General features: G+C 45.9%; 5 protein-coding genes, 2 long non-coding RNA genes and 5 other non-coding genes across 26 annotated transcripts in view; 6 read left to right on the top strand and 6 right to left on the bottom strand.

Annotated features, from left to right (window-relative positions):
- LOC143272007 (uncharacterized) overlaps positions 1-207 on the top strand; it is a 2,582-nt gene extending 2,375 nt beyond the window's left edge. Inside the window, exon 2 of the long non-coding RNA XR_013049365.1 lies at positions 1-207. This exon is cut by the window's left edge and continues 912 nt beyond it. This is a non-coding gene — a long non-coding RNA (uncharacterized LOC143272007).
- Positions 1-11,167, top strand: part of Trnau1ap (tRNA selenocysteine 1 associated protein 1) — an 18,583-nt gene extending 7,416 nt beyond the window's left edge. For 2 of the 7 annotated variants that reach the window (XM_006975585.3, XM_076565310.1), the window contains exons 5-9: positions 1,039-1,170; positions 3,231-3,350; positions 8,510-8,672; positions 8,801-8,834; positions 10,915-11,167. In XM_006975585.3, the coding sequence (XP_006975647.1) occupies positions 1,039-1,170; positions 3,231-3,350; positions 8,510-8,672; positions 8,801-8,834; positions 10,915-11,051 (586 nt within the window). In that variant the 3' untranslated portion in view covers positions 11,052-11,167. The remainder of the gene's footprint in view (positions 1-1,038; positions 1,171-3,230; positions 3,351-8,509; positions 8,673-8,800; positions 8,835-10,914) is intronic. The other 5 variants (XM_006975587.4, XM_076565312.1, XM_076565311.1 and 2 more) reach the window with 4 other exon arrangements.
- A 1,170-nt stretch (positions 11,168-12,337) lies between these two features.
- On the bottom strand, positions 12,338-14,933 carry LOC102921219 (uncharacterized). The gene is made up of 5 exons (XR_006069674.2): positions 14,672-14,933; positions 13,566-13,647; positions 13,260-13,323; positions 12,948-13,002; positions 12,338-12,538 (listed from the first exon to the last, which is right to left on the bottom strand). It is a non-coding gene; the product is annotated as an uncharacterized LOC102921219 (long non-coding RNA).
- Positions 12,610-12,684, bottom strand: LOC121827772 (small nucleolar RNA SNORD99). The gene has a single exon (XR_006070071.1). It is a non-coding gene; the product is annotated as a small nucleolar RNA SNORD99 (small nucleolar RNA).
- LOC121827752 (small nucleolar RNA SNORA61) lies at positions 13,105-13,233 on the bottom strand. The gene has a single exon (XR_006070053.1). It is a non-coding gene; the product is annotated as a small nucleolar RNA SNORA61 (small nucleolar RNA).
- On the bottom strand, positions 13,401-13,530 carry LOC121827751 (small nucleolar RNA SNORA44). Its single transcript, XR_006070052.1, has one exon. It is a non-coding gene; the product is annotated as a small nucleolar RNA SNORA44 (small nucleolar RNA).
- Positions 13,921-14,056, bottom strand: LOC121827743 (small nucleolar RNA SNORA16B/SNORA16A family). The gene has a single exon (XR_006070044.1). It is a non-coding gene; the product is annotated as a small nucleolar RNA SNORA16B/SNORA16A family (small nucleolar RNA).
- Positions 14,934-19,341: 4,408 nt separating the features above from the next.
- Rab42 (RAB42, member RAS oncogene family) lies at positions 19,342-22,468 on the top strand. The gene is made up of 2 exons (XM_042272001.2): positions 19,342-19,658; positions 20,262-22,468. Exons 1-2 carry the CDS (start codon positions 19,429-19,431, stop codon positions 20,680-20,682), a joined length of 651 nt encoding a protein of 216 aa, XP_042127935.1. The 5' UTR covers positions 19,342-19,428; the 3' UTR covers positions 20,683-22,468.
- Positions 22,469-28,037: 5,569 nt separating this feature from the next.
- On the bottom strand, positions 28,038-42,843 carry Taf12 (TATA-box binding protein associated factor 12). Of its 2 annotated transcripts, XM_006975582.4 has the most exons (7): positions 42,689-42,794; positions 35,535-35,619; positions 34,589-34,840; positions 32,390-32,467; positions 31,564-31,678; positions 29,269-29,357; positions 28,038-28,482 (listed from the first exon to the last, which is right to left on the bottom strand). In XM_006975582.4, exons 2-7 carry the CDS (start codon positions 35,604-35,606, stop codon positions 28,447-28,449), a joined length of 642 nt encoding a protein of 213 aa, XP_006975644.1. In that variant the 5' UTR covers positions 35,607-35,619; positions 42,689-42,794; the 3' UTR covers positions 28,038-28,446. The 2 variants fall into 2 exon arrangements, with proteins under 2 accessions (XP_006975644.1, XP_006975645.1); XM_006975583.4 differs by lacking the exon at positions 35,535-35,619 and having other exon boundaries at positions 42,689-42,843.
- A 5,225-nt stretch (positions 42,844-48,068) lies between these two features.
- On the top strand, positions 48,069-48,202 carry LOC121827763 (U11 spliceosomal RNA). The gene has a single exon (XR_006070064.1). It is a non-coding gene; the product is annotated as a U11 spliceosomal RNA (small nuclear RNA).
- An 8,874-nt stretch (positions 48,203-57,076) lies between these two features.
- Gmeb1 (glucocorticoid modulatory element binding protein 1) lies at positions 57,077-101,111 on the top strand. Of its 8 annotated transcripts, none has more exons than XM_076565309.1 (11): positions 57,792-58,049; positions 65,253-65,355; positions 65,903-66,057; positions 76,661-76,743; positions 79,877-80,001; positions 83,079-83,182; positions 85,939-86,096; positions 89,147-89,278; positions 90,215-90,352; positions 93,501-93,623; positions 97,685-101,111. In XM_076565309.1, the coding sequence occupies exons 3-11, from the start codon at positions 65,930-65,932 to the stop codon at positions 98,380-98,382; spliced, it is 1,689 nt and encodes a 562-aa protein (XP_076421424.1). In that variant the 5' UTR covers positions 57,792-58,049; positions 65,253-65,355; positions 65,903-65,929; the 3' UTR covers positions 98,383-101,111. The 8 variants fall into 8 exon arrangements, with proteins under 8 accessions (XP_076421417.1, XP_076421423.1, XP_076421424.1 ...); XM_076565306.1 differs by having other exon boundaries at positions 57,792-58,820; XM_076565303.1 differs by having other exon boundaries at positions 57,792-58,820; positions 65,900-66,057.
- Positions 101,112-111,236: 10,125 nt separating this feature from the next.
- On the top strand, positions 111,237-136,036 carry Ythdf2 (YTH N6-methyladenosine RNA binding protein F2). Its single transcript, XM_006975580.4, has 5 exons — positions 111,237-111,598; positions 112,057-112,081; positions 112,668-112,747; positions 117,801-119,384; positions 135,171-136,036. Exons 1-5 carry the CDS (start codon positions 111,572-111,574, stop codon positions 135,192-135,194), a joined length of 1,740 nt encoding a protein of 579 aa, XP_006975642.2. The 5' UTR covers positions 111,237-111,571; the 3' UTR covers positions 135,195-136,036.
- Positions 136,037-140,359: the final 4,323 nt, after the last annotated feature.

The raw sequence follows: 140,359 nt of genomic DNA, 5'->3' as shown, positions 1-140,359 counted from the left end.
ATGTAAACATTTCTAGAAAAAGTTTGCTGACCTTGTTCCAACAGAGTCTGAGCATTTCATCTTAACTAGATTTTAGGAGATAAAAGTCTTTTATATTTTATCATTGGAATTAAAATATACATTGAACACATGTCTAGTTTCTTTTAAAGAAAAGAAAAGAAAGTCCTGGTCAGGTGTGGTGGCATCCACCTTTAATCCCAGCACTCAGGAGGCAGAGGCAGGCAGATCTCTGTGAGTTTGAGGCCAGCCTGGACTACAAAGTGAGTTCCAGAGTAGCCAAGGCTGTTATACAGAGAAACTCTATCTCAAAAAAACAAACAAACAAACAAACTACCTTGGAGATGCCTCTGATCTATCCCCCTCACCTGCTCGCTCTCACTGGCTCTCTTCTTCTCACCCTCTTTCTTGAGACAAGGTTTCTGCCTTGAACTCAGAGATTGGCCTACCTCTGCCTCCTGGCTGCTGGGATTAAAGGCATGCTCTGTGTCACCTGTCCCCACCTCTTCAAGGTCAAGTTTTACTATACAGCCCTGGCTGTACTAGAGCTTGCTCTGCAGACCAGGCTGGCCTCAAACTCAGAGATCCCTCCGCCTCCACCTCTGCCTCCGCCTCCGCCTCCTGAGTGCTTGCCCCACCACACCCAGCCCTGTACTCTCTGGATGCTAGAATCAGACAGGTTTTGTGCAGTGTCTGTTTCCATAATCCTTTCTCAGAAGTATACTGAACTGGAGTGCTAGGCTAAGCCTCCCATGCTTGAGGCACTGGGTTTCAGTCGAAGCAGTAGAGTGTGGGATCTGATTAAGTAGGCAAATCACTGCTTACCTGAACTGTGCCTGTAATTCCTGCACTCAGGAGGCTTAGACAGGAGGATTTCTGGGAGTTTGAGGACACCCTGGGCTCCATAGCAAAACCTTTTGTCTTAAAAAAGAAGAGGGGAGAAAGGAAGGTTCCAGAAACAGAAACTGACAGCAGGGTTTTGTTTTTTTGTTTTGTTTTTCCTTTTTTTTTTTTTTTTTCCTGACTCTTCTCTCCTCTCAGCCCTGAGTACTCCCTCTTTGTGGGGGACCTGACCCCAGACGTGGACGATGGCATGCTGTATGAGTTCTTTGTCAAAGTCTACCCCTCCTGCCGGGGAGGCAAGGTGGTTTTGGACCAGACAGGCGTGTCTAAGTAAGGCCTTACCTGCTATTTATGTTTCCTTTTTGTGTAGCATTCTTACCTCCTGGGGGGAGGTATTACAGAGACACCAAGGAGGGTGGGAGCCAGACGTCCCGGTTTGAAGCTCAGCCTCGTTACTGGCAAGGGACTGTGCACTATACAAGTTACAGCTACTCACTGACTGTTTCCTAATCGATAAATTGAAGCAATATGATATGGTTGACGTCAGGATTAGAGAGAATAATATGGATAGCTGTTTGTTGTATTTCTGTTACTAAGGCTTTCTGTGTAGTTAAAAATGTCTTAGTTTATTCTAAGTGTGGCAGTGCACACCTGTATTCCCAGAACTTGGGAGGTGGAGGCAGAAGGATCAGAAAATCAGGCCTTGCATCTTTGAATGCATAGTGAATTCAAGGCCAACCTGGGCTACATGAGAGCCTTTGCTTGTTTGTTTGATTTTTCCCCTTACACAGGGTTTCTCTGTATAGCCCTGACTATCGTGGAACTCACTCTGTAGACCAGGCTGGCCTTGAACTCAGAGATCTATCTGCCTCTACCTCTGGAGTGCTGGGATTAAAGGCATGTACTACCACTGCCTGGCTGATACTCTTTCTTAATACTCACACTCTTCCTCCCCCCAAAAAAAGAAAGGAAAAGAAAGTAGGGTTAAGTTTTTCCATTTGAAAATGGAGAGACCTATCAACACTTGGAAGGTACAAGCTAATGATTGTGTACTCAAGCCAGCCTGAGCTACACAGCAAGACCCTATCTCCAAAAACAAAACAAGAAAAATTTAGCTGGACTTGTGGGCACAGGTCTGTAATCACAGTTGAGGCAGCAAGGTCACAAGTTCAGGGTCTTTGTGTGCTGCACAGTGAGTTTAAGACCAGTCTAGACAACTTAGCAAAACTCTGTCTCAAAAATAAATAAATGAATGAATGAATAAATGAATAAATAAATGAATGAATGAATGAATGAGACAGCCTGATCTACAGAGCAAATTCTAGGAGAGGCAAGGCTATGCAGAGAAACCCTGGCCTGTCTTGAAAAAACAAATAATTTTAAAAGAAAGCAATCAAAGGGCTAGGATGTAGCTCAGTGTTGGAGAACTTGCTTATTAACGTACAAGGCCCCGAGATTTATTTCCCTACTCAAAACAAAAGAAGGATCTTTTTATTTTCTTCTTTATTGTGCATGGTATTGAACCCACCATACCCCACCCCATTCCAAGAAAGACGCGTTCTTTTTGTGCTTTAGTACTAGAGGTTGCACCCAGGTACTTAGTGTGCTAAGCCAATGCCCTACCACAGGACGGCCTCTTAGCCCTGTCTCCCCTTTTTATTCCATATGGCCATAGCTGGTTCAAACTCACAATTCTCAATGCTCAGCTTCCCTAATACTAGAATTACAGGCATGCGCCACCACCAGCAGCTAAAAGGCTTATTCTTGATCAGTGAAGTCATTTTACTCAGGCTTTAGTAATGTGACATAGAGTTAAACCTGCTTCTGTTGTGTGTGACTCTGGCTGGTTATCCACCCTCCCTGAATTTTGGATGCTCTTTAATGCGGAGTGAAACTCTATGTGATGGGGTTACCCTGAGAGTGTCCTCAGATAGTATGTGCTGCTAACTTGTAGGTATCATGAGCAGTCTCTAAGTAGAGTTTGACCCCTCTGGAACAGGAACCAAGTCTATCTGCTTCCCCACAAGCCTAGTACAACAACAAAAAGTCTGAAAAGTGGGCAGGGCAAACTTCACCTGACCCCATGGCTACACAGTGGCAGTAATGTTCCCTTGCACTGGTTTGGGAGGAGGCTCCTGTTTGAGAAGGAGCCCCTAGAGGAAGGTGTGGAGAAGATTGGGGACTGAAGTGAAAGAAGGAATTCCCACCAATGTCAGGATCGGACCATGTGACTACTGTGCCCTCTGGGTTTGATGGGACTCCCCCTTTCCTGCCCTTTGTCCTCTGTGCTCCAGCCCACCTCTTCTCCTGCCCTTCCTTCCCACGTGTCCTCTCGTAGGCTTCATCACATTTGTGATCTAAGTAGTGTGTTGGTTTCTTTCTCCCTCCAGGGGCTATGGTTTTGTGAAATTCACAGATGAATTGGAACAGAAGCGAGCCTTGACGGAGTGCCAGGGAGCTGTGGGACTGGGGTCTAAACCTGTGCGGCTGAGTGTGGCCATCCCTAAAGCGTGAGTCCCACAGACAGCACAGGCCTGGACCGGCCCTGCCTTGGGCCTCTTTGGCTGTGTGCGGAGTCGGGACATTTATGTGTATTATATACAGGCTGCAGAGAGGCAGAGGTGGCAGACACTGTGCTTTGACCAGGCTCGGTGTGGGGATGAACTAGCACAGCCCACACGCCCCTCCACACACCCCTGGAAGCTTATGGTTAGGGATCCCTGTCAGACAGGGTAGGAGCAGGGGAAAGTTGTTTGGTTATGTATCCTTGCTTTGTGCCCAGCAGGTGCTGTTGGGAAATTATCTATAGAATTTGTTAGAATTAAGCAAAGGGGGAAAATTGCTTTCAGTTTTAGCTGTATTGAGGCCCACAAAGTTCCTATGAGTGTCTGTTGCAGTGGGAATGACTGGTTAAGAAGTCTAAACAGCAGCCGGGCGGTGGTGGCGCACGCCTTTAATCCCAGCACTCGGGAGACAGAGCCAGGCGGATCTCTGCGAGTTCCAGGCCAGCCTGGGCCACAGAGTGAGTTCCAGGAAAGGCACCAAAGCTACAGAAATCCTGTCTTGGGGAAAAAAAAAAAGTCTAAGCCATCTGTCCAGCCCAGCTGTTTAGACTTTTTTTTTTTTTTTTTTTTTTTTTTCAAGACAGGGTTTCTTTGTGTAGCTTTGGCGCCTTTCCTGGAACTCACTTTGTAGCCCAGGCTGGCCTCGAACTCACAGAGATCCGCCTGGCTCTGCCTCCCGAGTGCTAGGATTAAAGGTGTGTGCTACCACCGCCCCGGCCTGAATGACTTTCTTATCCTTCAGCCAATGATAAGCAGGTAGAGATTTCACTCAGTAGGAGGCATTGGTGGCATCTGGAGATACCATGAGTTATTACAGCAGAGGCTGGTAGCGTCTGGTAGGTCATAGCTAGTGGTTGTAGCTGCTCAAGCCGCTCGCGCGCACAGGGCTGTCCTATAGCTAGGAGTTAGGTGGGACACCCTGCCGCTGGCGGAAGTGGGGCTGAGATGTCTTTACCACAAAGTACAAGGGCAGCCAGACGTCAGGACAGACCTTCCCAGGGGTTGTGTTGAAGCAACAGAGACGTGAATGTGTGGCAGGATTTCAGTATGTAGTCCTGTCTGGCCTAGAACTTGCTGTGTAGATCAAGCTGGTCTCAAACTCACAGAGATCTGCCTGCTTCTACCTCCTAAGTGAGTGATGGGATTAAACGTATAGGCCAGTAGGCCCAGCAAAGAAAGATTGTTTTTAAAGGAAGTTACAGGTCTGGAGAGATGGCTTACCGGCTAAGAGCACTTGCTGCTCTTCCAGAGGACCTGAGTTCAGCTCCCAACATTGACTTTAGGCAGCTTACAACCACCAATGACTTTATCTCCCGGGGATCTCACACCTACCTTCTGCCCTTGGTACACATATCCCCATACAGAAACCTACACATAAATAAAACCCTTTAGAAGTCATCATGTCATCATTCTGAACTGACAACTGCTGTGAGTGGTACCACACACCTGTAATCCCAGTGCTCAGGAAGCTGAGACAGGAGGATCATATTCCAGGCCAGCACTGCATCACTCTGTGGTGCAGACAAGCAAACTGAAATTTTAAAAAGCAATTATCATTTCTCAATTCCCTTTCTTGTTCGTACACTACATGTGCTATAAATTGAGTCCATTTGTGTGTGGTAGGATTTCTTTTTTTCTTTTTTAAGATTTATTTATTTATTATGTATACAGTGTTCTATCTGCATGTATGCCTGCAGGCCAGAAGAGGGCACCAGATCTCATTACAGATGGTTGTAAGCCACCATGTGGTTGCTGGGAATTGAACTCAGGACCTCTGGAAGAGCAGTTAGTGCTCTTAACCTCTGAGCCATCTCTCCAGCCCAGGATTTATTTCTTTTGTAATTATGAGGTTCAAACCCAGAGTCTTGTACTCAGTTTTGAATTTCATAAGTAATATTCATTTTTCTCCTCAGTTTATTCTATATACATGCCTTTCCATGTAGTTACACAATTGTAGGTGTGTGATCTTGCTTGCTTTGTGGTAGGAGTGGGGGTGCTGAGACTTCATACATGCTAAACACATTCTCTACTGCTGAAGGATTCTCCTGTCTGGTTTTATTTTAGAATATACTGCAGCACACTCTTCTACATGTAAGTTCTGTCCAACAGCTCCTCTCTTGTTGATCATATTGGCTGTTTCTGGTGTATTCTGTTTGTTCAGTAATTTGACTCTGGCAATATGGCTGTAAACAGAAACCAAGGCCCATCTGCAAACTTCTGATTTGTTCTCTCTATTCCACACTGAACCCCTGGGGAGGTGCCCTCAAACACTCAGAATAATGATGGTCAGGCCCTGGAGAATTGCACTATAATGCACGGGTGTCTGAAGGAGACACAACCAGCCCAAGTCAGGAAGCTGAACCTAGATGACTGTCAGTGGAGTGATGGATATCCATAGATTGATAAAGGAGGTGTCAAAGGTGTGAATACTGTGTGTGCCCAGCGAAGAACTTGGCAAGTAGGACTGTCTTCCCGGAGCCTGCAGTGAAGCATCCTGGTCTAGAGCTGGATGCTTCGGTAATCAGCAGTTGGATTTGCTTAGCACAAGCTGAGTCCCCTTAACTATCAAGGGGCTTAAAAGTGCTCAGTCAAGGCTGGGCAGTGGTGGCGCACACCTTTAATCCCAATACTTGGGAGGCAGAGCCAGGTAGATCTCTGTGAGTTTGAGGCCGGCCTGGTCTACAGATCGAGATGGGGCGGGAAGCGCTCAGTCAAGTATTTCAACCTTTGCGGTGCCTGGTATCCTCAGCTCCAGCTGACAGCGGGGTTCCTGTCTGGCTTGGGAAGCATAGCTGTGGACTATACCAGTCATAAGGACAGAGTGCTTGTCCTCGGAGTCAGCCAGCTGCATGGTGGCGCCAGCTCTGTCCCTTGCATGGTTTTGGTGTCACAGGACACGCTTAGGTCAGGTTCACAAGTAGAGACCCGTTGCCATGTGCTTGAGCTCCTCTTGTGCTCCTGAGATTACCACTTAGATCTGGGCCTCTTTCAGAAGCTTCTCCACACATGTTTTTGTGTCTTTGAAAGCAGGGGAGCCTTTGTAGATTTGCCTGTTCTGTCTGTGGTTGGGAGTGGCAGTGGTCAGAGTATGTTAAAAAGGGAATGTCCCTCCAGCTCTGGGGGAGGCTGAAGAATGTGAGAGGTTTTGGCTGTCCTGGAACTCACTCTGTAGCCCAGGCTGGCCTCAAACTCACAGAGATCCACCTGCCTCTGCCTCCCGAGTGCTGGGATTAAAGGGCATTTGCCAGCACTGCCTTGCAACTTCGTTCTTTTTTATAGAGATGGTCTTACTATTTAGCCCTGCCTCTGCCTCTGCCTCCCAAGACCTGGCATTAAAGGTGTGAGCCACCACACTTGGTTATATTTTGTAATTTTTAAGACATTTTAATTAATTTTACTTATTGTAGTATGTGTATAATTTGTGTGTGTGTGTGTGTGTGTGTGTGTGTGTGTGTGTGTGTGTGTGTGTACTCGAAAAGATGTGCACAGGCCGCCACTAAGCTTATGGTCAGAGGACAACGCTGTGGAGTTTCATCTCTATGTGCGTGTCTGGCTTATGCACTTTTATCCACTGAGCCATCTTGTCAATTCCAAACTGTTGAGAGATTCGGCTATCCCGCTAGTATAATGAGAACGGTCAATAACCCTCTATTGCATCTCACTCCAGCACTGCAAAAACAAACGATAAGTCCCAAATACCTCTTCAAATAAAGGTAGCTGGGGAATGTGGCCAGATTCTTCTTTGGACCACCAGCCCACAAATAACGACGCTGGGACTTACCATTTATGAAAGCTCAGCGTTTATCTTAGGCTTGCCCCCAACTAGCTCTTATGATTTAAATTAACCCGTTTATAGTAATCTGCCTTCTATCACATGGCACCTCCTTTATCCTCTCCTTGTCTCCCCTCTGCACCTAGGTTCTTCCTCCTCCTTTCTCTCTGCCTGGAAGTCCCACCTATACTGCCTAACTATTGACTGCTAGCTTTTTATTAAACCAATCAGAAGGTGCCTTGGCAAAGACCCTCTTCACAGTGTTCAGTTCAGCACAGGGGAAGAGAAAGCTCAAGGTAGAACATTGCTTAGCATGTGCAGGAAGACTGGGGTCAGCTCTACCACAAGTTGTATCACTGCAGGAGCAGGAAGGCTGCTGTGATGTGGGGAACGTAATGGCATATAGTCTGTTGTTGGAAATCCATCTTGAATCATCTTAAACCCAGATTTTTTAGAGTATAGTGTTCTACCCGCATGTATGCCTGCACACCAGAAGAGGGCACCAGATCTCATTATAGATGGTTGTGAGCCACCATGTGGGTGCTGGGATTTGAACTCAGGACATCTGGAAGAACAGCCTGTGTTCTTAACCTCTGAACTATCTCTCCAGCCTCCAGATATTTTTAAAAATTATTTTTCATTTTATGTCCATTAGTGTTTTTGCCTGCCTACATGTATGTATGTATTGAACCTAGGAAGGACATCTAGAAGAGTGCTCTTAACCACTGAGCCATCTCTCCAGCCCCATAAAGTCCAGATTTTTTTTATGTTTTGTTTTCCTGAGCTTTTGCAACTGTCAGAGAAAAGAGCCTCCCAAGCTCTTGAGAAAGGGGCTGGAGAGATGGCTCAGTGGCTGAGAGCACTGGCTGCTCTTCCAGAGGACCCGGGTTCAATTCCGAGCACCTGCTTGGTGGCTCATAACCAAGATAATGAGATCCAGTGCCTCTTCCTGTGTGCTGACGTGCATAAAGGCAGAATACCCATATACATAAAGTATACAAACAAAGCTTTAAAAACATTTTTAAAAAAGGATCTTGAAGAAAGAGTTAGGTCTGACAAGGCAGACAACCTGAGCCAGGAAAGGCTTGTATCTTAGAAGTGTGGGTTCTGCAGGCTGACTGCCTGGGTTTGGGTTTGTGCCTGCCTTAGTTGTGTGACCCTGGACCAGTCACTTAAATGCTCTGTCCTGTCTTGTGCCTTCATCCTTACAGCAAGGATAGGGATGCAGAGTGTGGAGGGCAGCAGGAGTGGACCCCAGAGACAGTGGACCCCAGAGCCTTAGTCAGTCCTTGGTGAGGGAAATCCTCTTACATCTGGTTTTGTTTCCTGTAAGGAGCCGTGTGAAGCCAGTTGAGTACAGCCAGATGTACAGTTACAGCTACAACCAGTATTACCAGCAGTACCAAAACTACTATGCCCAGTGGGGCTACGACCAGAACACTGGCAGCTACAGCTACAGCTACCCCCAGTATGGCTACACACAGAGCACCATGCAGGTAACCATCAGTGAAATGGGTCGTGGGCTTGGGTTTAAAAAGGTGGGGAAGGCTAGAGACCCACCAGTTCTGAGTGTCAAAAACCAGGATTTTCTCAGGCTCCTGACCGTCATCTCCTCTCTTGACAGACATATGAAGAGGTTGGGGATGATGCATTGGAAGGTAAGAGTCCCTCCTGGGCCTGTTAGCTGTTCCAGATGTCAGCTCTGAGGCCCTCAGCTAGATGCTAAGGAACACTAAGGGTGTGTGTGTGTGTGTGTGCGCGCGTGCACACGCGCGCGCGCGCTTTTCATTGGGCATGGACACACCCATGATTGCTAGGTGCCATATGTTACAAAGAATGAGTGCAGCTCCCAGGGAGCCCATTACTTCCGGGCTGTGGCACTCTCCCACCCAGTGGCTCTGGAACAGTAACTCTGTTATTTATTTTTTTTTAAAGATTTGTTTGTTTGTTTGTTTGTTTATTTATTTATTTATTTATTTATTTATTTATTTATTTATTTTATTATGTGTACAGTATTCTGCCTGCATGCCCTGCAGGCCAGAAGAGGGCATCAGATCTCATTATAGATGGTTGTGAGCCACCATGTGGTTGCTGGGAATTGAACTCAGGACCTTTGGAAGAACAGCCAGTGCTCTTAACCTCTGAGCTATCTCTCCAGCCCCAACTCTGTTATTTTGTATTTGTTGTTTTTTTGTTTGTTTGTTTTTATTTTCTGTGCATTGGTGTTTGCCTGGCCAGCTTAGTGAGTTCCGGGTTAAAAATAGTTCTTCAAAGGGGGCACTTTGGGGTTAGGGGAATACCTGGTTAAAAAAAAAAAAAAAAAAAAAAAACACACACACACACACACAAACAAAACAAAACAAAAGTTCACACTAGTGGTGGTGGCCCACAACTTTAATCCCAGCACTCAGTAGGCAGAGGCAGGCTGATCTCTATGAGTTCGAGGCCAGCCTGGTCTACAGAGCAAGTTCCAGGACAGGCTCCAAAGCTTCAGAGAAACTCTGTCTTGGGGGGGAGGGGAGTTCTCCAAGAATCAATGGGATTCAAAATTTAAGGGAAAAAAAAACAAAAAAAAAAACAAAAAAAAAACCCAGAAACTAAAGTACACTAGAAATCACCCACAGTAGCCTTTGTTTTGGTTTGAGATATAAGCCCAGGCTGGTTTTCACTGTGTATCTATGGATGACCTTGAACTCCTGTTCCTCCTCCTCCTCTGCTGGGCAGTGCTGGGATTACAGGCCTGCGCCCCCACACCCAGCCATAAGAGTTCTCTTAAATGTGCCGGGCGGTGGTGGCGCACGCCTTTAATCCCAGCACTCGGGAGGCAGAGCCAGGCGGATCTCTGAGTTCGAGGCCAGCCTGGGCTACCAAGTAAGCTCCAGGAAAGGCGCAAAGCTACACAGAGAAACCCTGTCTCGAAAAAAACCAAAAAAAAAAAAAGAGTTCTCTTAAATGCAAGCTGAGTTTTTAAATAATAGAAGGTTCAGACTGGATGATTCCTTTGAGTTCATGGCCACGTGTGTCACGTCGTGAGACTTTGTAGCAAAAGAAAGACCAGGTGTGATGGTAGGAGCCTTTAAATACTTTTGAGGCAAAGAGGTGGGGGGGATCTATGGGTTTGAGGCTAGCCTGGTCTAATTCAGCTTGCTGTGGTAGTACAGGACTTTATTTCCGCATTGGTTCTAGACCAGAGAGCCACATAGTGAGCCTCCTGGAGAGAAACACTTCTCTTTGTGAGCATCTTTCATGCTCATCACCGTGAAGCACCTCTATAATGTCCAGGCTGAGGCAGGATTGGGTTTGAGATTCATCTGGACGGCAAACCCTATCTCAAAAACCCAAGTATCAGCTCATGCTGAGATGAAACTCATGATCCATCTGCCTCCACCTCCCAAGGAATGGAGTTATAGGGATGCCACACCTTGTGAAAATGTATCTATTTGTGATTCTGAAAGAGAGAGGACGAGGTCCCCAGCTCATGTGACCAGGCCTTTCATCAGACATTGGGTTAGTTCCTAAGGTGGCACTTTGGATTCATTAACTTAAATGTCTTCCAACCCCACATTTTAAATCTGAGCAGAACAGAAAATCTGAGACAATTATATAGCTTTGTAAACCAGAAGGAGAAACAGCAGCTGCTACCACACATTCTCCATCATTCTAAGACGCCTGAAGGCAGGAGTCTGACCCTCCTTCCTGGGGTTCTTCTGACTCCTGGACCTTGTCCTTTCCTTCCAGACCCAGCACCACAGCTGGATGTGACTGAGGCCAACAAGGAGTTCATGGAGCAGAGTGAGGAACTGTATGATGCGCTGATGGACTGTCACTGGCAGCCCCTGGACACCGTGTCTTCAGAGATCCCTGCCATGTTGTAGCCAGGACATAGGACGGACTGTTTTCAGGGCAGTAGGATTTTTTTCTTTTTCGGTGAAGCTTTTATCTTGTTGAAAATGATTTGTATGATTTTAATAAATTACCGAGGTTTCCTGAGGTTGTGAGCCACTTCACGTGCTGCTTTCATTTGTCAGTAAGCTGTGCTGGAAGCCGGGCAAGGGCATTCACACAGGAACTTGGAAGCCAGGTCACGTGACATTAAAAATCTCCTGGGCATCCTAGAGAAGTGGCTCCATTGTCAGGGCACTTACTGTTCTCCTAGAGGACCTAAGTTGTTCATCAAGCAGCTTTCCCATCCCACCTGAAACTCCAGCTGCAGATGGAGACATTCACCTCCAGAGCTATCAGCTGAGGTCCAGCCTCAGCTAGGGTGAAGTTGAGTTGGCACAAAGAAAACTTGTTGACCACCTAGAGGATTGCACTCAAGTGGCCCCAAATACCAGAGCAGTCTTTATACAAGCTTTTCTTACCAAGGTTACATCTTCATTTATTGTTGGCTAATTTTAAGAAATATGTACTTTAGGGGCTGGAGAGATGACTCAGTGGTTAGGGGCTGGCTGTTCTTGCAGAGCACCTGGGTTTGATTCCCCACCCCCAGCTGAGGACTGAATCCAAGGTCTTGTGCTTTTGCTAGGCAAGTGCCCTACCACTGAGCTAAATCCCCAACCCTTTTTTTTTTGTTAAACTTAAGTCCAGTTCCAGGGTGCCCAACACCCTCAGGCAGGCAAAACACCGATATATATATAGTTTTAAAGTGTCTTTAGGAATGCACCATAACCTTCAGGTTTCCCCCAAGTAACACTTGAGCAATTGGGGGGCCTTAAGTATGGAGTCAGATACATTCTTCTCTTGCAGTACTTATATCAGCTGGCAGCTACTTGCAATTAGACATGGGTAGAGTGATTTAAGGACAACAGCAATTAATGTCCACAAGATGCTTTTATACAGTTCCCTTTTCTACAAGAGGGTTACAGATGTGTAGATCTCTGTAAAAGGCAGCCTTGAATAAGGCTGTAAAGACACAACCCAAAGGGAACTGTTCAACATTGGATGGTAATCAGGAAGCAGAACACTTACAGTTCATAGGATATCACCTCACAAGAGTTTGAAGAGATGGGCTAGCAGTTAATAGCACCCCCTACTCTCCTAGGAACTCCAGCACCCCAAGGATCAAGTGGCTGTTATGAGTTCAGTAGGCACCAGCATCCACTTTCAGACACAAGTGCATTTTTATGAGATCGCCAATAAGTCATTTAAATTACAAAGACACTTTCCAGAGTCTTTATTGACCCAATTACATGTTAAATCACAAAGCATTTCACTTTCTTTGGTTTTTTCAAGACAGGGTTTCTCTGTGTAGCCTTTGATGTCTGTTCTAGAAGTAGCTCTGTAGATCAGACATGCTGGCAGAACCTGGCTAAGTCAAAGTAAAGGCTGCTTGCTTCCAGGTCCTCTTGCTTTTGTTTTTCTGAAAAGGAAGTGTAAAGTCTGTGTTAGTTCTGACCTCAGGCTCAATCTCCATCTCATGCTTTTCCTAAGAACTGGTCTCAGTCCCATATCCGCATTTTTTCATCCATAGATGTCCGCTCAGATTAGGTTTCATCCTGGACCAGTGCCTGAGCCCTGCTTACTCCCTTCCTCACAATCATCTCCCCAGTTGCCGGGGTAGTGGATGGTACACGTGCATTGTTGCTGAGCATAACGTCCTCATGGCCTTCAGTGTACCAGTATGCATCTCTGTCCTGGTTGTGAGCAGCTAATACAGCGCACAGACCAGGCATGAATTACCAAGATGCTGAGGTTTTTACAAACTTGAATAATCTTTTTAATTCTGCTGTACTACTCAGGGACAGGGCTCTTAACAGCCCTTAACTTACCCAACCAATTGTAGATCAAATCATAAATGATGGCCCCTTCACTGGTTACATGACTCTAAAAAATAAGAAATACAAGTATTTAAGTCAACAATGCTACAACTGCCCAGAGGCATCTGTAATTCAAGATTATCCAATTTTTTTTTTACCAAGAGCGTAGGCATGTATGAATCTGACCCAATGCTCTATACAAGACTACATTGCTATGAGGTCAGTTTCAGTGTGCTCTTCCTCCTTTACGACCACCAAGACCAGCATCAAGATCTGATGGGAAAGGGAACCGGAGGGTCCGGCTGTCTCAGACAGCAACTTTACCTTAGTGAATGAGCCGAGGCAGACAGGCTGGCTTTTCAGACTTCCAAGAGCTTTGGGTGTAAACCTGCAGAAGGAAAGCTCTGTTGTGAATTTTCAGGGAATGCAGTGTCCCAGGTAGAAAGCTTCCACCCCAGGCACAACACATATAGGAAAGCCGAGTGGCAGCTGCAGGCACTGTGCTGGCCTGGGCTGTCAAAGTCTTTCCAGTTTCTCTGGCATGCAGTTGGAGACCCCATGGCCACAACCAGCCATAGCCCTTGGAAACATGCTGGCTTTCTCACCAGGTCATCTCAACACCATACTCACCAGGCCTACTGCTGTGTTTCACCTGTCACATCTTCTGGTCTCCTTACTCAGCCCATTTTCATGGAGTCTTCACCTGGAAAAGCTAAGATGAATGGGAACACGATCATCCACTTATCTTAGTTTCTTACACCTGATCATCAACTGGCCTTCTCTTACAGGGAATGCGCCCCATGACATGCCTTGTACCAACAGGTGAACATACCTGGAACTGCCCTTGTATGATCGTGGGTTCAGCAATCTACTTATAAAAGCCCTATTACACAAACACCACATTCAAGACATTTTTGCTGGCCTGTAGTATTACTTATGCTGATGTTAATGAAGATCTCTAGATACCTCTATAGAATTAAGGCAGAGCTGTCTTTTCCCAAAATGTTGCAGATCAGTTACAGTAAACAGAACCGCGACCGTCAAGGAAAACTGTTTCTCTGGGCCTCCTTTTTGACCACAGCAGCTATGTAGAAGCAGCTGCAGCTTCGATAAGGGCCACAGGCAGATGGGGGTTACAAGACTTCAAACCCACAAACCACCTGGCGCACAGAAGATCCTAAGTTACAGCTTTGTATACTAGAGACATCGCCAACCCCCAACCCCCAAAAAGCAATCCTGCAAGCTCCAAAGGCCCCAATAGTTCAATACACTAGGACAGGTTTCGAGCCCAAGTCTAAAATTCATGACCTTAGTGCCTCCACCCCTCCCCCACCCAACACACCAAGTTCTCAATTAACTTGCTCTAGTATCAGGGTAAGCTTAAGACGGCAGCCTATTCAACCAGAATGTAACAAAGCTGAGGTTCTAAACAAGGTCTTCCAGAAAAAAAAAAAAAATTCTTAATGGCTTGAGGCCTACGGCTTAGACGGGGATAACCTAGCACGTGCCAGGATCCAAGAGTTCGACCCCATTACCTCGCATCCACTAGGGTAACTCCAGGTAACAGGAGCGAGGTTAAATCGCCACAAGTGATCCAGAATTAACTGTCATAGGGTTCTTCAGTTGGCGACAGCCCGATTAGGTCATCGCACCCAAGTACGTACCCCTTCAGCCCGCAAATGCTGTCGCCAGATCCCCATCGCCCCACCACCAAGCCGATGGCCGGCATCACTCACCCGTCAAATGGCGCGGTACGCAGGCCGCGGACTCTCACTGCGCAAGCGGCCATCGTGGCTACCTTGTAGGCTTCCACCGGCGATAAGGAGAAGCCTGGTTTATTTGCGGCAGGTTCTGCATCCCGAAGCCTTTGGGGAAGCATCCAGAGGGTGCATTCAGAGGGCGGCGATCTGTGGAGGGGATGGGTATGCGCTACATGACGATAAGGAGAGCACAAACATGCACGCGGACGCAGGAAGAAAGGACGAAACAGGGCCCGCAACCGCCATATATACTGCTCGCGCCCACGCCCGCGCCTGCGCCCTCCGTCTGCCGCACGGACCCTCTGGGAAATGTAGTCCACGCGCACTGCCTAGTCCTGCCTTGAGCCGGCCCTGATCCCTGAGCACTAGAGAGGCTTCCACCCCGGCCACAGTGAATTGGATGGACTCACACCCGAGACCGGCCGTGGTCCCTGCGGATTAAGTCTCGGGGCAACTTTGAATTAACACTGATCTTAGAAAAGGTTCTCCGCCCCGAGCGTCTTGGGATGCCGCGAGGGAGTAACGGGAAGGGGGTGCTGAAGGTGTATCATCCTAGGATGCAGGAGTGAGTAGAGGGCTTCTTGAGCGAGGCTATTGAGGGGGGGGGTCAACCCCCACACTTATTTACCCCAGGAACTCTTGAGGAATAGGGAATAAGAAACTTAGTTAGAAATAAGGAAAGAGAAACAGAGAGAAAACACAGGATAGACTCGGGTGGGCCTGGATCCTTATCCAGCGGCCCAGAACTTTATTCCAAAGGGCTTTTTATAACAATGCCAAGGGGTGGAGCAAAAGACCTCCCCCTTGCTAGTTAGACCCTTACAAACACCTGGTACCCAGGCCCGTGGTCCAATCAACCTCCCATGCAGTCCTGCTGGGTCCAGCCACTAGGAAACCTAGTGGGCCCCAACAATTGAGGCTCCAGGTGGATCCTTTATCTGTTCAAAGCTAATGTGAAATAGCATTTCCTGAGCACCTGCTGTTTATGCAGGGCCAGATTATTCCATCTCATTTTCATACAAACCTTGTGTACTGGCTTCTTGATTATGCCCTTTTCACGGGAAATTGAAAAATGGATCACAGCTAGCGAGCAAGGTAGACAGACTAGACTCTGAGAACAGCTCAGACACTCAAAGTCACGACCATGGGTGGTTGTTTGCTCATGGAATGAATGAATGATGAGCCCCAACCTAAGAACATGAACAGACTGGGATGTAGCTCAGTTGGTGAAGTGTATGAGGTCCTGAGTTGAATACTTCACACCTCTGAGTGTGACCCAGGTCTGTAATCCCAGGACTAAATAGTTAATATAAGGTTTCTTTTGTCTGGTTGTTTGGAGTTTTTTGTTTGTTTGTTTGTAGTGGTATTGTGTTCCCCAAAATATTGTGTACCTTAATAAACTTACCTGGGGTCAGAGAACAGACAAGCCACTAGTTAGGCAGTGATAGCACACGCCTTTAATCCTAGCATTCCAGAGACAGAAATCCCTCTGGATCTCTGTGAGTTCAAGGCCACATTGGAAATAGCCAAGCATGGTGACTCACGCCTTTAATCCCAGAAAGCCAGCCTTTAATCCCAGGGAGTGGTGGTAGAAAGCAGGAAGATATATAAGGCGTGAGGACCAGAAACTAGAAGATGATTTGGCTGGTTAAGCATTTGGCCTGGTTAAGCTTTCAGGCTATGGAGCAATACAGTTCAGCTGAGATTCATTCGGGATGAAGACACAGAAGCTTCCAGTCTGAGGAAACAGGACCAGCTGAGGATCCAGCGAGGTGAGATAGCTGTGGCTTGTTCTGTCTCACTGATCTACCAGCATGGACCCCAATAACTGGCCTCAGGTTTGATTTTATTAATAAGAACTTTTAAGATTCCTGCTACATTTGTTTTTTGTTTTTGTTTTGATAGGGTCTCTATCATGTAGCTCTGCCTTTCCTGGAACTTACTATGTAGACAAGACTGGCCTCTGACACACAAATATCCACCTGCCTCTGCCTCCCAGAGCTGGGATTGGTGAAGGTAAATTTTGAGGCCACCCAGGGCTACTTGAGTCCCTGTCTCAAAAAAGAAAAAAAAAATGTAAATAGTTGTTGCCAAGAATTAAGTAACTATTCTATGGTGTGGTTAATTTGTAAATTTCTGCCCTTCCATTAGCCTTATTTATTTATTTAATTAATTAATTTTTCTTAGAGGGAAAAAAGTAGTTTATTTAGCTTACAATTCCAGGGTACAGTCACATCACTGCATGGAAGTCCCAGCAGCAGGGGCTTGAGACAGCTGGTCATATCACATCCACAGTATATAGTAGAGAGGTGACTTTTTCTTATTTGGATTTTGTTTGTTTGTTTGCTTTGTTTCCGAGACAGGGTTTCTCTGTGTAGTTTTGGTGCCTGTCCTGGATCTCACTCTGTAGACCAGGCTGGCCTGGAACTCACAGATATCTGCCTGGCTCTGCCTCCCAAGTGAGTGCTGGATTAAAGGCGTGCACCACCACCACCACCACCACCACCACCACCACCACCACCACCAGGCCTTGTTTTTGTTTTTACACATCTCACTCGTTTGCCCAGGCAGGACTCAGGCTCCCAAGTAGCTGGGATTACAAGCCTGCAGCCAGGCCCAGCTTTTTTCCCTCCTCAATGTTAGGGAGGGTATCATTGGCCTTACCATATATTGTCCCTAAGCTACACCCTTCACCTCAGCTCCTATATACACCTGAAGAATTAGGTTTCAGGCTGGAGAGATGCCTCGGAGGTTAGGAACATTTGTTGGGCAAGCATGAAAACCATAGGGTGGACCCTAGCACCACATAGTGAGCTGTGAGTGGTAGTTTGTGTGTGTGGGGTGTTTGTTTGAGATAGGGTCTCACTATGTAACCCTGGATGACCTGGGATTCAATATGTAGGCCAGGCTGGCCTTGAACTCACAGAGATCTGCTTGCCTCTGCCTCCTGAGTGCTGGGATTAAAAACATGTACCCTAACACTCTACCTTTTTTGTTTGTTTTGCTTTTTTTGTTTTTGGTTTTTGGTTTTTCAAGACAGGGTTTCTCTGTGTAGCTTTGCGCCTTTCCACGAACTTTCATTGTAGACCAGGCTGGCCTGGAACTCACAGAGATCCCCCCCTGCCTCCTCGGCCTCCCGAGTGCTGGGATTAAAGGTGTGCGCCACCACTGCCCAGCTTCTACCTTGTTTTTTAAGACAGGTTCTCTCATTGGCTCGTAGTTTGCCAAGTAGAGTAGGAGATGTGTGCTGGGATTACAAGTTCGGGGGATGGAATTCAGGTCCTCAGGCTTGGGTGCCAAGCTCTTTATCAGCTGAGCTATTACTCCAGCTCCTATACGTTTGTGTTTGTCTGCCTTCCTCATTCGAACGGGAGCTCTCCAAGAGCACGAACTTTGCCTCTGCCCTCTCCAAGCTGTATGTGTGCTGGAATAGAAAAGATAGGATAGGGGCTGGAGAGATGGCTCAGAGGTTAAGAGCACTGGCCGCTCTTCAAGAGGTCCCGAGTTCCATTCCCAGCAACCACATGGTGGCTCACAACCATCTGTAATGAGATCTGGTGCCTTCTTCTGGCCTGCAGGCAGAACATTGTATACATAATAAATAAAGATATCTTTAAAAAAAAAAAATAGGATGGGCCAGTAAGAGAACTCAGCAGTAAAGCAAATAAATTAAAATATATTAAAGGATAGCCAGCAAGCACTTCCTGGAATAATCACCCAGTGATGACTGTAGGGATGACACTTGGCTATGATTGCATAACCAGTGGTGAGTGGCCCTTGAACCACAGCCCAGATCTCCCCATGGAAATGTGCAGAACCTTAGCTGCTGTGGTAGACAGTTCTGCATGAGGAGCCTCATGGGAATTTGCCTTAGCAGATGAGGAAGCAGGGCACAGGGAAGGGTTAGCCTCTGGGGCTACACAGCCTTGTCTATGGCATGGGTCAGCTGACATGTGGATTCTGGTGCCAGGTGCAATCAGAGGCAGACACATGACCCCAGCCCTAGCGGGAGCCTCTGAGAGGAAGTTCAAAGAATCCGATGCTGACACTGCACAGCCCTCTTTGGGGAGGGCTCCTGTCCAGCTGTTTCATGCCTCTCTACACTGGCTAGGATTATTTAGAGGTGTGATATAGATTCTTTTTTTTTTTTTTTTTAGAATCAGTGAGAAGAGTTACAGGGTGATGGCACTTGCTGAGTTTAAGCCCTGGGTGCCCACAAGGTAGAAGAAGGGAACCAACTCCTGCAAATTGTCCTCTGACCTCCATATGTGCGCGGGTGCACCCATATACACACAAATAAGTAAACATTAAAAAAAAAAAAAAAGGAAAAGAGCCAGGCAGAGCTCTGTGAGTTCGAGGCCAGCCTGGTCTACAAAGCAAGTTCCAGGGCAACCAGAGCTACACACAGAGAAACCTTGTCTCCGAAGAAAAGAAAAGGTGTAAGTCACTTTATCCTCTGAAGCAGAGGTTGTCAACTGTCCCCATTTTACAGAGGTAGTGATTTCCACCCTGACTTACTTACACCAAGGATTGGTCTCCAGGACCAGGCTCCTCAGACCTATCTTCCTCGAGGCTGTGCCAGGACCAGGGATCCGGAGGAGGAGGAGAAGGAGGAGGAGTGGGGAGGAGGAGAAGGAGGAGGAGGAGGAGTGGGGAGGAGGAGGAGGGCCCCACAGGATGGGCGGGGCCGCAAAGAAAGGGTCCGAGATCGGCCGGCCCGGAGCCCAGATCCCATGGAGGCGGCGGACTGCAGCTACCAGTTCCGAATCGCTCTGCTCGGGGACGCGGCGGTGGGCAAGACGTCACTGTTGCGGTGCTACGTGGCGGGCGCCCGCGGGGCGGCGGCGGAGCCCGAGCCCGAGCCCACTGTGGGCGTGGAGTTCTACAGCCGCGCTCTGCAGCTGCCCGCTGGGCTGCGGGTCAAGCTGCAGCTCTGGGACACCGCGGGTCACGAGCGCTTCAGGTGCGGCGGGAAAGGGGGGGGATCAGTGCCAGACACCTGGGGGGAGCCACGCCCGCAGGTGCCAACTGCAGGGGCTCAAGCAGGGATCCGTGGTCCCTACCCTACCAACCCCTTCCTACTCAATCATTCATTCTACAAAGCCCCGCAACCCCAGCATGTGCTGTCTCTGAGCCACATCCCCGCACCCCCCCCCCCCCCGTACCCCTACCCATCCCCGCCGCCGCACCAAAGCCCTTAACCAGCCCTAAAGGAGATGTCAGCATAGGGGGATTTGCACTGAGACACTGAACTTCCCAGAGAGGTGAATGACCTGGGTGCAAAGACAGCGCAAGGGGATGGGAAGAAAGCAAGACTGGTGTGGAGCCATGGGTAGGAGCTAGGGGACTGTCCCCTTCCCCCCACACCTCCTGTAATCTTCGCACTTACAGGTATGAAGGCGGGAGAGCAGGGATTTGAGGCCAGCATGGGCCACATGAGACGCTGAGTTGAATGTAATGTGCTGGAATGGAGGAGTAGAAAGCCTGTGGATCTTGGGCCCCCCTGAGACTGTCTAAAGGCATTAAGACTCCCCTAATTTACACTGTCGTCCCCCGCCCCCACCAGGTGCATCACCAGATCCTTCTACCGGAACATGGTGGGCGTTCTGTTGGTCTTTGATGTGACGAACAGAGAGTCCTTTGAACACATCCAAGCCTGGCACCAGGAGGTCCTATCCTCTCAATGCCCTGGCAAAGTGATCTTCTTACTGATTGGCCACAAGTGCGACCTGAGCACCCGATGCGTCTCGACCCAGGAGGCAGAGGAGCTGGCTGCTTCCATGGGCATGGCCTTCATGGAGACCTCAGCCAAAAGTAACTGCAATGTGGACCTGGCCTTTGACCATGTCACCACTGCCATAGAGCAGGCCCTGCGGCAGGGGGACATCAAGCTGGAAGAGGACTGGGCAGGTGTCCGACTCCTCCACAGAGCCCCAAACCCCAGACGCTCCAACAGAAAGCAGGACTCGGGCCCATGCCAGTGTTGACTCTGGGAGAGGGAGGGTTAAATGGGGCCAGCCTCAGACTCCCCAGCAAGACCGGAGGACAAAAAGACTGTCTCCTGACATGTTCCTGCCTTCTAATTCTTGGCATTTTTTTCTTTGTCGGGATTGAACACAAGGCTTGGCTATCTACAGACACCCTCAGCCCTTTTATATTTTCAGAATGGATCTTGCTAAGTTGCCCAGGCTAGCCTTGAAGCTCAGCCTCTGGAGTGATTGAGATTACAGAAGTGTTCCACTCGGCCAGGACCTCTGCTAGGTTTCTAGTTCTCAGCACAACCCCTTTTTAGAGAAAAATCTAAGAGCAGGTTTGTAACTTAATGTCATCAAGCCTAAGTTTCTCTCTCCATGAGTGTGATGTGGCAGTACACAAATGCCTGAATCCCCAAACTGGGAAGGCAGAGGCAGGATCAGGAGTTCAATGATAGTCTCAGCCTTGGAGAGTTCAAGGTCAGCCTGGATGACATGAGACTGTTGCAAAAACCAGACTAAAAACATTTTAAAAAATTCTCTTTTGGGGGTTGGGGATTTAGCTCAGTGGTAGAGTGCTTGCCTAGCAAGGCCCTGGGTTTGGTCCTCAGCTAGGGGGTAGGGGATACATAAGGGACCGGCTTGCTCACTCAGAGGCTGCCTCACTAACAGCTGATATCATGCTTCTCGGTTCCTTTCTTGGCTTCAAATGGTCATTTCTGGCAGCATTCCTGGGCTGGAAGACAGCTGCCCAGCATGTGTCCACTGCTTTGCTGGTGAGGTAGCCCGGGGAATTCCAGTACAAGCTTGGCTTAGCGCTTCCCCAGCCCTGAGAGTAGCATGAGTCTCGTGGTTCCCACCCCAAGCTCAGTGACTAGAGTGAAATTTGGGAGTTGACCATGAATGAGCTACAGATTTGTTGGACACATGGTAGACAACGCGGAGAGCCACCAAGGTCTCGGATGATGGACTTTGGCCTACTACACTGCCTGGAACCTGGCCATCCTTAGGGCCACCATTACCCAACATCTTGTCTAAGAGGATGATGTTAAAGAACTTTAACGTGGCTTTAATCTCAGCACTGAGGAGGCAAAGGTAAGTGGATCTCTATGAGTTCAAGGCCAGTCTGATCTACATAGTAAGTTCCAGGCCAGCCTGAGCTGAGCTACACAGTGAGACACCATCAAAACAAAACAAAACAAAACAAGCGACAATACAAAGGTGGCAGGGCAGGGGCTGAAGAGATGACTTAGGAGTTCAGAGCATTTGTTACCACTGGAGAGTAATAGTTCAACTCTCAGCACCTACTGGGTAGGTCATAACCATCTACAACTCTAGTTCCAGGGGATCTGATACCTTTGTCTAGCCTCCCAGGACACCAGGTATGTACATGGTACACTACATACATGCTAGGAACACATACATACAGCAGTCTGGTGAGACTCCCCAGGGTTGAGAGCACCGGCTGCTCTTCTGGTGGACCAGATTCAATTCTCAGCACCCACACGGCAGCTCACAACAGTCTAACTCCAGTCCCAGGGGATTCAATGCCCTCTTCTGGCCTCTGAAGGCACCAAGCAGGTAGTGGTGTACAGACATACATGCAGGCAAAACACCCACACATACCTTTTTTTTTTTTGAGACAGGGTTTCACTGTGTAGCCCTGGCTGACCTGGAACTCACTCTATAAACCAGGCTGGCCTTGAACTCAGAGATCCACCTGCCTCTGTCTCCCAAGGGCTGAGATTAAAGGTGCTCGCCACCACTACCATACATATACAAATAAATTTTTTATACTTTTTTTTTTCCTTGTTTCTTTGTGTGACCTAGAACTAGCTCTGTAGGCCAGGCCGGTCTCGAACTCACAGAGATTGGCTACCTGCCTCTGCCTCCCAAGTGCTGGGACTAAAGGAGTGAGCCACCACTGCCCACAATAAATGATTTTTTTAAAAAAAGGAGTGAGCTACCAATGGCTTCATTGTTATAGGTGGTCCTCTGTCCTTGGGGTTTATCCTGTTGTTACAGCGTGTGCACACAAACACACACACACTGCTTTTTAGTGAATTCTTCCTCTGAAGACTCCTTCAAGGGTTTCTCCTTTATCTTTAGTCCAAACAACTACCAGGAACATCACAGCCATCCCTTTTCTGTTTCCAACTCCAGTCTACACCCTCGAACCTGGCAATGCTTTACAGGCATACCAGCCTTCACCTAAAACTTCACTGGCTTATGGCTGTCTGGGCAGTGGGTCACAGACTCCTACTTAACATGTAAATCTTTGTTTGTTCTTTTTTGTGTTTTTGAGACAGTCTCTCTATGTAGCACCAGATATTCTGGAACTCACTATGTAGACCAGGCTGGCCTTGAACTCACAGAGATCCACTGGTCTATGCCTCCTGAGTGCTAGGATTAAAGACATGTACCACTATACCTAAGCAACATGAGAGTCTTTAAGAAAAAAAAAAATATTATTTCCTTTGAGGACAGGGTTTCTCTATGTAACAGCGCAGGCTAACCTGGAACTCACTTTGTAGACCAGGCTGGCCTCGAACTCACAGAGAACTGCCTATCTCTACCTTACCTTCCCAGTGGTGGGATTAAAGGCATGTGCCAACATACCTGGCTTTTTATTTACTTATTTTGATTTTGGTTTGGTTTTTTTTTTTTTTCCGAGACAGGGTTTCTCTGTGTAGCTTTGGACCCTGTCCTGGATATCGCTCTGTAGACCAGGCTGGCCTTGAACTCACAGAGATCCACCTGGCTCTGCCTCCGAGTGCTGGGCTTAAAGGCGCCACCGCCGCCCGTATTTACTTATTTTGAGACAGGGTCTTATTGTGTAGCCTTGAGCTTGCTATGTAGACCAGGCTGGTTTTTATTTTTAATTTTTGGATTTTTTTTTTTAAATAGTGTGTGAAATTTTTTTTTAAAAAAGATTTATTTATTTATTATGTATACAGCATGTATGACTACAGGCCAGAAGAGGGCACCAGATCTCATTACAGATGGTTGTGAGCCACCATGTGGTTGCGGGGAATTGAACTCAGGACCTCTAGAAGAGCAGTTGGTGCTCTTAACCTCTGAGCCATCTCTCCAGCCCTAATTTTTGGATTTTCAAGACAGGGTTTCTCTGTGTGTGTAGCCCTGGTTTTTCTGGAACTCGATCTGTATACCAGACTGGCCTTGAACTCACAAAGATCCCCCTGCCTCTACCTCCCATGCTTCACCACATCAGCATCCAGGCTGTTCTTGAACTTACAGAGATGCACCTGTCTCTGCCTCCTGAGCACTGGGATTAAGTGCATACGCACCAGGTCTTTATTTATGTATGTGTGTGAATGCCTGCTTGTATGTCTGTCTGTGTGCCATGTGCATGTAAGTACCAAGGAGGCCAGGAGAGGGTGTCAGACTGGAGTTACAGAGTTGTGAGCTGCCGTGTGGCAGCTGGGAATCAAGCCAGGGCCTTCTAGCCATCTTTCCAGTCCCTGTAGACCAATCCTGAATAAGGTTGATTTTTTGGGTGTGTGGGAGGGGGGTAAGTTTTATCCAGCAACTCAACCAAACAAGCAAGCATGGTGACGTGTATCTGTAACCTCAGCCGCTCAGTAGACTGAGGCAGGAAGATCTTGAGTTCGAGGCTAGTTTGGGCTCCAGAGGGAGACTCTTGCTCAAGGACCAGTGTTTGGGGTGTGTCTCAGTGACCCAGCACTCATTTAACGTGAACAAAGACTCTGAGTTGGATTCATAGCACTGCAAATAAACAAGTAAATAGTCAACTAGAATAGATCAACAAAAATCTAACAAGCAATGTCACACAAGAGAGCCTCGATCAACTCATCTTGGTTCATCTGCAAATAATTTGCCACCGAAGAGTCTTCACTGATATAGGCGATTCTTCATCAAATATTTTGGGCAAGATATTTTAAATACCTTTTAAAATTTATTTATTTAGGCCAAGCATCTTGGTGCATGTCTTATATCCCAGCACTTGGGAGGAAGAAGCTGATAGGATCTCTTCGAATTCAAGGGTAGTCTGGTCTACATAGTGAGTTCCAGGACAGCCAGGGCTGCATGGTGAGACACTGTTTCAATAAAATAAAAGCAAAGCAAAATTATTTATTTGGGGCTGGACAGACAACATGCTCTTCCAGAGGACTCAAATTCAATTCCCAGCACCCACAGCAGCTCACAGCCATCTCTAACTCCAGTTCCAGGGGATCTGATGGCCTCTTCTGTCCTCCATGGACATAGCATGCCCATGGTGCACAGACATTCAGGCAAAGACCCACACATGTACCGTTTTTAAAATACTTTTATTCTTGTCTGCCTGTTTCTCTCCCTCTACCTTTACAGTTTTACGGACTGAACTTAGGTGGACAGCCTTGCATGGCAAACACTAGCCACTGAGCCATCCGGCCAGACCTCAAATACCTTTTGAGAAACACCTTGTTCCTTTGGATGGCTACACCTGCTCCACCGAGACGCCCAGCTTCCGGTTCCCATAGTCCTTTCCGGGGAATGCTTGATACTGGCACCCCACAACCGTCTTCTAGAGAGCCAAGGATGCGTTGCCCCACTTCCCTTCAGTTGCATTACTTTTCCTGATGTCTATTCACCAAGAACAGAAACAGTTCCACCAAGTCTATCTTGGTGAACCAGTGAGTTTATTGGGCTTACTTACAGGAGTATGGGTGACCCCCAAACAGCTGCATCACTGAAAAGTCCCACCCCAACATGGTGACAATCTCTCCAAAGCAACAGGGATGGCGTTCCCCTTCAGCTGGCTTCCACACGCTGTATTCTCCCCCGAGACCACATGTAGCCGGGGCGGAATTACCTGCAGCTTGCTGGGAGGCAGGTTAGAACCCTAGCTGAAGGTCCAATGACTCTGCTCAGCCCTTCCCTCCATGAGGGAACATTAACAGACGTGATCTTAGGAGCGGCACTTGTAGACAGTCACGGCTGCTCTGAGGACGGCGGTGACAGCCTGCAAGGCTGAGTGCACACCTCTAACCCCAGCCCTTGGGAGAGGGAGGCAGCTGGATCCTTAGCCATATACCAAATTCAGATACCAACCTGGGCTATCGGAGATCCTGTCTCAAAAGGTACTAGGCTACTTATTACCCAGCCTGCTGCCCTGGCAGTATAGACAACAAACCTGTTTTGTTTTTGTTTTTGTTTTTGAAGATAACGACAACTAAACAATCAAGCTAGCAACCAGGGCTGGAGAGAGAGAGCTCATCGGGAAGGCAGGAGGACCTGTGCTGGATGCCCAGAGCCTCTATCAATGCTGGATGTGGTGGTATACCCTTGTAATCCCAGCGTTGGGGAGGGACAGACAGGAGACTCCCTGGGGCTCACTGGCCAGCCGCTCTAGCCTAATTGGTGAGTTCAAGTCCAAGGAGAGACCCAGTCTTACAGTGGGGCGATGACACACCTGAGGATGACACCCGAGGCTTTCCTTTGGCCTCCACAGACACGTGTATGTGCAGGTGAGCACACAGACACACAAACATGCGTGCATACACAGGTGGTAAACTATGCCGTACTTAGAAGACTGCTCCACAATGCTCCCTCCATGCCTTGTTCACACTGCGACAGCGTCAGGGAGGCAGAACGGGCCATGCCGTCGTGTCTACTGCAGTCTTTCAAGTGAATGTGGCAGGAAGTCAGGAGCAAGCTGCTCCCCAATGAAGCAAGGACTCCAGGCGCCTGGGAGAGCAGGAGGAAGCCACAGACTGAGTCTGAGGGCTGTCCACTCCATGCCCCTTTCTTCCATCTGTCGTACTCTAACCTCGCACCTTGTGTGATTCCCATCTGGATGCATTCCTTTTATTTTTTAATTTCTGGGATGGAAACCAGGACCTTGCTATATTAAGCGTGGGCTCTACCACTGAACTATATCCCTAGCTCCAGGTACACCGCCTTCTGGAGATCACTGGGCCTTTGCACATTCCATTACTGTATAAAATGCTTCAATGGCTCCTATTACTTCTGGACAAAGACCATTCTTGGAACCTGTGAGACTCGCCCTCCTCCAGCTGTGACCCTAGCCTTTCCCGAATTTGCCTCTCTCTCCAATAGCGGCCCACCTGACTTGTTTTAATTCGTTATTGTGGCTCTTGCCTAGTAGAGACACAGGTACAGCTTAGAGACATGAACAGCCCTTCAATGTGCTGACAGGACAGTAATACTGAGACAGAAGAAGCCACCTACCTGTCACACAGCTGGTCAAGAACTGACATCTTGCGAGTACCTCACTTCTGTCATTGTACTTCCCCAATCCCCTTGTCCCTTTCTGTCCCCGACAGAGATCTCAAGAGTCATTCCAGATTCCTTCTTGGCTGCTGGAGTCAGTGACTAGTTCCTATGAGGACCAAGTGGGAGCCTTCTGCTGTTTGAAGTCACTGACAGAGCATCCTTTGAGCGCATCTCTGGAGGCAGCAGGCTCTGGAGAAAGGTGAAACCCGCCAAGATCCTCCTCCTGGTGCTCGGCCACAGGCTGATCTCAGTGTCAGGTGTGACCAGTGAAGAAGCTGGCTGTCCTCTTGCAGACTTTCCAGGCTGAAACCTCAGCTAAGACCAACAGCAACAGCAGCATGGCCTTCAAGCTGCTCACCCAAGAGATCTACAGACTCTGTCCCATCTTGGACCAAGCCTCAGGAGGAAGAGGACCAAAGCAGGGACCAAAGGCAGATGTGCCTGTGCCCTGGCCCCTGGGCAGAAGGGCAGCCATCCTCCCCGGAGCCCATGGACCCTTCACAATCCACAAGGACTGTGCTGGGCATGGGTCAGAATGATGCCCTGGAAGAACACTCTGTGGTCTAGACAGGGCCTGCTTTCCTCTGGTGACAGAATCCCAGCAACAAGACTTGCCCCAAAGCTATTCACATCCTTCCTCAGTGCCAAGGATGAATATGATCTTTCATAAAGTTCCAGAAAAGGTCCAAAAGGGCTCTAGAAAGCCAGGTATGATGATGTACACCTGTAATCTCAGCACACTGAGAGTTGGAGGCAGGAGGGCAAGTTCAAGGATAGCCTCAGCAATATATCAAGTTTGAAGCCAGCCTGGGCTACACAAGAGCCTGACTCAAAACACAAAAAAAAAAAAAAAAAAAAAAAAAAAAAAGAAGTCCCAGGGACACTGACATTATCAGAACTAGAATGCTTGTTTATTTGGGGGCTAGTTCACCCTGTCCTGTGGCAGAGAACCTGAACTCCAGCTCCGACTGCTGGTCGTTCCTCTGGAGTAAAACTGAAAACCCCGGTAACTGTAGGGATGGGGCCTGTGCTGCCACCCGCTGACGGCAGCGCTCGCTCCGGCCTTGCTGGTCCTCCCTGGCATTTCAAAGGCTCTCAGCTAGGCACCTGTGTCTCCATTAATAAGTTCTTTATTCTGGAAAAGCAAATCAAGTTCATATTCATAGAAACACTGACATTACAAAGTACGGAGACAGGGGCGGAGGCGACAGACCCTCTCCAAACCTGCTAACACTGTCTCCCCAACACGAGCACACACTCTGCCTACAGTCAGTCGTTTACAGATAAACCACAGGGCAAGTCTCCTCCTTTGAGATGGCAGGGAAAGGGACCAGAAGTTGGGGTAGGAGGCTTTATTCTTTTGGCAGATCTTCTCAGTCATTATAGATATTGCTGCACTGTTAATAAAAAATATATGCTTCTCTGTAAAGCATTAAAAAAAAAATCCAAGGATGAGATGGCTGAGGTCTCAGCTCAAGTATCTCCAAACACACGTCGTCCATTCCCTGACTGTCCCCTGTGTTATTTCTTGGTTGTTTTCCGGATCAATGCCATTCTCTGAAAGGGAGAGAAATAACAGTTAACAGGCTCTGAGTCAAGAGCTTTCTGGAATATCCATATACTGCTCACAAGTAGCACGGTCTGCATCACAGGAGTAGCATGCAGGGTGAAGACAGTCACAGAGGCCACTGGGCCCATTTCACAGACTGAGAGACTGCACTGGCCAGCTGCACCTGCCATATTCACATGAAGCTCCCTTTCCCTGGAATAAGGCGAATTCTATAGAGCAGGCTGGAACTCAGAGATCTGTCTGACTCCATAGGGCTGAGATTACAGGCATGCACAACCATAAGAATCAGGGCAGCCAGTTAGATTACAACAGAGAGGATGCCAGGCTTTTCAAGATGAGGCCAGTGCCCCGGTTGAACTAAAGACAAGGGATCCCTGGTTCTCTATCAGAAATGATGTCAAGAAGGGCAGAGGACAGCTGCTAACACGGGACCCAACCCAGAATATTGGGCAGAACAGCCTGGGTACCTCTCAGCACAAGCCTGGCATACTTCTTTCTCTGACCTGGTGGTGTATGGTATTCAAACGGGCTTTCACTGAGGTGTGGGAGCAGGTGGGCACGCCCACAGAAGCCCTGGAAACCTGTCAGGGCTGAGGGGAAAACTGAAAGGCCCGTGTAGCAGCCCAGCACCAGGGGAGCCGTCACTGTGCTGCCTCTGACCGCTGCTGCAGGGAAGCCGACTGCACAGGGACAGACAGACTCCTGGACCACAGCTGTGTGTCCCCCTCCCAGGTGCAGTCAGGGACCAGCCCTGGCTGTCCCGGGTTCCTCACCTGTTTGTGAGCTTCTGTGGTGCAAGCTTTTTTGTAGGGTCGGATTTCCTCAGAGCCAAATCCTGGGATCCACATGTTCCACTGGCGCTCTGCAAGGAAGACAGGAGCAGAGCTGAGGCTCCGGCTAGAAGGCAGTGTGGCTGCAGGCAGGGGGCAGAGGCAGCCCTGGGCACCCACTGGACAGCACATAGCTTCTGCAAGGTTTCCTTACTGGGCTTAGTGCCCTGGGCAAACACTCTACCACTGAGCTATACCCCCCCCAAGTCCTTGAACCCTTTTAATGTCAACTTTTTAAAATTTTATTTATTAAGATTTATTTATTTTATGTGCATAGGTGTTTTGCCTGCATGTATGTATGTGCCATGTGCAAGCTTGTATACAAGGAGGCCAGAAGGGGGTGCTGGAGTTGAAGATAGTTAGGAGGCACCATGTAGGCTCTGGGAGCCCAGTCAGAGTCCTCAGGAACAGTGTCTAGTGCTCCTAACCATCTCTCTAGCATCTGTTTTTATTTATTTATTTATTTATTTATTTATTTATTTATTTATTTATTTATTTTTTTGAGGCAAAGTTTGATATGCACCCTAGACTAGAACTGAACTCACAGTGATCTGCCTGTGCCAGTCTCTTTTCTTGGGGGGGGGGGCATTCTTTTTTTTTTTTTTTTTTGGTGGGGGGCGTTCAAGACAGGGTTTATCTGTGTAGCCCTGGCTGTCCTTGAATTCTGTAGCCAGGCTGGCATGGAACTCAGAGATCCGCCTGCCTCTGCCTCCTGAGTGCTGGGACTAAAGGCGTGCACCACCACAGCCCGGCCCTGTGCTAGCCTTTAAGTGCTGGAATTATGAGCCCAAGACACCACACTGCTACTGGTTATCTTACTCCTTATGTTTTTAAATTAATTTTTTTATTGCCTTTTATCTATTTTATTTTTAGTCAGGCATGGTTACACATGATTTTAGTCCCAGCACTAGGAAGGCAGAGGCAGGTGGATCTCTGTGAGCTCCAGGCCAGCCAGGGCTACAAGGTAAGACCCTTCCTAAAAAAGAAAAAAGGGTGTGTGTGTGCGCGCGCGCGTGCAAGCACACACGCACGCGCGCACACACACACACACACACACACACACACACACACACACACACACAAAGTCACATTCAGAAGGATTTACACAGATACTATTATTCCTTTATGAATTTTACCCTATCTCCATATTTAGTAACAACATGAGATTACTTTAAAATAGAAAAATAGTCATTAAGTACAGTATGACAGGCATAACCATCTGGTTCCTAGTTTATCCCTAGCTGTATACACATGGCTCTTTATACTCCATTAGTGTCCCCATAGCACAGAAAACAGGATTTCTTTCATAAAATGATTCTTACTCTGAACAGACCAACTACTTAAAACACACTGAAGTTGTGTGTTACATATGCATGTATGTGTGTGTGTGCACAAGTGTACGCGCCCCTGTGTATCTGGGGGCCAGAGGACATCTGGTGTCCTCCTTTATAACTCTTCACCTTCTCCCGAGACCATATGTCACTGAACCTGGGACACACTCTTTTCTAGCAAGACTGGTAGTCAGCAGCCCCAGCCATCCTCCTGTCTGTCTGACTCCATAGGCTGAGATTACAGGCATATGTGGGTGCTGGGGACCCACATCAGACCATCATTCATCCATAGCAAGTGCTCCTAACCACCGAGCCATCTCCTTGGGCCCCAAAAATTTAGTGACCTTATCATTATATATATATGTGTGTCTACACACACACACACACACACACACACACACACACACACACACACACACACACACACACACAGTCCTGGATCTCACTCTGTAGACCAGACTGGCCTTGAACTCACAGAGATCTGCCTGGCTCTGCCTCCCCAGTGCTGGAATTACAGGCATGCACCACCACCGCCTGGCATCATTATATGTTACATTTAATGCATATAAATATTATGTGATTAACTCATGTTTAGCTGTAGAATATGCTATTTTTTTCCAGTTTATGAACATAATATGTAATTCTCACAGTTACTTGCAAAGAAGACATTTCAATCCTCACTTTATGAATAGGGAGACAGACTCTCAGAAATCAAACAGAAAGGATAAAGTGGTCCAGAGGCATCCCCTACCACAAAGGCTTCCTTTCCTATATTAGGCCCTGCTTCTGAGTGGTAAATCCTAGGCCTAAAGGTCTGGTCCAAGCATGAGGGTTTCTCTGACATCTGCCCAGACAGTCCTCACAGACTAGTCATGGAGATACTTCAAGGAGAAATGAGGCCACATACCTAGATGCAGCTGGACATCTTTCACCTCTAGGGTGCTAGACTTGCGATGCCGAGCAAGCTGGCAGGCCGCGGTCACCACACTCTCGATGAAATCATCGGCGATCTGCAGCAACATCTGGAGAGGGAAAGTGGGGAGAGTAACCATGCCACTGGCAGGGCAGCCTCCTGTTTTGGGACAACTGTATGCTTCTGCATCACATGTTTAGTAGACAGGGTTTCTCTCTGTAGCCCTGGCTGTCCTGGAACTCACTCTGTAGACCAGGCTAGCCTCGAACTCACAGAGATCCGCCTGCCTCTGCCTCCCAAGTGCTAGGATTAAAGGTATGCACCACCACCACCACCACCACCACCACCACCACCCAGCTTTGTCCCTAATCTTTAAAGGAAGACACTGAGACTAAGACCAACCTGCTCATGGCTGTGCAACCAGATTGTGCAGGAGAGATGGGATTCAGCCTTCAGGGTGAAGTTCTAATCCTGAAGTCTTTTTATTTTTATCTATTACTTAAAACCTCTCTCTCTCTCTCTCTCTCTCTCTCTCTAGTATATATGGATGTTTTCTCTCTCTCTCTCTCTCTCTATAGTATGTATGGATGTTTTGCCTACATGTACATCTGTGCCTGGTGCCTGTGGAGGCTAGAAGGTGTCAGACCTCCTCAAGCTAGAGTTACAGACAGCTGTGAGCTGCCATGTGGTGCTGGGAATTGAACTTGGGTTCTCTGGAAAAGCAGCCAGTGCTCTTAACCACTGAGCCATCTCCCCAGCCCCACGGTCTCCACTCTTAACTAGCATGCTGTATCATCTTTGGTACCCAAATCCACCTTACCTCCTCCACATCTTCATCCAGCTGCTCATTAGGATCCACTTCTCTGACTAAGTCTTGTAATTTCTTCTTGGTCAATACCTAAAGTGGATTTGGGGAAGAGTTTTCATAAGTATTGACCTCACTACCCCCCAAAGACAGGCTGTCAAATTGTTGAGTTCAGTTCTAGCTCCCAGACAACCCTACCTGGTGGTGGTACAACTGCCAAAGTATACTCAAGGGAAAGAGGCAGGGGCAGTTCAGAAGGGAAAAAGGGAGAGTAGTTTGGAGTTGAGGTCGGCATCTAATTGCCAGACAGTTTATTCAATCTTATCTTTCTCACTCTTCTTCCCTGCTCTGCATCTCAGAGCAGCCTGCATTCTCTGGTCACCAGACACTGTATCCTTTGGATCTGCTGCCTTTAGACATGTCCTTTCTTCTTCCTAAATGCTCAGGTCATGGTTCTCCTTTCTGAGGGGACTCCTAGTCCACCCAGGTAAAAGGACCCACGCCCCTCTTCGGCTCTTCTGTCCTCTGTGCATCCTCTGGCACTGTGCAGATTTGTAAACCTGCCCATATCTGCTTTAAAAGGCTAACAGGTTGAGACAGGTGTGGCCCACATCTTTAATCCCAGCACTTGGGAGACAGAGGCAGACAGATTCTGAGTTCAAGGTCTACAGAATGAGTTCTAGGACAGCCAGAGCTACACAGAGAAACATCCCCACCCAAGAAAAAAAGGTTGCCGGGCGATGGTGAGTTCAAGGCCAGCCTGGTCTACAGAATGAATTCCAGGCAGGCTCCAAAGCTATACAGAGAAACGCTGTCTCCAAAAACAAACAAATAAAACAAAGGACGCAAAACACAATACCCAACAAGTAAAGTGAAACAAGTACCTGTGCTTTTGTGTCCTCCTACCCCTTTTTGTGAGACAGAGCATCACTATGTAGACCAGGCTGTCCTGGAACTCACTATGTAGACCAGGCTGCCTCTGCCTCCCAAGTGCTGGGATTAATGGCTTCTCTTTACAGTTATTTAGGGGTGAGTGTGTGTGTGTGTGTGTGCAATTGACAGCATACATACATGGAAGTATGTTTTGTAGCAGAGGATGAGGACCTGCTGATCTTCCTCTTACCACCTCCCAAGTGCTGGGATCAAAGGTGTGAGCCATCTTGCTCTTCTATAGTGGCCTCCATAGTCAACACAGGCTAGGGTCTGTTCAGCCAACTCTTCCACAAGCAGCTCAGCTAGTCCTTCCCTTGAATGTCTCCTCATCCACCCTATTCAGCCTACAAGATCCTAGGCACAGGATTTTCCTTCTTTCCTTTTTTGTCTTTCTTTTGGTTTATCGAGACAGTGTTTCCTGTGCAGCCCTGGCTGTCCTGGAACTCACTCTGTAGACCAGGCTGGCCTCAAACTCACAGATCTGCCTGCCTCTGCCTCCCAGCTTTATATTTCTTTTCTTGTTGCTCTGGAAGGTGGGATCAGGGTCATAGGTACAAAGAGGGGAACAGATTTCAGAATCACTGCAGAAATTAATGGCAGCAGTAAGATAAACTACAAGAAGGAACAACTGAACACTCTTATTTTAGGAATAAGGAGCCCATGTATTATACAGATAACTCAAAATATCTGCCATTGCTGAGTGTAGTGGCTCGCTTACGCCTGTAATCCCAACCCTTGGGAGGAGGAGGCAAGAAGACTGCCCAGGACTTTGATGCTGCCTGGGGCTACATCTTTGAGTCCCAGTTAGCCTGGGCTATACTAAACACTAGCTCAACAAAATAAGACCAAAACCCCAGCCACCTGCCCTATGAAAGTTTATTACATGTGTTTATATGGATATACACACACACACAGAATCATATATAACAGAGTAAAAATTGATATTGTAGACAATTCAATAAAAATGCTATTCCAGAGGGGAAAGACCTTTTTCTTTATTTTATTCTATATTTTGTTTGTTTATTTGTTTTTGTTTTTTTGAGACAGGGTTTCTCTATGTAGTTCTGGCTGTCCTAGAACTCACTCTGTAGACCAGACTGGCTTGAAATCACAGAGATCCACCAACCTCTGCCTGCCAAGTGCTGGGATTAAACTCATCACTGCCTGGCTTGGGAAAGACCTTTTTCAATAGAGAGAAAGAACACCTGTTATGTCCACCCCTGTACAGATTACAGGTCCAAATGAGAGAGAAGGGCTGTAGAGAAGGAAGCTAAGAGGTACCTGATTGTTTTCAGGGCTAAGACGACCGCCTGTCCCAGGAGTGCCTGGTATCTTTACCACAGTGGTGCTATTGGCCATGGAGCCTTGTGGAGGGGTGCTGGCTGGCTCTGGTTTTATAGATGAGAAATTGGAGAGGTTGATTAGGGCTGAGGGGCCAAACTGATTCATAATCTGCCGAGCTTTGGACTTCAGCTCATAGAGTTTATCAAGATCCTGCTTCTTTTTGGAGCTGTGAGGACCAAGGCCAATCAGCTGGAGAGGGAAACAGAGACATCAGAATTACTCCAGGACGCCTGCAGTAATGGTGTTTTCACAGATCTGTCATTGAGTCTTCAGTGCATTCCCGGAGGGCAATTACTTGATTTTGACATTGAAATGGAAGGAATGAAGAATGTTCATTGCTCTCACTTGGTTTTAGAAACCATCTTGTCTCCAAAATCTAAATGAAATACTTCACAAAATTGAATAAGGAAAAAAGTAAATGAAACGAGGAATCTTATTTACAAAAATAAGCAAGACATTTTTGAGGAATTCATACAAGCAGACACACCACTAAGTACTTACATGCATCATTTTTTAAGTATGAAATAATGTTAAATTCAAATAAATAGCACAATCACATATTTAAAGCTCAGTCACAAAGCTTAAGAAAATCATTAGTTCATTTTCAAAACATGTTGAAGCATTTCAAAACATGCTTTAGTCCAAGGTAGGGCTCTGCCCAGTAAACACAACTTCTAGCAACTGTTAAAAGCTCTGCTTTACCATAGAAAGCTTTTTTCCCTTTGTGTTTTAGTGATCTCCAAGACATGCTGAGACTGTCACCTAAAGCAGCTGCGGGTCCTAAATCTCAGAGCCCTGGGGTTGACTCTGTGAACATGGCTGTGGTGTCAAGACCAGAAGCACATTCACCAAGTTCTGCCCACAGTGGCCTCAGTTTACTTACTGCTATCTGAGTGTCTAGATCTTTAATGACATCAGCAACAGCTGTAAGCCCGGAGTAATGAGAGGCAGCCATTTTCAAAAGCTACCTGTAAATAAATAACTAGCATCAAGTACCACCCCCAGCTACAGAAGTATTCCACTTGTGTGGTATGGGGCAACTTCATCAACCAGGATCCAGCTGAAGATGCAACTCGGTGCTAGAGTTTGCCTAGTATGTGTGAGGCCCTGGGCTTCGGACTACATCAGTACAGTACTGTCAAGTCAGGGTGGCAAACCAGCGGTGGTGGTCCACGCCTTTAATCTCAGCACTTGGGCAGCAGAGGCAGGTGGATCTCTGTGAGTTTGAAGACATCCTGGTCTACAAAGTGAGTTCCAGGACACCCAGAACTGCTATACAGAGAAAATCTGTCTCCAAAAACAAAACAAAACAAGAAAAAAAAAGAAAGCTCTGCCTCTCCTGTTCTCTACCTCCACTCATCCCACAAGCAAATGCACTCAAAACATGTCTGCAGCTGGGTGGTGACCAAACTCACTCTATTGACCAGCACATATTGACCAGGCTGCAGAGATCCAAGTGCTAGGATTAAAGGTGTGGGTTGGTGGTGGCGCAAGCCTTTAATCCCGGCACTCAGGAGGCAGAGCCAGGCGGATCTCTGTGAGTTCAAGGCCAGCCTGGTCTCCAAAGGGAATTCCAGGAAAGGTGCAAAGCTACACAGAGAAACCCTGTCTTGAAAAACAAAAATAAATAAATAAAAATAAAATAAAAAGGATTAAAGGTGTGCTTCATCATACCCAGTAGCAAAAATCAGTATATTAAAAAGTTTTGTCCATCTTGGTATTAACTCAATATGCTACCCATGTATTATAACCATTATCTTTCTGTTTTATTTCTTATTTTTGGTTATTGTTGTTGGTTTTTAGATAGGGTCTCATTATGTACCCCAGGTTGCCCTGGAATTTACTGTGGGACAACTGAACTCATGGACCATCTTCCTTTAGATTCCCAAATGCTGGCATTACAGGCCAGCACCACCAGACCAAGCTCTTTTCTGAGACGAGTCTTGTTACAGACCCTTGGTTAGCTCAGCACTTGAGCTAACCTGAGCTAGTAGTCTAAACTGGCTTTGAATTTGGGGTGATTCTCCTGCCTCACCCCTCCCCACTCCAAGTGCTGAGATTACAGATGTGGACCATCATGCCTGTGTGGTGATATATTGTGCATCCCAATAAAGCTTAGTTGAAAGATCAGAGAAACAGTACAAGCCAGCCACCTCCTTACCTCTAGGAAATCCTCAAGTCTCAAGAAAGTGAATTCCTGTTTCCTCAGGCCTTGTATACCTCTCTCTGCCCAGACATCACTTTTTGGGATTAAAGGTGCAAGCCACCACTGCCTGGCCTCTATGTCTAATCTAGTGGCTGGCTCTGTCCTCTTATTCTCCAGATAAGCTTTATTGGAGTATACAATATATCACATGCCTGACTTCTGTAATTGTTTTTACAACTACAGAATTTTCTATTGTATTTATTTCTTTTTGTTTTTGTTTGTTTGTTTGTTTGTTTGTTTTTCGAGACAGGGTTTCTCTGTGTAGCTTTGCGCCTTTCCTGGAACTCACTTGGTTGCCCAGGCTGGCCTCGAACTCACAGAGATCTGTTTGGCTCTGCCTCCCGAGTGCTGGGATTAAAGGCGTGTGCCACCACCACCCGGCTCTTTTGTTATGTTTTATCATAGTGAATATCGAGGTCTGAGGACAACTTGGAGTTTGTTCTCTCATTTCACCATGTTGGTCAAACTCAAGTAAGGTTACGATTGGCAGCAAGCACTTTTTGTTGTTGTTGTTTTGTTTTTGGATTTTTTGTTTTGTTTTGTTTTTTGTTTTTCGAGACAGGGTTTCTCTGTGTAGCTTTGGAGCCTGTCCTGGATCTCGCTCTATAGACCAGGCTGGCCTCAAACTCACAGAGATTTACCTGCTTCTGTCTCCCGAGTGCTGGGATTAAAGGCGTGCGCCACCACCGCATGCAGCACACACTCCCTGAGGCATCTCACTGTCCCTAATATGGGAGTTGTTTTTGAGGGTTTTTTATTTTTTTGTTTGTTTGTTTTTAAGGAAGAGACTGGATATTTAAATCAGGGTAGGATATTTTGCCTAGTATGTATGAGGCTATGGGTTTGATCTTCTGCACAGGGATGGATGGAGAGAGGAAGATGCTTACAATCCCAGCTACTTGGAAAAGCACGCAGTAACATCACTTGGGCCCAGCTGTCCTACAATGTGTCTGGGCCACATTGTAAGAGCCCATCTCAAAGAATAAAAATAAATACCTGGGCATGAGGGTGAATGTCTATAATCCCAGCACTTTTGAGGTAGTGGCAGGAAGAAGTTCAAGGTAGTATTGAGCTACATAGTCAGGTCAAGGCTAGCCTAGGCTACATGAGACAGTGTGAAAACAAAAGGACCAAGAAAATAACAAAGAGAAGAATGAATTGAAAAATGGTAACAGCACTGACATGCCTTTAATCCCAGCACTTGGGAGGCAGACGCAGGCAGATCTCTATATGAATTCAAGGCCAGCCTGGTCTACAGATGGAGTTCCAGGAAAGCCACGGCTGTTACAGAAAAAAACCCTGTCTCAGGGGGAAAAAGGGGGGGGGGGATGATAACAACAAATAGTCTGCAGGAGTCTTGTAGAAGGCACCTGGAAACCCAAGTCAGGTGAGCTAGGTGCCACCCTTGACCCTGGTTCTACATCTGTTTTAGCAGCTGAACCAGGGCAAATTCTAAAGTCCCTTCAAGCTTCAACAATGGAGTCCATATGTGAGTGCTTCAGAATGTATTCTCTCTACCACACCCATTGGACAGTGCAGAACAAAAGTTGCTGATGTTGAGTTAGCAATGCATCGGTTGGTAGATTGCTTGCCTAGCATACGTGAGGCCCTGGGTTGGATACCCAGTACCACATAGACTTGGTATAGTAGCATAAGCCTGTAATTCCCAGCCCTCACAGGATCAGGAATTCAGTCATCTGAGGCTACATAGAGTTTGAGGCCAGACTGGGCTAGTGACCCTGTCTCAGAAAACAAGATTGCAGGGGGGCTGGAGAGGTGGCTCAGTGATTCATAACCACCTAAAACTCCCAGTACCAGGGGGATCTGACTCTTCTGATCTCTAGAGGCACCTGCACTCACCCCCCCAACACACAATTCAAATAAAAAAGAAAATAAAATTGAACTATTTTGTAAATACAGGTAAGAATCCCAACTCATCCAAAAAAAAAAATGTCACTAATTAAATTACTTATTATTATTATTAAATTAATAAGCTGGGCATTGTAGTGCATACCTGTAGCCCCAGCATTCAGGAATCTAAGGCAAAAAGATTGATTGAATATAACTTTGAGGCTAACCTGAGTTATACAAAGAGATCCTCTCTCTCTCTTTTTTTTTTTTTTGAGACAGGGTTTCTCTGTGTAGCTTTGTGCCTTTCCTGGAACTCGCTTTGGAGACCAGGCTGGCCTTGAACTCACAGAGATCTGCCTGCCTCTGCCTCCCGAGTGCTGGGAGTAAAGGCGTGCGCCACCACCGCCCGGCTGAGAGATCCTCTCTTAAAAAGACAAGCCAACCCCCATTATACTTAACAAGATGGTGATATGGGCTTGCTTTCTCTCATAATGTGATATAAATAAATTCTGATCACTTTATACAAGCATTTGAAAATAGTACCAGGAGCTGGAGAGATGAGTCAGTGGTTAACAGCACTTGTTGCTGCACAGAGACACCCTGTCTCAAAAAAGGGGGGGGGGGGCCGCGGCGCACTGAGACAGAACACGCATACACATAAAAAAAAATAAGCATCTAGGTGTGGTAGTGAATTCCTTTACTCCCAGCATTTAGGAGGTGGATCTCTGAGTTAGAGGCCAGCCTGATCTTCACAGAGTTCCAGGACTGCCAGGACTTGGAGATACCCTGTCTCAATACCCCTTTCCCAATAATGAAAAAATAAATATATAAGTAAATCTTTAAAGAAAAAAAAATAGTGCCAGGAGCGTTGACTTCCCAAATCCTCTCTCTGCTTTGTGGGTCTTTCTCTGTGGGCCTGGTGTGTGTCTCCTTGATGTTAATGAAAGCCTTAAAAAAATAATAGGACCTAAGCCCAGCAGTCAGGAGGCAAAGGCAGACAGATCTCTGAGTCTGCCTGGTCTACAAAGTGAATTTCAAAACAGCAAGGATAAAACAGAGAAATCCTCCTGTCTTGGAAAAAAAAAAGTATCAGCTAAGCTACTGAGAAAATAATACCTTCAAGTATGTTAATCTAATTTTCTTTTTCTTAAAAAAAAAAAAAAGAAAAACAAAAAATAGACCCACCACTCAATGGTGGCCCACGCCATTAGTCTCAGCAACCAGGAGGCAGAGGCAGTGGATCTCTGTGAGTTCCAATACAGCCAGGGCTACACAGAGAAACCCTGTCTCGAAAAACCAAAACAAACCAACCAACAAACCAAAAAACCCAAACCTTGTTTTCCTTTATTCATTTATTTAGTGTGTCTGTGCATATGTGGTCAGAGGATAATTCTAAGAGTTGGTTTACTCCTTCTATTTTGCAGGACTCAGGGATCAGCCTTGGTGGCAATCACCTTTATATCTCAAGTAATTTTTTCTTTTGAGACACAGTCTCATGTTGACATTGAACTCTGGATTTTCCTGCCTCCACCTCCAAAACAATGGGATTGCAGGCAAGCACCATGACACCTGGCTATGTTAGCCTAAGTGTCCACAAGATCTAGTGCATGCTAGCAATTAACTGGAAAGTTAATCTGATGTACCCCTGATTTTCAAAAAATTAAACACATCTTACTCTATTGTACCGAAAGAATCTATAAATGTTCCTTTTCTTTTTTCTACCTTGAATGTCTATGCTTCTGTGAAAATACAGGAATTAGATCTCAACTACTACACTACAGAAGTCTCTTAGAAGTTACAGTCTTTGAAATTAAAAACAGGGCCAGGCGGTGGTGGCGCACGCCTTTAATCCCAGCACTTGGGAGGCAGAGGCAGGCGGATCTCTGTGAGTTCGAGGCCAGCAGCCTGGGCTACCAACTGAGTCCCAGGAAAGGCGCAAAGCTACACAGAGAAACCCTGTCTCGAAAAACCCAAAAAAAAAAAAAAAAGAAAAAAAAAAAGAAATTAAAAACAGTTAAGAAGGAGATGAGGAAGCTAGGTGTGGTGGTGCTGCCTATAACCCCAACACTCAGGAGGCAGAGGCAGGTGGATCTCTTGCATTTGAGGCCAGCCTGGTCTACATAGCAATTTCCAGGCTAGGGGGAGCTAAATGGTTGGGGAAGGAGGAGCGAAGGAGGAGAGGCGTGCTTTCTTTCATTCAGTGGCAGGCTCTGTATACCTATTCTATTTATTTTGTTGACATTCAAACTAGACATGGAAGGAAATACACTTAGAAAAGTTAAAGGAGTTTTAGAGGCACATCTGGGACTAAATCACTCACTCCTATGTCATTAAGGCCAAGTTCTTAGTCTCTTTGGACACACTCACATGTACAATAGAGCTAACAATACTTAATATGGAGCTGTGATAAGGAAGTGATGGAATACTGGCAAGTGCTTCAATTGCTGGGCGGTGATGCACACCTTTAATCGCAGCACTCGGGAGGCAGAGGCAGGCAGATCTCTGCGAGTTCGAGGCCAGCCTGGTCTACAGAGTGAGATCCAGGACAGCCAGGGCTACACAGAGAAACTCAAACAAAACAAGTGCTCAGGTTGTGCCTGATTCATCTGAGGAGGTTTTAGTCACGGATATTATGAAGGGAAAGGGCTGGGTCCACGGCAGTCTTCTAAGAATGTTCCTGCGAAAAATACAGGCCACACTTATTTGTGACTTTCTCAAACAACTTACTGAAAAATGAATAAGATGCATTTCACTTAAAGGTTGGCTTAGAGGTTCGCTCACTTCCTCACTTGTGACATTTACTGTATCTTATGTCGATGCCATTAATAGTAATCAAAGTATTAGAATCTGCAAAAATGCTCCTTCTGAGTTTGAGGGTAGAGATTCTAAAAGCATTTATTCAAGTAATTTGAACCAAGCATCTCTTAATTGCTGCACATGTAAGAGTACTAAATAACCTAAGAATTGGCTCACCATGACCCTAATCCTTCTTTGGACCCTCCTTTCCTTTTAAAGAATTCAAAGTGGTCTTTTGCTGCCCTTCCGTCTATGACAGTTTGCTTGTGGTACAGGGATCTGTGCCCAATAGGGCTGAATGGAATGGGGCTTAAGGCACTTATCAAGTATAGAACTGAATTCAAACTGCTTCCAACTTCACATCCAGTTTACAATAGTGAAGAAGAAAAACGAAGATGTTTCATATGGGTTTTCTAGATTGACTATCTGCCACAAGAAAAGCCTAACTGCAAAAAGCCAAATAGGCAGCGCCAAGAAGTCTTCCCCCGAATATACCTTTTATCACTCTGGGTACAGAGAACAGATCGCTGAATCTTTTCAAACCTCTTTCCCTTAGGGGCTGATTTCCCAGCCACGACCCCCTTAGATCCTCCACTTTTAAGAGCTCGGGTCCTCACAGCCCTGTCCCTTCAGGAACTCTTAGTCCGAAAGCCCCGATTCCGTCCCAAAGTAGACCCAGTCCTCACTGCCCGTTTCTATTCCCTCCCAAATTCAAGTCTTCTCTGCTCGCTTCTGTCTCTTCGGTTCCTAAGCCTTTGCTGCCCCTGTTTCTGAATCCTTAGGAGCTGGGACTTTGCTCTCCCGCTTCTGTCTCGGAGGAGCCCGAGACCATTCGCTGCTCCACTTTTACCTCTCTGGAGCCCGTGTCTTCAAACCCCGTTTCGACCCTACCCTCGCCTCCTAGAAAGTACGATCCTCACCATCCTGTCCCTCTCAAACGGCTTTCCCTCGGATGCCGCAGAACTCACAAACGTCCTCGTTCCCTAAGTCTCGTTCAGAGCCCGAGTCCCCAACAGCCGCTGCTTCTGCGAGCCCGAACCCCTCAAGCCCCGTCCCAAGAGCTTGGCTCCTCACAGCCCCGTCTCTTCCACAACCTAGTTCTTCCAGCACTGACCCGCTGTGGGTCTGGGTCCTGACGCCCTCCTCCCGCCCTTCGTGCTCGACTGCCAGGGCCCAAGACTCACAGGCTGCTCGGCTAACTCCCCATGATATGCGGAGACTGCCCCAGTGAAGCTTTCGTCTCAGCAGCCGGTCCGACTGCGCGGCCCTCCCCAAGCACTTCCGGCACCGCTCCCCGCCTCCAACCCGGAAACGCGCGGCTCTTCCGGCCGCCGGGCGCGCGCCTTGCCTTGCGCAGGCGCAGACTTCACTTCGACACGTGGTTGAGCTGTGAGGCTGGCGCTGGATTTAGCTAGCTGGTCGTGCCGTCTGCTGCGTGCGGCTGCTTGCTGGCGTGGGCGAGCTCTGCGTCTCCTACCTCGGCGTGAATCCCTGCCCTAGCTGTTTCTTTCCGGCTCCTATCTTTCACTTGCGCGACCGGTAATCGACGGCCTCGGATGGCTTCCAAGTCGCCATTTTTGGTTGGTGCCTTTGTCGTGCTGTGATGATGGGACCGCAATTCCGTCTAGGTACCAGCCTTGCGACTCCCAACAGGGGAGTTGGCAGCACGAGAACTTGGGGACTAGAAAGGCTGGTTGTGCCCGTTAAGTTGTAGTTTAATAACGATGAGCGAGAGCTAACTGTTTAAGTTCCTCTTTGCAGTATGTCATGTAATCGTGGAGGAAACCTGCGTGAATTTTACCAAGATTCTACCCAGGAGACGCACGGTTTCAACTTGAATTGAGAATTCTCACTCCAAAGCCTGGACTGGTCCTGTAACAACTGTTAAGCTCTGAGCTTTGAGGTTATTTTTAATCCATTAAATGCTTGGTGACAATTTTTTTTTTATCCTATTCCAAATATGCTAGGCATGTAAGCAACACGGGGTTTCAGCATCTGGCAGGGTTCTCAGTAAAATGGAGACCCCCACAAACAAATGTATAGAAGACATCTCAGAGCTGTCAACATCCCCGTCCGCAGGAATCAGGAAGATCTTCCCAGATTGGTTCCCTGTCTTGACCTTTTCATCCTTATTTTACCAGTCTCATCCAAAGTGCTGGATGCAAGGGCTTAGTTACGATTAAGGGGCAAACTATCTGTAGCTTTCTTTCTTTTTTTTTTTTTTTAAATTTTGTATGTATGAGTGTTTTGTCCGCATTTATAATGTATGTGCATACCTAGTGCACAAAGAGGTCAGAAGAGGGTAGCCGAAGCCTTGGAATTGAAGTTATAGATGGTTGTGAGCCACCCTGTGGCTGCTGAGATTGAATCCCCGGAACCTCTGCAGGAGCAAGTGCTCCGAACCATTAAGCCATTTCTCCAGCCCTACCCCTATTTTTCTGTCATAGTCTTTCGAGTTTGGCACACCAGTTTTTGTCGTTGAATTTCTGCATTTACTAAACCCCCCCCCCTTTTTTTTTTTTTCTGTGTGCCGGGTACATACTGTTGGGTAAGACAGACACCCTTGTCCTTAAGAGTTTACAGGCAAGTGCACAAAAGGTAAGGATATCAATAAGTTAATGCTTATCTGAAGCGAGGCGGTGGTGGCCCACGCCTTTAATCCCAGCACTCAGGAGGCAGACACAGGTGGATCTGAGTTCGAGGCCAGCCTGGTCTACAGAGCGAGATCCAGGACAGGCACCAAAAGTACACAGAGAAGTCCCCCCCTCCAAAAAAATAATAATAATAAAAAAAAAACTTACCTGAGTGATGGAGGTTTAACTCATCACCTGAGTGATGAGTTAAGAGAGCTTACAGACTAACCAAAGCGGTTGAAGCTTCACAGGTGACAGCGAGAGAGGTTGAAGAGGTAGGAGGAATCATTTTAGGCCACACCTTGTACAAAATGGTAGACGTTTGGGATTTAATTCAGTGTGCAGTGGAAAGGCACAAACCGAGGAGTGAGGTGGTAATTTATGTCTTCAGAAACTTGTGGTGCCGTGTGTTAGCACATGCCTTTGATCCCAGCACTCAGGGAGCAGAGGCAGGTGAATCTTTCTGAGTTTGAGGTCACCCTGGTCTACTTACGGAGTTCCAGGCTTGCCAGGGCTACACAGTAAGACCATGTGTCAATTAAGAGGTGTGAGGACACATGAACACTTGGGTTATAGAAGGATTCCTTGAGGGACACTTGATAGTGCCCACTAGTTTCAACTACCTCTTCCTTTTGCAGTGTGAGAGCTGTTATTTATGAATCTCTCTCTCTCTCTCTCTTTTAGATTCCACTTCATAAAGGGCAGGGAACTATACGTTATTAAAATATATCAAAGTACAAGGTCCAAAAGTCTGGTTTTGGTTGTTTGTTTCAAAACTAAGCATACACCATTGTGCCGAGCTTCTGTGCCGTTCCTGTGAGGATGGTGAGGGTGGGGAATGGCTCACTAGGTGGGCAAAAGACTCGGCAGACATAAGGACCTGCACTCCACCCCAGCGTCCTCAGACAGCTGCGCCAGACTGCTCCCTGTGTGCTCTGAGCTCTGAGGAGGTGAGAACAGGAGCATTCCTGGGGCTTGTGGTCAATCTACATGAATTGAGGATGGTTAGGTGAGAGACCCTGCCTCAAAAAATGAAATGATTGGGGGAAAATCTGACATGGACCCCTGGCCTATACAAACAGTACACTGAGCATTACTGGGACTTACAGTAACCCGATCGCTGTGGCTACTGGATTCAGAGTTAGAGGGTTGCAGAGACCTGCCCAACAGTGAGAGCCTTTTTTTTTTTTTGTCTTTTTTTCTTTTTTCTTTTTTTTTTTTGTCTTTTTTCTTTTCTTTCTTTCTTTCTTTCTTTCTTTCTTTTTTTTTTTGTCTTCCTTAAAAAGCACTCTGGAGGCTGAAGCAGCAGCCACAATGAGACACTTTTAAGAGCAGACATAACATCCACCCTTCTTCCCAAAGTCCCAAAGGCAAACCAAACTGAGGCGTGATTCCACCAAAGTTCACTCTGGGCAGCCAATTAGTTTATTAATTTATTGGGCTTCTTTACAGAGTAGGTGAGGGGTTAGCAACAGGGGTGTGGGTATTTTTGTCCCCCAGAAGTCATACCTTAACATCTTGACTCAGCAGGGATAACGGCTCTCCTATAGTGCATGGATGAGCCCCTCCCTAGTGGTCCTTGGCCTGTGTACTGTCACCTTTGCTGGACACCACATGCAATTAAGGAAGAACTGCATGTGACGGGTGGTTCTTGAGCAACCCAACCCTCTCCTTGAGGGGGTGTTAATTAACTGGTATGATCTTTAGCAAGTGGGCTCAGCTGAACACCCCAAGATGGTGATTAATGGGCTTGGGGTCTAGTCATGAGCAACACCCTGTCTCAGAAATAAGTAGATTAAAACTCATCAGTCATTTTTGGGGTGCTTTGTCTTTTGACACGGGTTCCCCATGTAACCTAGGCTTACTTGGAACTGCTGCAGCTTCCCATGCGGGATTAAGTGCACCCCTAAACTGGGCCCAAAGGTTTTAAGTTTTTGTTTTTGGTTTTTTGAGGCAGGGTTTCTCTGTGTAGCTTTGCACCTTTCCTGGATCTCACTCTGTAGACCAGGCTGGCCTCGAACTCACAAAGATCCACCTGGCTCTGCCTCCCGAGTGCTGGGATTAAAGGTGTGTGCCACCACCGCCCGGCTTGTTTTTTTTTTTTTTTTTTTTTTTTAAGATAGGTAGGGTGTCTTGTAGCCCAGGCTGGCTTGGAACTCATTACTCCAGCCTAGCTAGAATTCCCTATAATGCTCCTGTTTCTGTCTCCTGGGTAACACGAATATTAGATGATCTTTTAATAAAAAACCCAGAGCCAGATATTGGGGCGAAAGCTGAAAGACCAGAGAAATAGAACAAGCCACAGCCAACCTCATCTCTTCAACTCCTCACCTGATTCTGTGTCCACGAATCCTCAGACTGCAAGCTGCATCCTCACCCCGAGGGTCTCAGTTGAACTGCTTTAGTTCCTGTCTCCTCACGCCTTATATACCATTCTCCACCCAGCCATCACTTCCTGGGAATAAAGGCACGGGTGTGTGCTTCCCAAGCAAAGGCATGAGATCTCATGTTGGGATTAAAGGCCTGTGCCACCACTGCCTGACTCTGTTCTCAGTGTGGCCTTGAACTCACAAAGATTCAGAAGAATCCCTGCCTCCCAAGTGATAGGATTAAGGGTGTGTGCCACCATTGTCTGGCCTCTATGTCTAATCTGGCGCTGTCCTCTGATTCCCAGATAAGTTTATTATTGTACACAATATACTAGGGTACACAATATATCATCAGACTCTTGAGTGCAGGAATTACAGGAATAAGGCACCAGGCAAATTTTTTGGGGGGTGGGGTTTGTGGGGGAGTTGGTTTGGTTTGGTTTTTTTGAGGCAGGGTTTCTCTGCAACAGTCCTGGCTATCCTGGAACTCACTCTGTAGACCAGGCTGGATTCGAACTTACTGAGATCCACCCACCTCTGCGTCCCAAGAGCTGGAATCAAAGGCGTGCGCCCCCAACGCCCTGCCCAACTTCTCTTTTAAAAAATCTATCAGAGCCGGTGGTGCACGCCTTTAATCCCAACACTTGGGAAGCAGAGGCAGGTGGGTCCCTGTGAGTTCGAGGCCTGCCTAGGCTACAGAGTGAGTTCCAGGAAAGGTGCAAAGCTCCACAGAGAAATCCTGTCTCAAAAAACCAAATATATGTTTGGTATATATGAACCGGGTGTGGTGGCACATGCCTTTAATCCTGGCATTCGGGATACAGGAGCTGGCAGATGGCTGTGCTCAGCCTGGTCTACAAAGCTTGTTCCAGGACAGCTAGGGTTACACAGAGAAACCTGTACCGAAAAACGGGGTGGGGATGGAGTGGGCGTGTTTGTGTGTGTGTGTGTGTGTGTGTGTGTGTGTGTGTGTGTGTGTGTGTGTGTGTGTGTGTGTGTGTGTGTACATATATATAAGGGTTGGCTTTGCTTATCCCTCCCTATCACCTAGAATGGTGATAGGTCCTAGATGTTCCAGTTGCTCCGTTTTTGCTTTGACAGTCTCTGGTTCCTCCTGTGCGTCTCTGTGTGTGGTCCAGGGTGGACGGTTACGAGTAGCACTAGACTGCATATTTTCAGTTTTGATAGGTTGGGGCTCAGTGCTCCCCAGTAAATTACCCACAGTCTCCTAGCGCTAGGCTTCCCTGGGCGGATCGTCCCACCGTGAGCTGGAAGCCGCTGTTGGCCGCAGCGCCGCCTACCTTTCCCTCCGCGCTCGCCAGCGCCATCCCGGCAAGCACTGCTCTTATTTGCATAATCACTCACGACCTTACCTTTACTTCGATTCAAAAATCTAAAAACAACAGTTCTCTTGTGAAGGCTTCCCTCTGCCTCAGAAGAGTCCAGAGTTTTTGTCGCTAGCCTCAGCAATATAAAATTGAAAGTCGGCTGGACTTCATTTTCACCTTTACTAAAAGATGGGTGGACCGACAGTGCCACCCTGCTCCTGGGAGCGCCCAGGCAAAAAGGGCTTCTGTCGTGAGTGGCACACGTAGGGCAACTCGATTGCTCTGCGTGCGGAATCGACATCAAGAGATTTCGGAAGCATAATTTTTTGGTACTTGGGCAGCTGGTGATCGTTGGTCCCGGCGCCTGCACCTTCAGTGGGGAAATAACAGACTTTTTTTGTCTCCCAAGTGTTTTTTGTTTTTTTTTGCAGCTTTTTGTGTTTACACGTTTCTCTGTAGGGAGGCGTCCTTTTTTTACCAAGAGCTCAAGAGACTATGTATTCTGACATGTTGCCCCGCTCTCACTAGAGACTAATATTAACCATGACTTTTATCAAATTTGTGAAGACAACTTTGTCACCTTTCTAGGCGTGTGAGTTACAAATCTATACCACACCTGGCTCAAGTCTTGATTTGTAGTTAAAATGTGTTTGATATGCATAAGTTTCTTGCCCTCATCGACACCTGAACTTACATGCTTTATAGTGCCCATGGAGCCAAAAAGGACATCGGATCCTCTAGAACTGGAGTTTATATTTCGTTGTGTTCTGTCATGTGGGTGCTGGGAATGGAACTGGAGTCTTGTAGAAGAGCGAGCAAGTGCTCTTCACCTCTGAGTGTTTTGCCCGAATACAAAGAGGACAGAAAGGTATGAGCCGCTATGTAGGTGCTGGGAATTGAACCTGTGCGGTGGTATTGTGTTCCCCAAAATATTGTGCACCCTAATAAAGTTATCTGGGGTCAGAGACAGAACAGTCACAATATTAAACATAGAGGATAGGCAGTGGTAGTACACGCCTTTAATTCTAGCATTCCAGAGGCAGAAATCCATATGTTTAAGTATACAGCCAAGCATGGTGACTCACGCCTTTAATCCCAGGGAGTGAGGCAGAAAGATATATAAGGCGTGAGGACCAGAAACTAGAAGCATTTGGCCTGGTTAAGCATTTGGCTGGTTAAGCTTTTAGGTTTTGAGCAGCACAGTTGAGCTGAGAGCCATCCGGATATGAGGACACAGAGGATTCCAGTCTGAGGAAACAAGATCAGCTGAGAAGTTGGCCAGGTGAAGTTAGCTGTGGCTTGTTCTGTCTCTCTGATCTTCCAGTGTTCACCCCAATACCTGGCTCAGGTTTGATTTTATTAATAAGACCATCTAAGATTCATGCTACAAACCTGGGTCCTCAGGAAGAACAGCCAATGCTCTTATCCAATGAGCCCCCAACTGATTCTTAAGAGGAGTGTGTATGGCTCTACACAGGTTAGAAAATGAAGGGTTAGTTATGCTATATTATGCACGCAAAAGGAATATCCCACTTCAAAATGCCTTCCTGTAAGAGTAAGGGAATCACATGACACTTGACTGTAAAATTTCATCCTTTGATATATATTTCATATACATATGTGTATTTATATTTAAGATATCCTAATGTGGCCGGGCAGTGGTGGTGCATGCCTTTAATCCCAGCACTCAGGAGGCAGAGCCAGGCGGATCTCTGTGAGTTCAAGGCCATCCTGGTCTACAGAGTGAGTTCCAGGACAGGCACCAAAACTACACAGAGAAACACTATCTCAAAAAACAAAAAATTCCTAATGTGTATAGATATATATTTTGATGTGTACATATGTCATATCCCTTTTTTGTTTTGTTTGTTTGTTTTTGAGACAGGGTTTCTCTATAACAGCTCTGCTGTCCTAGAACTCACTTTTTTGTTTGTTTGTTTGTTTGTTTTTGGCTTTGGAGACCAGGCTGGCCTCGAACTCACAGAGATCCGCCTGCCTCTGCCTCCCGAGTGCTGGGATTAAAGGCGTGTGCCACCACCGCCCGGCTTTCTAGAACTCACTTTGTAGACCAGGCTGATCCCTATCCCTTTTTAAAATTATTTATTTATTTTAGAGACAGGATCACACTATGTAGTACTCACGGCTGGCCCTTTTTTCCTCTTTGTAGATCAGGCCTGACCTTAAACTCACAGATCAGCCTGCTTCTGCCCCTTGAGTGCTTAGATTTTTTATATGTGTATGTGTGTATGCCGTGTGTGAGTTCGTGAGGATCTTGCTCCTCATGAATCCACGTGGTAGAAGAAAATAATCAACCTCTACCAGCTGTTTTCTGACCTTCAGAGGTCAGTCATGGTTTGCTCCCCCATCCCATAAATCAATAAATAAATACAATTTAAAAATCTTTGAAATAGGGGCTGGAGAGATGGCTCAGAGGTTAAGATTTGCACTAGCTGTTCTTCCAGAGGTCCTGAGTTCAATTCCCATAACCCACATGGTGGCTCACAACCATCTGTAGTGAGATCAGATGCCCTCTTATGGTGTGCATGCATACATGCATATAGAGCAATTTAAAGATAAATGAATCTTAAAAAAAAAAAAATCTTTGAAATAAACCAGGTGGTGGTAGCACACACCTTTAATCCCAGCACTCAGGAGGCAGAGGCAGGTGGATCTCTGTGAGTTCGAGGCCAGCCTGGGCTACAGAGTGAGTTCCAGGAAAGGCACAAAGCTACACAGAGAAACCCTGTCTCGAAAAACAAAAACAAAAAACAAAAAAAAAAAATCTTCTCACAGAGATCTGCTTGTCTCTGTTTCCCAAGTGCTGGGATTAAACTCAAGAGATAGAGAGAGAAAGAAAAGAGAAAAGCAAATGGCGAAGAAAAAGAATTTGGACTTCCTATGGGCTTTGATGTTCCTGCCCTGGGCCGGAAGGTGGTCACGGGCTCAAGGAGCTCATCCTCCAGCAGACAAAGCTGCATGTATGGCTCTGGCTCACTTAATACCCCGGTATGGCAGAAACTCTGGTCTTTACCAAGGTCCCATGGGTAGCTGAGGCAGCACTTCCTGGGCACTGAGCACTTAGGTGGGTAGGTATGTGGCAAGTGCCCGTGGGATATTAATAGTGGTGCCAGCTGGAATTTCTTTCTTGTTGGGGGTGTTTTTGTTTTTTGAGACAAAGGCTCACTATGTAAACAGACTGGCCTAGAACTCACAGAGATCTGCTGGGGTTAAAGATTTGTGCTAACACACCCAGTTCCCATTGGCATTTCTAGAGTGCTCACGACATTCTTGACATGTTCTAAGATCTTTCTGCACGTGTGCGGTACCTCATTTTCTCTTTACAACCCCTGCCCCAATACACACACCTATGTCTGAGGTGCTTTTTCCACCCCTCCACTGCCTCCCCCCCCTTTTTTTTTTGAGGCAGGGTCTTTCTATTGTCCTGGAACTTACTATGTAGACCAGGCTGGCCTCAAATTCACAGAGATCCTCCTGCTTCTGCCTCCTGAATGCTGGAATTGAAGGTGTGGGCTACCACTCCGACCTCCATCTTCCTTCTATATGTAAGGATGCTGTAGTTGCAGAGTCTCTTAAGCGCAGCTCCAGCAGGCTTTGACTCTTACCCTGACTCCTAAGCCGGAAGTCAGTCCTGACAGTGGGGTGCAGATGGGCCAGGGGTGGGGTGGGTGGGTGAGGCAGTGACTCACCTGTCTCCATCTACATTCGTCTCCGATTTTTTTCTCTTTTTTTCATCAGCTGCAGAGCTTCCTCTCTTTCTGATTCTGCCTCCTTTTCTGATTCACGCCCCATCTGTTACTAGTTTCTGGTTTCTGAGAGCATGGAAGGGAGGGACAAGCTGTGGGGGGTGGGGAGGTAGGGACAAAAGTGCAGTCAGTCGTCCTTAAGCAACAAATTATTTGGAGAGTTCTGTGTACCAGGGTGTCCTCTGGGATGAATATAAGCTGTTGCTGCCCTCACAGCGAGTCTGTTGAGGGTGTGTATTGTGGAGGGGGACCAGTGCAGGCAGGAGGGAGCCCCATCAGGTATGGGTAAACAGATGTGGAAGGGAGTGTCCATGAGGTCAGTGAGGACCAGAAAGGCCTCCGCCTGGGAAGGAGGCTGCTGATCTGGACGAGTGTCCCAGGCATGGGAAAACCGTACTTTAGAAGGCTGTGGAATTCCTGTGTTGGAATGAGAGGGCCAGTGTGGGGCTGGGGTGTGGTTCAGTGGGAAGTGGGGAGAGGGAAGCCAGTGTAAAGCCGCAGAGGGACAGAAAGAAAACAAGTCAAGGTCAGGTAGCCTGATGAGAAGCCCAAGTTTGGTTCTAAGGCCATGGGGACACATTAGAGGGCTAAATACTTCTCACTTCCTGCGGCAGGACAGGAAGTGAGAAGACCACCAGGGGGCTCTCTGACTGTTAGGGAGCTATGTGAAGAAGTCAAGACCAAGTAGGGGTACAGAGAAGAGGGGTGGTTTTTGTTTTGTTTGTTTGTTTGTTTGTTTTTTACTTGCTTTTTGAGACAGTTCTAATCTCATGAGCTGGATTAGAACTCACTGTGTAGCCCAGGCTAGTCTCAAAGTCATAACACTTCTTGCCTCAGCCTACCCAGATGTTGGGAAAAAATATATATGTATTTTCAATATATATTAAATGTATAAACAAAATGTATTTATAGGGGCTGGAGAAGAGCCTATGTCAAAACAAAAATCAGATAAATACACTAAATACATGTAAAACATTCATGTCTCATTTCGCCCTCCAAGGATACTGCCTGGGGTCATCTGGAGTGCCCTGGGATGTGTGTACACAGTCTCCCCAGGTATTTCCCCATGCAGCCAGGGACATTGTGTGTGGGGGTGGGCTCTGCAGGTCATCTACTCATCTTCAGATCTCACAACTGGGAACTTGAAGAAGTTGCCTCACTTCTTACCCCCAAAGCAGTAACAGAGCCCTTGAGTTTGGGTAGATCCAGTGTTTAGGGCAGGACCTGGAACCTAGCAAGCTGGAAGCAAGCCTGAGCAGAACCCCTCATGTCCTCACTGCTGACAAACTGGCTTGCAGCCATGGAGGGCCTATGTCCAGTTTACCCCCGTAATCTCCTCAGTGGGGCCTGGGAGGTCTTTACTATCTCATGGGGAAACGTCGTCTCTCAACCTTGATGGTTACTCCTTTAGAAAATTTGGCTGTTTCATTGTTCAATTGCCTTTTTTACTCAATAAACAGAATCATCTCCTAAACAAAAATCAGCTATCAGAATCCCAAAATGCTGGCAGATACAACAGAACAAGATTGGGCATTGGTATCTTTATTCCTTTGTGTTGTGCGTTTGGTGGGGGGTCCTACAGGGGCCCCTTTCTGCTTTTTTCTTTCTTATTATTATCTTTTTTGGGGGCGGGGGCATTTGAGACAGGGTTCTTCAATGTAGTCTTGGCTGTCCTGGAACTCGCTATGTAGACCAGGCTGGCCTCAAACTCAGAGATCCACTGCCTCTGCTTCCTGAGTGCTGGGATTAAAGGCCTGTGCCACCACCACCTGGCTTCTACTTTTTATTTTCAAACTGGGTTTTCTAAGTTACCCAGACTAGCCTTGAACTCACTGTGCAACTCAGGCCAACCTTGAATTTGTGATCTTTATTGCCTCAACCCCCCCAGTAGCAGAGATTGCAGTCTGGGCTACTAGGCTGGGTCCAAGCATCTTTCATATTGTAAAGAGACAAGAAGGCTAGGAGTATAGACCAATGGTGAGGCACTTTCTTAGCATGCACCAGGCAAAGGATTTGATCCCAGCACTGCAAAAACCAATTCAAAACTAAACTATACTGACACCTCTTCAATGCTTAAGAAACAGCATTTAGTGGACTAAAAAGAAGTATACTTCAGAATTATATATTTATAATAAATCGTGAAGGTAAACGAGGAAAATTAATAGAAAAATGTTGGAAGGAAACACATCAGTTATAAATAGAAATACATTCTGTGTTTTTCCATCCTTTATGTGCTCTGCAGTTTTTCACAGTGAACATTTAGTTACAGGAAGAATGAGTATGTGTTGGTGGGGGAGGGGCTTTCACACCGTTTTCCTCTTAAAGCCTCAACAGTCATCTTATTACCTTGTTTTATTGTTCCCTTCCTTCCAGCAAAATACATATAAGTCCAGTTCAGGCTGTCTCTACTCAGTGTTTTCTGTCCACAATCCACTTACACCATCTAGCCTCCTTCCCGGCCTCAGAAAGGACGCTACCCCGGCAGGATCAGCTCTCACATGCCGAACCAATGGCTCTTCCTTTTCCCTTCCAGAATTCTCTGCAGTTCTGATATTGTTGGCATCTTCTCCTCCTAGGAAATTCCGGTCTGCTCCGTGGCATTCCTTTCTCCCTCTGCCCAGGGACCCAACCTTTCCTACCACTCTGGCTGGCTGAGGGTGCCTTCAGGCTCAGTGCTCTCTAAGTTTGGGCTCCTGGTTCCCACCCTATTTTTGGATGTTCGTTCTTTTCTGGGTGACCCCACCATTTTGACTTTGGTGGTCTCATCTGTAGGACAGCTCAAATACCCTACACACTAAATAAATCTTAAAAATAAACAAGTAAAAGACTTGGGGCTGGTGATGGAGCTCAGTTGGTAAAATGCTTGACTAGCATTTACAAAGCCCTGGGTTCTATCCCATTACCGCAGAAACTGGGCTTGGTGGTGTTGGGTTGTATTTGAAACACTTGGGAGGCAGAGGAAAGGAGGAACAGGTATTCAAAGTCACCTTCTACTACAAAGTGCTGATCTCCCAAACACAGACTTAACATAGTACCGAATCTTTTTATTGGGCCCCGTGACAGACTTGAGCACTGTGGGACAACCGTTTATAGGTGAAGACAGCTGGGTTAAGGGAGGTGTGACTTGACCGTGATCCAGAGCAGCTAACACCAAGCCTGGAATTCCGGTAGTCTCCCCCCTCCTCCCCCCAACCCAGTTCTACTGTTTAATTCCCGTCCTTGGGGGAAGGGGAGCTCAAATTTTTATTTCTTATTTTTCACTGTAAGTATCTATTGTGCATGTGAATGCAGTGTCATTAGAGACCACAACAGGGGTTGGGTCCCCTAGAGATAGAGTTACAGGGGATCATGAGCCAGCCCACATGAGTCCTCTGCACGTACAATATATACCCTGAATTGCTGAGCCATCTCTCCAGCCCCCAGTGATTCCTAGCCTTTCCTGCTTGCTCTCAAATAAAAACCCTGTTAAAACCCTCTCACACACTGTATTAGTCAGGTTCTCTAGAGTCACAGAACTTATGGAATAAATCTCTGTGTGTGTGTGTGTGTGTGTGTGTGTGTGTGTGTGTGTGTGTCAGAGAGAGAGGGAGAGAGAGAGAAAATTTATTGGAATATTGGAATGACTTCCAGGCTGCAGTCCAACAATGGCTAGCTGTGAATGGGAAGTCCAAGAATCTAGTAGTTTCTCCATCCCACGAGGCTGGGTGTCTCGGCTGGTCTTCTGTATGTGCTGGGATCCCGAAGAAGCAGGCTCCAATGCCAGTGAAGGAATGGATGTGCGGATAAGGCGAGGGCAAGCAGGAGAATGAATGAAGCCTTCCTTCTTCCGTTGTCCAGTAGGTATGGCCCAGGTTAAAAATGTACCTTCCCACCTCGGGATCTGGATTAAAAGCCTGTGTCGTTCTGCCTCAAGATCCTGATCAAAAGGGTCTGTTTAGCTGAGTGGTGTCACATGCCTTTGTTTGTTTGTTTGTTTGTTTGTTTTGTTGTTTTGTTTTTCAAGACGGTTTCTCTGTAGCTTTGGTGCCTGTCCTGGATGTCTCAGGATACATCTGAGTCTGTCTCCCGAGTGCTGGGATTAAAGGCCTGTGCCACCACGCATGCCTTTGACCTCAGCACTTGGCACTCAGGAGGCAGAGGCAGGAAGATCTCTGTGAGTTCGAGGCCAGCATGGTCTACAGAGCAAGCTCCAAGGCAGCCAGGGCTACACAGAGAAACCTTGTCTCAAAAAACAAAAAAGCAAAACAAAACAAAAAAATGAGTCTTCCTGTCTCAACATCCGGATCACAAATGTGCCCTCCATTTCTGGATTATAACCCATTCCAGATACAGTCAAGTTGACAATCAAGAATAGCCATCATACATATTTATATATCTTTTTAAAAATTATATTTATTTAGAGTGTGTCTGCTGCATCTCCTTCCATCATTGTGGGTTGGAGTGATGGAACTCAGGTCTCCACCAGCCTGCAAAGGATGAGCCATCTCCACCCGCCACATTTTTTCTTAAAGGAAAGAAGAGGGATACAATGTATAAGAAGCAAGACGGAGAAACAATTCAATTCTCGCTCTTCAAAAAAAAAACTGCCTGACACTGCTTCCCTCTCCCCCTAAACTGTAGAAGGAACCCAGGTTCGGCATGTATTCTACCACGGATCTGTTTCCCTCCTCACATCCCTTATCTGTTCTTTTTGCTTGCTTTTTTGAGCCAGGGTCCCTCTAGGTAGCGTTGGCTGGCTTAGAACTCACTATGTAGACTAGACTGGCCAGGAACTCTTCTTACTTCGGCCTCTGAGTTCTGGGATCAAAGGCGTGCACCACCATACCCAAATGCTTATGTTTAATATTTAAGATGAGAATGAATGGTAAAGAGTAGGGTTGCTGTGAGGATTATAAACCCAAAGCATCTTCCCCACATTGGGCTGACCACATTGTCTTAACGCTTGTCAGTTAATACTACTGGCCTCAAGAACTTTCCTAAGTACTTTTCAAGTATGATTTCACTGAACACGTGGGACATGTACCTTTTGAGAAATAAAAGGCTTAGAGTTGTCAAGACATTCTACAGTTGTACATGTTCCAAATAAGCACAAACTTGAACCCAGAACCCGCACAAGCAGGAAAGCCTGGGCCAAGAGCCATGGTTCAAACGCAGGACGGGGTTACTGATCTATGCTCGGCTACCTATTTTGATTCCACATTGGTAACCCGAAACCCCGATAAACTGTAATTGTCAATACACAGATTTGGGGAGAGAAAAACCCTAGCCCTCCACAAGAGTCAAGACGAGTTGACCTTTGCATCTAGGCCTCTTATTCAGTCCCAGGGCTCTCCCGCGATCCCTCCAACACGGCCCTTTCAACAGCCGCAGGCCTAAGCTCCCGACCCGCCCAAAGCGCTTGGCTGAGCGAAGTGTGCATCCTCCCAGCGGCCCACAATAGGGACGCGTCCCCTTTAAGGCGCCAGCTCAGCGGCAGCGGCGGCCGGAAGTGTAGGAGCCCGGCTTGGCGGCGGCGGTGGCGGCGGTAGCCGTGGCGGCTTGTGCGCATGCTCCGTCGCCCGCCCGCCCTGGCCGCTCGCCGCCCGCCCGCCCGACGGAGACGGTGAGGAGGGGGAGGGGTGGGCGCGCGGCGCGGGCGCGGCGAGGGCTGGGGGCGGAGGGGGGGGCGGGCGCGGGGGCCGCGCGGCGGCCGGCGAGGGCGGGCGGGCGGGCGCGCAGGGGGCGGGGGGCTGCTGCCTCCGCGGGCGCCTCCCCACGCCCTGTGCGTGCCGCCGCCGCCGCCGGGGAGCGAGCGGACGTCGCGGCGCCGCGGGGGGGTGGGGGGACGCTGCCGCTGGGTCCGCCCGAGCAGCCGGGCCGCCCCCAGCGTGGCCGGCAGGGCCTGGGCTCCCGGCCCCTCGAGCCGCGTGCCGGGCGGGGTGGGGGGGGGGGGAGGCTCGGCGCCCCCGGACCGAGGAGCCCGGAAGTCCCCGCGGAGGGGCCGGGGGAGCCGGGGCCCTCCCCCCCCACCCCAAAGGCTGGGGATCTGGGAGCTCGGGCCTTCCGCGGAGGAGCTGGATCAGGCCTGGGTCGCGCCCAGGGCAAGGGGGCGGCGTGCTGGGGCGGGTGTCTGTGTGTGTGCCGAGGGTGGGGAGTGAGGGGCCAGCCGGGGCCGGAGGGGAGAGGCCTGGGCCGCCGGACCTGCCGAGAAGGAGGCAGGTCCTTTCGAGGACGAGGGGAGGAAGGGGCGCCCTTCCCAAAGTGGGGCGGTGGGAAGCAGAGGGGTCCGCCCGAGGGCCGCAGAATGGAGCAGCTCCGCGGGCGCGGTGGAGAGCAGGGTGGTCGGTCCTTTGCTCCGGGAGAGGGGGAAACCTATGGTTATGAGGGGTGGTGAGAAGATAATGACGGGCCTAGCGAACCCCTGGTTTTCAGAAATGACAGAGGAATTGGCCAGGTGTCCTTTAATTGAGAGGTAAGAGGAATGAGGGCAGAATCTTACCCCAGGGTCTTGACCTAGGAATCAGAGGAAGGAAGGAGGGCTTGGCTGTCCTAGGAGCAGGGAACTCTCAAAGCGAGACTTGTCACAGTGTCAAAGAGAACCAGGAAGTGGCGGTTTCCTCCATGTCTGGAGACTTCCCATTGCCTTAGCTAGTATTAGGGAACGTTTTCATGAGGGCTTGGGCCTGCTTTTAATTTTTCAGTCTTAATAACTTGTTTTTCATCTGTGCTTGATCAGGTCCATTGATTAGCCGCGTCCCCCTGAGTGTCTTTGGGTTAGTTTGGGCCCTGTTTTTTGGTTCCTTAAACTCTTGAGAGATGACTTTAAAAATCATATCCATTGATTCCTCCAAACACCTACATAGAAGTTTCCAATCTGATTTATATAGAACTTCATTTCCTCTGGATAATTCCTGCAAAGTGGTTCTCTGTAATCCTTGGGTTCATTATATCTGAGGTTACTCTGGCTCAGCTATTAAGTTCATAACAAAGGGGTGGATTTAATGAGTTTTTTCTTAAATAATAAAGTTGCATCTTGGAGATTTTTTTTGTTTTGTTTTGAGTTTTTTGGTTTTTTTTCCGTCCAACAGTGATGGTTTACACCTTTAACCCCAGCATGAGGAGGCAGAGCAGGCGGTTATGTTCATTTTTTTTCTTTTCTTTCTTTTTTTTTTTCTTTCTAGACAGGGTTTCTCTGTGTATCTTTGGGCTACCTAGCGAGTTCCAGACAAACCAGGGCTACAAGGTGAGATGGCAAGGAAGAAAAAGCACAAAAACCTGGTGTGACCTCACCTATGATTCAAGCACCTGAGCAGCTCAGACAGGATTGCCAAAAGCTCAAGGCCAGCCTGGGCTCCATAGTGAGTTCAAAGCTAACATGGGATACAGTGAGCCCCAGTGTCAAAAAACATACACAACAGCCTGGCATTGTTAGGGAGGCTGAGGCAGGTGGATTTCTGTGAGTTTGAGGACAGCCAGGACTATATAATGAGACCGTTGGGGAAAAAAAAAAAAAAAAGCCAGGTGGTGGTGGTTCACGCCTTTAATCCCAGCACGTGGGAGGCAGAGGCAGGCAAGTCTTTGCATTTGAGGCCAGCCTGGTCTACTGAGTAAGTTCCACAGCCAGAGCTACATAGTAAGCCCCTGTCTCAAAACAAAAACAAAAAAACAAACAAACAAAAAAAAAAAAACTATGTGTGTGGCAGGATCTGTGTACCACAGTGTCCTTGTGGAGGTCAGAGGACAACACAGGATTTGAGTCTGTCCTTCCACCATGTGTACCCTGAAGATGAAACTCAGGTTTCCATGTTTGACCACAAGCGCTTTGACCTGCTGAGCCGACTCACCAGGCATCCATCCCACCAGGCACCACTCCTTTTTTTTGGGACAAAGGTTTCATAAAGTCTAGTCTCAACCTTCTTATGTAACTGAGGGAGACCTTGAACCCCTGACCCTTCTCCCCAAGTGCTGGTTTACAGACTTTCCCACTATGCCTGGCTTCATGCTCACTTTGAAATTTTTAAATTTAGTCTGTGTGCATGATGTTGGGAGGGGTGCATGTACCATGGTGTGCATGTGGATGGAGGTAGAGGACTTGATGGAATTGGGTCTCCTTTACTTTTATATGAAGGAGGCCTAGAGATGTAACTCAGGTAACCAGGCCTGCAGCGCAAGCACCTTTCAAGAGGTTTTTTTTTTTTTTTTTTGGTCTTGAAAATAACTACAGAGCGGCAGCCCATTAGCACCTGTCTAGAAACGCAGCTTTCTGTAGGCTGAACCAGGAGGATTGAAAATTCAAGTCCAGTCTTAACTATCTCTTGTCTCAAAAGAAACAAGAACCCCCAAGTAACTGAGTGTGGGATTCTTGCATTCAATTCCTGAGCTTGGGTCACCCTCTGCTACGTAGTGAGTTTGAGGCCAGCCTTGGCTGCATGAAACCCTGTCTCAAAAACCCAAAGCAAGGGCAACAAACTAGAGCAGCTCTCTTTTTGCAGGTTGAACTCACATCATGCCAGGCCTCTGCTCGGAGCTGTTGGTACTCCCCTTGCCATACTTCTTTCCACATCAGTTGACTAAGTTTTAACAAAATTTTGTCATGTTTTTGTATGTTCTCATAGAGTTACAGAGCACACACTGATTTCACAAGGGATATTGCAAGGTGTCTTCTGTGAAACACCCATGGGACCAGCTCCCTCACCTTGTCTCAGGAGTTTGTGTTGTTATAAACAAGGGGCAGTTTTCTGTGTACACAGCTTACAGAGATGACTTTGCTGTAGTCTGCTGTTTGGGGTTGGTTTGGGGTTACTCACTAGAAATGCGATATTTAAGGTAATGAGAGAGATTGAAGCTAAAGTTCATTTACTAAAGAATTATGAATCACCATGTTGGCGTGTACTCTCTTCTCTGTTACTAAAAACATGTTTTGTTTCATTTTATAAGGTTTACTTTCTTAGACGGGTGTGGTGGTACATGCATTTAATCCCAGCACTAGGGAGGCAAAGGGAGGTGGATCTCTGAGTTTGAAGCCAGCCTGGTCTACATAGCTCCAGGATAGCCAGGGCTACATAGAGACATCCTGTGTGTAGGGGATGGGGGTGATTTACTTTAGTTTACTCCAACCTGATATAGTGAATTTCAAGCTAGCCAAAGCTATATACTGAGACCCTGTCTCAAAAAAACCAAGACAAAACAAATATATATATATATAAATGACTATTAGTGTTTTGCCTACATGTATGCATATGTACCACATGTGTGCCTAGGGAGGTCAGGAGTGCATCAGACCCTCTGGGACTGAAGGTAAGGTGGTTGTGAGCCCCCATGTGGGTGCTGGGAATCCAACCTGGGTCCTCTCTAAGATCAACAAGGGCTCTTACCTGATGATACATCTCTCTAGCCCTACTTCAAACTTTCAAGAGGTTACTATTTCAGCATGCAACAAACTCAGGATTTCTTTTTGTTTTGTTTTGTTTTTTTGAGACAGGTTTTCTCTGTTGTATCTCTGCTTGTCCTGGAACTGGCTCTGTAGAGATCCGCCTGCCTCTGCCTCCTGAATGCTGGGACGAAAAGTGTGTGCCACCACCGCCTGGCAGGATTTCTTCTTAAATTGTACTGCAAAGCTGGGCACAGTGGCATACATTTGTAATAACATCTGAGAAGTGAAGGCAGGAGGATCAGGAGTTCAAGATCATCCTTAAGCCTGGAAGAAGTGGCGCATGCCTTTAAACCCAGAAGGCAGAGGCAGGCAGATCTCGAATTCGAGGCCAACCTGGTTTACAAATCCAGTTCCAGGATAGCCAGGGCTACACAGAGAAGCCCTGTCTCAATAAACAAACAAAAAGATCATCCTTAATGACATAGTGATTTTCAAGGCCACCCCAAGTAACTCCCAAAATTAGTAACGTATAATTCCAACTACTCTGGAGGCTGTGGCAGGAGGCTCTCTTTGACCCAGGAGTTGGTGACCAGCCTGGTCAACACAGCAGAACCACACCTGTGGGAACAAAACAGCCTGAACTTGAAGCTATGCAGAAGAGCCTTCACCTCAATCCTCAACAGTCCCCCTCCCCACAGCCAAAAAAAAAAAAAAAAGAAAGAAAGAAAGAAAGGAAGAAAGAAACGCATGATGGGAAACTAGAGCATAAGCTGAAACCTAGTGATGGAAGCCACCGGAAGACCTTTCCAAAGAAAGATGCTTCAGAGGGTTGACAGAGACTAGCCCAAAAGGAAGGGAAGAATCCTAGGGACAGGAAGCAAGTTCAAAGGCTCAGTCTAGGAAAGGTTGTACATTTGAGAACTGGAGAACAGTGACAGTGTGCCAGCCGGGAGGAAGGGGGCTGACCTGGAAGCTTTAGAGGCCATGCTAAAATGTTTGCACTTTATTTTCACAGCAACAGGAATACAGTAAGACATTTTTTAAGTGGGAAAGTGACCTGTGGCCTTTAGTAGGATTACTTTGGTTGCTATGGTGGGGAATGAATTGGAGGAATCCAAGATTAGGATATGGGAAAGTAGCTGAAAAAACCCAGGTAACAGTGTGGCAGCCCACATATATTTTGACAGCACAGATGGAGTATGTGAGGAACACACACACACACACACACACACACACACACACACACACACACACACACACACGCGGTAGACTGGATAGGATTTTGTGGCTGATTGGATTTAGAAAGAGGAGGCAAAAATAACTTCTGAGTTCCCTCTTTTTGAAAACGGGCGGAAGATAGCATCACTTAGGGAAACAGGAAATCTAGGAGCAGGTTTGAGGAAATATGGTTCAGTTTTAATGTAGTAGAGACTGATAAATACAGGGATATAGAATTCATAAAAAAAATTGAATGAGATTAAGAAGCCAGATAAGAAGAAATTTGACTATGTGATTGAATCAACATATCAGCATCAAAGTTGAGGAGAGTGAGGGGGGCACAAAGATGTTTAGATAAAACAGTGCCTAAGTACAGGGCAGTGGTGGTCCACGCCCTTCATCCCAGCACTTGGGAGTCAGAGGCAGGGGCATCTCTTAGGTTCTGTTTTACAGATCAAAGTACAAGACAGCCAGGGCTACACTGAAACTATTTCAAAAGACCAAGAGAGGAAAACAAAACAAAACCAAAAAACAAACCAAGAGAGGAAGGAATGAAGGAACCAGGAGCTGTGGATTATAGTGCAGTTGTGAAACACTTGCTGATGTGTGCACGGCCCTGTGTTCCGTCCCCAGAAGCAACAGAACAAATCCACAAGAGGACGCAGGGTAGCTGTGGCTGTCAAGGTCCACATGGGGAACTGCAGTGAAGGGCAGTGTGTAAAGACCAGGAGGGAGTGACAGGCCACATTTAGGGGGACATTCTGAAAAGCAAGTGTAGTGATGGCTTCATGGAGGAGTGAACATTAGGGACGAAGATGCTTAGAGCTTAGAGCACAGAACGGCTGGGAGCTCTGGAAGCCCATTGGCAAGTGTTGAGAGTTCTGTGAGTGGCTGATATGGTAGGGGAGTAATGCTGTAGCTAAACTGGAGTATTCCGAGGCCAGTGAGGTCCACTTTGAGCTCCACGTTCCGTACGTGTATTTTCTTTTCTTTTTTTTTTTTTTTTAAAAAGATTTATTTAGGCTGGGAGGTGGTGGCACACACATTTGATCCCAGCACTCGGGAGGCAGGGCCAGGCCAATCTCTGTGAGTTCCAGGCCAGCCTGATCTACAGAGCGAGATCCAGGACAGGTACCAAAACTACACAGAGAAACCCTGTCTCAAAAAAACCAATTATGTAAACAGTGTTCTCTTTGCATGTATGCCTACATGCCAGAAGAGGACACCAGATCACATTACAGATGGTTGTGAGCCACCATGTGGTTCTGGGAATTGAACTCAGGACCTCTGGAAGAGGAGCCAGTGCTCTTAACCACTGAGCCATCTTTTTAGCCTACATATGTGTGTTTTCAAGACTGGCAGAGCTGAGGGATGACTTGAGTCTCTGGCTCCAGTTATATATTCCAGTTTGCATCTGTGATCAACACGGCTGTCCCCTGCCCACCTTCACATGTTCACATATATTCATTTAGTAAATTCAGTGTTTTTTCTTATACTCTCTACAGTAACTTTTTTTTTTTTTTAAGATTTATTTATTTATTACATATACAGAAGAGTGTGCCGGCTCTCATTACAGATGGTTGTGAGCCACCATGTGGGTGCTGGAAATTGAACTCAGGACCTCTGGAAGAGCAGTCGGTACTCCTAACCTCTGAGCCATCACTCCAGCCCCCCCCCCCTTTTTTTTTAAAGACAGGCTGGCCTTCAATTTATGTAGCTCAAGCTGTATTCATTCAAATGCGCCATAATCTCCTGCTTCAGCCTCCCAAGTGTTGGGATTATGGTGTGACTCACAGCACCTGGCCCCCATGCTTTTCAACTGTAACATGTAAAGGATTGCAGACATAACTCAGGGTGAGCTTGAGTGTTAGAGCGCTTCCCCACCATGCATGAGGCTTTGAGTTGGGTCCCTGGCACTGAAAAAAATCAATTCTCCTGAACTCTAAAGGCATACAGCAGCAAGATATCCTGAGACCCTCTGTGTTTTCATAAAGATTAGGGACAATGGGGACAAGTGCTTGCCATGCAAGCCTGATGACCTGATTTTGATACCCGAATCTCGTGGTGGAGGGACAGAACTGACTTCTGAAAGTTGTCCTCTGACTTCTGCACGTGTGCTGTGGCATGTGCACAAAACATAGAAACAACAACAATAATAAAAAGAGTGGGTTAGTACTTCAGATTGAAGGAGCACGTGGTACTTGCTGGTAGTTTCCTCAGTAGCTCTGCAAGGAGCTGTCAGACGTCATCCCCATTCACACTGAGGAGCGGAGACGTTCCTGTGACCCTCCTGGAGGGACACACCTTAGTCCCAGCACTCCTGGTGGAAGCAGGAAAATCAGGAGTTCAAGGTCATTCTCAGCTCCATAGCAAGTTCCAAGTCAGCCATTTGAGACTCCGTCTCTAAAAATAAACAAGAACATAAAGTTCTTAGAGCCAGGCTTGGTGACTCACAGCCTGTAATTCCAGCACATTGAAGCTGAGGCAGAAGGATTGCTTTGAGTTTGAGACTAGGCTGGGCTTCAGAATGAGACCTAGTCTCAAAAAGAAAAGTTCTTGGCCTCTTGGTGGTGGTCTGTGTCTTTAATCCCAGCAGCAGGATCTCAGAGTTTGAGCCCAGCCTGGTCTACAGAGCAAGTTCCAGGACTACACAGAGAAACCTTGTCTAAGGAAGGGAGGGAAGAAAAAGGAAGGAAGGAAGGAAGGGAGGAAGAAAGAAAGAAAAGAAAGGTTCTTAGAGATTATACAGTGAATTCAACATTTATTAACAGCTGTGCAGCTGACACTCAGATACTGAATATTTTTTTTTTTTTTTTTTTTTTTTTTTTTTTTTTTTTGTTTTTCGAGACAGGGTTTCTCTGTGTAGCTTTGCGCCTTTCCTGGATCTCACTCTGTAGACCAGGCTGGCCTCGAACTCACAGAGATCCGCCTGCCTCTGCCTCCCGAGTGCTGGGATTAAAGGCGTGCGCCACCACCGCCCGGCTAATACTGAATATTTTTAAAGTATAGTACTGTATGCAATGTCATATAGTTGATATGTAATGGCTACTTGGTATTAAAATAGGTACAATTCATACTTTTCAGGGCCCACTCTTTGGGATGGAACTAGTCTATGTTGTAAATTGATCCACAGAAAAACAAGCCAGATGTGGTGCATGCTCGTAATGCCAGCACTTGGGAGGCAGAGGTGGGTGGATCAACAATCTGAAGCCAGCCTGGACTACTTATTGATATTCCCTTCGCAAAAAGAAAACAAAGGCTTTTGATCTCAGAAGCAGGAGACAGAGGCAGGCTCATCTTTGAGTTTGAGGCCAGCCTGGTCCACATATTGAGTTCCAGGTCGGACAGCATTTCTTTGTGAGACTATGTCTTAAAAACAAAACAAAGAAAACCCGAAACAACAGAAAAACCTTAAATCTAGTGCTGTTAATTTCAGTGCTGTGTGTAATCCCAGTTCTGTGATCCCAAGCTACCAATTTGATGTCTCTAACTTAAGAGGAGAGGAGATGCACCATTAGGTCTGAGAGTCTGGTAGAGTTGGCTCTGGCAAACTACAGGGTGAGTCACATGTACTATGAAAGCATACTAAGAGCCTGTGTCAGCTTCTGTCAGCTCCCTCTCAGTCCTCATTCTTTACAGAGGATGGTGATGCCGGGGCGCTCAGAACTGTTGGTTATCTCGGCATCCCTTTCTTTCAAAGATGAAGTAATCACACTTCTTGTTTCTCACAGCAGTCCCGGCTAGCTGACTTCATGTGAAAGATGGCTAATGCGGAAGTGAGTGTCCCAGTGGGAGATGTGGTTGTGGTACCCACTGAAGGAAATGAAGGGGAGAACCCTGAAGACACTAAAACCCAAGTGATCTTGCAGTTACAGCCTGTGCAGCAAGGGTAAGTAGCTGGAGATTTGGCTATTCTGAAATGTATTATTGGGAGATTAAAAGGATGGGGAATAGGAACTTGCAGGAGTTTAGTACAACATGACCATTGGCATCAGTCAGAGGTGGCTGAGTTTTCGTCTCAGGAATAGGTACTCCCTCTGTCATCTTAGGGCTTTTTGTTTTATTTAGTTAGTTTTATTTTTAGTTTTTGTAATTTTTGAGACAGTCTCATGTAGCTCCAGGCTTGCCTCAAACTTACTATGTTGTAAAGGGTAGCCTTGAACACCTGATTTTCCTACCTTTTCTTCCCAGTTACTAGGATTACAGATGTGCACAACCATGTCAGGTTGTCACTCACTTCTTACTACAGCAGCTGTTTCCTAGTGTCCCTCTGTCTTTACAGTGTGAGCTCTCTGAGGGTGAGTTAGTTACACGGCTCCCTCATCTTCTCTGTCCACACTATTTAGCACAGGGCCCAAATGCATGTTTCTCAAATGCAGTGTTGACTCGGAGACTAAGCAAGGCACCTCCGAAAGATATTCCTGCTATAAGCTCTAAAGTTCTCCTGGATCGGCATTTATCGCGCTGAGTCTATCACAAGTGTCTGTCCACTGCCGCCATGATGATGCGTTATGAACGTGTTAGAAGAATCGAGTACAAGGTCCTCGCCAGCATGAGGCTTGCCATCTAGTTGTAAAACAAAAGTGCGTGTATCTAGTATGGAATCCTTACATAGTGAAGACTAAGACGAGTGGAGTGGCCTGGGAGTTCAGAGGATCACAATCAATCAGAAAGGAAAGTTGACCAAGATGCTTTGACAATGTCCAGAGTCAAGCCTGGGACCTTTCTCATGCTGCACAGATCATCTGCCACTGAGCTATGCTATATGCTAGCCCTAAGAGATACAATTTAACAAGTTTTTCTTTCAAGCTGGGCAGTGGTGGCACATGTCTTTAGTCCCAGCACTTGGGAGGCAGAGGCAGGCAGATCTTTGAGTTTGAGGCCAGTCTGGTCTATAGAGTGAGTTCTAGAATAGCCAGGGCTACACAGAGAACCCTGTCTTGGGTAGAAAAGAAAAAGGACTCTCTCTCTCTCTCTCTCTCTCTCTCTCTCTCTCTCTCTCTCTCTCTCTCTCCCTCCCCCTTCTCCCCTCTCCCCTCTCCCCTCTCCCCCCTCCCCCCTCTCCTCCCCTCCCCTCCCCTCCTCTCCTCTCCTCTCAGCAAGGTTTTGTTACATAGCCCAGGTTGGACTTAAGTTTAACTATCCTTCTGCCTTAGCCTTCTCAGTGTTGGGATGACGGGTATGTGCTGCCATGCCTAACTTTAAAGGGGATCTTAAAAAAAAATTAGGCCAGACATTGGTGGCTTACACCTTTAATCTCAGCACTTGGGAGGCAGAGGCAGTCGGATCTCTGAGTTCGAGGCCAGCCTGGTCTGCAGAGTGAGTTCCAGGACAGCCAGGGCTACCCAGAGAAACCCTGTCTCAAAGCCAAACAAGAAAGGGGGGAGTGGGAAGAGGGGGATCTGTGGTTGGTATGTAAAATGAATAAAAAAAAATTACAGAGCTAAACAAAATTCTCAACAGAAGAATCTCAAATAGCCAAAAGACATTTAAGGAAATGTTCAACATCCTTAGCCATCAGGGAAATGCAAATCAAAACAACTCTGAGATACCATCTTATGCCTGTCAGAATAGCTTAAGATCAAAAATACAGATGACAGTCAATGTTGGAGAGGATGTGGAGAAAGGGGAACATTCCTCCACTGCTGGTGGGAATGCAGTCTTGTACAGCCACTCTGGAAATCAGTATGGCGCTTTCTCAGAAAATTGAGAATTAACCTACCTCAAGACCCAGCAATACTACTCCTGGGCATATGCCCAAAGGATGGTCAATCATACCACAAAGATACCTGTTCGACTATGTTCATAGCAGCATTATTCGTAATAGCCAGAACCTGGAAACAACCTAGATGCCCTTCAACTGAAGAATGGATAAAGAAAATGTGGTACATTTACACAATGGAGTATTACACAGTGGTAAAAAACAATGTCATCATGAAATTTGTAGGCAAATGGATGGAACTAGAAAATATCATCCCGAGTGAGGTAACCCAGACCCAGAAAGACAGACACGTTATGTACTCACTCATAAGTGAATATTAGACGCAAAACAAAGGATAACCAGGCTACCGTCCACAACCCTAGAGAAGCTAGAAGTAAAGAGGAGGACACTAAGAGGGGCACACATGGATCGCCCCAGGAAAGGGAAAGGGTTAAGATCTCCTGGGTAAACTTGGAGGAGGGAGTAGAGGGGAGGGGAGGGGAGGTGGGAACATGAGGGCTCAAGATGGCCTAGTTGGGGGAGAGACGGGGAGGGAGAGCAATGAAAGAGATATCTTGACAGAGTGTGCCATTAAGGGGATGGGGAGAAACCTGCAGATAGGGAAAACCCAGGAACTCACAAGGTTGTCCCCAGCTAAGACTCATAGCAATGGTGGAGAGGATGCTTGAACTAGCCTTCACCTGTACTCGGATTGGTGACTACCCTAATTGTCATCATAGAACATTCATTCAGTCACTGATGGAAGCAGATGCAGAGACCCACAGCCAAGCACTTGGCCAGGATCCTCAAGTTCAGTTGAAGAGAGGGAGGATGGATTATAAGAGCAAGGGGGGATCAGAATCATGGTGGGAAAAACCACAGAGAGAGCTGACCCAAGATAGTGGGAGCTCAGGGACTCTGGACTGACAGCTGGGGACTTGCATGGGACCGAACTAAGCCCTCTGAATGTGGGTGAAAGTTGCGTGGCTTGATGTGTTTGTGGGTCCCCTGGCAATGGGACCAGGACTTATCCTGGGTACACGAACTGGCTTTTTCAAGCCCATTCCCTATGGTATGATTCCTTGCTCAGCCTTGATGGAAGGAGGAGGGACTAGGTCCTGCCCCAACTTGATGTGCCAGCCTGTGTTGACTACCCAAGGGAGGCCTTACCCTCTCTTAAGAGGGGATGGGGGTGGGGTGGGGGTAGATGGGAGGAATGGGGGAAGGGGAGGGAAGCAGAACAGGGGTTGGTATGTAAAAGAAAAGAAAAAAAAATTAAATAAACAATGAATTAAAAAGTAAAAAAAAATGGAATACACTTATTCTAGAGCTGAAAATATTAAAGCCAATTAAGATCTTAAAAAAAAAAAAGGGAGAGATAGCTCAGTGGTTAATAGTGTTGGCTGCTCTTCCAGAGGTCCTGAGTTCAATTCCCAGCAACCAATGGTAGCTCACAACCATCTATGAGTTCTGATGCCCTCTTCTGGTGTGTAAGGGATACATGCAGATGGAGCACACACCTAAAAAATATGTGCATAAAAATTCCTGTGCGGTGGTGGCACACACCTTTAATCCCAGCACTCGGGAGGCAGAGGCAGGCAGATCTCTGTGAGTTCGAGGCCAGCCTGGGCTACCAAGTGAGTTCCAGGAAAAGGCACAAAGCTACACAGAGAAACCCTGTCTCGAAAAACAAAAAACAAAATGTGCATAAATTAAAAATAAAAATAAAAACAAAACAAAGCCAAAACATACACACATTTGTTTTGTTTTTCAAGACAGGGTTTCTCTGTCTAGCCCTGGCGTCCTGGAACTCACTCTGTACACCAGGCTGGCCTGTCTCTGCTTCCTGAGTGCACACACACATTTCAATGTATAAAATTTGGCACTGGAGAAATGGCTCAGTAGTTAAGAACACTGACTGCTCTTGAATGGGACCCTGATTCAGTTCCTAGCACCCACATGGTACTGGGCACTATATGCATGTGATGTACATGTATGCAGGTATTTACTCATAAAAGTAAATCTGTTTTTAAAAAATCACAAAAACAAACCAAACCAAGAAACACTGAGGTATAACTGGACCTAAGAGGAAACAAAAAAAGAAAGAGACCTGTGGTTTGAGGACAAGCAAGGTAGGGTAGCTGCTTCCAAAGCTGGGGGTGGAGTTGAGGTGAGGAGGTGGAGGAGAGTTTATACTTGATACTTTTTTGTTTGTTTCTTTGGAAACAGAGTCTTGCTGGGTAGCACAGATTTGCCTTGTATTCCCGGCCCTCTACCTCTACCTCGTAAATGCTGGTATTAGGGTATACAAGACTGCCTCCAGTTTTTTGTTTTTAGCATTTGTAATCTATTTTTAAAATTTTGGGTATATCTTTGCACAGGCATGTGCATATGGGTGTAGTGCACATAGATACCAGAGGAGGCAGTGAGATCCCATGGAGCTACAGTTACAGGCAGTTGTGAGCCACCGAATGTAGGCAGGTCCTCTGAAAAAACAGTGTTCTTAACCTCAGAGCCATCTCTTCAACAGTACTGTTTCTTTTTTGAAAGTAGGATCTCAGGGTGTCCTTGAACTCACTATGAAGCCCAGACCTCAAACTAGAAGTCCTCCTGTCTTAGCTTCCCAAGTGTTGGAATTATAGGCATGCAGCACTAAACTTCTATTTGGACTTTTCCAGGTATTTGTTATGAACATGTTTGCAGGAATGCATTAGGCAGCAAAGGTAGATTGGAACAATCTTCCCATGTGTGCACAAAGAAGCCTGCATAGTGTGTGAGATGATACTTTAGGTTTTTCTTTTCTTTCTTTTTTTTGCTTTTTCGAGACAGGGTTTCTCTGTGTAGCCCTGCCTGTCCTGGAACTGGCTCTGTAGACCAGGATGGCCTCAAACTCAAGGAGATTGGCCTGCCTCTGCCTCCCGAGAGCTGGGATTAAAGGTATGCGCCACCACTGCCTGGCTTTTTTGTTTTTGTTTGGTTTTGATACTTTTTTCCCCCTAATTTTATTTTATTTTTTTATTTTATAATTTAATTTAATTTTACATATCAGCCACGGATTCCCCTGTCCTCCCTCCTCCCACTCCCCCCTCCCCCCAGCCCACCCCTCATTTATTAATAGGTTCACTTTAAAATAGGCCTACAGCTTAACCTTTGTTTTCCCCCATATACAGTGAAATATCTAGAAAACTTTTTACTAATTCTAGGGAGGGCTTGGGGTATATCTCAGTGATTAAGCACTTGCCTGACATGGGCAAGGCCCTGAGTTCACATTTCTATCACTGCAAATGATAATTTCCAGAGTTTTCCATAATAGCATAAAAGAAAATATATTCAGCATGTAGTTTCTTGAGAGAGAGAGAGAGAGAGAGAGAGAGAGAGAGAGAGAGAGAGAGAGAGAGAGAGAGCGAGCACACTGGGGATAAGGGGATAAGTGGGGCATGGTGGTGCATCACGCGTGTAAATCCAGTACTTGGGAGTCGCAGGATAATCAGAGACTTAAGGCTGTGCTCAGGTGCATAGCAAATTTGAGGCTAGCCTGAACTACAAGAAACCCAATCTCAAAACAAACAAAAATCCAGGTAAAAGACCCAGTAACTACAAGAATGTCCTGGAAATGTCACCTAGTGATCCAGTACTTCCTTAGTATTCAGAAGGCCCTGAGTTATATCTTCAGCATTTCAAATAAAATAAAACCATCTCAAAATGGTTATTAATTTTTTTCAAATACATCTCTTTTATAACATATTTAGATTTCTCAGAAGAAACGAAGGTCCCAAGATTCTATCATCATTCTTGACTTTCCAGGCCATTTTGGAACAGTTTCATAATGAACAGTTTTTGTTTTCATTGTGTTGATGTTGTTCTTTGTTTGTTTTTAATGTGTATGGATGTTTGGGCTGCATGGATGTTTGAGCACCAAGTGCATGCAATGTGTCCACAGAGGCCAGAAGAGGACCTGGAGTTAGAGATGGTTGTTAACCTATATTTATTTAGGTGCTGGTGACTAAACATGGAATCTCAGGTGGGCATGGTGATGAACACCTTTTTTTTTTTTTTTTTGATTTTTTAAAAAATATTTATTTATTTATTATGTACACAGAAGAGGGCACCAGATCTCATTACAGACGGTTGTGAGCCACCATCTGGGTGCTAGGAATTGAACTCAGGACCTCTGGAAGAACAGTGAGTGCTCTTAACCTCTGAGCCATCGCTCCAGCCCTGATTTTTTTTTTTTTTAAGATTTATTTATTTATTATGTATACAGTGTTTTGTCTGCATATACACTTGCAGGTCAGAAGAGGGCACCAGATCTCATTACAGATGGTTGTGAGCCACCATGTGGTAGCTGGGAATTGAACTCAGGTCCTCTGGAAGAGCAGCCAGTGCTCTTAACCTCTGAGCCATTTCTCCAGTCCCCCTTTTTTTATTTTTTTTGAGACAGCGATTTTCTGTGTTGCCCTGGCTGTCCTGTAACTCACGTTGTAGACCAGGCTCTGCCTCACGAGTGCTGGAATTAAAGGCATGGGACACCACCACCTGGCTATGACGAACACCTTTAATCCCAGTTTTTTAATTAGCATTCCTCTATTTGATTTGTTCATATGGTCTTATAACTACTATTGAAGTTATGTTCAGAACTGAAAGACTTTGGCAACACATCAAACACATCACAAACCTAAAGACAGCTGTTGTACATTTAACCTCAGCATCCAGTTCTGCTTTTGGATTGCACATAATCAATAACTACAGAAAATAAGTAAATATCTTAGCCAGCCTTAGCTCTGTCTACATCTTAAACGTGGGCAACACCTGAAAACTATTGGTAACACAGTTGCACGTGACTGTGACAAGTATGTCTGAACCACAGAAGCTGACATTTGAGTGAGGCCTGGGCAGCATGGTTCCTGACTTTTCTTGTCTCCCTGAAACACTGCACTCCTTTGATGACTTACTTCCTGGTCCAAATAATTATTAGTGACACACTGGGGAGACATTCAGTAGGGACACATGACAGACAAAGAGTTTATTCTGAAGACTGTGGTAAGTAAGAGCCCAGGGCGGAGCCTTGGGTATCAGTCACTGCAGTGAGTTCCACTAACAGGTTCTGATCATTGAATGTCGGTCACTGCAGTGAGTTCCCATCATGTTACCATCATGGTAATGTCTTGATCTCCTGAGGCAGGTGGAATACCTGTCTGGAGAAGGACTGCTTCCTGCTTCTCTGTGTCTCCTTATCCTGTATCAGTGTGAGTAGCTGTGACAAGCCTGGGGCTGGGCTACCTTGTGGCAGTCCAATCTGTGAACTGTTTATTTAGACAGGTGGAGAGTGGAGCTCAGTTGATTTGGTGCTGTCTATGAGCATGAGGTCCTGAGTTTTAACCCCAGCAATGCAAAAAATAAAAAACAAACACCGTACTAAAGCTGGGAATGAAGGCAATGCCTGTAATTTCAACACTGTGGAGTCTGAGGCAGAAGGATCACTTTGAATTCTAGGCCAGCCTAATCAACTTACTATGACCTGTCTCAAAATAAAAAGTAAAAAAAAAGCTAGGTGGTGGTGGTGCACACCTTTAACCCCAGCACTTGGGAGGCAGAGGCAGGTGGATCTCAGTGAATTCAAGACCAGAATGGTCTATAGTGCAAGTTCAAGTTCCAGGACAACCAGGGCTGTACAGAGAAACCCTGTCTCAATAAACAAACAAATAAATAAATAAATAAAAATTGTACCTATCTCAGGGATAGAACCCTGAGCTAGCATCTGAGAGGTTCTGGGTTCAGTCCCTAGAACTGTAAGAACAAGGAAACACAAATTTCCAGTGTTTTAAAGAGGAGAATCCCATGATGACTCTGCTGGAGTGTACGGGATTGATGAGATGGGTAGGCAAGCTGTTCCAGGCTGGACATAATGACACCTGTGTCAAAGGATTAGCAGTGGCATTAGAGGCAGGGAGGACAACTGGTGTTAAAAAGGTCTGTCTGGCAGGATTTGACAACTGCGCAGGAACTGAGGGGAACTCCAGCAGAAGGGCCGGGTGTGTGGTTTTGTCACAGAGTGCCCATCTACCATGCATAAGGGACTAGGTTTAATCTCCACTAGTCAAAAAAAAAAAAAAAAATCAAGAAAGGGGACGAGATAAAAGCAGTTGCCACCCCACCCGAAAAGCAGGAAGGAGAGGAAGAGGTCTGTTTAGTGCAGTGCCCAGGTCCCATCCAGTGTGCCAGGTGACACCAGTGACAAGGATGGAGAGTATGGGGGACAAGAGACAAGAGGGTAGCTTTTTTTTTTTTTAATTACTTATTTTTATTTTATCAGTGTTTTGCCTGTATATATGTCTGTGTGAGGGTGTTGGATTCTGGAGTTACAGAAAGTTGTGAGCTGCCATGTGGGTGCTGAAAATTGAACCCGGGTCCTCTGGAGGAGCAGTCAGTGCTCTTAACCGCTGAGCCATCTCTCCAGCCCAGAGTACAGCTTTTGTATTGTTTGGTTTTGTTTGAGACAGTCTCCTGTGTGTTCTAGGTTGACTTAGAACTCCTGGCCCTCCTGCCTCTACCTCCCAAGAGCTGGGATTGCAGGTGTGTGACACTACACCCAGCTCAGGAATAAAAGTGCATGGTGATTATTGCAAGCATAATGAGTGCAGCCACGCTCTTTGAGATAAAAATGTCCCAGTGTGCTTGCTTGTTCACTTAGCAGTTAGCTGCATTGTGGCGTGAAGTTCAGAGGGAAGGTCTGCACCCCAGGTGTCACCACGGGGTGGACCCGCACACATGCAGAGAAGAGTGTGCAGGCCATGCTTTCAGATAACAAGGTGGAAGGATTAATTTGGTGGGATTTGCTCCGCCCATGACCTTGGGCTATAGGGCCAGAAAGAGGCGGTGCTTCTTGCCCTTGTGACCTCTTAAAAGGAAATGGAAAAGGGTCACATGCCTCTTTTTCCGGTTGCCTGCGAGGTGGATTTGCTCCCGGTCAGATCAGAGGATGACTTCAGCTGTCTGTATTGGTGAGTGTATTTCCTCAATTTATGTCTTAATAAATCCCTATTACCCATTAAAAAAGAGGAGAGGAGACATGGCTCAGTGGTTAAGAGCATTGACTAATGTTCCAGAGGAACAGGGTTCAATTCCCAGGTCGTCTGTCAGTCCGGAGTACAATCACGCCAGGATAATAAATAAATAAAAGGAAGGGACCATGTGACCCCTCTCCCTTTCCTTTAAGAGGTCACGGATGGCGAAGCACCACCTCCTCCTTCCGGACCTATAGCCCAAGGTCATGGGCGGAGCAAATACCACTACAACTTTAGGCTGATTACAGAAATGGAAGGAAGGACACTTGGGTGTCCTGTTAGGTTATCTGAGGTGTTAGGTTACCTGAGCCCGTGAATGTACCTTGAGGAAGATCTGCTTTACCTAACCTACCCCATCCAAGTCCCGAATAAGCCCCGTCCTGACTAGCTGCTGAGAGCCGATGGCATTGGGTGTGTTCAAGTGGTGTTTGCATAGTCTCCTGTCTGGCGGAGCCTCTAGTGATTGCTGGTTACCTGGGCCACTTCCATGTTTGTTTGTTTCTGTATACTTGGTTATGTCAATAATTTAGTTCTGATGCCCTGAAAGGCTAAAACATAAAGGCTAAAAAATAAAACAAGCTAAAATGTCCAGATTTCAGCAAGGGTCATTGTGTCCGGGTCATCAGCTGCTTCCTGTCTTGTACTGTCTGCAGCTCTACTTTTGACAGATGAGTTTTATGAAAAAGTCTATCTTGTCCTTAGAGCAGCACTCCTGTATCTTGAACATTTAAAGCAGTGGTTCTCAACATGTGGGTCATGACCCCTTTGAGAGTTGAATGGCCCTTTCATAGGGGTCCCCTGAGAGCATCAGAAAACACAGATATTTACGTTACAATTCACAACAGTAGCAAAATTAGTTATACAATAGCAATGAAAATAATTTCATACCAGATGGTGGCACACACCTTTAATCCCAGCACTCGGGAGGCAGAGGCAGGTGGATCTCTGTGAGTTTGAGGCCAGCCTAGGCTACCAAGTGAGTTCCAGGAAAGGTGCAAAGCTACACAGGGAAACCCTGTCTCGAAAAACCAAAAAAAAAAAAAAAAAAAAAAAAAAAGAGAGAGAGAGAGAGAGAGAAGTAAAAGCATGAGGAATTCTATTAAAGGGTAGCAGCATTAGGAAGGTGGAAAAGCAGTGATTTAAAGTTAATGAGGAAGGGGCTAGAGAGCTGACTCAGTAAAGAGAGCATGTTGCCCTTTATAGGACCCAAGTTCAGTTCCCAGTACTCACATCAGGCAGCTCACAGCCACTTGTAACTCCAGCTCCATGGGTTCTGACACCCACTTCTGTTCTTCTAGGCACATACATACATACATGCATGCACGTTCTCACACACAAGCGTGTGTGTGTGTGTGTGTGTGTGTGTGTGTGTGTGTGTGTGTGTGTGTGTGTAAGCACACGGTTTTGTACATATAAGTAACAAATCTTTAAAGTTATTACGGAAAATGTCTGTAATCAGCAGCAAGGGGAGTATACATAGCAAATATTAATTTACTTGGGGTGAAGTGAGTTGTTTTCATTTTCCTGGCATTAACTGCTAAGCAGTTCTGGGCCTCTTGGAGTTTAAGTACAGTGGGAAACTTGTCAAAGTACTATGGTAGTGTTGTAAAGTATACATATTTACTCGTTTTGGGATAGATTAACACAAACGTCTGAACTCTGTGCTGTGAGTGTTAATGTTTCCATGACCTATGTAGCTTGTTTATCGATGGACATTCTTACAACAGGATTTATGATGCTGGCTCGGAGAACAACGCAGCAGTGGTAGCTGTAGAAACCCACACGATACACAAAATTGAAGAAGGAATTGGTAAGTCTTTCTGCTGTTCTATCCAGAACCTTTGACTTCAGCTTGGTGGTTGTGAGTTTCTGTATATTTTTGCTTTTAAGTTTCTGGGGATGAAACCTGGGATCTTGTCCAAGCCAGGCTGGTGCTCCACTACTGAGCTGTGCCCCCAGCCTGTGATTTCTGGCCTTTTATGTCTTATTTTGTGTCCCCACCAATGCAGTGTGCCTACTGATACTGCCAATTAACATGGCAGACTTGCCAGGCATGGTGGTGAGTGCCTTTAATCCTGGCACACAGGAGGCAGAGGCAGACAGATCTCTAAGTTCCAGGTTCCTGGACAGCCAGGACTACATAGAAAAACTGTCTCAAAAAACTAACCAACCAACCAACAAGATGGCAGACCTGTCACTTGATCACCTAATATCAATATGTTGCAAGAGCCAAAAAAAGTTTTTGTCTATAAAAATCCTATAAAGAGGTGTGGGGTAAAATATTTAGCTTGAGTCTCTATGTGGGATCCCTAAACGCCATTGGGGTGAGGGGTTGAAAACAAAACAAAACAAAAAGATCCATGGGGCCTGTGATGTTAATCTGTAAATCTAGCTACTTGGGAAGCTGAGGCAAAAGAATCACAGGTTTAGCCGGGCAGTGGTGGTGCACACCTTTAATCCCAGCACTGGGGAGGCAACAACGGGCGGATCTATGTGAGTTCGAGGCCAGCCTGGGCTATAGAGTTAGTTCCAGGAAAGGCGCAAAGCTACACAGAGTAACCCTGTCTTGAAAAACCAAAAAAAAAAAAAAAAAAAAAAAAAAGAATCACAGATTTAGGGCGCCAATCTGCACTACAGAGCATGTTCAAGGCCAGAAGATTAGGTATATAAATTCAGTAGTAAAGTGCTTGCCTAGCATGTGCAAAGACCTAGATTCAATCCATAGCCATCCCCACCTCCACCCCCTCATCACACTGGGCATGGTGAGGTGGACCTGTAATCCCAACATTGGGAGGCTGAGACAGGAAGATTATGTTTGAGGTTGGGCTGTATAGCAAAACCTTGCCTTAAAAAAGTAATCCCACAATGCAAAGGGAGCTTTTAGATGGATCCCTGTCATTAGGGGAGGCTGCAGGTGAAGACTGAAGAGGCATTGTATTGACTGGGAAATTGTCAATGAAAGAAAACTTAGAATCTGAGCAAATCTGACTTTTTTACATTTTCTCACTCAGTATTCTTGAGAAACTCACTTCTCGGCTGTAGAGATGGCTCAGAGGTTAAGAGCACTGGCTTCTTTTCCAGAGATCCTGAGTTCAATTCCCAGCAACCACATGGTGGCTCACAACCATCTGTAATGTGATCTGGTGCCCTCTTCTGGCGGGCAGACAGAACACTATGTACATAATAAAGAAATAAATCTTTAGTCAGGAGATGGTGGCTCATGCCTTTAATCCCGGCACTTGGGAGGCAGAGCTAGGTGGATCTCTGTGAGTTTGAGGCCAGCCTGGTCTACAGAGCGAGATCCAGGACAGGTGCCAAAATTACACAGAGAAACCCTGTCTTGAAAAACAACAACAACAAAAAGAGAAACTCACTTCTCTTTTGAAGCCCATGTATTTATATGTAAAACACAGGAAGTAATTACTATCTCACAAGATTATAATAAGAACTAAAATGCTGGGTGTTTTTTCTCATGCTTATAATCTTGACACTTTGGAATTAGCAAGATCCGGAGTTCAGGGGCTGGAAAAGGCTTAGTTGGTTCCTCAGGACCCAGTTTCAATTCCCAGCAACCATATGACAGCTCTGTCTGTAACTCCAGTTCCAAGGCTTCTGACACCCTCGCACAGACACACATGCAGGCAAAACACCAATGCACATAAAGTAAAAATAAATAAACAAATAAAAAGAACAGGACTTCAAAGCCATCCTTGGCTACATAAGTTCATGGCAGTTTGAAACTGTCTCAAAAAACAACCAAACAAAAGAATTACAGTAGCACACGCAAAGGTTTATGGTAGGGTTGGCCATGTAGCTCAGCAGTACAACACTTAACTAGCTTGCATAATGCCCTGGGTTTTTCCTCAACAACATGCAAAACAAACAAATCTGAGGGCTGGCTCAGTCATTAAAATGGCTGGCCGTATATGTAGGCAGAACTGCAACCTGAGTTCAGTCTCCAGAACCCACATAAAGATGGAAGGAGAGGACACTCTCCAGAGTTGGCCATCTCCACAGTGTGATGCGCATGCCCTCCCCAGTAAGAATAAATAATTTTTTTTCCAAGATAGGATTTCTCTATGTTAGTTTTGGTGACTGTTCTGGATCTCGCTTTGTAGACCAGACTGGCTTTGAATTCACAGATACGCCTGGCTCTGCCTCCTGAGTGCTGGGATTAAAAGCGTGCACCACCACCACCCAGCAAATAATATTTTTAAATTAAAAAATATATATAGAGAATATGTCATAGTGTCTTTTTTTGTTTTGTTTTTGTTTTTCGAGACAGGGTTTCTCTGTGTAGTTTTGGTGCCTGTCCTGCATCTTGCTCTGTAGACCAGGCTGGCCTCGAACTCACAGAGTTCTGCCTGGCTCTGCCTTGAGACTGTTGGCAGGCACTAAAGGCATGCGCCACCCCTGCCCGGCTGTGTCATAGTGTCTTAGCACATTGGTGCCTTAGTAAGACATAGCTGTTATGTCGAACTTCAAAAGTCTTCCTGGGGCCGGAGAGATTATAAGTGTTAAGAGCACTTGCTGCAAGGACCTGGCTTAGATTCGAGCTCACAGGACAACTCACAGCCATCATGACTCCAGTCCCAGGGGAGTCAGTGCTTTCTTCTGGTCTCTGCAGGCATCAGGCAAACAATTGGTGGACAGACTTGCATGCAGGCCCAACACCCATGCAATTTTTATTTTTATTTTTTAAAGAGTACCTTGTTAGTGGTGGGAATATAGCCCAGTTGGTAGAGTGCAAGGATCAGTTATCCGAGGTCATCATTGCTGTACACTGAGTTCAAGGCCAGCCTGAGCTACATGAGACCCTATCTAAAAAAAAAAAAAAAAAAAAAAAAAGATGGCCTGAAAGGAACTGGAAACTGTACATGTGGAATTTAAGTTTAGGGAAGAATTGTTCTGTAAACAGTGGATTTTTTTTTTTCCATTTTCAGATGCAGGTAGTATAGAAGCGAACGAGGACATGGAGATTGCGTACCCTATAACCTGTGGAGAGAGCAAAGCCATCCTCCTCTGGAAGAAGTTTGTGTGTCCAGGAATAAATGTCAAGTGCGTCAAGGTGATTGTCTCCTTTTGAGGTTTTGTTTCAGTGACGTCTCTCTGTCTTTCACCAGATCAGCTTCTGCAGGGAAATGGAGGGCTCTGATCTAGGGTCTGGAACATGCTGGGCAAGTGCTGTTTGTTTAGTTATTTTGCGTGGCGCCCATGCGCAGGGCAAAGGGGGTTTGCAGCAGTCTCTTCTCTCCTTTCCCCATGTGGATTCATCAGAGGCTTGAACCCTGCTTGTCAGGCTTGGCAGCTGCCGCTCCTGCATGGTTTGGGTCCTGGAACCCTGGCTTGGGCCATCAAGGGGATGAAGAAAGACAACCATGTACAGTAAAGCTGGGGTCAGGTGGGATTCTCTTAACTGCTACCTGGAACCTCAGCGTATTGAAGGTTAGGTAGTCTTGGTATAGTAGGTCTCTGTAGGTGTAAACATCTGGGAGGAGGAAGCTGCAGTTGTTAGTCTGGGCTCACACTGATCAATTATTCATTCATAAGCACTTGTACTTGTAAGCCTGGGCCACGTGGGTGAAAGGTTTTGCCAGTTGCCCCTGGTCTGAGGCTTTGGGCTTTCTTGGCATGGCTGCACCCATGTCAAAATATGTATCCTCAGCCGGCGGGCATAGTGGTGCACACCTTTAATCCCAGGACTTGAGAGGCAGAGGCGAGGCCAGCCTGGTCTACAGAGTGAGTTCCAGGACAGCCAGGGCTACATAGTGAGACCATGTCTTGAAACGACGACAGCAAAAATACCCATTCCTTCGGGACTTCACTCCCTCCCTCAGGGTTTGCCACTTCCTACAGGCAGCAAATACCTTCATCTGCTGAGCCGTCTCGATGTCCCCACAGCCTTGTTCTTACGGTGTCACAGCAGAAAACCTAAGGATTTTGAAATAAAATGGGTCTGCCCTAGTTCCACTGGAGCATGGGGTTTGTGCAAGCAGAGAGTATTGTCTGTTTCACCAAGATAAACCTAGTCCATATGATGCCTTGGTGGTGGTGGCAGGACCTTGTGCATGACAAAGGCCGACCCTGTGTGGTGCCTGATACATAATAGTGTTTGATAAGTGTTCAACACGTAAGTGAACGAATGGCCAGAACCCTTCTCTATCTCTGCCTAGCCATGTGATTTTGGGCAAGTTGTTTAATAATTAAAATTTCAGAGCCTTGATGGGCATTGTAGTGCACACCTTTAATCCCAGCAATCGGGAGGCAGAGGTAGGCAGAGGCAGGCAGATCTCTGAGTTCGAGGCCTGCATGGTCTACGAAGTGAGTTCCAGGACAGCTGGGGTTGCACAAAGAAACTTGAGCCTTATGTATTAAAATAGTAATCATTCTCATCAATATACACACAGCTATACAGCACATACACTGTGCTGTAGTAAACAAGATCATATATGTATCATGCCTTGAACTGATACGCATCAGAATTGTTGTCTATAAGAATAAGGAAGGTGTAATGCCTGTAATCCCAGCATGGAGGCACTAGGATTTAAGTTTGAGGCTAAGAGGTGATGGAGTGGGACCCTGTCTCAAAAAACCTAAAAGTTATGGTGGTGCACGCCTTTAATGACAGCACTTGGAGGCAAAGAGGCAGGTGGACCTCTGTGAGTTCAGGGCCAACCTGGTCTACACTCATGGAGTCCTAGATCAGCCAGGGCTGTATGGTGAAGCCCCGACCCCCAAAAAACAAAACAAACAAATCTCATGAGAGCCAGGCATGCTGCTACACACCCTTAATTCCATCACTTGGGAGGCAGAGGCAGGCAGATTGCTGTGAGTTCAAGGCCAGCCTGGTTCCAGGTTGGTCGGAGCTGCACAGTGAGACCCTGTCTCAAGAAAAAAAAAAAAAATTAAGCAAGAAAAATCTCCTCAGAGCATCTGTAAGTAGCTGTTCATTCTGCTTCCACTGGTGGCCACAGTGGTTCCTTTTTTTTTTTTTTTAAAGATTTATTTATTATGTATACAGTGTTCTGCCTGCATGTACACCTGCATGGCAGAAGAGGGCGCCAGATCTCATTACAGATGGTTGTGAGCCACCATGTGGTTGCTGGGAATTGAACTCAGGACCTCTGGAAAAACAGCCAGTGCTCTTAACCGCTGAGCCATCTCTCCAGCCCCCACAGTGGTTCCTTTTGCCTCCTTTGGTGGCCACAGTGATGATCCGTGCACATTGTCATGTTGTCCTCACCATGGAGTTTAGTGGTACCAGCCTAGGCTAAGAAGGGCTGCAGAGTCTGAGGCTTTGCGGTGTTCTTGGTTTCTACTATATTTACTCTTTCTAACATCCTGAATCCCTAAAAAATAATGAGCTAGGTGGTTGGAGAAATGGCGCAATGTTAAAAGCACTGGCTGCTGTTCCAGAGGACCTGGGTTCAGTTTCCAGCACCTACATAGCAGCTCAGAACCAGTCTCTAACTCCAGTTTCAGGGGATCTGTCACCGTCTTCAGGCCTCTGTGGGCAGTGCATGTGTGTGGTGTACAGACACATATGTAGGCAAAACACCCATGCACATAAGATAAAAATCAATCTTTAAAAGGATCTTCAGTGTGGTGTGTGTGTGTGTGTGTGTGTGTGTGTGTGTGTGTGTGTGTGTGTGTGACTTCTGCTGCTGTAGTGAATATTCCAGGCTAACCAGTCTTCAGCTTCCCATCTCACAGTAAGAGTGCTGGAACTACAGATGCAGTTCATCTTTTTAAGTGATTTCTGGGATTGAAGTCAGTGTGTAGTCTTGTGCAATTAGCACTTTTACCTGTGAGTTATCTCCCTGGCCCATCCATCTTTAGCGCTACTTAGATTTCTTCAGTTTCTTGACCAGCCCCTGGAACACTAGACCCATCCCCCTGCTTCAGAATATAAGTGGATTTGTAGATACTATTTAGCATGTTTATTTCTTGTCCTCACTCACCCTCTGTAACTCTGTCCTAGGAAAGGACAGGTACTCAGAGGGGGAGAATGTTCGGTACCATAGGACGGGGTTGAGTGGCACTGATGTGGCTTATAGCATTGTCTGGGGTTTTGTGTAGAGCAAGTGGCGTTATTTCATTCTAAGTTCACACTGGCCCACTTTGGATTCTTCTTTTTTACTGTAGTTCAATGATCAATTGATCAGCCCCAAGCACTTTGTTCATCTGGCTGGAAAGTCCACTCTGAAGGACTGGAAGAGAGCCATCCGTCTAGGCGGCATCATGCTCAGGTGAGTGCTAGGACATCACATGCATCTCAATGCAGCACTTAGGGGAGAACCTTACACACCATTTGACCTTCATCGACTTTTCCATAACCTTTTTTTTTGCTTTGTGACATTAGGGTTGGAACCCAGGGCCTTGCACATGCTACATAAGCAGTCTACCACTGACTTATACCCCTGTAGCCTCTAACTATTAAATTAAACTAATTAACTTTTCCCAGCATCTACACTAGATTTCTCATTCTTTTTAGGTTTTTAAGTCTCATTTAGGTCCGTTTAGCCCAGAACTTGCTGTGTAGTCAAGGCTGACAGCAGCATGCTGGCTTAGGGTGCTGGTGTCAGGAGGTTGGACAGAATCTTCTTTTGACAGAGCAGCTCCGAGGAGCTGACTGTCCTCCCTGTCCTCCTCGCAGAGAGAGAGCAAAGCGAGGTGCTGAGTACGTGCACCAGCGGGACTGACAGCCTGGGGTAGCCTGTTCTAATAGAAGACCATGTTGAGAAAGAAAGACCAGGCGTAATGTTTGCCATTCGCCCTCCCGGTCTGCCAGACAGATGTCAGCGGATGGACTAGCCCTCGCCAGCAAGTTACCATTGTAGTTTTCCCCCTTGAATGCATTAGTTAGTCTCCCTTGAATGTTCACCTGCTGATAGAAAAAAATGTAAATGTAAAGCCCAGGGCTGGAGAGATGACTCAGATATTAAGAGTTCTGGCTGCTCTTCTAGGGGGCCTGGGTTCAGTTTCCAGCACCCACATGGCAGCTCTCAACTCTCTGTAACTCCAGTTCCAGGGGAATCCGACACCTTCTTCTAGCCTTCATGGGAACCAGATGTGCACATAGTAATAGACATACATGCAGGCAAAGCACCCATACACATAGAATTCTAAAAAACAAGTTTAAAGAATTTTCTTATTTGTTTTAATTTATGTGCATTGGTATTTTGCCATGGGTGTCGGGTCTCCTGGAATTGGAGTCACAGATAGCTGTGAGCTACCATATGGGTGGTGGGAATTGAACCCAGGTCCTCTGGAAGAGCAGCCAGTGCTCTTGACTACTGAGCCATCTCTCCAGCCCCCCTTAAAAACAAAAATTTTAAGGTCAAGAATTAGAAGTGTCCAGCCAGGTATGGTGGCACCTTTAATCTCGGCACATGGGAGGCAGAGGCAGGAAGATCTCAAGTTTAAGGTCAAGCGTAGAAACAACACACAGACAAGGAGCTGCTTCCATTGGGTACAATTTCTCAGGGGTAGAGACACATCCATAGTTGAAGGATTTGAGAGGAATGCCTTTCCTGTCCCTTCTGTTTTCTTCTTCTTTTTTTAAAGATTTATTTATTTCTTATGTATACAGTGTTCTGTCTGCACATATCCCTGCAGGCCAGAAGAGGGCACCAGCTCTCATTACAGATGGTTATGAGGCACCATGTGGTTGCTGGGAATTGAACTCAGGACCTTTGGAAGAACAAGCAGTGCTCTTATCCTCTGAGCCATCTCTTCAGCCCTGTTTGTTTGTTTTTGAGACAGGTTTTCTCTGTGTAGCAGTCCTGGCTGTCCTGGAACTCACTTTGTAGACCAGGCTGGCCTGGAACTCCCTGAGATCCACCTGCCTCTGCCTTCATTTCCTAAGTGCTGAGATTAAAGGTCTACGCCACTACTGCCCTGCCTCTAGGAAACTTCTACTTCTTCTTTTTTTTTCTTAAGGTTTATTTATTTATTTATTATGTATACTGTATTCTGCCTGCAAGTGTCCTTGCAGGCCAGAAGAGGGCACCAGATCTCATTATAGGTGGTTGTGAGCCATCATGTGGTTGCTGGGAATTGAACTCAGGACCTCTGGAAGAGCAGCCAGTGCTCTTAGCTGCTGAGTCATCTCTCTAGACCCATCTCTAGGAGACTTCTTGATTTTGTAAATTTTACTTACTTTTTGCTGTTCGATTGAACTGACAGCCTCCCACATGCTGGACAAGGAGTCTGTCGTTGTACCATGGCTTCTAGCAGCTAGACTCTAGTCCTTCACTGTTTTCCCTTCTCCTTCCTCCCCTCCCTTCATTCCTCTCTTGGCCTCTTTGTCTTCTGAAATGTTTTATCTCTAAAAGTGGCAATAAACTAGGCATTCTGGACCTGATACTAGCCAGGTGTGGTGGGTAGTGCCTGTCTCTTATCTCAGTTCTTTTTGTTTTGTTTTGTTTTGTTTTTTCCCAGACAGGGTTTCTCTGTGTAGTTTTGGTGCCTGTCCTGGATCTCTGTAGACCAGGCTGGCCTCAAACTCATAGAGATCCGCCTGCCTCTGCCTCCTGAGTGCTGGGACTAAAGGCGTGCACCACCACTGTCAGGCTTGTGTTTGTTTGTTTGTTTGTTTGTAAGACAGGGTTTCACTGTATAGCCCAGCATTGCCTGGAACTTGCTGTATAGACCAGGTTGACCTTGAACTCACTGGGCCTCTGCCTCTCAAGGGCCGGGACTTTGAGCTTTGGTTTTTAATGACATTCCTGACATTCTTAGTGTATCTAAAGCTTGGTGAAGAGTACTGATGCTGAGGAAACTCAGAAGAGAAGTGGTGGTCACTGTGGGCAGGACCGATGGACGTTTTATAATTCCAATTAGAATCTTCACAGTGCAGTGGCTTCAGATTTATTAGGCCCCGTTAATCTTGATCATGGACTCAGCAGATTGTTCCATCTGCCCCTTAGTTCCCATAGTTCCCATAGTTCCCATAGTTCCCATAGGTGAAACCCGGGCTCAACTGCTTCTTGTCTCTGGACAGGAAAATGATGGACTCTGGACAGATCGATTTTTACCAGCATGACAAAGTTTGCTCCAATACCTGCAGGAGCACCAAGTTCGACCTCCTCATCAGCAGCGCGAGAGCCCCCGTGCCAGGCCAGCAGACAAGTGTGGTGCAGACCCCCACCTCGGCCGATGGTAGGGGGTAGGACACCACCCGGAAAGCTACTGCCTACGCCAGCCCTTCCCTCCTCGCTCATCGGGTCTCCCTTAGGGTTTTGGTTTTGAGACCCTGTCTCACCATGTAGCCCAGGCAGGACTTGTACTTCCTGTGATTTTCTTGCTTCTGCCTCCCCAAACAAACAAACCACCATGCCTGAGTCCCTGGTATTTCTCTTTCCAGTACCTGTGAGCATGGATGTGCTTTTGTGCTGTGTTGTAAGGTATTACAGCAATCTCGGCTAGAGTCTAAGCCCTGGAAACAGATTCCTTTTTCCTCTTAAAATGACTCATTTTGTTTGGTTTGAGACTAGGTTTTTGTAGCCCAGGCTATCTAGAAACTCACTTTGTAGCCCAGGCTGACTTTAAATTCATGGCTGTTCTCCTCTCTCAACCTCTAGAATGTTGGGATTACAGGCTTAAATCACCTATGCCTAGCTTATTCTCTCTTCCTCTCTTTTTTTGGGGGGTGTTTTTAAAGACAGTGTTTCTCTGTGTCCCCCAGCAATCCTTTCTTTCTGCCTCCCAAGTGCTGGGATTAAAGGCATGTGCCACTATACTCAGCATGCCTGGCTATTTTAATTGATTCTATTTTGTTTGTTTGTTTTTTTCTGAGACAGGGTTTTTCTGTGTAGTTTTGGTACCTGTCCTGGATCTTGCTCTGTAGACCAGGCTGGCCTCAAACTCACAGAGATCAGCCTGGCTCTGCCTCGTGAGTGCTGGCAGGCACTAAAGGCATGCACCGCCGCCGCCACCGCCGCCTGGCTTTAATTGATTCTTGTTGGCCAACTCTCTTCCTTGTTTTTTCTTTTCTTTTTTCTTCTTCATCATCATCATCATCATCATCATCAATACTGCCTGTGCATGCTAGGCAGATTTTCTATCTCTAACTTAAATTTCCAGCATTCTTTGTTTGTCTTTGTTTTGATTTTTGAGACAGGGTTTCTCTGTGTAGTCCTGACTGTCCTGGAACTAGCTCTGTGGACCCAGCTGGCTTCAAACTCAGAGATCCGCCTGCCTCTGCCTCCCCAGTACTGGGATTAAAGGCGTGCGCCACCACCTGGCTTATTTCCAGCATTCTTCTTCCTTACAGTGCGTGCCAAGCATTAGAGAGATGTTCTGTACTTACAGGGCTTATTCAGTGCTCTCATTTTCCTGCCAGTCTCCAGGCGGGTCAAGGTTGAGTGGAGCCTTGGTAAGATTAGAAAGGTAGATTAGAATGACAAACATCTTCAAATGTTGAAGAGGCAGGTATCAGTGGCCGGGCTGAGCAGACCACTGCCTGAGTGAGCCCCAGCTTACCAACCTAGACTTCCTCACAGATGAGTAAATCGGGCCCACACTGACCCTCAGGCTTTGTTTGTTTACACGAGGCCTTCCTATAGAGCCCTGACTGGCCTGAATTTGCTATGTAGACCAGCTCAAACTTAGGGCCAACCTTCTGTTTTGTGTTGTTGCTGTTGTTTTGATTTGATTTGTTTTGAGACGTAGTCTGATCATGTAGTCCAAGCTGGCCTAGGACGCCTCCTGCATCCACCTCCTGAGTGCTGGGGTTCCAGGCCTGTGATACTATGCTCAACTGACTTTTAGTGCTTTTGAATTTGGGTCTGGGGCTCCTTCTTATCATCTAGGGGAGAGCGAGGAGGGAGGGAAAGAGAGGGATGAGAATATATATGAATATGAACTCTGGTGGATTTAGTCACGGCCTCTGGAGACACCACAGTTGTGTAAAATATGTCTCAGCTGCTACTATAAAGCCTTGGGTATGAGGGCACCAGGCTGGCCTTGGACTCACAACGACCTTTCTGCTTCAGCCTCCCAAGTGCTGGGATTATATATAATCCTGACCCACCTCACATGTCTTTGTGGGGTTAATTTTGGTTTAGTTTTTGGTGAACTCACAAATTCTGAGAGTAACCAATAGGAGAGTAAAAACCAAATCTCTCAGAGCCTAAGTGCTATTTCAGGAAAGTGTCTAGCGGAGAATTTTCATGCATTTGACTCTTTTGCTTAGAAAAGGAAGAATATTCCAAACTGATTGATTTTTATTCGTCAAACCTGACTTGATTGTCCATGCCCTACGATTTCCCTGGTTGCTGCTGTCCTCCGGTATATAGAGCTCACGTGTGTCTATATTGCTGTCTGAGCCACTTTGGTTTTTCTTAGTTCTTGTTCAGCTTTTTAGAGACAATTGAAAGGTAAAGTGTGTGAATGTGTGTGTTTTAAGATTTATTTGAATCGTGTGTGTATATGTGTGTCTGTGGTTTTTGTGCATGTGTATGGGTGTGTGTCTGTGTGGGTATGTGCATGTATATGTGGGTACCCATAGAAGACAACAGAGTTGGATCCCCTTAGAGCTGGAGTTACAGACAGTTGTGAACTGCCTGATATGGGTGCTGGGAACTGAAACACCAGTCCTCTGCAAGAGCAACATGTGCTCTTAACCACTGAGCCGTCTTTCCAGTTCCATGTCTGTGTCTATTATTCATGGATCTCTTATGTGATCTTTTTTTGTCTCTTGTTCTCTTGCTTTCTCATCTCAGGCTGGTTCATTAGCTCAGCTGGTTCATTAGCTCAGGCTGGTTCATTAGCTATGACAACTTCAGATATTCCAGATGCTTACTATCAAACATGTTTGTAGTAGGACTCATGACAAGTACACTGCTTTGAAATGATCCTAGGTCTTTCTCATCCTCAGGAAGTCTGCAGTGGGTGGCCTGACAGGCATACCTACCCTTAGTCACTTTCAAAAACATCTGCCTGCCTAGGAAGCAGACTGCTCTTGGAAGGTTTTGTTGTTCTTTTTTCTTTTTCTGTTCAGAGTAAAAAGAAAGCTTTTTCTTCGAAAGGCAAGTTTTCTTTAGAAAATTCTGTGTACATCCTGACTTACCTAGAGATCAGGATTTTAAAATATAGACACTAGGCAAGAGGCAGCATGCTAAAAATCACGTGGTCTTTCTGTCTTTGAGAGAGGATACTGACTTTTCCTCATAAAATTGATGGCTTTGTTTCTAACGGACCCTGCTTAGGTAACATCACACAGATTGCCATCTCAGAGGAGAGCATGGAAGAGGCTGGGCTGGAGTGGAATTCGGCTCTCACTGCCGCTGTCACCATGGCCACAGAGGAGGGCATCAAAAAAGAATCGGAAGAAATTTCAGGTACTTTCCTGTGTAGCCCCGCCCTCCCTGTAGCCCTGTCTTCCTGTTGGTGTAGGACCTCTTCTTATGTCTGCTCGTCTTCCGAATAGAGATGACTACTAACTATAGCTGGGATCACCTCCTTTTAAATTTCATTTTACACGTGGAGGGATTGAGATTTCAGGTGGCCCGAGACTGGTCATACAGTACTTGTCAGAGCTGAACTGTTTGCTTGTTGGACTCCATTGTCCGTGCTTTTCCTATTAGCAGCTGTCCCCATCTCTGGGTCATTTCTTAGGTAAATCAAACTTGGAGAAGTTAGAAGGAAAAATTAGGTAGCAGGTAGCATAAAGTGTATGACTATTAATTCCCTTATTGGGGACCAGGAAAAGCTTCATCACTTTCCCCTTCTTCTCATGGTTCATTTAATAAATCTCTGTTGCCTGTCTGACACTGTTGCTACTTGCTGGATACAGACATGAAGAGCCTTAGCTTCCACTAGGGAACCTGCAGGCCCTCCCCCCAGCTGTTTGGTTTAGTGTAGAACTAGAGGGAATATCTTTAATTAATATTTAGCTTAATATCTTTATTAGCTAACCTTTATAAAATTAAGTCTTATTTAATTGAAAGCAAAATTAAAATTGAATTATTCAAGTAATACTTAGTCTTAAATATTGAATGCCTGTTTAATATTTAACTGAATATCTTTATTGGACTGAGATGTCTGTTTTGATAGCCAGAATCATAACAAATCAAGGGCATGACAAATTGAGGCAGGCAATTATCCCAAGCCCCTAGTGACTGAAGGGGCTAATAATTAGTTTCCAACTCCTGGAGGCAGCCAGTCTTCCATGTTTTAGTACAGAATCCTTTGGAATTGGAATGAACATTACAGACAGGTGCTGAGGTGTCTGTGTAATACCTCTGTCTACCTTCTCTCTCCCCCTCTTGCACCAGAGGACACTTTGATGTTCTGGAAAGGAATCGCTGATGTGGGGTTGATGGAGGAGGTCGTCTGTAATATCCAGAAGGAGATAGAAGAGCTGCTCAGGGGCGTGCAGCAGCGGCTCCTCCAGGCTCCCTTCCAGGTCACAGGTAAGTGCACCGAGCCTGGTAATGGCCTTCAGTTTTGAATCCTCACGACTGTCTCACAACTGCCAGGCAAAGGTATCATTATCTTCGTTTTACAGATAAGAAAAGTAAAGCTCATAAAAGTTAAGTCATCATCTTTTGTGGTTCCTGACCGTGTTTTGTTCATTTATGTGGTCCTAGGGATTTAACGTGGCCTCAGCACACTGGGCAAGCACTCTTCTACTGAGGGCAGCCCCAGCCTTATGTTATTTTGTTCATGAACTGAGTTTTAAACTTTAGTTTGAGCCAGGCGGTGGTGTCTCAAAAACAAAAGAAAAGTTGTGCACCACCTTACCCCCCTTCAATTTTTTTTTTTTTTTTTTTTTTTTTTGTGACAGTGTCCCATGCGTCCCAAGCTGTCCTCTGACTTTATATAGCCAAGGTCAGCCTTGAATTTCCATCCTCCGACCTCCCCTACTGAGTGCTACCTAGAGGCCTGAGCCAGGAAATCCACCTTTACTTACATTTATTTGTTGGTTTGTTTGTTTCTTTCCTGGGAGAGGGCGGTATCCACATCATATGCATATGTGGAGGCCAGAGGACAATGCAGTTTTTCCTGTCTATCAAGCAGGTCCCAAAATCAAACTCAGATCTGTGGGCTTGGCAGCAAGCCCCTTTCCCTGCTGAGCCCTCTCACTGGCCCTGTGTACTTAGTGTTTGGGCCCTGGAAATGAAAGTAAGGACTTTGCATAGACCAAGGAAATGCTCTGTCACAGAGCTAACTCCCACCGTCGTGTAAATCAGTGTGTGCTTGGAATGTAACACACGCAGATAACACAGAAAGCTGAGGTGATTGTTTTCATAGTAGTTAAGAAAGGCCTTTGAGGACACTGACCTTTGAGCAGAATCTGAATTTTAGAAGTTAAGCATGTAATGAGCTGGGAGAAAAAAACTTTCAGGCAGAGAGATCAAAGATCTTGGAGTGACAATGTCTGGTGATTACAAAGAATTATAGGAAGCTGGGCAGTGGTGGCGCACGCCTTTAATCTCGCACTTGGAAGACACAGGCATGCCGATCTCTGTGAGTTTGAGTCCAGCCTGGTCTACAAAGTCTACAAATTGAGTTCCAGGACGTCCAGGGCTGTGTCACACACACACACACACACACACACACACACACACACACACACACACACACACACAGAATTATGGGAAAACCCAGTGTAACTGTTGCAACTGCATTGGTAAGGCTGAGGGTGCAGATGGGTAGGGCCTGTGTTGTTGTTTGTTGAGATAGGGTCTCTACATAGCCTTGGCTGTCCTGAAACTCACTATGGAGATCAGGCTAGCCTTACTATTATCTTTCCCTCCTGAGTCCTGGGAAAGGTATGTGCCACTACACCCAGCCATTTATTGGTTGTTGTTTTTTGTTTGTTTGTTTGTTTGTTTGTTTTTTTTTTTTTTTTTTTTTTTTTTTTTTTTTTTTTTTTTTTTTTGGTTTTTCGAGACAGGGTTTCTCTGTGTAGCTTTGCGCCTTTCCTGGAGCTCACTTGGTAGTCCAGGCTGGCCTCGAACTCACAGAGATCCGCCTGGCTCTGCCTCCCGAGTGCTGGGATTAAAGGCGTGCGCCACCACCGCCCGGCCTGTTTGTTTTGTTTTGTTTTGTTTTTGAGACAAGGTTTCATCTATAAATCAGGTTGCCCTTCAATTCCAGACAGTGATTTCACCTCAGCCTCCCAAATGCTGGATGACAGGTATGAGCTGTCATTCCTGGCCTATTAGATTATTTGGAGAAGGAGTCTCATCATGTTGCCCAGGCTGATCTCAAATTGTCTTGCTTCAGCCTTCAGAATAGTTGGGACTAGAACTGTCCATCACCACACCCAGATTTTACCATCCTGTTTTCTAAACATGGGTCAGAATTTATAACTAGATGCAAAATTTAGAGTTTTTGTTGTTCTTTTGTGGGGTTTTGTTTGTTTTAAGATGGGGTTTTACTATATAGCTTTGGCTATCCTGGAACTTGCTATGTTGACCCGGCTGGCCTTGAACTCACAGAGATCTGCCTGCCTCTGCCTTTCAAGTGCTGAGATTAAAGGCATGCGCCATTATGCCTGGATTTTTTTTTTTTAAAGATTATTTATTTCACCTATTTCTGTATTTTTGCTTTTTGTCTTTGCAATGGTAGGACAGGAGCAGCATGCTGCCGCTACCCAACCACTGTGTCATACCCTGCAATGGTAGGACAGGAGCAGCATGCTGCCGCTACCCTACCAGTGTGTCATCCCTGTTTGATTGTTTACGTAGGAAGATCTTCCCATGTGTTACAAACCAAAATTAAATACATATGATAAATCTGCCTTAAAAAACTTGCTAGCCAGGGTTGGAGAGATGGCTCAGCGGTTAAGAGCACTGGCTGCTGCTTTTCCAGAGGTCCTGAGTTCAATTCCCAGCAACCACATGATGGTTCACAACCATCAATAATGAGATTTGGTGCCCTCTTCTGGCCTGCAGGCAGAACACTATATACATAATAAATAAATAAATTAAAAAAAAAAAACACCAAAAAACTTGCTAGCCAAGCAGTGGTGATCCAAGCCTTTAATGTCAGCACTCAAGAGGCAGAGGCAAGCAGATCTCTATGAGTTTGAGGCCACTCTTGTTTACAGAAGGAGTTCTAGGACAGCCAGAGCTGTTACACAGAGAAACCCTCTCTCAAAAAACCAAAATGGGACAGACAGACAAACAAACAAACTGCCAGGCATGGTGCTAAGTGCCTATCACCCCAGAACTAAGGTTGTAGAAGTAGGAGTTCAGGGCTATCCTTGGCTAGTTTGAGGCCAGCCTGGGCAATGAGATCCTTTCTGAAAACTACCACCACCACCACCACCACCACAATTACTGAAATGTGTTTAAGAGAGTTCCATAATTTCTTTGTTCTTTTCCTTGTTGGGGGTGAGGGAAGGTGTGATCAAATCAGAGGCTCAGGCTGGCCTAGAACTCACTCTGTAGCTTAGGCTAGCCTTGATTACTGATCACACTGCCTCCATCTCCCGTGTTGGGATTACAAGCATGCAGCCCCACTCTGGGTTTCTGGGTTCTTTGAGATCTATGACGATCACATCAGGGGCTGTTTAGACTCCACAGGAGGCCTGTGCTTTGTTTCAAACAGATGCTGCTGTTCTAAACAATGTGGCACATACATTTGGCCTAATGGACACAGTCAAGAGAGTTTTGGACAACAGACGGAAGCAAGTGGAGCAGGGAGAGGGCCAGTTTCTCTACACCCTGGCAGGTACGTGGGCATGTGCTTGTCTTGCGTGCTGTTGGAGGGTTGATGTGTCACTAGGTATTCTAATAATCTCGGGAAGTTGGTGGCAGGAGACACCATCAGCTTTCCTTTTATTTCATTGTTGAGAGGGCTCTTTTAGCTAACTATAGATTTTGTACATTTTCCATTGTTTGTCATAGTCATAAACTAGGCTGGCTGAGTTGGTAAAATGTTGCCCCTGTACGCATGAGGACTTTATATTTGAATCCCCAATACAAACATGAAAAATTCAGGTTCAGGTCATGCATCTGCAGTCCCAGTATTGGGGAAAAGAAAACAGGTGGATGCCTGGAACTCATTGGCTGGCCAGCCTAGCCAAATTGAGGAGTTCCAGGTTCAGTGAGAGACCCTGTCTCAAACAATAAGGTAGAGAATCACCAAGGAAAACATCTAGTACCCACACACATGGGTACACCCCTACACAAACACATCCCTACACCACAAACAATAAATCCGTAAACAAAGCAGTCAGAAGCTATGAGCACCTAGGTCTTTTAATGCAGCTACTTTGTTCATTTCGAAACAAGGGTTTAGAACTACAATATGGGGTTGGGGGGTGGTGGTGGTGGTGGTGGTGGTGGTGATGGTGGTGGTGGTAGTGGTGGTGGCAGTGGTGGTGGTGGTGGTGGCGGCGGCGGCGGCGGCAGCAGCAGCGCACGCCTTTAATCCCAGCACTCGAGAGGCAGAGCCAGGTGGATCTCTGTGAGTTCGATGTCAGCCTGGTCTACAGAGTGAGATCCAGGAAAGGCACAAAGCTACACAGAGAAACCCTGTCTCAAAAAACAAAAAAGAAAAACTACAATATGGCATAAAATAGTCTCTATCTCTTCAGGCTCTTTAAGAACTTAAGGAAAAACAGATACCGAGACAAATAAACACAAGAAGACAGTTGGGGTTGTAGGTGTGATGGAAGAAGAAAGGGACTTTTCCCTTAGACCTGGAGAGAACTGAGAAGATTTGGAGGATGGAGCTAGAGCTTCGCTGTAGAACGTGTGCTTTTCATCTGCAGTGCCCTGGGTATGACCCCCGACCACTGCACAAGAGATAGGAAGAGGGAAGGAGAGAATATGAGGATAATTTTCGGGGGAGATGAAACAGGTTCACAGTGTAAATTGTGTAGAGGTGTGGATGAGCAGCCTTTGAGTAACACCGCAGACCACCTTCCAGACAGTTGAGAATCGAAAGGAAAGAAAAATCACTTTAGCATTGGTCTGGTGGTGCACACCTGTGTCTTCCCCGCTGCCCTGAAGACTGAGGAGGAAGAACCTGAGTTCAAAGTCTGCCTGGTCTATATAGCAATGTCAAGGTCTACCTGGACAATTTAGTGAAACTCTGTCTTTAATGAAAATAAAATGTAAAGAGGAAGCTATGGAGTAACTCACTATACAGAGCCCTTGGGTTCAACTGCCAGTACTGTCAAACATAAAAAGAGGAGACCAGTGGGCATGGTGATACATGCCTTGAATCTCAGCTCTGGGGAGGCACAGGCGTGCCAGGACAGCCAGGGCTACATAGAGAGACTTTGTCTCAAAAAAAAAAAAAAAAAAAAAAAAAAAAATAAGAAATTTTTAAAGAATTATTTAAAAAAGAAAGGAGAATAAGTAAGCTGAGTATTACACCCATAATGCCAGCAGTTGAGGGGTTGAAGCAGGGGGACTTGAGATCATCAGCCTGAGTCACATGACGGAGGCCTGTCTTTCAGGAAAAAGTCAGTGAGATGGCTCAGAGGGTGGAGGTTCCGCCACCAAGCTTGATGACCTGATGCCTGGACCCCACAGGGCGGGAGGAAACGGATTCCTGCAGACTGTTTTCTGATCGCCAATGCACGTGGCGGCACAGATATATACGCCAGTTCCCTGCAAAGTAAATGCCAACAACTTCTAGGAAAAGATCAGGTGTAGTGATGCATGACTGTCATCCTAGCAGTAGGGAGGTGGAGCCAGGAGAAACAGAAGTTCAAGACCATCCTTGGCTCCCTGTTGAGTTTGAGGGGCCTTTTAAGGCAAAAACAGGGAAGGAGATAGTAGTTGAGGTTTTTAAAGTGTTCCCTGCTCCCCACCCCCATGCTGGGGATCAGACCAAGGACTTCCTTCATGCTAGGCAAAAACTGTCCAGAGCTGTGTTCCCAGCATGCTTGAGGGTTAGTTTTATCCAGTTCCCATTTTTTTTTTTTTTCTTTTTTTGGTTTTTTCGAGACAGGGTTTCTCTGTGTAGCTTTGTGCCTTTCCTGGAACTTGCTTTGTAGCCCAGGCTGGCCTTGAACTCACAGAGAGCTGCCTGCCTCTGCTGGGATCAAAAGTATGTGCCTCCACTCCCCCAGCTGGTTTATTTTTTTTTTTAAATTTTTTTTTTTTAAAGATTTATATTTTTTTTTAATGTATACAGTGTTCTGCCTGCATGTGACCTTGCAGGCCAGAAGAAGGCACCAGATCTCATTACAGATGGTTGTGAGCCACCATGTGGTTGCTGGGAATTGAACTCAGGACCTCTGGAAGAGTAGCCATTGCTCTTAACTGCAGAGCCATCTCTCCAGCCCAAAGTTTTTTTTGTTGTTGTTTTTTGTTTGATTTTGGTTTTTCCAGACGGGTTTCTCTGTGTAGCTTTGCACCTTTCCTGGAACTCACTCTGTAGCCCAGGCTGACCTCGAACTCACAGAGATCTGCCTGGCTCTGCCTCCCGAGTGCTGGGATTAAAGGCATGCGCCACAGTCACCCGCCCGCGGGCTCCCCCCCCTCTCCCCCCCCCCCCCCCCCCCGTTTTAAATGTTCTTCTTTTTTGGGGGGTTCGAGACAAGGGTTTCTCTGTGTAGCTTTGGAGTCTGTCCTAAAACTCACTCTGTAGCCCAGGCTGGCCTTGAACTCACAGAGATCCACTTGCCTCTGCCTCCCGAGTGCTGGGATTAAAGTCTTGTGTCACTACCACCCAGCTTTAAATGTTCTTAAATGATAGATTTAATTGATAAAGTCAGGGAGCCAGCCAGTGTAGCTTATTTTTTGGTATTGTTAAGTTGCAGGCCAATGAGAGACTGTGTCTTGAAGGAGAGAGACACTTGTTTGTCCTCTTGTCTGCATGTGCATCCACATATGCATGCTCATACATGTCCACTTACACAGAAACAAACCACAAAAGGTAAAAGAAAAATGTTCAACTATGCCTCATAACTATGTTCAGTTGAAAACAGATACAGGTGTGGCTAAAAAGACAGCTCAGCCTTTAGCAGTATACTTCCTCCTCTCCCCGAGAATCTTAGTTCTGTTAGTGGTTCACAGCCATCTATAACTCCAGCTCTGGAGTATCCGATGCCCTCCCTGGCCTCGGCAGGCACCTGCACTCACACGTGCACTCACATGTACACACAGGCACACACATACAAATAGTTTAAAATTTAATTAAAAATATATATATTTATGTGTATGCTGGGAGATGTAGCTCAATGCTAAAGCGTGTCCTTAGTATGCTTGTGACCCTGGGTGTAAATCACATACTTGTGAAAAGGAAAAAGACCGTATGAGATTTCTTTGATTTGTATTTTGCCAAGAGGTGAAAAGTTTGTAGAGGAGCATGTTGGGTGAGTAAAGTCAGATCAGTTTTAGCCGGGCGGTGGTGGCGCACGCCTTTAATCCCAGCACTCGGGAGGCAGAGCCAGGCGGATCTCTGTGAGTTCGAGGCCAGCCTGGGCTACCAAGTGAGCTCCAGGAAAGGCGCAAAGCTATGCAGAGAAACCCTGTCTTGAAAAACCAAAAAAAAAAAAAAAAAAAAAAAAAAAAAAAAAAGTCAGATCAGTTTTAAGACTCTGAACTGTTGCCCCGCCCATAATCAGGCCATTCATTGCCATTACTGAAGGGTTAAAAAAAATCATCTCCACAAGTCATTCGGGAAACAGTGGTGTGACTTGCCTGAGGCTACACAGTGTAAAACCATGGCAGGACCCTGTGCCTCCTGACCCCCTGGCCCATGTTCCCAAGATGATTTCTTTCCACAAACTCTAGCTGTTTGTATGTTTTGTTTTGTTTTTTCCCCCATAGACTTGGAACGGCAGTTGGAAGAGCAAAAAAAGCAAGCCCAAGATCCTAGACTGAAATCCCAGACGGTTCAAAATGTGGTACTAATGCCTGTGAGCACCCCAAAGCCTCCGAAAAGACCCCGGCTCCAGCGGCCGGCCTCCACCACTGTCCTGAGTCCTTCTCCTGTCCAGCAGCCTCAGTTCACTGTCATCTCGCCCATCACCATCACCCCCGTGGGGCAGTCCTTCTCCATGGGCAATATTCCGGTGGCTACCCTCAGCCAGGGCTCCAGTCCTGTGACTGTCCACACGCTGCCTTCTGGCCCTCAGCTCTTCCGCTACGCCACAGTGGTTTCCTCTGCCAAGAGCAGCTCACCAGACACAGTGACCATCCACCCTTCATCAAGCTTGGCACTGCTAAGCTCCACCACTATGCAGGATGGGAGTACCCTGGGCAATATGGCCACCATGGTGAGCCCCGTGGAGTTGGTGGCCATGGAGTCTGGCCTGACTTCAGCAATCCAGGCTGTTGAAAGCACCTCGGAGGACGGGCAGACCATCATCGAGATTGACCCGGCCCCAGACCCTGAGGCTGAAGACACTGAGGGCAAAGCGGTCATCTTGGAGACAGAGCTGAGGACTGAGGAGAAAGTGGTGGCTGAGATGGAAGAACACCAGCATCAAGTCCACAATGTGGAGATTGTGGTCTTGGAGGACTAACTGGGGATGGGGGCCGAGAGCTATGTTTTGGTTTGGGATTTTAATTATGTTTATTTTTATCATTGTCCCACTCATTTCCACATAGAACCTTTTTTTTAAAAAAACAAACAAACTACAAAATCTTGTTGTAACTGACAATGTTGGGTTCCTCCTATCCCCTCACTGACAAATGGACAGAACAAGCTACCTTTCCAGAAGTTAGGAACAGGTCATCCGGTGTCCTACTCATCTTCCCCCAAGGAAGGTATTGCTTTTAGGGGAGGTGTCAAAGTAACCAGGAACCCTTTTCAGAATAGTCTGTTTGTATACACATGCATGGTTTCACTCTTGTAAAGACGCATTGACCAAACTCCGGAACACAGACCTGACAGCAGAAGACGACCGGCTCTCGCATGGATACAGAAATGCACTTGCCTCTGTGTCCTGGATATGGCCTCAGAGGCCAATGCAAAACTCTGAAACAAAAGGAAGTTGAACTCTGCTTAGAGCAGAGAGCAGCATGTCATCAGCAGCTTAAAACGGGAAGTCCTTTGACAAGGAGGGGGCAAGGAATGATCTTCCAGGGGTGCATCTGATGCCCCTCAAGCCCTTTGAGGGTTGGGTACCATTTTGAGAAGAGGCCAGTGATATGCAGAAGGCCACACAGCAATCAAGGGATTGTCACAGCTGTGCTTTTGGGATAGCTCACCTTGCCTCCAGCCTTGTCAAAGTGCTCACCCTCCTCACTGAGGATTATTAGTCCATTCCTTTGCAGACTGTGATACGGTGTAAATTGCTCTAGTTCTTGGACTGTGGCTTTCATGGGGTGGGGCTCCAAGGCCATCCATCATATTGGTTTCTTGACTCCAGGAATAGCAGAGTTCCTCATGCCGACCAGCTGCTATTTCTGGGAGCCCTGCCTACAAGTGGGTGTGGTGTGGTGTGGTGTGGTGTGGTGTGGTGGTGTGTATGTGTGTGTGTGTGTACATGTTTTGGCTTTGGAACCAAAAGCAGTCGCTCACTTGGTGCTTCCCCTTCTCTTCATCCTGCAGTCTCCGGATGCCATGCTCTGCAGCTTTTTGGCTGATTTGGAGAACAGGGACAGGTGCCTGCCTGCGTCATTCCCTGTGAGAGTCACTTCTGTTTATGCCGCAGATGCTTCTGGGAGATACCGAGCTCATAAAAAGGCGAAGGCTTGGCAGGGAAGACTGGAAACACCCCTAGCCTCTCCTGAGGCATGGACTAGATGTCTCCTGAGTGAGCAGGACCTCCTGGGAAAGAAACTTTGTCTGTGACAGCTCTCTGGGGTGGGGGCTTCTCCCCAAGTGCTGCTTGTCCATTTAGACCCGGGTCATTTTCCACGCGTGATCCTTTCTCTAGACCTTTTTCAGTGTTGGGGAAGAGTGGACAGTTTGTTTTCTTTAATTATATTGCTTACTGTCCTAGGGAAAATATAGACACTCTACAGATGACTTAAAGAATAGCCAGAAAAGCACACAGCTTAGGAGTTGGGACATTTATTATTTATTATTAAAAGTAAAATTTTGACCTTAGTTTCTTAAAAACAAATTAGAGAAGGATGCCTACCTAAACCCGTCTTCCTACCTGCAGGTTTCAGAAACTATAATCAACTGAAAACGTCCTTCCATCTCTTAGATGGCCATATATAGCCAGAGAAGCCCTCAGCTTTAAAGCTGGACTTTTCAGAACACCGAGTTGGGCTGGGGACAGAGCTCAGCTGGTAAAGAGCTCACCTAGCATGCGTGAAACCCTGGCTTCAGTCTCCACCGTGAAATCAACAGCCCAGGAGGTGTGGGGGGGAGCCTTTGATCCTTGGAAAGTAGAGACAGGAGACTCAGAAATTCAAGCTCTCTAGCAAGTTCAAGACTAACCTGAGATACATAAAATGCTGTCTCAAAACAAAAATCTGTTTTGAACAAGCTTTTGGTCCTTCATACATTTTTAGTGAAGGAACTGGAATTTATTTCCCTGCTTCCTTAGGTTTTCTGTTAATACATAAGAATTTTTATTACACTTATTTATGTGTGTGTGTGTGTGTGTGTGTGTGTGTGTGTGTGTGTGTGTGTGTGTGTGTGGTGGAAAGCTTGCTGTGGTGTCTATGTGGAGGTCAGAGAACAACCTGCAGGAGTCTCCTTCCATCATGTGTGTCCTGGGGATTGAACTCAGGTTGCCAGGCTTCGTGGCAAGCACCCTCGTCCTCTGAGCCATCTTGCCAGCCCTAAAAGTTCCAGGCTAAGTCTGAAACTATTACTTGAACCTAGAAAGCCACATCTCATTCTTGTTGTGCTCTTTAGGTCATTTCTCTTTCCCAGAGATGAGAGGACCAATTCAGGACAAGGGAGGAGCCCTAGAGAACAGAGACAGTCCTGCTCAGGTCCTTCCTTTTGCTCATTACAGCTGTTGGAGAATAAAGGTCGTGTGAGCACCATGCTTCCAAAGTCAGATGTCCTCTTGAGACAGAGCCTGTTTACTTTAATCATTCTGGCAGGTGGATTACATGAGCTTTGCTGTTTTACTGGTCTTCCAAATGCTGTCATTGCTAGCTGCTGTGGTACTCGTGAGGAAGAGATCTCTCAGCCCTGGTCTATATTATTTCAGATGGGGTGAGACCCATGCAAGTTACTGATGTGTGAATAGGCAGTTGCAATGAAATTACTCCTCAGGCTGACTTGATGGTAGCTATCTTTTCTCTAGCCATTCATTAAATAAACATTTGTAAGTACCATGTATGTATAAGTACTGCACGCTAACCGATTGCGCCACCGGAGCCTCAGGAAGTACCATGAAGATGAAGCTTTTATGCTAGACATTGACTTTGCAGACAATCCCTGTTCTCAAGGGGTTCATACCCAGACCTCATCTGCAGTTAACTGCACTTCATTGTCTTTGATTTCTTTTGTAATCCTATTTTATCTTCAGCATTGAGAAACCTTCTGAGACCTCAGTTCCTAGGTTTCGGCAGGATGGCAAAGTCACAGAGGTGAAGCCACTCCTAGAGAGCTACTACATCAAATCATCATGTTGGGGTGAGTGTAGCCTTGGGCTGTTGGCCTGGAGTTAAGGACAAAAGATCAAGCACCTGACTCAGCTTGGAGTGTGAATGAGGATCAGCAAATCTGAGACAGTCATATGTGCACAAGCTTATTTTCAAATACTTGGACTGTGGGCTGCGTATACAAGAGTAGAATTCTCTAGCCCCACTTGATACTTCTGCTGGGACACCCAGGTCCTCCTCAGTCAGTGACACAGTGTCTACTGGAATCACCCACTGGAGAAAGGGGCACACCTGAGCTGGTAACCATCAGATGGGACCTGGAGCTTGATCTGGGGCGTGGCTGGGCTTTCCCTGGTAGAGGTGAATCTCTGAACTTTACTGCCAAGTGTTTTTGTTTTTTGAGACAGGGTTTCTCTGTGTAGCTTTGCACCTCTCCTGGAACTCACTTGGTAGTCCAGACTGGCCTTGGACTCACAGAAATCCGCTTGGCTCTGCCTCCCAAGTGCCGGGATTAAAGACTTGCACCACCACCACTGCCTGGCCCGGCTAAGTGTTTTTCAAAAAGGCCTTACTGTGCACTTGCCTAGTCCCTGATCCTGCTTGGCTCCTGCCCTGATGTCCTGTTCTTGCTCTCTCTCTCTCTGTCTCTCTCTTTTTTTCTAGACAGGGTCTCTGTGTAGCCCTGCTTGACCTAGAATTAGCTCTGTAAACCAGCTTGGCCTAAGTGCTGGGATTAAAGCATGTGCTCACCACACCTGTTACTCCTCAATTTCTAGGCTTCCAGGGGGTGGTGTGGCATGCTTACCTATAATCCCAGCACTAGGGGGCAGATGCAGGAGGATAGCCTCAAGACATTGCCTCACAAAACAAAAATTTAGGCTCCCACACCCCAAAACAAAAAACTGCTTTGCTTTTTTGTGCCTCCCCCATGGACAATAGCCATTCAAGATTCAAAACCACTTCAGTGTGTACTTCCCTCCACACCCTGCCAAGGTAGTAGGGGGAACCAGTATTAATGAAAATACCTTGGAAATTAATATTCAGGTGATTCTTTTAATGTTGCTGTTTTATCCCAGGTCACAAAAGACACTGAAGGTAAGTGTGTATGGAGAGTACTGGTTTTATTTACTAAAAATTTACAGTGTGTGTGTGTGTGTGTGTGTGTGTGTGTGTGTGTGTGTGTATGTGTGTGTGTGAGATGCCAGGGTACACAGTGTCTTGGTCAAATGATAACTATCAGGAGTCAGTGTGCTCCCTCCACGATGTGGGTTCCAGGCATCAAATTCAGTTCACCAGGCTTGGCAGGCAGACACTTTTATTTATTTATTTATTTATTTTTATTTATTTATTTTTCCTTTCCAGAGCTGAGGACCGAACCCAGGGCCTTGTGCTTGCTAGGCAAGCGCTCTGCCACTGAGCTAAATACTCAACCCTAGGCAGACACTTTTAATCACTGAACTGTTGCTGGCCCAAGACGTTTGTTTTAGTTTTTTAAATTTTTATTTTATGTCTATAATTTTTTTCTTGTGCCAGGTGTTGGTGGCGCACGCCTTTAATCCCAGCACTTGGGAGGCAGAGGCAGGTGGATCTCTGCGAGTTCGAGGCCAGCCTGGGCTACAGAGTGAGTTTCAGGAAAGGTGCAAAGCTACACAGAAAAACCCTGTCTCAAAAAAAATTTTTTTTCCTTGCAAATATGTTTGTGCACTATATGCATGCCTGATGTCTGAGGAGGTCAGAAGAGGGTTTCAGATCCCCTGGAACTAGAGTTAGTGATGTTAGTCACTATGTGGGTGATGGAAATCCAACCCAGGTTCTCTGGAAGAGCAAATGTTCTTAACCACTGAGCCATCTCTTCAGGTGATATTTAATTAGCAAAAGTCCATCGTGAAATACTGAGTCCCTGAGTCAGAACTGATCCAGAATGGAGGACTATCTAGGGGGTAGAAAAGGCACCCCCCCCTAAAAAAAAGGTTGAATTCTGAAAAAAGAATGAAGTGGTTTGTTTTAGTCAATATTTACTGAGGATCAAGTCAGTGAGAGGAAGTCAGACTCAGGCTACCCCCTGCACTTCCAGAAGGTTTCCTAGTACAGGTGATCACTGGGAGGCGAGACAGATCCCGTCCACCTAGAATCATTCTTCCATGGGAAATCCTGCTGCAGAGATAGGAGTGTGCTTCAACAGCCCTTGCCTGGCAAGCACTGGAATTCTAATACAGTCTGTAATATGCTAATGAACAACCAAGGTAGGCCAGGTGGGGTGGGTCCTACCTGAAACCCAACTCTCCAAACAGAAGCCGGAAGAGCTTGAGTTGAGATCTACAGGATCTTGGGTTCTACAGGAAAATCCTGTTTTAAACAAGCAAGCACCAAGAACCAAGTTTGCCGGTGACTCCAGGGGATTCTTTCTACCACATCTTCTTCTGCAACATCTGTTCTCCATTCTGAGTCCTTGCCACATGTCCTTCTCAGTCCTGAAGCCCTTCCCCAGCTTGAGTTACCACAATTGGAAGATTTATTTTCAAATCACCCAATCCACACTTCTATACCATCCTTCCTCTTCAGCTCTTGCTTTTAGGAGCCATAGTTTGGTTCCCAGGTTCTGCCGAGTTAGTAGCTGTATGTCTATGTTTGTTCATTAGTATATTTTTAAGATTCATTTATATATTTTATGTATAAAGGATAGGTGTTTTATCTGCATGTACATCTGCACATCAGAAGAAGGCATCACATCCCATTGGACTAGAGTTATAGATGGTTGTGAGCTGCTGCGGGGGGGGGGGGGGGGCACACGGACGGACGGACGGACGGACACGGGGACTGGGAATTGAACTCAGAACCTGTGCAAGAGAGATCCGCCTGCCTCTGTCTCCTGAGTGCTGGGATTAACTGCTTGTACCACCATTGCCCCACTTTCAGACCTCTTGAGAGAGAGAATCTCATTAAGTTGCCCAGGCTGACCTTGGAGTTCCTAAGAAGCAGTAGTGAGCAGCCCACGCCAGGCTTGGTTTTGAAATACCTCTTGTCATGTGCTGTGTGCACACAGTAAGTTTCCCAGAACAAACAGATTCTGAAAGCATATCTGGGCCGGGGGAGATGGCTCCCAGGGTAAGAGTATTTACTGTGCAGCCTTGAGACTTAAGTTTGAATTCCAGCATCCACGCCAAAAGCTTGAGGAGGCCTCATACACACATATATCCCCACTGTTGTGTGGGCAGAAACAGGAGGGTTGGTAGGGCTTGCAGGCTGTGGGTGCAGCTCCAGGTTCAGTGAAATACCCTGTCCCAAAGAAATAAGGTGAAGAGTAACAGAGCAGTGCCCCTGACCTCTTCCTCGGGTAAGCATTTCTGCATACTCATGTATACCTGCATGTCCAAGTATAGAACACACACACACACACACACACACACACACACACACACACACACACACACACACTAAAGCCTATCCTTTACACCCGCTTCATTTTCTACCCAGGATCATGACCTGTGTTCAGACACACCTCAATTTCTAGATAAATAACTTCTGCTGTGTAGAATTCCTACTTCGCAATTACCTGAAATTTCTCTTATTTCTTGTAAGCTGCTCAGCTGTAACTGAACTCTGCCTTGTAAAATTGCCTCTGTGTTCTCACGCATCTCTAGTCTTCTGATAGCCACAGCTTAGAACATGCTCTGTATGGTCTGTCAACCATGTGGGAACAATGATGAACAATATGTTTGGATATATAAACATATATATATACATATATATATATCAAACATTCGTTCCCAGAAATCCAAACTAAAAGGTAGGTATGTTGCATGCCTGTAAGCCCAGCACTCAGGAGCTCCAGGCAGGACTTGAACCTCAAAGACAGTGTTAGCTACATCCTGAGTTGGAGGTTAGCCTGGTCTATGTGAGGTCCTGCCTCAAAACAAGCAAAAACAAAACCAACCACCAGAAGTTCTGATAACAGTATTTCCTCACAGAGCCCTTGAGACATGGCTTAGTTGGGGCCTGGCTTCTTCCTAGGTGCCACCAACCGCTGTGACAAACCACCATTTCCTTATATTGGCAGGATATTGTTTTCCTTCCGCATCCCCTTAGTCAGTCTTCGCCCAGATAAGTGCCAGGCTCATCTCCTTATTTCTTTCAAATCCCTGTTCACATGTTAGCTTCTCAGAGAGGGCTTTCCTAAGCACCCACCCCAGGAAAACCGGCGGCTTCTTCCTGCCCTTGCTCTGTGCTTCCTGTTTTCCTTCACCCTGCTTTTTTTTTTTTTTTTTTTGGTTTTTCAAGACAGGGTTTCTCTGTGTAGCTTTGCGCCTTTCCTGGAACTCACTTGGTAGACCAGGCTGGCCTCGAACTCACAGAGATCCACCTGCCTCTGCCTCCCAAGTGCTGGGATTAAAGGCATGCGCCACCAACGCCTGGCTTGTTGTTGTTTTGAGACATGGTCTCTCTCTCTATCTCTGGCTGTCCTGGAACTTGTTATATAGACCAGGCTGGCCTTCAACTCACAGAGATCTGCTTACCCCTGCCTCCCATGTGCCCCTATTCCTGACCCAGGCTATTGAGCAGCGCAGGATGGTACACACCTTTAATACCAGCTTGGAGACAGGAGACAGGAGTGGATGGATTCTTTTTTTTTTTTTTTTTTTTTTGGTGACTCCAATACTTTTAAAAGAAAAGCTATTGTAAACAGTTTTTATTTATGTATATGTATATGTATGCCATGTGTGTGCAGGTGTCCTGGGAGGCCAGAGGAGGGTGACAGATCTCTCCTGGAGTTGGAGTTACAGGTGGTTCCCAAGCTGCCTGACATCAGTTCTGGGAACACAACTTCATGGAACTTGGGTCCTCTGGGCAAGCAGGGAAACAGTTTTTAAATCCTAAAACAACTTCCCATAGACTTTAACAAAGTATCAAACACCTTTTTTCTGTATGGGAGAAGAAAGACTTCACTATCAAGGATATTGGAGGATAAACACTGGGTAAGAAAGATGATATACTTCACACAAAATCAAACACGTTTAGGGTGGTATGGCCTCTGAGGAAAGATTACATTTCAGGCACAAAAAACTGAGGACATAACTCTGTGGTAGAGTGCTGTCTACCTTGGGCAGGGCCTTGGGGTCCTATCCCCAACATCACTGACAGAGAACAAAACCACTGGGTGGTGGAGCACGCCTTTAGCCCTAGCACTCAGGAGGCAGAGGCAGGTGGATCTCTGTGAGTTCGAGGCCAGCCTGGTCTACAGAGCGAGATCCTCTCTGAAAAAACAAACACACCAAAAAACCATGAGAAAGAACATTTTGCCTGCATGTATGTAAATGGACCACACGCATATACCAGATCCCCTGGAATTAGAGTTATAGGTGGTTGTGAGCCACCGTGTGGGAATCAAACCTCGGCCTTTGAAAGAACAATAAGTGCTCTTCTTCTTCCTTTTCTTCTTCTCCTTCTTCTTCCTTTCTTCTTTCCTTCCTTCCTTCCTCCCTCCCTCCCTCCCTCCCTCCCTCCCTCCCTCCCTCTCTCTCTCTCTCTCTCTCTCTCTTTCTTTCTTTCTTTCTTTTGGAGACAGGATTTCTGTAGTTAGTCCTGCTGTCCTGGAACTTACTACTTAGACCAGGCTGGCCTTGAACTCTTGAGATCCTCCTGCCTCTGCCTCCTGAGTACTGGGATCAAAGGCGTGCACCACCACCACCACCACCACCACCACCACCACCACCACCACCACCATCACCACCACCACCATCACCACCATCACCACCACCACCCGGCTATTATCAACTCTTTTACTTCCCCCAACAGTTTCCCTTCCCTCCTCTCCTCCCAGTCTCAATCCCCCACCGCTGTCCCTCCCCCGACTCACTCCTCGTCAGTTTCTCTTCAGAAGAGGACAGGACTCCCATAGATATATATCAGCCTAACATGGCATGTCAGGTTGCAGTAAGACCAGGCATCTCCCCTCATATTAGGGCTGGATTAAGCAACCCAGAAAGAGGAAAGGGGTCCCAAAAGCAGGCAAAAGAATCAGAGTCAGAGCTGGGCTGCGGTTGTGCATGCCTTTCTTTATTCCCAGTGCTCAGGACACATGAGGCAGGCAGATCTCTGTGGGCCCGAGGCCAGCCTGGTCTACAAAAAAAAAAAAGTCAGAGACAGCTACCACAAGAAAACCCACAGAAGCAACTAATCTTTCTACCCACAACTGAGTTTATTTATCTATTTATTTATTTTTGTTTTTTTGAGACAGAATTCACTGTGTAGCCCTGGCTGTCCTGGAACTCACTCTGTAGACCAGACTGGCTTCGAACTCACAGAGATCCACCTGCCTCTGCCTCACAAGTGATGGGATTAAAGGCATGCGCCACCACAGCCTGACGAATTTATTTAATTTTTAATCCTGTGTGTATGCGTGCACATGTCTGTGTGTTGTTGTTGTGGAGACCAGAATCTCTCTAGTCCCTGTAGGTTTTAGAGAGACTCTCATGCAGACGGGATTGGCCTTGAAGTCCTAATCTTCCTGCTTCTACCTCCTAAGTACTGGTGTGACAGGCGTGGCCCACCATCCCTGCTTAGATTTCTGGTCTGTCTACAAGTCAGCTCACAGGACCACTGAGTTTGCTGCCAGTATTTTTTGTCTAGATTCAGTGGAATGATCTTCCTAATTCCTCATCTCTTTTTTTCCCCCACAATGCACTGGGACCTCTTATGCTCTTAACCTTTTATTGGCCTATCAAAATTTGTAACAAGTGCAGGGCGGCGGTGGTGGCGCACGCTTTTAATCCCAGCACTCAGGAGGCAGAGGCAGGCAGATCTCTGTGAGTTCGAGGCCAACCTGGTCTACAGAGCGAGTTCCAGGAAAGGCGCAAAGCTACACAGAGAAACCCTGTCTCAAAAAACCAAAAAAAAAAAAAAAAAAAAAGTAACAAAAGAGTGAGGTCCTTAGCTGGGCAGTGGTGGCACACTCATATAGTCCCAGCATGCAGAGGTAGTCAGATATCTGTGAGTTCAAGGCCAGCCTGGTTTACAGGACAGCCAAGACTACACAAAGAAATCCTTTCTCAAAAAAAAAAAAAAATACAAAAATACAAAAACCAAAGAACCAAAAACAAAAACAAACGGAAACAAAAAAGAATGAAGTCCTTATGTCTTTTCTGCTTAATTCTCCAGTTTCATCCGGTGCCACCCTCTCTGTCATCATGTGCCAGCCGTGGCAACCTATCAGTCCTTACCAGTGCCAGCCTCTTCCTCATTTAGGGTCTCTGCACACACTCTTGCTGGCTTCCTTCCTTGTCTGCCCAATAACTCATGGTCCTTCAGGTCTGAGCTAAAGCGCCTTCCCTGGTGACAACTTCCCTGCTCTTCTGAAGAGGTCATTTGCCTGTGCTTCCTCAATGCCCTTTGCACAGCTATAACTGAATCACTTTGAATAACTATTTGCATGGTCTCAATTTCCTTAACTAGCCTATGAACTCCACGGGAAAGGGAACTGTAAGCCTTTCTCCCCAGCACGTTGCCTAGCCCTCGGTAGCTCCAGTTAAAAATCCAGTGGAGGGCTCACACAAGAACCTAAACCATACAGTGTTCCTCTCTCCAAGCCCTAAAATACTATCACTCACCCCAGACTTCCCTTCCGTCTTCCCAGTGATTAGACATATCAGTTTGTTATGTTCTGTTTATTCAGGAGTCTTTGAAAGCCAATCTGGTAAACTAACCCAGGGTTAGTATTACTCTTCCCCCCCAGGGAGATTTTAGCATTTAACTGGGGACTCCTGCAGAGAAGGTGATCTCACAGGAGCTAATCAAAACTTCCTGTACCATGAAGATACTGTTGGAAGCCCCGCCTCCACCTCTTCATGGGATCACTCGGAAGGAAAGGAACCTACAGTGTACCAGACATTTTCTAATGCTTGCAGTTGTTTTTGTTTTTTTTTTTTTTAACCTTTATTTTTGTGACAAACTTGTTAGGCAGGTGGTATTAGCCTCTGCCTTAAAGGCGGGAATCCGAGACAGGTGTAATAATTTCCCAGTGTTGTACATGGGCCAGGGAGATCAGTACTTAGACTCTCTTGCTCTCAGGATATGACTCCTGATCTAATTCTTTTTACAAAACCATGCTGCCTCCAAGTGTAGGCAACTGCTGATACAATTTATACACAAACCTGGGCTGTGGGGTTAACTGGCTGATTTCCTTTACTTATTAGACTTCTCTCGTTCCCTCTGTGAGATCTCCAGCCCCAGCCTCGCCATCCCTACTGGAAGTCCTTCACCTTAGATGCCTGCTCTTGTTCACTTTGACCATAAATGTGAGAACAGGCAGAAAATAAGTGCTTTGTACTTTGAGCAGATTTATGAATTAAAATCCAAGATTCTTTGGGAGTTTTTTGTTTGTTTTGTTTCGAGACAGGTTTCTCTGTATAATATCCTGGCTGTCCCTGAACTTTGCTTTGTAGACCAGGCTGGCCTCGAACTCACTGAGATACACCTGCCTCTGCCTCCCAAGTGCTGGGATTAAATGCATGTGCCACTTTGCCTGGCAGGATGCTTTGATTTTATTCACTCATGAAGCCATCAAAGCCTTCCCTATCTAGCAAGCACTTGGGAGGCAAAGGCAGGTGGATCTCAGTGAGTTCGGGGCCAGCCTGGTCTACAAAGAGAGTTCCAGGGCAGCCAAGAAACCCTGTCTCAAAAAACCAAAAACAAACAAACAAACAAAAAAAGTCTTTGCTAGCTGGGAGTGGTGGTGCATGTCATTGCTATCAGTATCCAGGAAGGAGAGGCAGGCAGATTTATGAGTTTAAGGCCAACCTGGTCTACCTCGTGAGTTCCAGGACAGCTAGAGACTTTGTAGAAGCACAAACAAATAAACAACAAAAAAAAGTGTCTTTGCTCATCCTTTGGATCTCTTTGGGATCTTGGATCCTGAAGACGCGGTTGAAGGATGATATTATGTTTTTCTTTGTGTCAAAAGCACGGGTCCATTGAATAGCTCAGTAACTTTGGGCAGAATAGTTAATCTCGGTTTTCCCAGCTGTAACAGGGGAGACTGATAGCCACTTTGAACTTGTTGAAAGCCTCTTAAGTTTCATGTGTTGGAAAGCACACAGCAAGTCCTAGAATAAAGTTCATTTTTCTGCCCTCAGATCAAGGATATTCCCTCTTAAAGTCCCACAGGACTTTAGAGGTGCGCCGGACCCCGTGGAAATATGTGTGAAATTTGTGTGCACACGTGTGAGGTGTCTTTTTCTTGGAAATAAAGCCCAGAGTTTGGTGGATTATTTTTGGGGTCCGTGGCTTCTCTGCCAAGGGACTGTATATTTTTCTCCCTCAAAAGCCAAAGGGGCGAATGTCTTTTGTGGAGGGCGAGGGGAGTCGGGGGGGGGTTTCATGCTTAAGTAGATGTACTGCTCCTGGGCGCTCTCTGCAAGTCCCTGAGGAAGGAAGATGACAGTACTCCTAGGGAAGGGCTCCCGTCTCCGGGGCTGACCTCCATGAAGTTTTCCCTATGAGCTCTCAAGGACCTCTCAACCAGGTTCCCCTTCCAATTGGGGGGAAGAGTTGTCAAATGCAGTCATGGATCACGATTCAAGTCTTGCATGCGGCAGAGGCCTCTGCATCGTTAGGAAACTGACTTTTGCTTCTTTTCTCCAGACAAAGCAATTTTTTTTTTTCTTCTAGGTGTTTGCCCAAAATCTCCAGTCGCGGACCCCGGCCCCCCAGCGCTCCTAGGCCCCAAAAAGCGGCGGCGGTGGGGGCGGGGAGGCCGCGCGAGCGCGCGCGCGCGCGCCGCTTCCGCTCCTCCAGCCCACTAGAGGGCGCCGCGGGCACAGCGCTGCCTTCCCGAGGTGCTCCGCGCCGGGTCCCTTCCGCGTGTGGGGGGGGGGGGGGAGCGAATGTGAGAGTCAGCGCTCGCGCCGCGCGCGCGCCGCCCGGCTCTGCTGCTCGGCGCCCATAACTCCGGCGGCGAGGGGCGGGGGCGCGCGCGCCGAGGCATAGAGACGGGCGTTGAGCTGCCCGGCTAGAGCGTCGCCGAGTCGGAGCCGGAGCCCGAGCCGCGCGCTGTGTCTCCGCTGCGTCCGCCGAGGCTCCGAGTGTCAGGGACAAAAGCCGCCGCCGCACCCTCTGCTCCCGCCGCCGGGGCTCATCCGCCGCTGCCGCCGTCCTGAGGAGGAGTCCGCCGCCGTCGTCACCAGGGAGGATCCGAGAGCCATGTCGGCCAGCAGCCTCTTGGAGCAGGTACAGGCCCAGCCCGCATGCCTCGGCCATTGTGTGAGTCGAGACGGAGCCCGACTAGGCCCCGGGCCCGCCGCTCCTGGCCGGGCCGCGGCGGCGCCTCTCGCGGCTTGGGATTCCGGCCTGAGGCCGGCCGCGCCCTGCGCCTCCCGGTCTGGCCCGCTCTTCCCGCTCCTCCCCGGACCTTGCCGGCCGGCCGCGCCGCGCCGCGCCGCGCTCCCTCCCTCCCCTTAGCGGCCCGGGCTTTCCTTCCTCGTTTCCTTCCCCTTCCCTCGTGTCGCTGCTGGCCCGGCCCGGCTGACCCGCCGGCCCAGCGCTCTTGCCCGCCTCCCCCTCCCCACGCGTCCCCTCGGGCCTGCCTGCTCCTTTCTTCCCGGCTCGGGCCCTGGTCTCATTTGTCTTCCCTTTTCCGTTTTCTTCCCGGACGACCTGCTGCTCGCCGACGTCCCCTCCTCCCGCAGAGACCAAAAGGTCAAGGAAACAAAGGTAAGGCCGGCTCCGCCGGTGGCCGCGGGCCGGCATGGGGGGGCGAGCACGCCGGACAGTGGGGGCGGGGTCTCGGGGACGCGCCCCGGGGAAAGGACCTTTCCGAGGCGGCTCGGTTCGCAGGTGCCCCGCGCGGGGTGCTCGGCCCTTTTGGTGTGTCCCTGCAGCTGGCGAGCAGCTTTTTCGTTAACAACGAGTAATTCATGAGCGGGTGGGGGTGGAGTGCGTTTTGAAAAGCACCAGGTCCTTAGTTTCCCGTAGGTCTTAGGAGGCCTTTGTGTTTCCTCCTCGTGGATCACTTTCTGGAAGTAACTCACATGTGAGGCGGGGAGAGAAAGCCGGAGGGAATTGAAATTCCGAGGAGCCAATAAACTGACCTTTTAAGAAGATCAGCTTGCTCTGGGGTGGAGAGAGTCTTTTTTCACTGGGGAATCTTGCTTGCTGGAGCCCTGGCGCTCATGTTATCCCTTTAAGAGGTTGGTGGCTCTGTGAACTAGCGTGATCTCTTCCCGGTGAGAATGTAATTGCTGAACTTGGGAGGGAGCTCTCGGGCCAGGACATTGCTAATTTGACTTTCTCCTTCTAGTACAAAATGGGTCTGTGCATCAAAAGGATGGACTAAATGATGATGATTTTGAACCGTACTTGAGTCCACAGGCAAGGCCCGTGAGTAACTGATCATTTTCTATTATCTGAGGGTGTAGTGTACTGTTAGACTTTCTGCCCTATCAGTAAGTCTCACTTTTGTGTTGGAGGGAGTTTACTCTTAATACTTATTAACTTGTTATAGAACATACAAATGTTATAGGCTATAGTACTGATAACATTTCGTTGTGTAAGAACAATAATTGAGTAATTGTCCCTCATTTGCCAGGAATATGTCAGTGCAAAATGTAGAATATTGGCTAGAGTTGAATGTTCTGACTGCATTGAAGGAAACAGAACCTTGTCTTTTAGGAAAGTTGGGTTCCTGATGTAGTGAGGAAATTTTAGTGTAGAATCACTTGAGCTTCACTGATCCATTGGTCTCTCATGAGCTTTCGTGTATTAAAATTTTGAAGTGAGACAAAGTGGGATGCTTGCTATTTTGATTTGCTTTTATTTAATATCTATAGAGAACAACTTTGTATACCTACCTCTTCTGGAAGAGAAATGGAGTTAAAGTTTAGCACAGTTGATACTCAGATCAAGAATGATTGCAGTCCCTGGCAGTGGTGGTGCACGCCTTTGATCCCAGCCCTCGGGAGGCAGACAGAGCTAGGCAGAACTCTATGAGTTCGAGGCCAGCCTGGTCTACAAAGCGAGTTCCAGGAAAGGTGCAAAGCTACACAGAGAAGCCCCGTCTCGAGAAACCAAAAAAAAAAAAAAAGAAAGAAAGAAGGATTGCAGTTTCAGGTGGGCCAGGAACTTCCTTAGTGGAGAGAGGGCTTTTGCACCAGAGTGTCCTTCTAGTGTAGTGTCCATCACTGACAAAAAAAAGTTTGAGATGTATTTAATGTTTCTGATAGAAAGATTAGTTGCATATATATTCAGATACTCCAATATGAACTGTACATGTGGAGGCTTGTTTGACTCACCAATTTTGTTTTCCTGTCTCGTGACGGTCACAAAGTCTTAAGTTAACATAAGTCCACAGATTTATACATCAAAATGTATACATCAAAAGAATTGATGGTATTACTTTTAAGCTATTGTAACATAGATTAAGAAGTTTATGCAACATTTATATAAAATTGTGAACATACCCTGTAGGAAGGAAATAGAGTTGGTTCTCAGTAACTTGATCTGTGTGTGTGTGTGTGTGTATGTGTACACTCAGATTTGGATCTGATCTTACGTAAGATTTTTGAGATGGCGTATGTAAAAATTTTCATAGTTAAGAGTACAAAAACCATCTACACAGAGAAACCCTGTCTCGAAAAACCAAAAAAAAAAAAAAACCATCTAGAGTAGTTTTCAACCTTCCTTTAATACAGTTCCTCATGTTGTGGTGAACCCCAACTATAAAATGATTTTTGTTTCTACTTCATAACGAATTTTGCTGCTGTTATGAGTCATAATGTAAATATCTGATATGCAGGATATCTGATAATGGGACCCCCAAAAGGGTCGTGACCCAGAGATTGAGATTCTATTGCTGATATATTAACTGATTGGCAGAAAGTACCCACAGAGGACAACCAGCTAATCAAGAAGATCAGGGAAGGAAGTAGAGGAATGAATTGATATTAGTTACTGTTAATGAAGTAGTTTGCTTTCCTAATCACTTTACCAGAGAGTGGGAACCAATTCTAGGCAGTTCTTGTAAAGTATTGTGTAATTTAGATTTCTGAGCTCTGCAGCATGTGGGGACTTGTCATTACAGGTATAGACATTCACAGATGTCTTGGCCTAGTCCGTGCTAATAAGAGCATTTTGTTTTTCTTTCAGAAGTAAGCTGAAGCTTAAAGGACCTTTTTAAAAAATTGGGCCGTAGTTATAAACCTTGAAAAAGGGTGGCTCTTTGTTTGTTTTGTGGTCAGTCATCAAGAGTAAAAGCCTTAGAGCTGGGTGTACATCACTGTTTCTTTTTGTAACAGCCCTGGCTGTCCTGGAACTCTCTGTAGATCAAGCTGGTCTTAAACTCTCAGAGACCCGCCGGCCTCGGCCTCCCAAGGCATGCCCACTGACACACACACCCAGCTAATTCATGTAATTTTTAACTTCTTTTTTCTTTCTGTCTTTGTTTGTTTGTCTTTTGGAGTCTCCCTATGTAATCTTGACTAGCCTTACACTCGCTGAGATCTGTCTGCCTCTGTCTCCTGAGTACTGGGATTAAAGGTATAAGGTACCACACCTGGCCTTCTCAAACTCCATTAGTTGAATTTTATTATGTAGATGTGTTTAGAGGCTGAAGAATACTGTTTATACTCTTTCCTGGCCTTGGTAATACAAGTTCAAGTCCTAAGGTACTTACTGTTTCCAAGTCTCTTCAGGTCAGATCTACCTATTAAGTAGCTAATGGACTGGTAAATAATGAGTGTCTTATATTACTAGAACTATTACAACTAAGGCAGACTATATGAATTGAGTTCTGTACTTATGGAGATCAATTTCATGTACCTCTTGCTTTTCATTTGAGGTTATCCTGTGTGCTGTAGGGTTTATTTAGTAGGGTTAGTAAATAAGTGCTGTAGGGTTAGTTTAGTTTTGAGATAGTGTTGCCCTGGCCAGCCAGGAGCTATGTATGTGTAGACCATGTTGGCGTCCAGTTGATAGAGATCTTCCTGCCTCTGCCTCCCCAGTGCTGGGATGACAGGTGTACATCACTGTGTCCAGCAGTGCTGTAGGGTTTTTATTGAAAAAAAAAAAAAATCACAAACTAAGATCAAGAATGATTAAGGCTCTCACAAAACAATCTATATCCTTGATGTGAGGAGTAATTGTACACATTGCATATTTCTGATTGTTTAAGGTTATAGACTTATGTCATAATTTTATACTTCTAATGCAAAAGGTAGTATAAATTTCAAATGATTGGCATTCATTTTATAGGTGAAATGAAACAGGAAGTAATCCCTCTATTCCCACCCATATTTTAAGTCTTTTGGAAACCACTATTTCCCTTCCAGTTATTGTAGAGTTTATGTAGTGAACATTGTTAGTTTATGAGGGAAGAATGCTTGGATAGACATTTGGACTAGAACTTGAAATTTCTAGTCCTTTCTGGTTTTTTTTTTTTTTTCATCCCCTTCCAAAATTTTCTTACACACACACAACATAAAGAACTGGGCATGTGTGTGCCACCATACAGATTGGAGGCAGAGGACAGTTTGCAGGAGTTGATTCTCTCTGTCCACCATGTGGGTTCCAGGGATCTAACTCAGGTTCTTGACCTGACTGCTTATTGAGCTAGGCTTTTTTATTTTTAAGCATTTATGTGGTGTGGGGCTACCATGGCATGTATGTGGAGGACAAAGCAACTTGATAGTAGTGTCAATTCTCTTGGCCCTGTGGGTGCTGGTGATTGAATTCAGGTCATTAAGCATGGTGACAAACACCTTTACCCATTGAGCCATCTGTTTTTCTGTGTGTATGTGTGTACAGTGAGTGTGTGCCTGGTGCCTGTGGAGGTCAGAAGAGGACATCATCAGATTCCCTGGAACTGGAGTTATAGATGGTTGTGAGCCACCACATGGTGCTAGGAACTGAACCTAAGTGATTTTAGCCACTGAGTCATTGTTCCAGCTCTACTTTTTTTTTTTCTTGTTGGACATAGAATCTGTTTTTGTTTTTTGAAACAGGGTTTCCCTGTAGCTTTGGAGCCTGTCTTGGAACTCACTCTGTAGACCAGGCTGGCCTCAAACTCACAGAGATCCACATGTTTCTGCTTCCTGAGAGCTGGGAGTAAAGGTGTGCATCACCACTAAAATCTGGTTTTGTTAGCTCTCAAACTCACGGTATAGCTAAGAAAGCTCTTGAGTTCTCCCTTCATGCCTGTACTTCCTACTTGCTGGGATTACAAGCATGTGCCATGAAGTCTGGCTCTTTTGCTGGGAAGCTCTTGAACACTGATCTTGCAAAATTCCCACTTTGTGTGTGTGTGTGTGTGTGTGCATGCATGCGCATTGGTGTTTTTGTCTCCATGTATGTCTTTGTGAGGATGTCAGCTCTTGGAGTTACAGACAGTTGTTAGCTGCCATGTGGGTGCTGGGAATTGAACCCAGGTCTTCTGGAAGAGCAGTCAGTGCTCTTAACTGCTGAGCCATCTCTCCAGCCCCCAAAATTCCCACTTTTTTAAATCCAAAACTAATTAGTTTTAATAAAGACATCATCTCCATTGGGCCTGGATTGGCAAGAGTTAGAAGTAAGCCTGGGGCACATAGTTCCTACCTCTCTGGGATGTAGAGTAAGAACCTTTAATTCTAGGACTTGGGAGGCAGAGGCAGGGGGATCTCTGGGAGTTCAAGGCCCAGCCTGGTTTGTGCCAGTTAGAGCTTCATAGTGAGAACCTGTGTAAAAGGAACAACTGGCCAGTCATGATGGGGTATGGGAACACCCCCCACCCTGCCTTATTGTGGTATGTATGGGCCTATTGCTTGCATGTATGTTATGTACCACGTGTTTGCATTACTTACAGAAGGCATCAGATCTCTTGACTGTAGTAACAGATGGTTGTTAGCTGCCATGTGTGTGCTGGGAACCAAATCTGGATCTTCTGGAAGTACTGCAGATACTCTTAACTGTTGAGCTACTTTCCAGCCCTAGTAGTATATATACACCTTTATTTAATCCCACCACACTGAGTTCTAGGCCAGCCTGGTTTGCATAACAAGTTCTAGGATAGCCAAAGCTACATATTAAGACCCTGTTTCAAAAACAAATAACAACATCCAAAAAAAAAAAAAAAAACCTGTTACTATATGTATCAACTTATCTTTACACAGGACCTTTAGGTATGGTGTGACATGTCTTTAACCCCAACACTTAGAATCTGAGGCAGGAAGATTGCCTTAAGTTTGAGGCCAACTGGGCTACATAGCACATAAAAAACCAGCAGATATCACATCAGAATTTCATATAGTTCAAAAATGCCAAGAAGTTTACAGAAAGGTATATGGGCTACTCCCTTTTGTAGTGATGGCTCAAATACTTGAGTTGTAATTGTGGAAGGAAATGTCCTGTTATTTATATTATTTATATATATGTTGTTTTGATCTATTTGCCTTTTCTTCCACAGAATAATGCATATACTGCCATGTCAGACTCCTACTTACCCAGTTACTACAGCCCCTCCATTGGCTTTTCCTACTCTTTGGGTGAAGCTGCTTGGTCTACTGGAGGTGACACAGCCATGCCCTATCTAACTTCCTATGGACAACTGAGCAACGGAGAGCCCCACTTCCTACCAGACGCAATGTTTGGGCAGCCAGGAGCCCTGGGTAGCACTCCATTTCTTGGTCAGCATGGTTTTAATTTTTTCCCCAGTGGGATCGACTTCTCAGCATGGGGAAATAACAGTTCTCAGGGACAGTCTACTCAAAGCTCTGGATATAGTAGCAATTATGCTTATGCACCCAGCTCCTTAGGTGGAGCCATGATTGATGGACAGTCAGCTTTTGCCAATGAGACCCTCAATAAAGCTCCTGGCATGAATACTATAGACCAAGGGATGGCGGCACTGAAACTGGGTAGCACAGAAGTTGCAAGCAGTGTTCCAAAAGTTGTAGGCTCTGCTGTTGGTAGTGGGTCCATCACTAGTAACATTGTGGCTTCCAACAGTTTGCCTCCAGCTACTATTGCTCCTCCAAAACCAGCATCTTGGGCTGATATTGCTAGCAAGCCTGCAAAACAGCAACCTAAACTGAAGACCAAGAATGGCATTGCAGGGTCAAGTCTTCCACCGCCCCCAATAAAGCATAACATGGATATTGGAACTTGGGATAACAAGGGTCCCGTGGCAAAAGCTCCCTCGCAGGCTTTGGTTCAAAATATAGGTCAGCCAACCCAGGGGTCTCCTCAGCCTGTAGGACAGCAGGCCAATAATAGCCCCCCAGTGGCTCAAACATCAGTAGGGCAACAGACACAGCCATTGCCTCCGCCTCCACCACAGCCTGCCCAGCTCTCAGTCCAGCAACAGGCAGCTCAGCCAGCTCGCTGGGTAGCACCTCGGAACCGTGGCAGTGGGTTCGGTCATAATGGGGTGGATGGTAATGGAGTAGGACAGTCTCAGGCAGGCTCGGGATCTGCTCCTTCAGAGCCTCACCCAGTATTGGAGAAGCTTCGGTCCATTAATAACTATAACCCTAAAGATTTCGACTGGAATCTGAAACATGGCCGGGTTTTCATCATTAAGAGCTACTCTGAGGACGATATCCACCGTTCCATTAAGTATAATATCTGGTGCAGCACAGAGCACGGTAACAAGAGACTGGATGCTGCCTATCGTTCCATGAACGGGAAAGGTCCCGTTTACTTACTTTTCAGTGTCAACGGCAGTGGACACTTCTGTGGAGTTGCAGAGATGAAATCTGCTGTGGACTACAACACATGTGCAGGTGTGTGGTCCCAGGACAAATGGAAGGGTCGTTTTGATGTCAGATGGATTTTTGTGAAGGACGTTCCCAATAGCCAACTGCGACACATTCGTCTAGAGAACAACGAGAATAAACCAGTGACCAACTCTAGGGACACTCAGGAAGTGCCTCTGGAAAAAGCTAAGCAGGTGTTGAAAATCATAGCCAGCTACAAGCACACCACTTCCATTTTTGATGACTTCTCACACTATGAGAAACGCCAAGAGGAAGAAGAAAGTGTTAAAAAGGTAACGAGCTTATTTGGACTCTGGGGAAGGAGGAGGCATTACAGAGGCTAAGAGAGGTATTGCAGTGAGTGAATGGTTAATAAAAGCTCTGGAAATAATGGTGTCATTTAGCAGCTTAAGGCTTTATGGGAGGGAGTATAATTGGTCTTTTGAACCCTAGTGTGAAGGAATGTGAGCATTAGTGGAGAGCAGAAACAATACAGTTTGAACTTAACTGATAGAGACAGGTAATTGTAAAGATACAAAAGGGATAATTGAAGTGATGGTATGATGAGAAAGGGAAGGATGGAGGGTGTAATATACAGAAAGTATGAACACGCTATGCAAGAATTGACATTGTTTGTTGGACCATGTTTTACTCTTGTAGTGTTCACTTTATTTTATTTTCAGTGATAGGAATTGAAACAAGGATATGCTAGGCAAGCCCTCTCCTCACTGCTCCACATCCCCAGCCATAGGAAAGTTTTCTATATATAAATCTTTATTATATAAAACTTTAAAAACAGCGTTAAAGGGATTGGGGAAACTTGGTTTTAACATTTTATTACTCAGTCATTTTATCCTTTTTTTTTTTTTTTGTATCAGGTAGAAAGTGATAGAAAATGAATCCAAAGTAGAGTGTTTTATTTGAAATACACAGTGTTTGCTCTGAGGGTATTAGGTATATATAAATTTTAGGGCCGGGCGGTGGTGGCTCACACCTTTAATCCCAGCACTCGGGAGGCAGAGGCAGGCGGATCTCTGTGAGTTCGAGGCCAGCCTGGGCTACCAAGTGAGTCCCAGGAAAGACACAAAGCTACACAGAGAAACCCTGTCTCAAAAAACCAAAAAAAAAAAAAAAATTTAGGACCACAGTGGGGGTGTTTGTTTTATTTTGCTGGGCAGTGGTGCCGTACGCCCTTAATCCCAGCACTCAGGAGGCAGAGGTGAGCGGATCTCTGAGTTTGAGGCCACCAAAGAGGTCTACAAAGTGAGTTCCAGGACAGACTCCAAAACTACACAGAGAAGCCCTGTCTCGAAAATAAAAACAGAACAAAAAAAATTATTTTATATGTATGTATATGAGCCTGCATGTATGCATGAGGTCTGCAGAGACCAGAAGAGGGTGATGGTACCCTGGGATTGGAGTTACAGGTGTTTGTAGGCTCTGCCATTTGGGTCCAGGTCTTTGAGAAGAGCAGCTAGTGATCGTAACCATTGAGCCTTCTTTCCACCTTTTTTGTTACTTACTCATATTTTACTAACTTATTTTCTGTGTACAGGTGTTTTGCCTGCATGTGTGTCTGTGTACTACATGCAAGCCTGGTGTACACACAGAAACCAGAAGAGGGTTTCAGATCCCATGAAACTGGAGTTTACTGTAGATTTATGCTGGCTTAATTTTTGTTCTGCTGGTGATTGAACTCAGGGTGAATTTGTGTTTTTATTTTTTATTTTAAACCAGTGCTCTGGATGGACCTTGAGCATGCTAGGGAAACAGTCTATCTCTGAGCTAAGTACCTGGATCTGTTGACTTTTTTAAGTCAAGGGTGTATTTGGATTAAATTCACTGCAGTGGTTGTGAGTGAATTGAACCTGGAAAGAGGATCTTGTAGTTTAGACCTCAGAACTCATTAACTGAGGATGACTTTGAATCTCTGAGACTAATTTTTTTGTTTGACTTTTGAGACAGGGTCTCACTGTGTAGTCATCCATGGTCTGGAACTTATTATATAGACCAAGCTGGCCTTGAACTCACAGATCTGTTTGTCTCTGCTGGGAAAGAGGCGTACCATCATTTCCAGTGCTGCAGCTATTTTTTTTTTTTAATATTTTAGGTCCCCCCCCCCCCAAGTTTTTAGATTTATTTTAGGTTCTGTGCTTTTGTATGTCTGTGTACCACAGTGTATGTCACAGGTTGTGACAGGCTGCTATGTGGGTGCTGGGAATTGAACCCTGATCTCTGTAAGAACAAGTGCTCTTAACTGCTAAGTCATCTCTCTAGCCCCAATAAATATGTAGCCTAGGCTTGCCTTGAACTCGTGGTCCTCCTGCCTCTGCCTCCTGTGCCTGCTTTGGGGTAGGAGCACACAGATACACAGTTGGTTCTCACCTTCCACCTTTATTTTATCTGGTTCTAGTAATCAAATTAGGTTATGGCCAGCACCTTTACACGTTGAGCTAGAATTTCTGATCCTCCTATCTCAACTTTCCAAGTGCTGGTGTTATAGCTACTACCAATGACTGCCACCACAACCCATTTATACATTGTTTGGAATTGAACCCAGAGCTTTATGCAGGCTAAGAGCTCCACTGAGTTACCAGCCAGTTCTGATAATGAACTTTGTATAATTAGATGTGAGATTCTTATCTTAGGATTGACTAGACTTTTACTGTTTTCCTAGAATGAACTTAATAATGAAAGGTGTTAAATAGTGTCTGGAGTTAGGGATGTAACTCTGGTAGAATGTTTGGGGAACATACACCAGACCTTGGGTTCTATCTTTAGCACTATCCCCCCTTTAAATAATAAGGTAATGGTTTATTTTCAAAACCACACATAAAGACTTAGATGGATGAGTATCCTAATTGTTCTCAGGTTGGTGAACAAAACACCAGATAAAAGTTAAAGCTTTGATTATATTTGTGCCCCATTGCCTTTGAGGTAATGTTCTTTGGGAAGAGACTCGGGTTTCAGGAAAGCTCGATGCTAGCCCTGTTCCATTTCAGTCTGAATTGTCTGCTCTGATGCTTGTTCCTCCTGTCCTTGCATAACTGACTATAATCTGTTAGTAGTTTATTAGGCTTCCAAGAATGTTTGTGAGAATGGGATTCATAGCTCATCAAGGCACTACTTTAGGTGTGTGTGTGTGCTTTGTGTTAATTACAAGATGGCAGAAGCCTGGATGGCATGGAGGGTGGTAATGCAGCGACTTGGACGTAACTAGGCAACACTTAAAACCTCTCCTAGGATGACATCACAGCTGTTCTGAAGGTCCGTGACCAGACAAGGATCCTGGCAGACCACACTGAAGTGGAGACAGCCAGCCATTATTACTGAATCCTTCTGTCACCTGATGTAATTCAGTATTCTGAAACCTTCAAACTGCTTCTGTCTGGCTTGACATGTCCAGTAAATTTTAGCCATATCTTTGTGTCTTTGGAGTGTCTTCCACTCCCTCCGCCCCAATCTAGCCCAGCTGGCCTTGAACTCCTGATCCTCTTGCCTCCACCTCCTGAGTGCTGGGATTAGAGGCCAGCCATGTCCTGGTTTGTAACTTTTTTTTAAACTTTGTATCTAAAACATTTAATTGTGAGAGACAGCAAGCACATACCCATGCATGAAAGTGGAGGTCAGGGGACTTTTTAGAGGTTAGGGGTTGATCTGCACCACATAGGTCTTCAGGCTTTCTTTACCCACTGAGCTCTTCCACTGGCCTGGTTCAAAACATCTTTTTAGCCCTGAGTGTTGTTCACTTATACCACACCAGATACTGTGACATCACTTTTAGTGGCTTTGTAATCTGTTGTAAGCATGTTGACTGATTTTGTTCTTTGGGACAGCCTGACTGTAGCACAGACTGGCCGTCCTTCCTTAGCCTCTCAGGATTACAGATGTGAGCCATTGCACCCAGGTTCTATATTTTCTTACTAAATGATTAGGATAGAAATAACCATACCTGCCTTACTCACAGCACTCAGGAAGCAGAGACAAGCGGATCTCTTAAGTTTGAGACCAGCCTGGTAGTGACTTCAGGACAGCCAGGGCTACATATTGAGGCCTTGTCCAAGGAAAAAGAAACAGACATACTAATTGTTGTTTCCATTTAGTCCTGCTTTAACATTTGAAGTTCCTACTCACACTTCCTGAGTGGACACCCCCTTCTGTGTGTCGGTGTATGCACGTGTACGTGCCTGGAAGTCAGAAGACAAATTGTGGGAGTCAGATCTCTATTTCCAGTGTCTGGGAATGTAGCTCTGTTGGTAGAATGCTTGTTCAGCATGTACAAAATACTGGGTTCAGCTCCCAGCGCTGCATAAACTGAGTGGTCCACACCTCTAATCCCAGCACTGGAAGGGTGGAAGCAGGAGGAGCAGAAGTTCAGTGTTACCTCTGGGCTAGCCTGGGCTACATGGCACTCGTGTTCTAAAGAGAAAAGAGAAGTGGAGGAATGTGAGTGGAAATTCTGCAGGTTCAGCATCTCTGCTGTGTGTTGGGTTTAGTGTGGGGTATGGTGAGTGAAGAATCTGTTGTGTTGTAGAGGTGGCTACAGCTTTTTGAAGCACTGCATTGAATTCCCATTGGATGTCCTAGTTCAAGGGATAAAGGACTTTCCTATAGCTCTTTAGTTATTGTCACTTATTTTGTGTTTGTGTACACATGTGGGTGCACGAGCCACAGTGTACATGTGTAGGTCAGGGCAGTCTGCTCTAGTTCTCTGCTAACGTGGTTCCCTGGGGTCATACTCAGGCTGGCAGGCTGTTCCAATGTTGACCTGATTGTAATTCTTGAAGAAGGAAAAAAACCAAAAAACTAGTGAAAAGTAAGGCAAGCAACGGTTATCTCAAGTTGTTGCTGCCCCCTTCTGGACACAATTATAGCTCCAGCAAAGGTAGTGCAAGTATCTGCGTAATACTTTCCACCCTGCTGAGTAAACAAGCTCCAGCAGACCTGGTGTTAGGGATAATTAGAACATGAGGTCACTTGAAATGTTACAGAACAGTGTATATTAAAATGCTGACACTGGGCCAGCAAGATGGCTCAGTGGGTAAAGTGCTCGCTGTGTTCGCCTGAGAGCTTGAGTGCAGTCCCTAGAATTCATGTTGTTGATTGCTTTAAAGATGGACCAAAAAAACTTCAGAGATGGTCCAGCAGTTAAGAGCATGTACTGCTCTTCAGTCCCAGTACCCATGCTGGGTAGCTGACAAATGCCTATAACTTCAGCTCCAGGGAGGTCCATGCCTCTGGTGTCTGGGGGCATCTGCACTCACTTGCATAGACACACATAATTAAAAAAAAACAACTTTTAATAAAAAGTAGAATATGATAGAGGAAGACACTTGATGTCAACCTCTGGCACAGACAAACACACCTACAACACACTAAGCTGTACATTGCATACACGGGAAACACTAAAAATATGGAGGAGAGAACATTTTACAAAATTGACCACTGCAGACGTGCATTCCTGCACATACATTATATGCACACAAATAACTTTTATTAGATTTATTTATTATGTATACAGTGTTTTGCCTGCATGTATGCCTGCACACCAGAAGAGGGCACCAGATCTCATTATAAATGGTTGTGAGCCACCATGTGGGTGCTGGGAATTGAACACAGGTCCTCTGGTAGAGCAGCCAGTGCTCTTAACCTCTGAGCCATCTCTCCAGCTCCCCCGCGCAGAAATTAGTCACTTTTTTAGTGTTGATGTTACAGTATGTGACCAAGTGCAGAAGAGAGTAGCAAGACCAGCTAAGACTAGTGTCACTCAAGGTTTATGGAACACTTAATTACATGTACACCTGGAAGGAGGATGAGTAGGGAAAGGTAATGGCCTGCCTAATTCCATAGTGATTTCCAGGCCAGTCAGGGCTATGTAGCTGTTAGAAATAGAGGAAGCTGCTCTTTTCAACTTTATTTGATCTTGAACTTAATGATTATCCCAAATCTACTCTCTGGGTGCTAGGGTTTCAGGCATGTGCTACCATACCTGATTATGTGGTATTGGAGCTTACTTTGTGCATACAAAACAAATACTTCTGTATCTCTTGATTCAGCTGATTGGATTAGAAATATTTAAGGGCTGGCTGTGGTGGTGTACGCCTTTGATCCCAGCACTTGGGAGGCAGAGCCAGGTGATCTCTCTGAGTTCAAGTACAGCCTGGTCTACAGAGCGAGATCCAGGACAGGCACCAAAACTACACAGAGAAACCCTGTCTTGAACCCCCCCCCCAAAAAAAATAAGTGTTGGTTGTATGCAGACACTACCATGTCCTTTGTTATTGTTTACTTTTATACTGTGCCATTTTCTGAAAGGTATTTGAGCATCTTTGGTTTTGTTAGCCAATGGGGGAGATTCCCTAGAACCCCTATGAATTATTCAGTTTGTAATTTTTATTTAATTTTTCATATAGGGTCTTACAGCCCAGAACTTGCTATGTAGCTAAAGATGACCTTGAACTTATAATTATACTGCATCTACTTTCTGGGTGCTGGGGTTACAGACATAAGCTACTGTACCTGATTTTATGTGGTGTTGGAGCTTGAATCTTTGTGCATACAAGTGCAGACAAGCACTACCAGCATAGTTACATCCCAGTCCTCTGGTAGGTCTTCACAAACATCAGAAACTGCCTACTACATACACAAGTTTAGTCATTTAGAGAAGATAGACTCATGTAAGATTTGACTTGAATTTGACGTGAATTTATTTACTTGTTTATTTACTTATTTTGGAGACAAGGTCCTGGTGTCCCAGAATACTCTGTGCCGATCAGGCTGCCTTCAAACTCACAGGGATCACCTGCCTCTGCCTCCCAAGTGCTGGGGTTAAAGGTGTGCGCCACTGCATGATATGTGAACTTCAAAGAAAATATTTAATTGGAGCTGGAAAGATGGCTCAAGAGGTTTAAGAGCACTTGTTGCAGATGACCTGGGTTCAGTTCCCAGCAACCGCATGATGGCTCACAGTCATCTTTAACTCAGTTCCAGGAAACATGACCCAAAAATAAAGTAAATCACATGTTTTTATGTATATGTAAGCTTGAATGCACCACATGCATGCAGAAACCTGAGGAGGTTGGAAAAGATGTCAGATCCTCTGGAATTAAAGTCCATTTGATGAGAGTTTCAAGGGTTGTGATTTACTGACAGGCAGTGGGAAGAGGAATGCAAATGGTTTTGAGATGTCCTAACACTGAGTGGAAGACTATCGTCTACTCACTTCTAGTGTACACCAACACTATAAGGTTACATCACCCCATTGGCAGAGTTAGAGCCTAGACAAGTTATTGAGTAATTTAGTCATTTATGTCAAAAGTTACATTACTTAAGGTTCATGATCCAGCAAAGGGATAAGGAGGTGGGACACTGGGTAGATGTGGAGAAAGTATCACAGTATAAATCCTCTCCATCTCCCAAAAATAGATTTAAAATTTCTTTTTTTAATTTGGAAAAAAAAAAAAAAAGCAAACCCAAACATTAGTGTGTATGTTTGGAGCAGTGTGCTACATACAGCACACGTGCAGGTCAGAGAAGAACGTGGTGAAGTTGGCTCTTCCTCCACTTTCATGTAGGTTCTGGAGATTAAATTTGCTTATCAGACTTTGTTTTGTTTTAGTTTTGTCTTTCTGTATGTAGACCAGGCTGGCCTGGAACTCACAGACATCTACCTGCCTCTGCCTCCCAAGTACTGGGATTAAAGGTGTGCACCACCTCGCCCGGCAGTCCTCAAGTTTCTGAAGCAAATCCCTTCACTTGCTGAGCCATCTCATGGGGTCCCCTTGTGGTATGTGTGTTTAATTTTTATGTGTATGAGTATGCATACATGTATGCCTACATGTATGTCTGTGCAGCAAGTATGTGCAGGAACTGGAGCTACAGGTGGCTGTGAGCTGCCATATGTTGAACCTAGGTCCTCTGGAAGAGTAGTCAATGCCTCTGTCTACTGATCCCATCACTTAGAAGTGGAGAGAGGGCTGGGGAGTATAGATGAGTGGTAAGCTTGCCTAGCACGTGCAAAGCTTTGGGTTCAATTTCCAATACCACAAAAAGAAAGGGAAAGTAGAAGAGAGAATAAGCAAGTGATAAATAATTGGGCAAGATGGCATACTGTCTAGGAGATTGAAAATCTCACAGCCTGTGTCACCAACACTCTCTTTAAAAATGAACTGGGAGCCGGGCGGTGGTGGCGCACGCCTTTAATCCCAGCACTCGGGAGGCAGAGCCAGGCGGATCGCTGTGAGTTCGAGGCCAGCCTGGGCTACCAAGTGAGCTCCAGGAAAGGCGCAAAACTACGCAGAGAAACCCTGTCTCGAAAAACCTAAAAAAAAAAAAAAAAAAAAAAAAAATGAACTGGGGCTGGATAAGTGTGGTGGGCCAATCCACTGACTCCAGCCTTTAGGAGGCTAAGGCAAAGGGATTTCAGCCAGTTTAAGATTTCATAGAGTAAATTGAACACTGCCACCTTGTGGTTGCAAGGTATTCTTGTGAGCAAATTTTAAACTTTGTAATCAGTTTTGTATTGTAGTGCTGGGTAGTGAATTCAGAGCCTTGTGGGTGCTAGACAAACTCTCTACCACAGCCATGTCTCCAGTTCTGTAAACAGATTGAAAGTGAGGAGGGGGCTGAAGTGGTTTGAATAGAGGTGTGGGTGTTACTTGGAACCAGTTATTTAAGCCGAAGACTAGAGGTTGAGGCTTAGAAACATTGAAGATTATAGTTATTTTAAAAAATAAATATCAAGCTGGGCAGTGGTGGTGCACGCCTTTAATCCTAGCACTCAGGAGGCAGAGGTAGGTGGATCTCTGAGTTCGAGGCCAGCCTGGTCTACAGATGGAGTTACAGAACAGGCTACACAGAGAAACCCTGTCTCAAAAAACTTAAAAAAACAAAACAAAACAAAAAAACACCTTTAAATATTAGAGGTGGAAGTTTGAGATGTTGGTAAGAGGATACATAATTACAGATAGGTTAAAAATGCAGCAAGCTGCCAGGCAGTGGTGGTGCATGCCTTTAATCCCAGCACTCAGTAGGCAGAGGCAGGCGGATCTCTGAGTTCAAAGGCAGCCCTGGGTTCCGGAGTAAGTTCCAGGAAAGGCACAAAGCTACACAGAGAAACCCTGTCTCGAAAAACAAACAAACAAAAAAAAGTAGCAAGTCTTTCTTTGTGCTGCCAGCTCCCCAAATAACTACACAGAGACATTAATTATTAAAGCTTGGCCTTAGCTTAGGCTTGTCCCACTAGCTTTTACAACTTAAATGAACTTATTTATTTTAACGTATGTTCTGTGCCTCAATACCTCATCTCTTGGTACTGCCCATGCATGCTGCTTTCTTTGAGTCTGGCTCACAACCCCACCTTTCTTCCTCTCCAAGTCCTTTCTATCCCCAGAAGTCCCAACTAACCTCTTCCTGCCTAGCTATTGGCCATTCAGTTTTTTATTAAACCAATCACAGTGACACATCTTTACAATGTAAAGGAATATTCTGCAAGGGGACTAAATTGAAAGAGATTTATTGCATTGTGTGATAGTTAATGATGGTGCATTGTGTGGTAATTTTGAGAAAGCAGAGTAAATGGTATCATCAAAGATAAGTACAGGGCTAGGGAAAAGAGCTCAGTGGAGGGTAAAATGCTTGCCAGGCAAGCAAGGTGACGGGAGGTTGGATCCCCAGGGCCCATGTAAAGGTTGGGCTTGTGTAACAAGCTTTCTCAAATGTAGTCAGGCTTTTGTTTTGTGAGCCCACCAGCTCCCCAATAACGGTATGGAGACTTAATATTAATTATGAAAGCCTGGCTTTAGCTTAGCCATTTTCCAACTAACTGTCTCTTTTAATCTATATTTTGCCATGTGGCTCGGTTACCTGTTTTGTACTGTATGTCCGACTTCGTCAGAGTTTCTGGCAAAATCTGAGCCCATGGATTTCTTTCTCTTCTTCTCTCTCCCTGGAAATCCCGCCTATCTTCTCCTGCCCAGCTATTGGCCATTCAGCTCTTTATAACCAATCAGAAGATGCCTTGGCAAAGACATACCTTCACAGGGTACAAATATTCTGAACAGGTGTGTGTGGCAGCCCACCTGTAATCCCACAACTCGGGAAGCAGAGACAAGATCCCTGAAGTAGGGGGGCTGGAGAGATGGCTCAGGTTAAGAGCACTGCCTGTTTTTCCAGAGGTCCTGAGTTCAAATCCCAGTAACCACATGGTGGCTCACAACCATCTACAATGAGCTCTAATGCCTTCTTCTGGCGTGCAGGCATCATGCAGCTAGAACACTATGTACATAACAAAATATAAATAAATCTTTAAAAAAAAAAAGGCTCCCTGAAGTAAACTGGCTTGCTAGACTAGCTGAGTTGAATGTGAAACCCTGCCTCAGTATAAAAGGGTGGGAGAGTGGATACCTGATGTTAATCTCTGGCTTCTACACATATATAGGCTTATATGCACACTTCACACACACACACACACACACACACACACACACACACACACACACAAATACACAAATGTCAAACAAAGTGACTGGTGTGTAGTTCATCTGATAAAGCACATGGAAAGGTTCCGGGTACTTAGGAGCCAAGGAATACCACAAAGTCACTGTAAACTTAGCCACTTTGCTGCAGGGAAAGGTTTCCCCAATGTAGTGACTCTGCTCCGCCAGGGGAGGATTTTCCCACCAAAGTTGTTACAGTTCTACTCAGGGCCCCCAGTGTGTAACAACTCTGCTCTCTAGGGGAAGGTTTCCTCAGCAAAAGTGTTGCAGTTCTGCTCTGCTCTTTTCCAGCAAAGAAGGTCTCACCAAAGCCTCATTGAAGAGATTTATTGGGAGGGAAGAATCCAGGAGGGTGGCTGCCTCTGTCATAGTGGAAAAAGGCAACAGCAAACCGAACAGGCACAGGATTTATATAGGACTTCTTAGGGCCAGGTTTTTTTCCAGGTGAAGATTTTTAGGGTGGGAGTTGGTCAGATTTCAATCCCTGAGTTTGGATAAGCTCAAGAGACTAGCTGGATTTTGTGCTCAGGGATTGGTTGGTTTTTGTATTGTGTTGGTCAGGGACAGAATGTGTTTCCTTGGCTCTGGTTTCAGGGCCAAAGTGTATTTCATTGTCCCCTTTTAACCTTTTGGCTCTGGTTTCAGGGCCAGTGTGTTCTTTGGCTGACCTTTTTACCCAACAACAGGGACCTGAGTTTAATTCCCAGGACCTACATGAATAAAAGCTGGTGGGATGTTGGAGACAGATCCCTGGGGCTCACTGGCCAGCTAGCCTTCCTGCCTGGTTGCCTTGGTGAAAGACGCTGACTGAAAAAGGTAGATGGCACCTCAAGAACAATACCCAAGATTGTCCTCTGGCCTTTACAGGAGCACACACAGAAGTGAGAAGCAGATTCAGATGTGATAACACATACTTGAAGAGGACACTTGGGAGGTAGAAGCAGGATGATCAGGAGTTCAAGGTCATCCTCAGTGAATTCAAGGCCAGCCTTAGGTACACGAGACCATGCCTCAAAGACATGGGTGGTCTGAGGAGTTGGTCTAGCTCTTGTTCTTGAAGAGGGTTTGTGCTGGGTTCCTAGTATCCATGTGGTGGCTCCTCTGACACCCTCCTATGACCTCCACAGCTACTAGACACTCACATGATGCACATACATACATGCAGGCAAAACAACACACATAAAATCTAAAATTTTAGATTTTGTTGGAGGTCAGAGAATAAGTTTGTTTTTCCCTCTCACATGTGGGTCTTTAGACTTGGCTGGCTTTAACTTTTCAAGACAGGATCTCTCTATATATAGCTTAGGTTGGCATTGACCTCAGGAACCTCCTGCCTGAGGCTTCTATGTTCTTGGATGACAAGTGTGCTCCATTGTATGTGGTGTGAAAAAGTAGTATTTTGTTTTGTTTTTAGAGGTAAGGTCTCTGTGTAGTCCTGCTTGGTCTCAGACTTCAGCCTCAGCCTTTAGTGCTGAGTTGACAGGTGTGTGCTATGGTACCATGTCTGGCTGTTAATGCACTACAGGCACTTGCCACAGTGCCTGGTTCCAATGTTCTTCATGTTATATAGCGGTTTTCTTTTGTCTGGGTTCTAGTCCGGGATCCTTGAGTTTCATTTGCTTTAAACCACAGTGATTTCAAGAGATAGTATGTCCTCAGTGGGTCAGTCACTAGGTAGATGGTATTTGTTCATGCCATTATTTGTAACTTCATGTAAGCTGTTCCCTGCCAGGGTTTCCATTTTTATTTGCTATTTTTACTAGGTCTGAGGGTGTATACCTATGATCCCAGCATTTGGGAGATCAAGCAAGAGGGTTGATTGTAATTTCAAGGCACCTTGGATGACATCAAACTCTGTGTCCAGGGGCTGAAGAGATGGCTTGGCAGTTAAGAGAACTTGCTGAAGTTTTTTAGAGGACATTAGTTCAGTTTCAGCTCCTGTGCTGGGCAGCTTACAACCCCGTAACTCTGGCTCCAGGGCACTTGCGCTGTCTTCTGGCCTCCCCAAGCATGCACATACATGCATGCACACATAAATAAAAATCTTAAAAAACTTGTATCAAAAGTAATTTTTCCTTTTCATAAGCAGGAGACTATGAATATCTTTTTTCTTATCAGACTTTCACCCCTTTAAATATTTATTGATAACTCTTGCTTGGTTCAGATGCTAATTATTAATTAATCCATGCATTGCAAAAGTTAGCCCTTGAGAAACTTCAAGCAGGATCCTAGTGATTCTTATTCTTTCTAATCTGTACTTTTTCTTAATCAAAATAATGCTCTAATTTTTTAAGGGATTGATTTATTTTATGTGTGTGTTTTGCCTGCATGTATTTTTGTGTATCGTGTATATTTTGACTTAAAGAGGTCTGAAAAGGTCACAAGAGGGTGTTAGAACTGGAATTACAGATGGTTATGAACTGCCTTGTGGGTGCTGGGATTGAACCCCAGTCCTCTGGAAAAGTAGCCAGTGCTGTTAACCAGAGTCCATTTCTTTCCAGTTCCTCAAAACTATTCTAAATATGATTTAGTATTTAAGATTCTGTGAATTATTTACTAGTTCCAAAATCATTTACTTTTTAAGATGCTTTGGTCTAAATTCTAAAGCGTCTTTATAACCTTTAAGGACTTTAATCTTTATTTTTATTTATTTTTTGTATGCGGATCAAAACAGCTGTGTTTGGAAATTGAACATTTAGGCTGGCTCATTAACTGTAACACTGAAATTGCTAGCTTCATTTTTGAGATCCTACAACTGACCTTATCTCTTGATTTTATTTTTTCTTTCTTTCTTTCTTTCTTTTTTTTTTTTTTTTTTGTTTTGTTTTGTTTTGTTTTTTTTCGAGACAGGGTTTCTCTGTGTAGCTTTGCGCCTTTTCTGGAACTCACTTGGTAGCCCAGGCTGGCCTGGAACTCACAGAGATCCGCCTGGCTCTGCCTCCCGAGTGCTGGAATTAGAGACTTGTGTCACCATGCTGAGCTTTAAGTGTTGTGACTAAGCATGTTGGTAAAATTAGATGTGTATGTTAGGGTTTGGTTTCTTACAGTATAAGGAAAACAGGTTAAAACTTTCTGTGTGTTTGTTAAGATATAACAAGCAGAGCTGGAGAGATGGCTCAGAGGTTAAGAGCACTGACTGCTCTTCCAGAGGTCCTGAGTTCAATTCCCAGCAACCACATGGTGGCTCACAACCATCTGTAATGAGATTTGGTGCCCTCTTCTGACGTGCAGGGATACATTTAGGGAGAACACTGTATACATAATAAATAAATCTTTAAAGAAACAGATATAACAAGCACCATTTTATTTAATAGTCAATTAGCCTAATTTACCTTGTAAAGCAAATAAGCATGAGTTAGGTAAGTGAAGACCTGTTTTTGTTTGTTTTTGAGGGTTTTTGTTTTTGTTTTTGTTTTTAGAATTAATGGTGCTTGAAAGTGAACGAGTAGACTAGTTTTAAATTTTCAGGCTGACCTTGAACAACTGCTGTATACTTCTGGCTGTCTCTGAATTCCCAGTCCTGCCCCAGTCTCACAAATGCTGAGATTGCCTATGTGTACCAGCTGATTTTGTTGTTCCTAGTGCTGGGATTGAACCCAGAGCCCTGCACATCAAGCATTCTAGCACTGAGCTACATCCCATCTCTGAATAAAAGATTGATACAAGGTGCTGTTGAAAGATTGGTTAACTTCAGGATTATTATTATTATTATTATTATTTTTCCCCAAGGCAAGGTTTCTCTGCGTCCCCCTAGATGTCCTCGATCTTGCTCTGTAGACCAGGCTAGCCTTGAACTCAGGTACTCCTGCCTCTGCCTCCTGAGTGCTGGGATTACAGCTGTTCTCCACCACTGCCTGGCCAGAATTACTATTTTTTGAGACAGGGTCACATTCTAGCAGCTCAGGCTGTCCTCAAACTCTTGGTGATCCTCCTGCTTTAGTATCCTGAGTACTGGGATTATGGACCTGTGCCATGATGCCTGGCAGTTTCATTTTACTTTTTAAAACTGTTTTCCTACTGTAAAGCAATATGTCTGTCTTAGTTACTTTTCTGTTGCTGTAATAAAAAACAGTGACCAAGGCAACTTTAAAAGAATGCATTTAAGCCGGGCAGTGGTGGCGCACGCCTTTAATCCCAGCACTCGGGAGGCAGAGCCAGGCAGATCTCTGTGAGTTCCAGGCCAGCCTGGGCTACCAAGTGAGTCCCAGAAAAGGCGCAAAGCTACACAGAGAAACCCTGTCTTGAGAAAAAAAAAAAAAAAAAAAAAGATGAATGCTTTTAATTTAGGTTTTAGAGATGGTGGAACAAAGGTTTAGTCCAGGAGCAGCTGAGAGCTCACATCTTGATACAAAAGTTGGAGGCAGACAGACAGACAGACAGACAGACAGAGACACTGGGAATGGAACCTCAAAGCCTTCCCCTCTAGTAACACATCTCTAATAAGGCCACACACTTCCTTCCTTATCCTTCCCAAACAGTTCTACCAGCCTGGGGACCTAGTATTGAAACATGAGCCTATGGGGTTCGTTCTCCTTCAAACCATCACAGTGTCTGTTCTTGAAATTTTAGGAGAGTTTAATAGAAAAATTCTAGGAACATTAAAACTTAAGTTTCTCTTACATTGGATGGAACTTTTTTCCTAATTAGCTGATTTTCAGATTGGAATATATGGGTTAGTTAAAATGTTTACTGCTGTGATTGATAAGTGTAGTGTCTCCTTGTGACATTTTCATACATGTATGTAAGGTACTTTATCACACATGTAGAGGGCCAATTGTGACAATGGGTGTCTTTCTTGCTTGATCTCCACTTGATTGAGGCAGGCTTTCTCAGTAAACCTTAAGCTTCCGGTCCAGCTAGCCAGCTAGCTGGCCTTGGGAATCCCCTCTCTGCCTCCTGAGTGATGGTGATTAAAGTTGTTAGTTTTTCTTAAAGGTTGGTACAGTAGCTGTACAGGCCTTGGTCCATCTTGGGTAGATAGTCTTGGACAGGTAGGTAACTTCTTTGAAGTTTAGTTTAATGGGAATAATGGCTTGGTGTAGTGTGCCTCTTTAGTACACTGAGGGTTAAGGGCAGGAGGAGTCCAAGTTGGGACCAGCTCGGGTTGTGATTATCTTAAATGAAACAATAACAAAGTCTAAGCCTTGGAAGTAAATACAGTCTTTGGAGGGAAAATATGGAGATGATTAATAGTTAACAGTACCCGGGACATGGAAGTCCAAATGTGAGGGTTGCTATTCTTTCTGGGATTCCTGCTAACATCAGAACCATAGTTACAAGATCAAGGGGAGCAAATACGTAAGTTTAGGACTGTGCACTCTGTTGTTGTTTTGGTGTTTTGAGACAGAGTCTCTCTACATAGCACTGGCTATCCTAGAGTCACTCTGTAGACGAGGCTGGCCTGGAACTCACAGATCCTCCTGCCCTTTGCCTCCAGGTGCTGAGCTCAAAGTTGTGTGCCACCACAGCTGGCCAGGCCTTTTCCTTTTAAAATGATTGTAGTTTTTGCATTTGTTTATTTATTATTACTTTCATTTAGATAGGTTTTAGCTAACTTTTTCAACTTTTTTCTTACCTCCCCAGGAACGTCAAGGTCGTGGGAAATAAAAAGCGGTTCTGCACAGACGGCAGCAACGGTTGCATCTGCTTATCCTAAGAGGACACAGTGACCTTCAAGAAAATTAGGACTTCTTTCTTAATTTCATTGACTTCAGAGACGATTGCAGACTTGCAGTTTAAGTATTGGAATTTCACAAAAGACATAGGACTTAACTGGAAAATGGGGGAAAAAAGGAAGAAAAAAAAAAAACCTAAACAGAAATTCCCTCTAGGTAGTTTAGGTAAAAAAAAAAATGTCCCTTTTATTTTGGCTTTGGTTGTGATTCAGAGCATAATGCTTTGGTTTTTTATTTTTTTTTGTCTTTTTACTATTTTTTCGGATTTTTAAGTCCGTAAGTGCATACAATTTTCTCTAATTTTTAAACCCTTTCCTCTTCCCATTTTGACATTTGCACTTGGAGAACACTTGAGTTACACAGATTTTGGGTGTCCACCCCAGAAAGTGGGAATTTGATTTTTCCCTTCCGAACTGGAAGAAAATTTTTATGAAGAATTTTTGTCTAGGAGAGGTTAATAACAGTGTTACCCAAGGTTGTGTCTGTAAGGGTGATTCATTTTCTCTGACCCTTTGTTACTCAAAGTAAAGTACTAGAGTCCTAAGAAATGTTCTGTTCTTGTACATTATACTGATTAAGTCAGGATTAATTTGATTTCAAAGCTAAGAACAGTGGTAAAAACTTGTTTTCAGAAATGCATTTTGGAAGAGAAAATATTGTAAAACATGTAGTGAATGTTTCTTCAGTTTCTTGTTCAGCCAATGAGGAAAGGGCATTGCCTTTCTTTTTACCATTAATCACTTCTCAATAAACGTGAGATCCTGTTGAGCATCATTTCTAGTACCATTTAGTATTATTTGTCTGCTGTATTTTGGGGAAAGATTTTGGCATGTAAGGAGTTTTGAGAGGTGAATGACAACTCATTGTAGAGAGTTGTTAAAGGCACCGCATGGCGCTGCATTCCTATACTCCCAGCACTTAGGAGGGGGCCCAGGATGGAGAACGTCAGAGCTTGTCCTTACCACATAGCAAGTTTGAGACCAGTCATCAAAAAAGTTTGTATTGAAAGGACATAGTTGGGACTTGTACCTAAGGCCTGAAGTCCTGACCTGTAAACCACGGTGTGACAGTATCTGTAACGCTTTGTTTCTGGTTCTTCGTATAGCAAGCACAGCACTGCTAAACCACTCAGTGATATTTGTGTTTCATCAGGTGTCAGCTACTGAGCTAATTCCATCAGAACCTCACTCTACAGAAAGAGGTAGCACCCAGTATCCAAGGATGTAAGTGTCTAATCTAATATATGATTAGTTTAGACAGTATTCCCCAGGGATTTGGGTCTCAAAAGTGAAATTCCAGTGGTTAGCTCTTTGTACACTTTGACCACAGTGGAATTTGTTTATTCCCTAAGACTTAAAGGGCTTCTCTGCTTTAGAGAATTTTGCTCTTAAGATGTCCCAATTTTAGAGAAATAAATGTGCAAAAACTACACTAAGAGGATTCTGAAAATGGAGTTAATACTGTGGACAGTATTACCAGGGTATGCCTTGTTCCACACATCCAGGCTGCTAAGTAAGTGAGCTCAATAACACTGGGATATAGCTCAGTTAGTAGACGCTTCCTGGCCCTAGGAAGGAAAGTCAGGGCTGATTCCTAGCATTATAGTCAGCACTGTATACCAAGGCACAGTAGAATCTTCTAGATATTTTTTTCCTGCTAAACTTTTTTTTTTTTTAATAAACTCTCCCCCAATTAGAGTTCTCAGTGTTTTCATTAGTTTGAATATATACATTTTTTCACATTTAACTTTTTTTAAATGTGCATTGGTGTTTGTCCTGCATGTATGTCTGTGTGAGGGAGTCAGATCCACTGGAACTGAGCTGCCAAGTAGTTACTAGGAATTGGACCCCAGTCCTCTGGCAGAACAGCCAGTGCTCTCAACCGCTGAGCCATCTCTCCAGCCCCACATTTATCTCAAGTCCTGTTGGTTGAACAGGGTTCTTACCGGTCACTTGGTTGAGTAATTTGCCTTTAAGTGGGAAAATATCCAGAGAAAGGCAGTTTTACCCATGTTTTCCCCTACTTTATTTAAGTTGGACATGAGATTATTATTCAAGATGACCTTTTACAATTGAAATGTTAGCTCTTCGGTGGTTTAAGCTGTTCCTTCCCCCTCTTCATATCACATACAAAGTGTCTCTCTCTGGCTTTGGACGCTCCCAAGAAGGTGACTCTTGTACAACCTTCCTGAGTATGGAGGGCCTCAAGATTGCTGGATGTTGGAGGAGTTTAGGTTATGTTTTGTCTATTTAAAAAAAGTCTCCAAAGCCTTTCATTGACTTTTTTTTTTTTCCTCATCTAAAATGTTAGACTCAGGATGGAGATGAAGCTCAGTGGTAGAGTACTTGTCTAGTAATTGAAAACCCTGGGTTTGATTCCTAATACCACATAAACAGCATGGTAGCAACACCTGTAATCCCCGCACTGCAGGTGAGGGCAGGAAGATCAGAAACTGAAGGTTGGGTTGGGGATTTAACTAGGCTATGTGAGACCCTGGGGAAAGGAGATGGTGCTGCTTCCTGAGTGCTGAAGAGGCTGGTCTAGAAAGTAGTTCCATTGAAAACAAATTTTCACTGACTACTTGCACAGCTTGGTTGTATTTTGTCTTCTGTGACTGTCACAGCTTTGGGTAGCTGTTTTATTTTACTTACCTTTGTTGAAATGAGGGAAAGCAATTTAGTGTCAGAGTTCAGAGAATTTCAGAATTTGAATATAAACAAAATGCATGAATCTCTGAAATTTGCTCACTTGAATCTTAGCTGTGTTTGATGGCTGTCTACTCTCAGCATGTCCCGTCGTTTAAAACTTACTCCTTCAAAAAATAATAGAAGTTTCTTCTGTTGACTCAGCTTCCCTCTGAATGTTAGCATTCTGCATACCCATAATAAAGTTTCCCAGGCCACTTAATTTTTATAAAGCACTAGTCACTACAGACAGAACTTGAATTGTGCCTGCTGCCTTTTTATGGTGTGGCATGTATCTAGAAATCCCACAATGCATTTTGTTGCCTTTACATTTTAGCCTTGGCTGTTCTTTAGTCCTTGGCTTTCTCCACAGAGCTGGGGTTGAACTAGGACCTTATGTGTGTAAGTACCCTGCCAGAGAGTTACTTCTCTGACCCCTTTTATTTATCCTGAGATGGTTTGGTTGAAATTGTGCAGCCTGACATTGAATTTGTAAGCCTGCCTGTCTTGCTACCCCAGTAACTGGGATTACACAGATAGGTATCACCACAGCTGGCTTTAGTCAGCTTTTTCCAGATTTGACACTTGGGGGAGTGGTAGCCAGTTACAGAATGCCTTTTTTTTTTTTTTTTTTTTTTTTTTCTTTCCGAGACAGGCTTTCTCTGTGTAGCTTTGGTGCCTGTCCTGGATCTCTCTCTGTAGACCAGGCTGGCTTCCAACTCACAGAGATCCTCCTGCCTCTGCCTCCTGCATGCTGGGATTAAAGGCATGAGCCACCACCGCCTGGCATTACAGAATGCTTTTAAGTTGTGTTTGTGTTTATTCACCTGATAACCTGCGTTATTAGATTGAGTCATGCAGCTCCATTGTCTTTCTGTGCATTGTATCCCTTTCATGATGCTGATTAGACTTCGTACCAATGAGAACCCTAGCGGGCTTGTGTAAGGTGATGTCTGCTAGACTTGTGCACTGTAAATTGTTTCCCTTTGGAGTAACTTGCAGGGAGGGGTATACTTGAGGCTATGTTCTCTGACCCGAATTTTGGCATCTGTGAATTGCTACTGAATGCAACAAACGACTGTGGATTTGGCCAAATGTTAATTCACTACTTCTAGTCTGTCATTTACTAGTTATAATCAGTAAGGAGGATGTGGTGCTACTCCCATTTATTTATTCAGTTATATCATTATGGATTAATATCAGTTCTGTAGTTTATATTGTTAAATTGTTTCAGCTTGGTGCTGGAGAGAAAGCTCAGTAGTTAAGAGCACTGGCTGGTTCTTCCAGAAGACTTGGGTTCTATTCCCAGTACCTACACGGCAGCTCACAACTGTCTGTAACTCCAAGATCTGACACCATATATTGCAGGCAAAACGCCAATGCACATAAAATAGAAAATTTTTTTTTTTGTTTTGTTTTGTTTTTCGAGACAGAGTTTCTCTGTGTAGTTTTTGGTGCCTGTCCTGGATCCCACTCTGTAGATCAGGCCTGGCCTTGAACTCACAGAGTTCCACCTAGCTTTGCTTCACAAGTGCTGGGATTTAAATTCTTTTTTTTTTTCTTTCCTTTTTTAAATCAGTTGATCTAGGTAGGGTAGAGAATTTCTTAGCCTAATGGAGACACTTAGAACACTTCGCACCTTCCTACCTGTGTGAGTGGGTTTGGTTAGGTGGGTACATTTATTTGGCCTTATTCTAGGAGAGGGCTCAGGAAGCATGGATTGGTTTTCATTATATATGTGTATATATACTAATTTTTGTTCCATCTTGGTGCTCGGAGAGCACGTGAATGCTATCACGTACTTTGGTTCTTCAAAAACGGTTGGTCAGAAATGTACTGAAGAGGACAGTGTAGGTAAAAGGTCCTTAGACCTGGGATCAGATGAGTCCATCGAAGTTTTTTCCCCTGCACTGAGTTGAATTGCCACAGGCTGGGATCCATTTGTGAGACTCCTTAACCCTGAAGCGTCTGGAATCGACGCAAGACGCTGGACAGCTGCTGGGTTTGCACCAGAAAACGGGTGACTGCTAGAGCGCCCTGGGCTAGGCTAAGGGAGGTGGGGATTCCACCCGGCTGGCTCTGGAATGACCCTGGAACTCCGCGGGGTTCTGGTGCCTGATCCAGTTCCCTCGTGCTCCGCAGATTCTGCCGCTGTCCACTTTAGCCGCACAGTTCTGTGGGGCTGTGTCCCGCGCTGCTTCTGCGCTTGCGCAGTCTCTTCTAGCCAAATGACTCACCTCGTCTGCAAGGCAAAGATGTCTTTGCTTCCCTCTGTTTATTTCGTGTGGGTGTAGGTGCTTTGCTCCCACCATGTGGGCCCCGGGATCAACCTGCGGTTGTCGGTCTTGGCAGACCCCTAGACCCGCCGAACTGTCTCCTGCCCCCCCAAAGATGACATTCTCAAATGCTTTTC

This window comes from Peromyscus maniculatus, chromosome 2 (assembly GCF_049852395.1).
Source record: "Peromyscus maniculatus bairdii isolate BWxNUB_F1_BW_parent chromosome 2, HU_Pman_BW_mat_3.1, whole genome shotgun sequence".
Classification (NCBI taxonomy): domain Eukaryota; kingdom Metazoa; phylum Chordata; class Mammalia; order Rodentia; family Cricetidae; genus Peromyscus; species Peromyscus maniculatus.
The sequence above is the reverse complement of the archived record's forward strand: the minus strand, read 5'-3'. Positions and strand labels throughout refer to the sequence as shown.

Bases quoted from the DNA above. Each gene is read 5' to 3' on its own strand.
- Gmeb1 (XM_076565302.1), top strand. From the start codon at position 65,930: ATGGCTAATGCGGAAGTGAGTGTCCCAGTGGGAGATGTGGTTGTGGTA. The intron at 83,183-85,938 runs GTGAGTGCTAGG...GTCTCTGGACAG, and splicing joins CTAGGCGGCATCATGCTCAG to GAAAATGATGGACTCTGGAC. The intron at 89,279-90,214 runs GTACTTTCCTGT...CTCTTGCACCAG, and splicing joins AGAATCGGAAGAAATTTCAG to AGGACACTTTGATGTTCTGG.
- Taf12 (XM_006975582.4), bottom strand. From the start codon at position 35,606: ATGGCTGCCTCTCATTACTCCGGGCTTACAGCTGTTGCTGATGTCATT. The intron at 32,468-34,588 runs GTACCTCTTAGC...AATCCACTTTAG, and splicing joins TTAGCCCTGAAAACAATCAG to GTATTGACCAAGAAGAAATT. The intron at 28,483-29,268 runs GTGAGGAACCCG...TCTCCCTTTCAG, and splicing joins CCACAGAAGCTCACAAACAG to AGAATGGCATTGATCCGGAA.
- Ythdf2 (XM_006975580.4), top strand. From the start codon at position 111,572: ATGTCGGCCAGCAGCCTCTTGGAGCAG. The intron at 112,082-112,667 runs GTAAGGCCGGCT...TTCTCCTTCTAG, and splicing joins AAAAGGTCAAGGAAACAAAG to TACAAAATGGGTCTGTGCAT. The intron at 119,385-135,170 runs GTAACGAGCTTA...TTACCTCCCCAG, and splicing joins AAGAAGAAAGTGTTAAAAAG to GAACGTCAAGGTCGTGGGAA.
- Rab42 (XM_042272001.2), top strand. From the start codon at position 19,429: ATGGAGGCGGCGGACTGCAGCTACCAGTTCCGAATCGCTCTGCTCGGG. The intron at 19,659-20,261 runs GTGCGGCGGGAA...CGCCCCCACCAG, and splicing joins GCGGGTCACGAGCGCTTCAG to GTGCATCACCAGATCCTTCT.